The sequence below is a fragment of the Strix aluco genome, chromosome 1 (genome assembly GCF_031877795.1).
Source record: "Strix aluco isolate bStrAlu1 chromosome 1, bStrAlu1.hap1, whole genome shotgun sequence".
Classification (NCBI taxonomy): domain Eukaryota; kingdom Metazoa; phylum Chordata; class Aves; order Strigiformes; family Strigidae; genus Strix; species Strix aluco.
The window spans coordinates 52,647,826-52,792,004 of NC_133931.1; the positions used below are offsets into that span (position 1 = coordinate 52,647,826).

Genomic DNA, 144,179 nt, shown 5'->3' on the forward strand with positions numbered 1-144,179 from the left:
TAACTCTCGGTGTCATTTGTTAACTCTTACCTACATAGGACATTCCTCTGTACTGGGCTGATGTTTCTCTGCTGTGATCACACTGAGCTCTGCTCTCCAAAACAGCAGCAGAAACAGATGCCTCCTGTATGCACGGTGATGTGGGAGAGACATCATTCTGTCTAATTTAGCACTGAAAAGACCTGCGTCTTTCCTGAACTGAGGTGTTTGAAACTTAATTTGCTCTATGCCAATGTTGGTTTCATTGGAAAAAAACACCTCTAAAAATCACCTCCCCAGTTTACGAAAACAGACCCCCAAACCTGAGACATCAGAATGAATCACACTTTTGAAAATCTTCTTTTTCCTCCAGTCACAAAGTGAGGCTGGCAATACTTACATTCCTCTGGGAAGCCCTTTGGATAAGAAAATCCTCACTGCATGCAAGATCTCTGAAAAGAACATTATTTGCCTAGTGATTTGCTTTTATTGTCCTGGTATTAAAAAAAAATCTCTACACAAATTTTGGAGTGTTACACTGAGTTTATTTTGAAGAAGAAATCAAAGAATTTTTTTTTCATCTCTGAGCCAGATGGAAAGAAAAAACAAACGTATTCCACCCTAAGAAAGAAAACACATGAGAACTTTCAAAAAATATTTTAGCCAAGTTTTTTTTTTTTTTTTCCTTTTCACTAAACAGCATGGAAAAAGTGAGGTGGAGATGGTAAATGAACAAACAGGCTCTGGTTTTAGGAAGGCCTGGTTTCTGGGGAACAAGAGTTTTGTCTGTAAGGCACTGTGCTTTCCCATCCCTAGATCCACAAATTACCTCTGAGTGAGTGTGGGTAAGTGCAGAGCCTGCTCCAGGGGCCACTGGGCGTTCACAGAGGAGCAAACATCTCCAGGGTGCACAGAGACGCCCGCAGAAGTGAGGGGGAAAGAAAAGCAATGCAAGTCTGGAGGCTGGGGCTGGAGACGTTCTGTTCCCTTTGGATGCTACATCTGCGTGAGCTGCTCTGCTTTTAACCAAGGAAGCTGCACTGGGGAAAAGTGGTTTTGTTTTCACACACGTGAATTGACTCAGCCGCCCTTCTCCTGCTCACTGCAGAGCCATTTCCTCCAACAGCCAGCGGCTGCCCTCGGATCGGCTCCTTGCCTTGCCAGTAATCAGAGACCAGTTCCTGCTACTTGCAAAAAACAGAGGAGCTACTTGCCAGGAACAGAAAATTAAAAGAGGAGGTCAGCCATCTGAGAGACAGAGAAATAGTGAGATCAGATTAGCCCATATAAACAGCCAATTTAAGTTAGATGCAATAATGGCTAATCTAGGGACTGACACTGCTCTACCTGAGTCAAGACATCCTTCACTTAGGGGCCCATCTGAGGTGCTATGCATGCTAGGACAGTGAACTGCAAGAGGGAATTATTGCTTCTTAAAACCTTCTTAAAGATCTTGTTCAGCTCAGACCTTTAAAACCAAGTTTCTAGCACCTAGGTGGTGCAAGAACAATACACTAAAACTGCAACTAAGGGATAAAATAGCCACAGTCATGCTTAGGACTAGGACGGTGTGAGAGGGAAGGCTTTAATGAAAATAATTTTCATCAGTTTGATTTTTAATACTGATGAATGCTTCTGGCTCCACATCTCTCTGATCTCCACGGCTTTCTTGGTTACATAAGCACGAACAGAGTAAACAACATGCACTTCCATGTCTCTGCTTACTGCTTCCTTTATTGGAACATTTGCACACATCAAAGGGGATGAGAGTTTGAGATTTATAAACTCTAATCAGCTGAAGGTGTTTCCAAATAAATTAATGAAACGAGTCAGAAATGACATTAAGAAATCCAGCACTGGATGTAAATCACAATGACCTTGCACCCTCTCTGCCTTGCCCCCCGCTTTCTTGCAACAGTCCCAGTGCTTGCCAGGGTATATGAACTTGCATTTAGTTTGATGTAAAACAAGAAAAAGGATGATGGAAACATGTACTCAGTATGCTAAGTTACAGTATTTGTGCATAACAAGGAAAGCCAAAACTTGAGCTGGGACAAAATAATTTCCTATCACTTAAAACTTTCCATACAACCTGCATTATTGCTCAAACCATACAGAAAGCAGATTTAGTGGGGATGTTTTCCAGACCCCATGTGGCAGCTCTGACTTTCATGACAACTTCTTGGCCCTCTCTGGTGTCCTGCTTGCCTGCCTGCCAACCTCTCCTTTCTGTGACAGGTTCCTGAGCTGTCTTAATGCTCTCCCGCTCCTCTCAGGGATTTCAATCTTTGTTGCCATTTGACACCTCTGTTTCCCTCCTGCAGGAATACTGGGTCAGAAGGATGGTCTGTCTCAGCCTGCCTGGCTGCTCAGGCCAGATTTTAAGGATGACTGGACACGCCAGGCACGCAACTGCAGCACCCCTCTGCAGCCAGTTTTGTCCAACAGCTACGCTCTGCTTCAAACGTGCGAACAGAGAGCTTGAGCCCAGCCACGTTTCGTTTCTCAGTTAAAGGTGGATAATTAGAGCATTATTACAGATAATTACAACCCAGCATTGAAATTCATTTTGAAATGAGTATTTAATTCATAAACATGTTGCATCCTTAAGCTGTCCTAGTTCAATGGTTATTTCCTTGCTCAGGCCACCCAACTGCCTGTAGTGTGGCACAACTGCTGTGCTAGTTTTCAACGAACAAAGGAGCTACCACTGATAAACAGCCATTTCTGTAACCTTATGCAGGCATAAGTGCAGCTATAGCTGTTGATCATCACTGTGCAGAAAACCTCTTTGGAGGGACTGGAGGACACTGGATGACTCTTGGATCATCTCATCTCTATATGTACCATCACTGCTATTACTCAAGGAAGACAAGGATGAAATCAGGGCAAGGAAACAGTACAGCTGGGGCTTACACAGAGGTTTCTCATTAAATTATTTTGTTGACAGAAGTCTATCGCATCAGTGAAAAGCAGGAGGAATGTCATTTAACATGGCAGATGCTCAGAATGGGCTTATTTCACCTAAATAAGCCAACATTCAAAACAAAGGTAGCAGTGCTTCTAATTCAGTGTGGCTTTGCAAAGCTCCGCTCACCAGGGTTTGTGAGGCGCTCAGGGCAAAGTAATAGTTTTGTACCTCATTATCCAAAAATAGTAGTTTAACATTATCTCTACAGACACTGTGTAAACACTACAGTGTGTATCTACACACAACTCCTAGGTACAGCATGACAGGGTGTATGGCAGAATCATGTTGTATTCCAGACCTGATGAAAAAGTCAAAAGAAAAGTCTCAGGAAATCCAGATCATCTGAAGAAAAGCTCTGCCTCCAAGATGGTGACACATGGTTTCTGCAGCTGTAATACACAGACCTTTCACTTTTAATTAAACATACGCAACTTTCATGTTGTTCCTGTCTCATATCTAATATGTACCACAGGACAGATTCCCAAATGTAACATTTTGTGTATTTTCTTTAAGAAAATTATAGTTAAAATGAAAAAGCCACGGCCCCTGAATGAACACTGGAGGGACTGTGGGATGGAGGAAAGCAGCAGTCTTTAATTGGTTGGTCTTAGGAGCAATATTTGAAAATCTGAAGTACAAAATCTTGTCTCTTTCCAATAGAGCTGGAGTACTTCAATAAACTTATTTGCATTCAGCCAAGGTAAACGGCAGGTCAGGAGGCAAAGGAAAAACAACTCTCCTTCCCAAGAAGCCAAAACAACTTCCTTCGTGGTGTAGCGTGTGGCCATGCAAAGAGTATAAGAACTGGGAACTGAAACAAGGGTTTCTGCTAATGAACTTTAAGTGGTTGCTAATTTTTAAAATTCCTGATAAGCAGCGCTGCTGCCTAGACAACAGCTCATGGGACTGTGGAGGAAACTGGCTGGGTGATGATATCATCTCATTAGCTACACTGCTTTGTTTTGCAGCATATTTTATTTTCTAGTTTGTTTGGGAGAGAAGTACTGGTCCAAGAAAACAGAGAGATCGATTTACAAAGCACTTGGGAGAAGTGCAAGTTGATTAGACTTTTCTGAGTATGGCATGTTTTTCATACCAATTTTTGAAATTTGTCTTAAAAAGAAACATATTCAAGTGTGGGCAGCTCCTTTGTTTCTATTTTCATAAAATCCTTCATCTGTGCTTGACTTGCAATATGGGTAGCATCTACTGGGGTAGAATTCCTCATGAGAACAGAGAAGGAATGAAAACATTTCAAAATCATTCTTAAAAGTTGGTGATTTACTTCTGTGGCATCATCTCATGAGTAGAAGGGAGGCAGGATGGCAGGATGCAGGCAGGTGGGAAAGCAGGCAGGCTGGAAAGAAGGAAGGTAGGCAGGCAGGAAGCCAGGCAGGCAGAAAGGAAAAAAGGAAGGCAGGCAGAAAAGGCAGGCAGGCAGGCAGACAAGAAGAAAAGAAGGAAGGCAGGCAGGTAGGTAGGAAGGAAGGAAGGAAAAGCTTTTACTAACATGGTCTTTGCATAGTACCCTGATGGAACACTGGCTGTGATCAGAGCTATAATGAGTATCTAGTCCTTAGCCAACTTAATTGTTACACACGCAGACTAGACTGCATATAATAAGGAAAACACTATCTAAAATCTGCTTTAAAAGTTATTTAACCAGAACAAATCATCTGGGAAAGTACAAATATTTCTAACTGGAAAAATATTTCTATAGCTGAGCTAGGCCTGACAGCAAACCTTAATGAATTATTAGTACCTTTATTGTTTTCTTTGGCCCCTGTGCACTATATTTGTAAAAAAAGTCAGTAAAAAAGAGAACAATTGTAAAAAGCAAATATTTTGTACAAAAATACAAAGTTTTAAAAGCTCTTAAAAGTATATTCCATATTATTGATAAGAGTTGGACTATATATATATATTTATATAAAATCTATATATTCGTGTATCTGTATAATTTTCCTACATTTGGGATTTTAGCAAATGAAACATACTGTTTACACAGTTGCTTTATATGTTTTTCTATATGAGTGGCCAACAGTCTTACTCAGATTGACAGAATGTCTTTTCTCAGAAGAAACAAGTTGCTTATGTATGTGGTTACCAGTTGGGAAGAAAATCTGTGACAGAATTATCCAGCAGTATTTCCTGATGCTGTGGGTTGAAAGGCCTTGAATAATTGCAGGATGCTGGAGAAGAGTTGCTGCTGAATTCCTTTATGCATTTAAACCAGTTTTCAGTGCTTGCTTTTGTTTGTTTGTTTGTTTGTTTTCCAATTTTGGTAGGCAATGTTGCTCTCTCCCAGGATTTTCTTCTTCTTTAAGCAAATTTCCATAATATGTAGGTATCTGTAAAGTCACAGCCTATTACACTCCAAATATTTGCCCTACAATATGAGAGAAAAAAGAAAAACAAAGAGGAAAAAATAATGTAAAAACCCTGTAAAGATTAAATGCATTTCCAAAAAGAAAACTTACAGAGATCGAGGTACATAAAAAATTTAAGTGGACTCATATTCAGATCCTGTAAGTCCCGGAGAATAAATATTTGTAGACCATGAATTTTTCTTAAAATAACAAATGTATGTAGGAAAACGAGGGCAAATTACATTGTTACTTACCCACGTTCCTTCACTCTGGACATCCAAACAGAGTTATACACACACAAAGCTTGTTCAGCACTTTGTTTTGTTTTGTTTTAGGGGGGCATTTCTGTGGATGGGATGTAACTTTGGCTCTAGCTGACATGTCCGTCTGCCTTCCCTGAAATTCAGCCTAAGGGTTCAACTGGAGCAGCCAGGCACCCTTGGCAAAGCAGTGTTTAAACAGGTTGTATGGAGGAGATACCTGCAGAGCCCCACCATGAAAACAAACACCCCCTAGCTCTGTGATGATGGGGCTGGGCTCTAAGCAGCTTTGTGAACCACCTGCCCTCTGCCATTGCAGAAATGCCTGTATAACCAGAAAGAGATGCCCCATGACAATCACCTGGGTGACTGCTGGGCCACACTGGCAGTTTATGAGTCCTCACTCCGACTGCAACAGATGAGTTGCTTGTGGCCTGTGGAACCAGCCTCTCAGCCCTATGGGACATCTCCTGGCAGTGGTGGGAATTCTAAGACCTCCTTAGCAGTCACCAAGTGCCTCCTGTTGCACAGTCTCTCAAAACAGAGTCTTTCCGGTTTTTGAAGGCTGGCCCTCGAACCATCCTAAGGCCAGCTTTCCCCCTTGTGTGGCCATTGAGTCTATAAAAACAGCTTCCACTGTGGCTAGGGTCTGGAGCACATGCCAAATCACGCCTGAAATTTTAGGCATGTTTAAAGTCTACAGGAGGTGGTCAAGATGGACAGCACGCCATGACTATATCCAGCTTGGAGGCTGCTCTGGCTGAGTGCAGTACATCCAGCACCTGAGCACTGGAAAAGTGCATGTTGGGCTGGATCTGAGTAGAAGTGCTCCACGTGTGATTCCCCCTCTTCCTCAACAAGGCACTGCCATAGCATCTAGCCTGGATCTTCTCCCCGCTAGCTGTGCAAAATTTACTATGGGTAGGGTGAAATAATCAAGCCAAGCACCTTGCTTACCTTTGTCCATGTCTTTTTCACAAATGAAATTGTTAACATCTTCACAGTAGAAGTCATTCCAGAGCCCAGCATAGATCAACCCGGCGCAATCTTCCCCTGCCTCGTGCCCATGGCTCCAGTTATCAGGTTGCCCGGTTTTCCAGTTTCTTTCAATCAAAAAGCAAGAGATATGATTGCACAACACAGCACACATGGCAGTTTTTCACCACAAGAAATTAACAAAAACATCATGAGATCTGTTCTGAACGGGAAATACACGTTGAAACAAACAATACATGACTCTTGCTGAAAATGGAAAACAGATGTATTACAGAGAAGGGAATCTATTCAGCCTCAAGCTGCCAAAACTCAGGGACCTAAAATTAGACCAATGAACTTTATTTTAGTTTCTGAATGTACATGCACATACAGTGGGAGTGCTCCATGCTCCATGTGAATTACTCCAAGCCTGCAAAGCCTGCGTACTGCATTCCTGCCGGCTGATGGGATCAAGAAGAGCTGGCAGGCTCACAAGCACTGCCAAGATGGCAGCACCCTGCCATCGCACACTGCAAAGGCACTCAACCCTCTGACTGCACCGAGGTGGGCCTCTTGGGAGGAACAGCAAGGATTTATGTGTTTTATGGACCCATGCTTGGATGGGATGTGAATTTTTGGACTTAAAAGGAATGTACAAAGTATACATGTATCTTTTGAGATAGTTAGCTTTGATGGTGAAACTTAACACAGCATGTAAAAAGCTTGCAGCAAGTGTTTCCTCATCCTGTTTTTGTTTAACAAGTGAGAAAGGCTTCCAACCTCAGGATTTAAAAGCTCCATTTTCCTGAAGAAACAGGTTGTTGAAGGGAGCTTGTGATTGCTGGCTGATATGGTCCATGTTCAGCTAAAAAACTTGCCTGCCTGATACAGAGCATCTGACCAGGCACCTGGGAGGACACACAGCTTTCCAGAAGTAATGAAATACTTTGAAAGACAGTAACTGACAGCCCTGAGGTTACAACAGGGCATCTAAACCACGGTGTAGTGGAAACCTATTGAAAGCAGTGGCTGAAGTGGGAATCAGTCATAGTGAGAGAAACATAAAGAGAAACAAAGATGAAAAAGGGGAGGGAGAAAAAGGGAAAAATATTACAACTCATTTGAAATACATCTGACTTTTTCCATGTTTCTCATCAAAATGAACACCAGTGAGATCACAGCTAATAATTTCGTAACATCTGACTGACTGTAGCCTATTCTGGAGCACAGCATGCTCAACTCTATAAACTTTTTAGTCCGCTCCTCAGTATTAAAAATTTGGGTGGTTTTGCAATCTGTTCCATTTAGGACAAATTAGGTGTAGCCCTAGGATTCCTGGAAAGCTGCCAATTCAGTGCTCAGCTGGCCAAAGCGTAGACATCCTCATTTCATGCATTTTCCTTATGTTTAATGTTTTTCACTCAGATTTGGGCTTTATCTAAAGGCTGGTCATTTTTTATCAGAACGAGCACTCTATTTATAGCCAGTTGTAATGCAAATAAGGAAAATTCAAACCAAGACAGCAAAACTGTCTGTGCTTTCCATCTCAACTTTGTAATAAAAGTCAGAAGCAAATGTTTTGGCAAAGAACACTGAGCTGTGTAGTTATGTGATTCTTTCATTCAACATTCAGTTTTCTTCCTGGCAAGGAAAGAAAGCCTTGTGCATGGAGAAGAGAGAGACAAAAAACCGGTTCAACAGCACCCTCAGTAACAAATTATTTCATTGGCACCTACAACTGTCTGCATCCACTGGATAATTTCTAGATGCTGCTTTTAGAAGTGTCAGCAAGAGTGGTGGTATCTGCAGAAAATAAACACCATTGTTTTTTATTTACGTACGTGTAAACTGGTAGGGATCCATCCACCCATCTCCATTCATTTTCCTTCTCTGAATCCGTTAGTCCAATCCAGAAGCTGCCTTTCCCAAAAATCTGCTTTTTTATCCATTGCTGAGGAAGAAAGATCTTAGTCCATAACAAACACACACAATTGTCTTTGGAGTCAATAAGCTACTCCGGTTTCAAGAGCATCAATGTTATCAGAATAGGAAGGGCCAGAGAATTTTTCTATGCTGAATATATGTTTCAGGAGTTGGCCTTGTGAATCCCCTTGCCCACACTAGAATTCATCACAGTGTTTGCATGTGAAGTAGAGAGAGCTAGGCATGAAAATTAGGTTGCATAAAGTCACAGACAATGTCTTATAGATGCAAATTGAAAAAAAACCCCCAAGAGTAAGCAGTTGTATCTTGATGTCCCCACTGTTATGTACACACCAAATAGTATGTTGAACAGTAGTAAAAGTATAGCTAAATTTATAGTTAAATTAAAAATATTTTTGGGTCACAGTAGTTTTAGGCTGCATGCATTAAATCAGACAATTTAAAATTAAATTATATTCACCACTGCAAAGAGTACATTTTGGATAATATGCAAGGCATAATGGACTCCATCTTTAAAGGTTCAAAACTCCTACAACTCTCTCCAGCCTTTCTGGCTGCTCTGTGCTCACCACCTTCAGGGTCAGCACCAGCTCTGCTCACATGGCCCTTCTGCACATGGAGAAGCTGCTGAGCAGGCAGAGGGTGGACAAAATGCTAACTGGAGTCAATCACTGTGTCTATTTCACTATAGGAATTCACGATGCTCTCAGCTTCCTACTTACCTTGTGGCTTCCACATGTTAAATAACTTCAAACTCTCTTCTTGAAAAACAAAAAGAGAAGGTAATTACCTGCTCCTCTTTGTTGTTTATGATAACCAAGTGCGATGCCTTCTTCTCACAGAATAACTTTGCCTCTTCAAAAAATTCTCTTTCACTTGAAAAGTAGTAGCACTTTTCTGTATAGTTCATCCAACGGGGAGAACAACCTGTGATGTGAATTTTTTGTGTTAAGCCTGTTACTGGTAACTCAATGGGCCAGTGGTAACTTTCTGCATAGGGCCAATAAAAAGTGGGGGATCCTGTACCCATCTACAGAATGCTGCCACCTAAAGTACTTACATACAGTTTGGGAATTTCCTTATTAGGATCCTGACTCTGTGAAATCAAGGCTAAACTGTGTGGTCAAGAGGATTATTTATTAATCATGCTACTGCTGCCTTTTCTTTAGCCATAAACATTAACTTAAAGCAGTTTCAGGTCATCAGAAGGAAGACCAACTGGTATGGCTTCACTTAACAGGGCTTTTTGTGATAAATCCCAGAGATATAGTCTAAGGTAGCAGAGGTTATTTGAACCAGTAACTAAAAGTGGTGAGCACCCTCCACTACACATATCTCAGTAGAAGATGCACGCGATGTGTTGATAGCTTACCGTTAGCCTCCGGCACTGATGTAGGTTCACTTTGTAGTGCCATTGGCATCCCTGGACCTGGTGGCCCTGGTGGGCCAGGCAGGCCCTTTGGACCAGGCAGCCCAGGGACTCCAGGTAGCCCAGGTAGTCCTCGAGGTCCTGGTACCCCTGGCTCTCCCACAGTTCCTTGCAGGCCTTGAAATCCTGGTGGGCCTTGTGGCCCAGGTGGACCATCTTTTCCTTGTGGGCCTGGTGGCCCTGGGTCTCCGCTTGGTCCAGGCAGACCCGTCTTGCCAGGAGAACCCCTCTGACCTTTGGAGCCAGGCGATCCTCTTGAACCTTTCCCTCCTTTTTCTCCTGGTGGCCCAGTTGGCCCGGGTGGGCCCTTCTCACCTGCAGGTCCTGGTGGTCCAGGCTCTCCTTTCTCTCCTTTTTGTCCTTTTAAGCCAGCAGGGCCAAGAGGACCTTGAGGGCCTCTGTCACCTTTAGGTCCCCTTGGACCAGGAGGGCCTGAAACAATGTAAGCATGCAAAGTGGGGATATGGACAGAAAACAAAACCAAAAGCCCCACATGGGGTCCTTGTTTATGTATCTCAGACCAGCAACACTGGATACTCAGTACTGTGAAAACTGGGATAATAGCTACTTTGAGCAGTGCTTGTAAAAGCACATCTTCTCAGGTGCTATCTACCTGAGCTATCTGCTCAGGTGCATTGCTCTTTCCTCAGCCTCCATGAAATACAGGATACAGAAGGAAATAATCTGATGCACCTTGTCTTGTGAACAAGACAATGATACCATGCCCCAGGTGACCAGCCAAGGCACCAGTCCCTGGCAAGACACTCTGTGCTGTTGATACATGCGGTCTTGTGTGTTGATGCTCCTGCTCCCTCACTTTGTTACGCTCCCTTTTCCTTCTAGCCCCATCTCTCTGCTCTTAGACTACAGGACTCTCTTCTGCAATGACCCTGTTTGCTGGCCTGTCAATAATGGGTTGTCAAAAAGAGACAAAACAATGGATAGTGAGCAATAGGCCAACTGTGGGAGAGACCAGAAGTACTAGTTGCTAACTGATTGGCTGTAACAGGAAAGAGAACAATACCCAGAATAGGAAATGGCAATACTGTGACGGTGATGAACAACAAAATAATTTTGGATTCTGATCCTGATCATGGATGAGCAAATGCCTTGCCAATACCCCCTACCTCAATCTACATAATTTAAACTCCTCCAGAGATAAAGTCCTAAACTGGAGTCACTTAGGCCCAGTTGAAATGAGAAAGGTTAAGGTTACTGAAATGTAACCTTGGCTCTAATTCAGCCTTAGTTTATTTGGAGCAATGAATTTATATTTGTGATTAGAGTTTTAGGCCTGACTGGTTCACATCAGGTTGGAAATATGAGTGTTCTTTTCATTTGGGATAATACTTGGCTGGGAGAAACCTCCTGAACTTGATGCTATTTATTTCTGGAGAAAATAAAATATCCTAGGATTAAAACCTAAGCAAAGTAGGATGTTTTCTGGCAGACTAACAACTGGCTTAAAGTGAAATAGCAACTTGTTTTTCAGTAAGGGTGGACCTTTCTGGGAATAGCCATTTCCTCCTTAGCAAGGATTGGTTTCTTGAGGTTCCACACCTTCACTAGCTTATTTTAGAAACTAAATCAAAAGCAGATCCAGTCAGTCAGAATAAAATTTTGCTAAGTCAGAACCTTCTTTCCTATCATCCCCATTCTAACTATGTAAAGAAAGCATAGGAAAATCAGTAAGGAAAATTCAAGCTACATTTACATTTCCAAAGTTTAGGATTAGCTAATGGAAAACCCCAGGACTCTGTACCAGCATGTACTAACTTTCACAGAGCTGAAGAAGTAATGCAAGCAGGAATTTGACATAGACCATTATAAGCATCCTTAGGGAACCTGCATACCTTGTAGGATAGTGAAGTTCTTGATGAGCTGGCCATGTTTAGAATCTACCAGCTTCATTTCTTCCATGATTACTGACAAATTGGCAACTTCAACATCTAATCTTGATCTCATCAAATCCTGTTGCATCTTGAGAGATGCAGAGTCTAAGCGAATATTGGCTAGTGTGCTGTTCATAAAAATCAGCTCATCTGAATGTTTACTTAAGGTGTCTGTGCAAGTTGTCCTGACCTCATTAAGATTGCTAGTCAGTGTCCGTAGATGATGAGCGGTGTAGCTGATGTTGCTAATGATATTGACTATATCAGTTTCGAAGACCTGGAACCTCTCTTCTAGCTGGTTGAATTTAGCAGATGTTCTGTTTTCATATTCTTTATGCTGTTCCTGGAGATCCTTTAGATTTTGTTCATTGGCTTGGGCTATTGTGGTGATGTTCTCCATTTGCCCACTGAAGGAGCTGAGCTGATTGTTCATGTCTTCAAGTGTATCATTGTTAGCTTTTGCCAATGCTGAGTTGTTGGCGGCCAAAGTCTGTAAATTTTGTACTTTCTCTTTAAGCCAATCAGTGTCCTTCCTGGCTTGAAGGACAACCTGCTGCAGATTTTGAAAGTCATTCTTGATTCTTAGAATAGCCAAGCTTGTATCTTCCATTGACTTCTGCAGGACACTGATAAGATTTCTTTGCTGTATTTGTGTCAGGTTTAAGTTATTCAGGTTCATGATGACCACATTATGAGAATGCACTTGGTTTTGTAAGTTCGTTTGGATATTACTTGTGTCTTGTTGAAGATTGTTGATATAGCCAGTATATGCCTGAAGAGTCTTATTGACACTGATGATCATGAAAGAGTTACTATCTAAGGCACTTCTCATTTGGCTCTGTCTATCATCTAATACATTTCCAGACTCTTGTAGCTTCTCCAGTGTATCTTTGTTTCTGGTAGTTTTCTCTGCAATGTCATGAAGCTGCTGACGAAGAGCCAGAATGTCAGATCTGAAGCTAGACAGTTCAGTGTTAGTATTCATGGCTTTTTGTCCAGCTTGGTCATCTGTCGTACAGGAAAAAGATTGAAAGACTTTAGGATGAATTTTTGAAAACACAGTATAAATACACACAGTGTATTTTAAGTACAGTCAGGTTGCCAAAATGTTCTGTCAATAGAACTTCTATGCTATCTTTTCCAGAAAAGAAACCACTAAGCAAAGTTCTGCCACTAGACAGAGAAAAAATCAAAGAGGAATCAATGAAGATCAGAGGAATCAATGAAGACCTTGTATCTTGCTGAGAACAAAATGGTGATTCTGTCATCTTATATGGGAAAAACTACCATTAGAAACTGATGAGTATACGCAGTCAAGTAGTGTTGTATTCTGAATGAAAACTGAATGATAAACAGAATTCAAACTATTAAAGAGGCGTCAGTAAGTGTATGTTTTGAAGTTACAACTGGATTTTGATGAAAGCTCAGAAGTAAATTTTAGCTGTCCATATTTTCTTCCTCCTTCTCCTGGCAGGTGGAATATTTTTGTTGTGATTTAGTACATATAGTTCAATTTTTTAAAATCTTGGGTTTAGTTTTTAAAAAGTTCTAATACCTGTTTTAAAACAATCTGGGTTAGAGAGAAAAGCATTGCCAGCAGGCTACTCCAGATATGACAGGATATGATGTATTTATGTTTTTCTCTCTAATATATTACTATCGTTTTTAATGACATTTATTTTGCTGTTATTGTTTCCTTATGTTCTGAGTTTCAGCAAGGCAAAAGCTTTAATCTTTGAGGAACATCTTTGCTCTTGCTTACACTGCCCTACAGAATAGTTCTGGAAGCTTGTCTGCATATGATTAAGCTTTTGAGGCTGCACAGCTCATCAGCCAGGACATAGAAACCAAGGAAATAAGCAGTCAACACTCACTTTCAGGGAACATTCCCTTTCTCGACCTCAATCACTTCTCTCTCTTACATGCAGTCCATATATTTTTGTCCTCATCTAAACGTAGCTATATTTATGAATTACACAGTCTGAAGTCCATCATTTCAGATGACTCCAAGAAAAAGCAGGATGGTTTTCATAAACTACAGTGAATACAGCTGTGTATGGAGCTTTCTTCTGGTGTGTTTGAATGAGTCATGATGGTGAACATCAAATGGTGGCTTGTGAGACTTCAGTCTCAAGTGTTTACGGAGTCTTTCATGGAGGGACATCTTCCTGACTACAGTTCCTCTCCCTTCCACTTGTCTTACTCCAGGATCTTCTGAGCTCTGACTCTATGTTTACCCCTCGTTATAGCTCAAATTACACTGTGTTCCTCATATAGCTCTGACAACTGCCAGGTCCACATACATAATCCCTGAAGGCCTATCTTTCATTCACCACATTGTGTTATCCTTCTGACTCTACAGCAGTTCTGTTATCTTTATGCCTCCCACACACATTGCCCTATAACTTTTTTAACTTCCTCCATGGCAAGTCCACTTAAATGGGAACTGATGGTCCTGCGTATCTCACTGGCCATCCATCCAGCAGCGTGTAAAAACGTGTGGTTGTGAATGAATCAAAGGTGCTCCAAGTTGTGAAAATATAATCAGCATAATATAATAACCCAAATATAACCCAAAAGGTTGCATGTGCTTTAAGGTATCTGCAAAAGTACATGCCTTTCAATTACCCCATGTCTTTGAACTAAACACAGTGTGCAAATACTTCAGAATCCAACTATTTTTGAGGGAAAAAGTTGTAAAAATTTATGATCAAGCTGCAAGCAATTAATTTTTCCTAGAAATACATGTCTCAATAATGGTTTATGAAGTGAAACAAAATTTATTTCAAGAAGCACATACATGTATGTGCATATTAATATTTACATAAAAACAAATTATACAAACTATAAGTGTATGTATATATAAATTGATAATAAACAGCTCTGCTTCCTTTCCAGACAAGGAAGAAAGGTAAAAATGTACATTTAGTGAGTAGAATCCTTATCCATGATCTTTTTCTGTCTTCCTGTAAATTTAGAACTGTGATAGCACTTGGGACACCTGAACTCATAACAACCTTGTGTCCTGTATTCCCTGAGATGATTAAGAAATATTTTATGGAAGTAATCAACTTGCCTCAGACATAAGAGGTTTGAACAGCTGATTATTTGGGCACCCCTTAAAATGGCCTTCAGTTTTTAATATTAATTGCTAGAACAGCATCAAGATGACTGGGTGACAGATTTTCATTTTATCTAGAATCTCTTGTGCTGTGGAACAGCTTCTGTTATGTTTTACATCTCTGCCTCAGAGAAGACTCTCTCCTGAGGACAACCTTCAAGTGTCTGTTTATTTTAGTATAAATGATTTCAGAGTGACTTCAGTGGGAACTGTAAATATTGAACTATGCTTAAAATGCTGTCCTAAGTAGATCTGATCTTAACTATTTTTAAGCGCTTTCCCAAATACTTGAGAAATTGGAATAGAAGTAAGTGCTGTATCTTGTCATAGCCAGAGATTTTTCAGACAAATTCCTGATGCTATCTGCCAGGAGAACACCCCAAAGCCATAATACAAAGGGGCTTTGCTTGTGTGTAGATTACCTAATTTCTTCAGACCACTCTCCACCTCTGTAAGCTTTTCTGTATACCTTCTGTGGGATGTTTCCAGACCACCTGTCACATTGTCCATTTTTTCTACAACTAGGGGAAAGAAAACAGTATGTTATGGAAAGAAGAAAAGTGAAATTATGAAAAAAGTCTATAAACAATAAAGCAAACCAAGAAAACACCACTACCATCAAACAAAAAAAAGAAACCACCTTAAAACTGCCTTGCTTGTCACTACACTCTGCTGTTGCTCTGTGAAATGTTGGAAGGATGAGCTCCTATCTGCTGGTGGGACCCAGCATTCTTCCAGTTTTTCCATCTGTCAAGTCCCCAAACATTTCTTTGCTCATGAGCAATCTCCCTCCTGAACAAGGAAATCTGTCTCTGTGGATTTTCCTTGTGTACTAAGTCCTTTTCTTTTAACAGTATTTCCATGCTCCAAGCACAGTGCTGTGTGGCAAAGGCAGACTGATTGCTAAAGGCTCAGATGCATGAGAGAAGACTTCCTTTTATTTTGTTATGAGCCATTTCTCCTTTAAAAGAAACTTTTTTTTTTTTTTTTTTTCCCTCGCTGTGCCTTTGAATCATTAAAAATTGCCAACTGGATAGCAAACTTTGGACTGAGATAGCAGTTTGAAGATGCAATTACTAAATGTTTTGGGGATCAACTTTTAAACATTTTGATAATGGTACAGATCACTTAAAAGTTTTGAAACCATTCTGCCTCATTAAGACTGAAAGCACGGTCATTCAGCAAGTGCAGATTTATGGCTGATGTGCTATTTATTTTTCAATGTCTGAGTCATTTTCTTGTCACTGAGACAATATCATTATTTGATGGAATTGATATGGAAATGGAAAAAGCAGAGCAACAAATAAAGAGTCTGAGGTGGCTTCAAGTGGCAAAAATATGAAATGCTTGCAAGGTTAGAGGCAGCCTTCAGCTTCCACACCAAACCTTGCCTAATAGGCTTTTGCATTCAAGCCACAACCAGGAGCAGAAATGCCTTCTCCTCAGAAGATTATTTAGCCCTTTTCCTACACTGGGAGCAGAATGGATCTGAACCAACCCTAGGAGAGGCTACACAAGTTACTGTCCCAGCTCCCTCTTTCAAACAGAAGAAATAAAGTGCTTCCTATGTCTTGAGATAGTGAAGCCAGTTCTGTAAACCTGTGTGGGGTAATGGGTACTGCTAATTCATAACCTGCAGCTAGGAAATAGCCTCATAGAAGTTGTTGTTATGTAAAGATTTGGTTTTTTATTAGAGGTGGAAATTTAGGGGATCTTTTGCTGCTCATGAGCAACCATAAGAATCCCAGACCTTTAAAGTGTAGTCCACCAAGTGCTCCTTCTTCATTAACTTTTGCCCTTGTTCTTCTGACTCCGGGTATAGCAGTTACACAGTAGGCTTTTAATTGCTTCCCCAAAACCAACAGAAGAAAAAGCAGACCAAGATTATCTCTGGTGCAACTGCACTGAGGTGAATGGAGTTACAACAGAGAAAAAGTCTCAAGGTTTTCAGAGATACCTCTGGTGAATTACCTGCCTGCTCCTTTCTATACTGCTAAGAAGTCAGTAAAACAGAGACTCTACTGTGCATGCAAAGATAGAGTCAGAGTGTGGCTTTCTGTATTTGAGAAGATGGCAGATTGCTTCCTAAACACCAGATCCAGGCTACAGTGATGGCTTTGCTTTTTCAGGGGGACCATTGCTCAGTACCTTCTGCTATAGAAAGAATTTCCTTCCCCCCAATATTTTTCACCGGTTCTTCTGCCCATTAAAGTTACTTAGCAAAATGCTGTATGCCATTTTTCCTAAATGAAGCCAGAGTTGATTCCCTGTTTGTCCCGCCCAACTGTCTTCCAGTCTGGAATGCAGATCAGCAAAGGTCCTTCAGTTACTTCTGACACTCCACTGATGTATGTATACGCCTATGCATCACATGCAGTAAGCGTGGGGACCATATTTGGCTTTTCCTTCTGGCTAGCTCTAGGCAGCTCCTTGTTCAATCTGTGGTGTTCTGCTTTGTTTATGGATAGTCAATGTGAAGGACGTGGTTCACTCTGGGCACTCAGAGAGGACCTCGTGAAAGCATCTGGATTTAGAAAGCAGGCCTACTCCAAGTGTTTCTGACAGACCTGTGCTGGACTAGCAATGTCGCATCACCTATGGGTCTTGTTAATTCAGATTTAGTGTAATATTCACCTGTTTTATCCAGTCATGCAATACGCTTGGCAAATAAATATCTATTATCAATAATGAAAAGAAAATGTAGTTTCTTCCCTTTGCTATTCAAATGAATGCCAGTTTGTACTTCAGGTCTGAAGTTTGTAAAACTGAGATTTTATACTGTCCACAACAAGAAGAATGTTTTTATGGTTGAATGAAATCTAACACTGGAAACTTGGGTTAAAATATTCCCCTGAAGAGTCCAAAGCAAATGAAAACAGTAGAAATCCTATCACTATGTAGTAGCCTGTACTGGCTACTACTGCAGATGAGACTGGATGGAATTAAAGATACAACAGCATATGGTATTTTCATGGCCAAAAGTAAAAAAAAACCAAACACCCACCCCACACTAAAAAAACTGAAGCTGGTCTGTAACTATGGACATTCTTTGTGTGGAACACCCCAAAAATTTATTGAAGCAAGACTTTAATCAGAAGCCTTACCGGTATTATTGACAATTAGCCATGATATGTGGGAAGGCCATGCCTGGACTGTGTCTGAAAGATCACTAATGAGCACTGTTAAAAGGTCTTGCAGTCCCCAGCAGCTTGTCTCCTACAGAACATAACAGCTTTTTATTCTAGTGTGTAACTGGATGCCAGACAGCAGCCCTGGATCGGGAAGGTTCATATAACACTTAGCTGGAAGATGCTGGTTTAGAGTGGCTGGAAAAAGAAGGCCACTTTCAAATACACAAGGTACTGATTTTTGTCTATTTATTTGACTCTCAACTGGTGATGACTTACCCAGATTAACTGATATGAAGTGCAGAATTAGCTATATCAGGCAAACCATTTCCTTTATTTTAATTCTGTTTCCCCTCAGAGGGCAAGTCAGTCCTGTCATGTGAAGTGTAGAGGAGAGAAGCCAGAGCCAAGTTCAAACCACCTAGCTCCAGCAGCAGAAACAATAGAGGTCTCTGCAAACATGAACTACAGGGTTAGCTCAAGGATTCCCAGTGATGCAGGCTAAGATGAATTTTGTCATTCCATAGACAAACCAATGCGTGTATTTGCTTTATACAGGGGCAGGATCTTAGCCTCCATGGTCAAACAAATCATGGGCCTGGGGGAGTTGATGTCCTGCCCAAACTCCTTCCCCAGGCAAGTTGTAGCTTATTTTCTTTTTTGCTACTGCCCTGCAAGTGGAAAGGAGGAACTCTGGGGAGAATGAGTAGAGCAACATGGACAAAGTAGGTTTTGCTCCTCTTGTCAAAAGGGGTCATATGGATGGATATCTTATTATTGGGAATGCCTTTCTTTCCCTGGCAGTAGCTCCCACCACCATCTCTAGATGGAACCTTCAGTGGTAGGTGAGCATGTGGAGCACTCAGGAGTGGAAGTCAACCTCTGTGGAGTGCCCTGGGCTTGAACAGCCAATTCCCATCTCTTCCAGAAAAAGGCAAAAGCAAAACAGGCAGACCAACTATAATATCCCTTATGAAGGCCACTCTGCTGCTCCCAACAGTCTGCTGCTCTCAAAAATGCAGTCTGTCTATGCCTTAAGCTTGGTTTTGGACAGCTTCACCTTAAATCTCAGCTTGGTCAGATCCCTCTAGATTGTAATCTCATTTTCTGACAAGGTCACTGTGGAAAATGTGGTAAAGACCCTCCAAAAGAAGCCAAAATTTCAAGTAGTTGCTGACCAGAACAGTGAGGACTGCATCTGAGCCACAATTTCAGAAGCAGGGAGAATATGTGCCATCTCACCAGGATGTGTTGGCCCTAGGTAATGGCAGGCAAACTGTCTAGGAGACAGATAAAAAGAAGTAGATGAAAGTCATGGTGGGCATTAGAAACTTAAAAACAAGGACAGACCAGAGAATGAGAACTACTAGAAATTCAAGCTGAAAGCATGTTAGCTTTCCTCACTGGAGTGACTCACAGGAAGATCATTCACCTTCAATAAACTAATCCGACACTGGCTGGTGCCAGAGAAATTATAACTTAGTATTTTGCATTTAATTTAAGAAAGTATGTGTAAAAAACTACAGATTGCTTTATTAATGTTTTTAACAATAATTTAATATGTCTTCTCAAAGCAAACTAATAGTAAACTCAGCTTGTTATTCCTTCATGATCTTGATGTTTAATTCATGTTTTGGTTTCAGGTTTCTCCAACCTACTATGTAATTTTTACCACCAGTTTGGAGGTTTGTTCTATATTGACTTTGCCTCCCATTGAGCTATTTTTTTGCCTGCCACATTTAATCCACTGATTAGTAGTTTTAACGTTTTAAATCACAAAGGATATCTAAATACCACGTAGGAAATTAAAGTTTTAAAAGTAGTTTTGGGCTTTATAAACATAAGTGTGGGAGGCAAATTTAATGGAAACTTAGCTAAGAGACTGAAAGAATCCCTGATGCCAGCAGAATTCCTTCTTTCAGTGTAATACTGCAATAAAAAAGACAAGCCAAACTGATGCAGAGAGGAGAGTTCAAGAGCTCTATAAAATTTTATTTTGAGTTTTGTTCTTCCTTTAAGGCCTAATTCCTTCTCAACGATCAAAAATATTGCAATAATTTCTTTGAATATGTACCGTCAGCTGGGGTTTTATCTAACTCATGTTTTCCCAGCAAATTAGCGCTTACGCACTGTGGAGACGAAGCTCTTAAGATGCAGGTACAAAGGGCGAAATTAATGCCTGACATATGACCGTTTGCTGCTTGGCATTACAGAAGGGATACCTTGGACTAAACAAGACTTTTCTCCAGTGTATGCCTCTTTTCCTTGGCATTCAGATGGAGCAGTTACCAAGTCGGTGAGTGGTGGAGCAGTGGTCACCAACATGTCTTAAGGTCTGTGAGGAGGATGTTCATTATCCACCTTCCTATGATTTTTCTGCCACTTTTTTGTGGGAGAGGAAATTCTTTTGTGCTTGCCCTGGATAGATGTGGCTTGGTACTGCTATGACAGAAAGCCTAGTCCCTGGTCAGGCACCAATAACTACTCAGTACAAGAAGGAGGTTTAGAAATGAGTGTAGCAAGAATGGGACTTCAAGATGAGAGCAAAGCCTGGGGAAAAGATGGTGCTAGAGGCCCTCATGGAGAAAGAAGCTTGAAAACTGTGGATTGAAATGAGGAAGAGAAATGCCCTCTCCCACAGAGATCTTTTGGACAGTTTCCTTATTGCTATTGCTTCCTACACACACATGAACAAATATTTGCCAAAGTAAGATACAGAGCAATGGTCCCTCCAACTTGACACACTGTTTCTGATGCCAAGTGAGGTCTGAGTCTTCTGGTGAGCCCCAGAACTGACAGCCTTGTATAAAAATCTCTTGAGGAAAATTCTGCTAAATCGCAGGTGTTTAGTGGGTGGTTTATGGCCTGGAAGGATCCCATCCTCATCTGCTGTAAGCAGATCTCTTCAGATTTATATCTGCAAAAGGCCTAAGTTTGTCCTTCCCTAGTCCATATAACCAAATGATTTTATCTTTATAGATCAAGAACAAGTTTTTGAATCCTGGAAAGTGTTTTTTTTTCCTCAGAATCTGACTTCCAGAGACCAGTTACATATTCTTCAGGAGAATGTCTGACCAATTATATATGTACTGCATTTCTTTACATTGATTTCAATTTCCGACACTCTGCTTTATCATGAAAAAGGAATAGCTGTGTGTCTATATCTGTCCTTCACATTCTCTCATCTTCCTGGCTAAATCTTCCATCTAAACCAAGAAGTTTTAATTTTCTTCCCACTCAAAACTGTACCAAATGCTCTTAAATAAGTATTTATCCCTTTCTATTTTTACAATTTCCTTTTCTTTTGCTGGCAAAGGACCAGAGGTGATGTCAGCTCTGCTATGAGCGCAGCTGTTGGCGGCACAGGACGCACTGCATGCTAATCACATGAATATTTACCCAGCTTCTTGGAGGGGTTTTGAAGCTACTCTCAGAGCCATACTCAAGCAGCTAATTTAAAGCTAGTTTGGTTTTCTCTGCAACATGCTGCCATGTCCTGTTAGAATACTCACAATGATGTTATTCACTTTCTTTTTCTTATCAGAAACTCACATCTTATTTATTTAACTTATAGCTGTGACTGCACAACAAGCAGACACATCAAAATATTCATAAGAATGCCTCAGTGGCTATAGTTAATTAGTGCTGAGGATGTATGGAAATTTTAAGCCATGCTTTCTAATGTGCCCTACCAATGACTTGCACAAATGAAATTTTCTCCATTACTGGTTGCCCAACTACCAGAATCTTTGAAATTACTGTCAAAAACACCTAAGCATCTTTTTTCATCAAAATAATTGTAGATAACTCAATACATTGGCACCTCCTGGTTCAATCTTTCTTCCATATATTTCAAAGGAATATTGATCCTACACTTTGTTTCTGTGCTAAATATTATATTAGTAAGACTATTCCTGGCTCTCCCCCTAAGAAGGACATTTATTCTGGAAAGGTGCAATATATGTAAAAGAGTTGAGTGAAATCAAGGTATAGCACATGTTACAGAGCATTGAGTCTGTTTGGAAGAACGATCATTTTGTTCTAACTTTTTTCTTTTCTTTCAAATGTCTAATCTAGTTTCAAAACTTCATAACTGTTTGAAAGTGAAAATCTAAAGTTGCAGTTTGGTTATGCGTGTTGTTATGTGTGTATGCCAAGGTATTGATATTTAAGGTGGAATGTGATAAACTGCCTGTCTATCTAATAAGTGGAAACACACTTGGATGGTTGGCTGAAAGTGAAATGTTGGGCTCGATGCATACATACCTTTGTATCCCAGAATGGCTACTGTGATTGTTAACAGGGCACATAAAATATATAATAAGATGATGGAAAACTTCAGTGCCCAGTTATTTTTACATTTGGTACATTGAGTCCCCTCCTGAATACCTGCAAAAGAAGATTTTAAGAATTTTAAAACAATGGTAAAGAACACATTGCAGGTTTTATCTCCACATTTCCCCTCCTCTATTTTCTACAGAACAAATTATTTATGTAAGCAGATGATATATGGGTGCCTGTCTGCCTATTTTGCCAGAATAGCCTCCACGGTGGTTAAAGCATCAGCTTAGTGATACAATCACTTTGGGACTTTAGCATATAGAAGAGAAGTAGGTTCTGCTTCACTGGAAAACCTGTGGCTTTCCTGAGAGACAGGACTATTTTCTGATTGTGCTAACAAGATTATGTTGAGCTTTGGAAGTCAAACGTTTATTAGCATCTCCTCTGCCAAGCATCACACTGCAGCACCTCTTTCTTAGCATTCAGTCACCCTACAGGGGCAATAGGAGACAGTAAATGCTCCATCAGAAGGAAAATACATAAATAAAACAGCATTGTGAAAACCTGATAGGAGTACAGGTCCTGCTTTGTAACCACTACCATAAATGGTTACCATGTGAACACTTTCTTTCCATAATGAGAGCGCCTTTTTTCTTTTTTTCAGAGAATGCTATTTCCACAGAAAAAAAAGGGGTGCTATACTGGTAAAGCTAGTGGTACATCTATACCAACAGAAAAATGCTGGTGAATTTCCCCTTGTGGACAAGTTTAAGAAAAAGGGCCTTAAGTTGATGACAGAAAAGAGGCCTTTACTATTTTATATTTGAGCATTTTGCAGAATGGTTTGGTATCTTTGAGTCTATTAGGGAAGCAATATTCCTCTTTTTTCTACGTGCTCCTCAGGAACAGCTCAACAGTGTTGGAAGCATTGACTAAGTTACCAAGATATTCATCAGAAACACAAATGTGTAAAAAAATGAAAACTGGACCACTATGCTTGAATGAATGGATGGGATTTATTCGTCCTTCCGATGTGCGTTAAGGCCAGGATTAATGTAGCTTTCTGTGTCTGTCAGAAAATGCATTTCTTTGATATTTTACTCTGTTTGTGTACTATTAGGGGAGTCCCACAGGAAAGCTTTAAGCTCTAATAAATTCTACGTACCAGATTACTTAACTAATCAAAACTTGCTCCATAGCTTTTTATGAGTAACTTATATTTCCCCCAAGGCCTAACCCACAGCTGATTTTGCTTTTCCCAACTCATGACCTTCTGCTGAGTGGTTTTTTATTTTTCATTTTTTAAGAGAAAAGCATGGGCCACCTCCCCTGGGTTCATGGAGGATGGGTGACTGACATATCAAGTTAAGTCAACTGTATTTCTCTGTCGAAGAACAGCATTTTCCAGTGACTTTCTTAAGCCCGCAGTACTTGAAGGAGGGATTATCATATTGGAGCAACTCAGGAAGAGGATTTATACAAAGTTTATTTGACAAGGCATTTTCCTTAATTCCCTCTGAACATCTACTAGCCGTGACTAAGGCAGAAATGCACCTCTCACAGGTCAGCCCACTTTCCACATTATGTCATCTCATGTTTTTTCTAAACTTTTCAGCAGTGACATCATGTTCTGTTGCCATGTGATGAAAGCGGTGTAATAGATTTGAGTTCCTTAGGGTATAGGCATAAGATCAGTTCATTTTTCAGGAACAGGAACATTAGGGGAAAATGAAATGAAGACTTGTAAGCATAATCCAAGAACAGATCATATCCAAGAACAGAAACTCCAGAGGAGAAAGGCTTCTCTCCTGCCTGTGTAGGTGGGGAGGAAGGGAGCTGGCACAGAGACAGGCAGTTGCATAGCCCATTTATTGGTGACTTGGGTTTGGAGAGCAGATAACTCCTGCACCACAAAAGAAAAGGTGAAGGGTCCATAATTCATAGCCAAGTTTGCTTATGGATCCTGATGTGTGGGCTGGTTTTCTTTGTTTGGTTGACAGTCTCAAGGAGTTTGCTAATGGGGAAGCTCTGCTTGCTGAAAAAGCTGGACAGGAAAAGTGCAATTTTCTAAAGGTTTGCAGTAGGTATTCAGAAACTGATATTCACAGAATCACAGAATCATTCAGATTGGAAAAGACCCTTTGGATCATCGAGTCCAACCATCAGCCCTACTCTGCAAAGTTCTCCCCTACACCATATCCCTGAGCATCTCATCCAAATGACCCTTAAACACATCCAGGGATGGTGACTCCACCCCCTCCCTGGGCAGCCTATTCCACTGTCTGACCACTCCTTCTGTGAAAATTTTTTTCCTAATGTCCAGTCTAAACCTCCCCTGTTGCAGTTTAAAGCCATTCCCTCTTGTTTTAGTGCTAATTACCTGTGAGAAGAGACCAGCACCAACCTCTCTACAGTGTCCTTTCAGGTAGTTGTAGAGAGTGATGAGGTTTCCCCTCAGCCTTCTCCTCCTCAAACTAAACAGTCCCAGCTCCTTCAATCGCTCCTCATAGGATTTGTTCTCCAGGTCCTTCACCAGCTTCGTTGCCCTCCTCTGCACTCGCTCCAGCACCTCGATATCTCTCTCGTATTGAGGTGCCCAAAACTGGACACAATACTCAAGGTGTGGCCTCACCGCTGCAGAGTACAGGGGGACTATCACCTCCCTACTTCTGTTGGTCACACTATTTCTAATACAAGCCAGGATGCCCTTGGCTTTCTTGGCCACCTGGGCACACTGCTGGCTCATGTTCAGCTGCTTGTCAATTAGAACCCCCAGATCCTTCTCTTCCAGACAGCTCTCCAGCCACACCTCCCCAAGCCTGTAGCGATGCATGGGGTTGTTGTGGCCCAAGTGCAGGACCTGGCACTTGGCCTTGTTTAAGCTCATCCCGTTAACGTTGGCCCACCAATCCAGTCTATCCAAGTCTCTCTGTAGAGCCTCCCTATCTTCATGCAGATTGACACTCCCGCTTAACTTGGTGTCATCTGTGAACTTACTGATAATACACTCTATGTCCTTATATTGTTACACAGTGGGAACTTGTAGTGTCTGGAACACCATCTTGCTGCTGTTAGCTGGTACTAATGGGCTCAATGAGTCCCTGTGCACTGAATGCAAGGTACCTCCTCCAAAGTGTTTAAAATTCAGATTCCAATCCTGTAAGTCTTTGAACAACTCACATATCAAAAAACACAGGAAGCTTGGGGCAAAAAGCACATCACATTCACCTTCTAAATACACAAATACCAGAAAGCTTGATCCTCTCTATTTTAATGTTAACGGAAGCAGGACCAGATCCATAACTGGGAAGACTGATAGACTGCAGAGGTACAAAGCACAGAGAAAGGCAGAAATAAAAACAAAACCTTTGACAGCAACTGCACATAGAAAAGTTTCACTTGATTACAGTCTCGTATTAAGATTAGTCATTTTATGACATGACCTGCTTTCTGTCACCATACTCTGGCTTCCTGTGTAGTGTAATGAGCTGAAACCTCACCGATGTCACTGGATATATTGCAGTTCAGCATCTAGCATCATGTACGTTCCAGTGCTTCACAAGGATCTTGTTTCACTTGTCTCAGTCCTCTCTATCGCTGGTTCAATAAAACAGCACTTTGGCTTTTCGGAACTTTTACTTCCAGCGTATTTCAAACTGACATCAGAACAGCACCCCAACAAAAGCCAGACCTTCCCATCCTTTAACAGTCCAGCGCTGTTGGTATCAATAACATAAACACAGTGTACTAAAGCGATCATACAGGCTAGAGTGATTCCATTAACTAAGCTGGGCTGGAAGTGTGTATCGCATTGCCTGCCGGCGCTTTCTGCCTGTCAGCTTAAAACTGCATCTGACTGCCATCGAACGCCCGCTGCCCTCATCTAACATGTCCCAGGTCCAGGGCTGGAGTAAAAATCTCTAACAGGCTCTTTTGTTTTCCTTTGCCTAGAGATGGACACAGTAAAGTCTTTCAGAGCTATTAAATCTACTTTTTATTGCAAATACATAGCTCTTAACTCTGTTGCTACTAACAGCTGACTTTCTAGTTCACTAACCATATAAAAATTACTAAAGATAGAGGTACTTGGAGGTAAAGGTCTGGAAGACTCATTCTGATGTCTTTTTGTGCAGCTAAATAATCCAGGCTATGAGCAAAGGTAAAAGCCAGGAATGCAACCCTCTCTGTATAAGGATGAATCACAGTGTAATTGGGGCTCCACAACCTCCTCAAGTATGGAGCCTGACTTCAACTTGCCCTGTTGCTCTTACCCACTACTCTGTTTAAGGACCAAGCCCAAATAAGATTGCTCTGATAGAGGAGATGCATTTAGTCTGCACTGTGTGGACATTTATTTTTATTGAAGGGTTGCTCTGAAAGGATGTGATAGCCAAAACATTAAGCAACAACAGATGGGAGATGATTTCAAACGCTCATTGTGATTACACAAAACCCAGCAGGCTGGCATAAAATCACACAGGTTTATCACAAAAGCTGAGTCAGTGCTTGAAGAAGCCCGTGCTTGGGTTTTAATTTGACAAAATTTCCCCAATTTTACCCACTCGACTGCTTGCTTTCATGGTTTACATAAAATGCAGTGTTCTTCCAGGAGATGTGTAACCTCTCATCTAGAAAGCTGTAGAGTGTATGTACAGGGAAAGACCCTACATGCCCATTCCATCAATAGAACATATGTAAAAACTGCAAAAGGGGGTTCTCAGCTGAAGTCAGCTCTTCTCCGTTTGTTATTGTTGCTCCTAGTGCAGCACGCTCCTCTCTGTGTACACGTGTTTTCAATGTTGGTCTGCTCCCAGACATTTGTCACTAACTTCCAAACCCAGGGAGCCAGGGTCACTTCCGCATGATGTGCATTTCTCATTGCTGATTTGATCAATGTTTAATAAATATCAGATGGGACACAATGTGCCTCGTTTCGCTGGACACATGCTTTTTTCCATTCCTTTCCCTGACTTATTTTAATAAGAGGTCTGGTTTTTCTATCTCACTGTTGGGAAGACATCTGGCCAAACAGACAGCGACCTAGTACAAAGAGATCCTGCTGGCTCACATGCTTTGGGGACCCCCTTCTCTGCAAACCAAGATGGTCACAAAAAAATATGCAAGTGAGACATCCCCCTGTTACCAGGCTTTGTAGTATTTGTTTTTATAGCATTGCATTCCAGTGACTGAAGACTTTGTTCTCACACAGGGGGTATACATCTGCAGATTCCTTTTGGGCTCCAGATAAGCAGAGGTTTTGCTGGGGGAGGAGCTGGGGTTTTTTGTTGTTTTTTTGTTGTTGTTGTTCTGTGTTTTTTAATGGGAGGCTAAATATCTTTGCTCTTTGACATGGACTAACCACCTTACAAAATGCTTGATTCCTCATCTATATTACGCTTCAGGAGCATGTCTTAGAACACTCGAATATGACATGCACACATATTTTTTTTGCTGAATAATTTCTTTAAAAGTATTTGCCTTTGTGTCCTTTTCTTGGCTCTTGCTGCAGGATCTTAGGTGGCTTCATAATATTTCTGCTAGCAGATCAGTTTTAACATAGATGCAAGGTTCTCTTTGTAACCCAGACAAAAAATGTACTGACAAGATGACTGAAGAAATGTAGTACAGGAAACAAAAATACATATATTAGTTAAGAGGGGTTTTCCTCAGTGTGATTCATTGAAAAGAGATAACATACCTTGAATTTCAGAAGGAAGACTGCAAGCCTAGTTTACAGCCTTCAAATGATAAATTTCTCATAGCTAATGTTTTCAAAATTGATGAACATTAGATCTAATACTAATATTTAAAGGGGCCTAGGCAAACTACATCCACCTAATTCCAACCCCGTGGTCATGGGAAGGTCCCCGCATGGAAGCGGGGTTGGAACTAAATGATCTTTAAGGTCTCTTCTGACCCAAACCATTCTATGATTCTATAATTCAAGATATAGGTAGGAATCAAATACTGAGAGGTACTTAATCATGTAGAATTACAACAAGCTCCCAGTGGGTGCCTATCTTACTAAGCAAAAGTAGATGATCCCATGAGGAACCCACCTCTAGGTTTAAATAACGAAATACCTTGAACAACCTGGCTGTAAGTGCTTAAATTAAGGCACCCAAGTGTAAAATGGTAGTTGCATGCCTAGCCATTAGGAAAGTAAATCTGTCTCTTAGGACAGAGAGGATTTTAAAATTCAGGCATATAAGCATACACACACACATATTTATGTTCAAATATATAGAAAAATACGTGTGTATATATTTTTTACAGAGAAGCTTTTGTACTGACACAAAAGCACAATTAGCACACTCAAATCAAAAGCAGACATATCTTTGCCAATAATAAACTTTGTATAGCTTTGAGATTTCTAGATCCATCCAGCCACAAAATTCAAAGTGAAATTTTTGTCTTCTCTTCTGTGTCACAGGTTATTAACCTTCATGAAAACAATTCCTCTGATCCTCCATAAATGGTTTCATTGCAATCAGCAAAACACGATTTGATGGCTCCATATGACTAACCCCACCTCAGAAAGCAATCATTCTTTATAATGGTTATAAATGACAAAAACTGAGACTGGATCATGCTTTTTTAAAGTTACTGTTTTGAGATAAATCTCCTTCCTTCAGTTTAGAGTATATTCTTACATTATAAAGGCTATTACTTGAGCTAAGTGCAAATAGATGTCCTACATTTTTCCTAGCTAATGCATAAAGGTCCATGCCCATCCCCAAGTAATTGGATGGACATTTAGCATGAGGCTGCAGCCGTGAGAAGCACAGCATGTACCAGGGCTGCTCTGAGCAGCTGCCCCTCCAGCCGCTGCACAGTGCCACAGCCCCTCTCTGGCTCTGTGACCTAAATGCTACTGGACAACCATTCCTGAGGGCAAGTGTGGTTAAAAGAGCAAACGTCATGGTTATTGCATGACCGGTCTGCAGGAGAGCACCGAGCCCTTAGGTTGCAGTTGTGAAGTGCCTGGTTTGGGAGAGCCATGCTCCTGCCTTCATTCAAACTGAGCAGTTCCTCATGTCACAGCTCCATCACGTGTGCCCATCCATCCCCAGGGCTTTGTGGGGAAGAGCTCTTGACCAGGCAAACCAAGGCCTTTTATTGTACATTATAAAACAGGGGTGATACTACCAAATTGTGTCCGCTGTCACCCCCTTCTTCACTCCTCGCTCAGTCTCTTGCCATGATTTCCCTTTCACTTGGCCCTAGGGGGAACGTGAGTGCAAGGCTTCCTCCCACATCCACAGTCTTCGCAAGCCCTGTCTCTGCTACGGCAGTGGTCCTGCTTGCCCAGGTGGTGCAGTGCTGGCTTGTGGGCAGGTGGATTGCAACAGCCGGCTTAACTTCATTCTCAGATTTTTACAATGCCATTGGAAAAAAAATTTAGCGCAAAACCGCTGTCATTTGTTCTAGAATTTACTAGTTTTGCTTCTGGTTTTGTAATCAAATGGGGATAAATGCAAGCTATGCTTACTTTGAAAAAGTTTCTGTTTATTTACTAGGAAGCAATTAAAGCAGCGAAACTTGAAATCTAAGCGGTAGGTATGTACTCACCTAACTTGTGCCAGTTTTCCTATGCCAGGTGGAAAATCATGAAACATGGCAGCAAGACAGAGGACGGAACAGCCACTATATATTTCAAGTAAACACTGCAAGACACAGAGCTTCTTTCTTCATAATTTAATAAATAAATGGACCAACCCCAAGCCACTCCATCCTCACAGATTTCTGCAGTGTCCTGCATAACCTGATTGCCCCGTTACATAGCAAGCAGCTTGTATGAATAACCTCCAGGGAGGAAAAAACACACCTCAAAAGCCTGTTCTGAGAATTTATGCCTCAAAAGATCTGTGTGACTCCTGCCAGTGATGCCAGTACCTGTAATTTTATCCTAAGCGTCACACTGTGGGATTTCTTCTTCATGTTGGTGCCCCTTTCTTTCCAAGTGCATGGTCCTGCACCTGGGCTGGGGCAACCCCCCGTATCAATACAGGCTGGGAGATGAAGGGATTGAGAGCAGCCCTGCAGGGAAGGACTTGAGGTGCTGATGTATGAAAAGCTGGACATGAGCTGGAAATGGTGTGCTTGCAGCCCAGAAAGCCAACCATATCCTGGGCTGCACCAGAAGTGTGGCCAGTAGGTTGAGAAGGGTGATTCTTCTCCTCTGCTCTGCTCTGGTGAGACCTCATCCATAGTACTGCATCCAGCTCTGGGGCTCCCAGTACAGGAAAGACATGGATCTGCTCGAGCAGGTCCAGAGGAGAACCATGAAGATGAGCAGATGGATGAAACACCTCTCCTATAAAGACAGCCTGAGACAGTTGGGGTTGTTCAGCCTGGAGAAAAGAAGGCTCCAGGGAGACCTTACTGCAACCTTACAGTACTTAAAGGGGACCTATAAGAAAGATGGGGACAAACTTTTTAGCAGGGCCTGTTGCGATAGGACAAGAGGTAATAGTTTTAAACCAAAGTAGGGTAGATTCAGACTAGATATAAGGAAGAAATTTTTTATGATGCCGGTTGTGAAACACTGGAACAGGTTGCCCAGGGAGGTGGTAGATGCCCCCTCCCTGGAAACATTCAAGATCGGGTTGGACTGGGCTCTGAGCAACCTGATCTAGTTGGAGATGTCCCTGCTCATTGCCGGAGGGTTGGACTAGATGACCTTTAAAGGTCCCTTCCAACCCAAACTATTCTATGATTCTGTGATTCTTGCAGCTATCTAATTACAAGAGACTTTCAGTTTGCATTTTAGGAGAACAGCATATTCCTAGACTGTTAAAAAAAGAGAAGTGGGGAGGAGTTGTTCCTTAAGACTTAAGACAATAGAATAATCCACCATTTACATGATTATTCATAATCCTGCCCCTGAAAAGCTGTTCTCACCACTGAGGGGGCAATGCTGGGGCTGGGGCAGGGGCTGGTAGGGGTCACCATGTCCCTCGTCCCTGAAGCTGGAGGGAGGCACTTTGTCCCAAAAGTCCAGGGGATTTCTGTGGAAATGGGGGCTTTCCTTCTTTGGGACACCTTGGAAAAACCCCACCCTTGATGATCTGCAGGTTGCAGCCTAAAGCTCTGCATGCAGAGGAGGCCGGGCAAATTCTTCTCCACCAGACTGAGTCTGTCGGAGGCAGCAGCCGCTTCCTGTAAATCCAAATCCCACATCTGACATAATAAAGAGCCTCAGAGGGCCAACACTATTATCTCTGGAAAGCTTTCAGCTTAAGAAATACTTTATTCTATGTAATGTACACAAACCCTTTCATTATAGGAGGGGAGAACCCTCATTTTCAGCCTGACCATCATCTCTCACTTATTTATATAACCCAGCCAGCATTTTCTCTCTGGCTTTGTTCTTCTTCACAGTAGACCAGAGATTCACAATGACTTGTCAGAAATCCTAATTATACACTTCAACAACCATCACCGTTTAATTATATAGTATTACCAAACAATGTCCTACTGTGATTAAACACTAAATATCTTAATTGAAAGGATACAAAAAGCCCAACCACAACACAGGCTAAGCAAAGACTGCTGAGTATCTGAACTGTATGTTAGGCAAATATTATGAACAGGACTGAAGGACCAGTGTGGTAAATTTTAAGAAAAATAATGGATTTGCAACAGTTTAAGGTGCAGCCATAGCAATGTGGTAAGAATATCACACTACCAGAGGGTCCAACATCCCACAGACTATTAGATTTAAAGACATGTCTAGATCTTAACTCAAACCAGAACAAAAAACAGTAAGTGCTGGTGCTTTTAAATAACTGTCTGGAACAAGCGAGATGTGTCTATCCTCAGTTACTGAAAATCAAGCAAGGGATCACTCAGTGCACGTCTCTGGAACTAAACTCAAAAATCTAATTAGGCTGTTCAGAAGATGAGAGGAAAACTAGAACAGTTAAAAGAAGATAAAAGTTATGTATGAATTAAAGACCTGTTCAATGACAGGCAAGACAGCCATGATACATCACAGCAAAGAGCGTCTCTCAAACTGTATCCCAATAGAGAAGAATTTAGACTGACTCACACGAAGATATATAGCCAGATCTATAGGGAGATCAAAGCTAGATCTTTGGTTTGTGCAACAGCCTCCTAAGACAACCTGAGGATATTCCATTCAATGAGCTAATTAAAACTAGAGTGATCAAAGCATTAGCAAAGTCACAGAAGGGATCTGTCCTTCAGAGTTATGCCAGCTGGTGAAGTAATGCCATTTCTGTCTAAGTCCAGGCACTCCATTCTGAAATAAACAAGCTTCCCAAGGAAACATAGCTCCTAATTAAGATGGTGTAATTTAATGATTAATGTACACAATTTTTAGTCTTAATTCAAACTACATTCAACTGCAAGGATCAAAAAGGTAACACACTTAAAGTGTGTATTTGCCTTAACATTCTCTGTTTTTATAACACAGTATTTAGGTGTTAGTGACCCTAGTAACGGTGTTACATTAACTGGTAGGTAGGAAAAATAGTAACTCCATGCTTTGTGGATTTTGATATATATTTCTTTAAGAGGGCAACATGATCTCGTCCAGGGCTGTGAGCGTGGTAGGTGCCGATACTGCCAGCAGCGACACCTGTACTGCAGAGCGACTCACCGCGGACGTGGTGAAGTCATCCAGAGCACAGGTGGAAAACCCATTCTCTTCATGGGAAGCTTTCACCCTTTGTTTTACTAACTTCTGCAATTTTTAACATTATGTTAAGGACAATGCTAAAAACATCGGATCACTGTTTTACAACACAAGAAAAGCTCGTCCTAGCCAAATGAAGACTCCAGCCACGCACAATGAGGCAACATTTCTGTATTCACTGATGCTGCAGCAAATGTTATTCCAGCTACCTACAGAAATTAAACTTTTTTTATGTGCCTTCACAAGTTAAATGGGAATACTCGGCAACCATCTGTTCCGCTTAAGTTTCTGTGCGGGTACATACGTGCACACATGCACCCCTAATGTGGTTGAGACAGGTCATTCGTTTAAGCACATTATAAAATCCCATGTGTCTCTGCAAAGTGTGCTTTTAAACTCTTGTAACTCATATGAATCTAAAACATTTTTCACTAGGCAGTCAGGAGCATACCGCATGCCCTTCTCATTCATCAGGTATTTTTGTCTCCTCCACTACCTAGTGGAGAAGAACAAAATAAAGTTTCAACCATATTTGATGGCATAAAAACTGTATTTATCCTTTTCCGTTAGGGAAAAATACAGAGCTACTTTTGATGAGGCTTTCAGCAGGAAAAAAAATAATTGCCTACAGGCTATGAACAAGTATGCCCAACAGGTATGCTCAACTTCATGCGGAAAAGCAAAGTTTGAGAAAGGACTGTGATTTGTTAGCATTAAAATGCAGATGTATCTGTATCTACAGGCTTTGTTACATGTTCCAGCTGGAAAGCTGCAATGAAATGCTGACATTTACAGATTTGAAAAAAGTTAATCAAGATTTGATGTCTCAAATTAATATATAGACCTTTATCCACCCTTCACTGGATTTAGTGGTAAGGATTCTTTTGCCTTTGTTAAGAAGCATTCTAATAAAAATTGCCTCTTTTCCAACTGAAAAGTCTATCTGAGGACATTATTTGTAATTTAAAAGACTTGTGTGCACATAAAAGAAGAGGTGAAGGTGTTTCTATTTGTGCTGGGTACTTAGCAGTTACATAGGCTCCTTATTTGGAACGTGACTCCAAAAATGAAGATGGCCATGGGGAAGAACATAGTAGGACCTCACAGAAAAAAATGAGTGCAGAAAACATAGTATGGATATGGAAGCCTGCTCTACTAATTTAATTATGTCTGTGAGTGCAAATTGCCACTTCTGACTAGCTTTTTCCATGATGATATCAAGACTGCCTGGCTGAGATACCAACACCGAACAGAGAAGAAAGGATTCCTGCAGGCACCACATCGAACATAGCTCACAGTCACAAATCCACTGGCTGTAAATGCATTCCTAGTCTCCTGAGGCTACCCGTTCAACTACAGGAGAGAAATTATGTCCAGGTATAAACACTGCTCCTCTGGAAGTGTGCTGCCTTACTCCCCTTGGCCAAATGGAGACACAGCATTAAATTACCTCCAAAGGAGAGGGACTGGCAGGGCTATGATTTATTTTTTACTTCACTGCCCTTCTAAAACCACTTTCTAAAAGTAGGGCTTTTTCCTCAGAAATATTGCAGACTTGATGGCAGAGACAATAAATTCTGTTTCCATCCTCCAACCTAACCAACCTCCCCCAACCCACCTCAGTGTCTGCCTCCTTTTCCTGAATCTTATCTTTTCAAAATGGATGTTTTCCTCTGTGAAGCTGGATCTCTAAGCTAAGAGGAAGGACCGTGACTCAACGCAGCTACCATCTTCCAGTTTTCTCATTCTGTTCTCCCATTTTCCCTCTCTCCTGTCTTCTCTGTGTCCTGCAGTATCTCCAACTCCTGAGCTCTTCCATTACCCTGGCTTATAAAAACCTCACCAGCATCCAATTTCCTGGATAAAAAGCAGACTTAGAATGAATTCCTCAGGCAATCAGAACATTTTTCACATGGTTGTGCCAATGCGCAATGGCTGTATAATGTAAGGAGCAAACAGCCCTGATAGATGGACTTTTTCCACCTAATACCACCACAATTTCTGCGATTTTCCCCTGCTTAATATTCACCTGTATCTAGAGAGGAAATTTGTATTCCATAAAATAGTACGAGAAGTTTCCTGCATAGAGGTGGAAGTGTGGTTGATGAAGGCATTTTGTGTTTTCCCTCCTAATAAAACAATAAGCAAATTTACACTGTCTTGACAAACACTGGAAACTGCTGAATCAAATCTGCTTGTTACAAGTGAGGAAAGGCTATGCAGAAGGACATCCAGAGCACTGTAGTCACAGACAGGGTAAGTGACTAGCCAGGAGTATAACACACAGACATACTACCTACCTACATAGCACCTACCGCTGCCTTCCTAGTGTCAATGCAATCACTGTGTTAAGTAGGTGAAAACTGTACTACAATCATGGAAATACAGCAGTTGACAAATCCATTAAAAGCATTAACCTACTAAATCTGTAAGGTGTACATATGCCTTGTATCAACCTGCCATTTTTTTATGTCTTGGAAATTTATTAGACCACCCCCTAACAAAGCATTAAACATGTTGGTACGGTTACAATAATAATAGCAGTAATAATGCCTGCAATAATAAGAATCTTCCTGAAACTCCTTGCTATAATCCTTTTCTTGATATCTTACAAAATCATGGAAAACTAAATATTTGGAAAATATTTTTTAATGGAGCCATAGAGTTTTAGGGTCTCTGGCTGCAGATCAGCACATAGGGGAGGGAGTTGCCATGAGGCCAGGGGCTCCTCAGATTCCACATCTACAGACGGAGGACTCAAGTCATACCAGGCATTTCAGGCTCATTGCTACAAGTCTTGTCAGGGCATTGAGGTTTACAGTGAGAGGCTTGAATTGCTGTTCTTATCCAGAAGAATAAATTAAAAAATCAGAAGGTTTCACAACAAACTTTATGTGCTTTGATGGAGAGAAAATCCCAGGTAGTAAAAGACATTTTAATTAAGAAGCAGAAGGCATAATATAAATCTATAGCTACAAGTGGAAATTTGTAAATTTTATTTCAGACGACAAGTTGTAAGGGAGACCTGTGTTTCTTCCCTAATTGCTATATAAACATATTATTTAAAGTTCTTGAGAAAGTTACAATCCTGTGTAACAAAAAAACCCAAACCCAAATCTTTGCTTGTGTTTCAGTGAAGGCAATCCCAAGGTAATTCAAAATAATGTTTACTTCTCTGAAGGGCAACAGTTCAGGAAAGAAGGAAGAAGGGAACTGAGTGAACTCAGACAGATGTGTAAATTTTTTTATTTTGAAAAATTGTTCTTCCTGACATTAATGACAAACACTATCTGCCTTATAACTTTTTCATGGGTTTCCAATGTTCTTCTAGACTTGTAACTTTATGATATCTCTAGCTTTCTGAACAATGTTGAAGTCCTCAAATAATGGCTGTAATAATCAGGTTTCCCTATTTTGATATGATATACCACTGAAAATACGAGGCAAAAGGTCCTTTTCTGTACTTATTGTAAAAGGTGGCAAACACTTAGTTAATAGTATTGCACACATTTGTGTCAAGCCTGAATTTGCTTTTCTACTCTTATTTTTTGCCAAATACTGAGATGTATTGGTCCTTGAAGCAAAAAAAAAAAAAACAAAACCAAAAACCCCAAGCAAATCTGGGGTCAATATTTAACTTCAGGGTCAATACATCTTGCTTTTTCACTCCCACACAAGTCAATATCGGCTGTTATTTATGCCATACTCTGCAGCTGCTCTTTTGAACTCCGACAGAGAAATACATCACACCCCTGACCCACAGTCTTTCAACCTAAGTGTGGAGACACTATAATTTATTTGCTCAATGCAAGTGTCAAATGTTTTCAGCACTAAACTGCACTAAACACTCTTGTTCCTTATCACAATTTCAGTTACAGAACTGTAACCTCTCTGGCTTCCACCCTGTTACATGCAATTTATACCAGCGTAGGTGTATCCCTCAACCAGGGAGCTGGAAAATGTCTTATATTCCATGTCAAGCTAAAAGCCTAGAACAGAAGAGCAGGTGAAGCAGCCAAAGTAGCAGCTCAGTAGAAACTTAAAATGAACACATAGCACTATAACCTATTTAAGCAAAATCCAATAAACTTCAGAATAACTCTTCCTTGTGTCTTGAGTCCACAGGCACTGAGTCCCTGTACTGCTCTAAGACTTATAAATAATAGGCTGAAAAATAATTTTCATGTATTAAGAGTAAAAATATTCCATAAAAATGTCTGTTTCTCAGCAGTTTAATTTGACTTAGAACATTTATTTCTTGGCTGGTTCCTTGTATGCCAAATTTCAGCCCAGGATGAATTTTTCCATGTCTGAACTATATACTCCTGAAAAGCGGAGTTGGAAATGCTGAAAACCATAAACTATAGCTAAAGGCACACACCACAAACAAGACCATGAAAAGCAGAGGTTTCAGTCTGAGCAGAACCTTCTTTTTAAATGAAAGATGTATTTTGTTTGCCAAGTATACTTCATGCATCACATCCTGGTACTCTGACTGAATCTTACTTGAGCCTTTCCAAGGAAGAAATGTTTGGACACATAAGATGTAGCCTTTGCACATAAGAGACTACTGTTTTTCACTACTTTGCACGCTCTTGTTGTTCTGCACAAGAAAAGTGGTGTCCTGTTTGCTCATTTGAATGACACACTACTCTAAACAGCTTAAATAAGACTTTCTTTAGTGCTGCGAAAAAAACTTTCCAAAACATTCTTAAAGTGAATGAATGGATTCAGCTCCTTCGTATCCTATTACATGAATACTATTTTTTACCGGCAAGATCAACATCTGTACAATTTTAGAAGTTGTTGTTGCACAGTTGTGCACATAATACAAATGCAACCCTAGAAGCGAGTAAACCGCTCGATAAATGTTGTGGTAGCTCTTTATCAAAAGATGAGAGAGGATATGCCCAGCAAAAGTGTTACACTCCTGTAGAAATTGTAAGGGTAGTCCAATTTGTTATGCAGGTTCTTCTCTCTTCCACTCCTTGTTTTGTTGAGAGCTTTGTTAAAGAAAAGTTAAAGGTACTAATGGAAATTTCCTCCAAGTGTTCTGCCAAGGTGCATGAGCAAACTCAGGTCAAAATTTTGCTGTACATGGACAGAAGCCAGGGGACAGAAGAGCACTTCATTTTTAATCATTATTTCATTAGTTACTGCTTAGCTGCTCCATAATATTTTGTACTGTCTGAAAATGGCATCCAGGTTTGTGGGAGATCCTTCTTTGGCCTCTCTGAGTCGTGGACATAAACTTTGTAAGGTTTCCAAAGGAACACAAAACTTAAAGCATAGCTAATGGTGAGTACAGGGCAGGCATTCAAGCAAGTTGAATCACAGGATAAGCTGGGACCATTTACAGAAAAGTGAACATCAATGTAGCTAAGAGTATGGTGGGAACAAAAAGCATAAACCCTGTGTGCTGTGCTTGGAGAGCAGTGGCTCCAAAAAGGATAACAGGAGTGAGATGACAAGAAAGCTACCAAAGACTAGATGTTAGGGCAATAAAGGGGAGATCCAACTTCCTGTCTTGCTGCAATGAGCTGGCAGTTGGACAGGTCTTGGGCACTGCAGCATTGATGGGCACCCAGTTTGACGCAGGGACCCCAAAAGCCCAACTCACAGCCTTCTCATGTTGGAGACAGACCTGGAACCTGGACAACCTTGGACAAACTCAGTGTCTCTGGGCCAGGCTGGTCATGTAGAGGTCAAGAGAAAAGGTCTCCTGGGGCTGGTGAACAAGGGCAGCTCCTGCTGGGGTGAGAAGTTTCGAGGGCCAGCAGCTGCAAGGTAGCACATACGGGAGGGAGCTGCTCTTGAGCTTCTCATGTCTGTAGGGGCAAGGCTGCAAGTCTTACCAGCCATTTTGCCCACTACAGGTCTTACAAGGGGACTGGGGTTTACAGAGCAAGGCATAAATTGAACCAAATGCTTTTCTTACTTGAAGAAAACATTTAAAAAAAGGAAAATAGAAGACTTGGCTGCAGACCCTAGGTGCTTTAATGGAGCACTGGCACTAAAGGACACTTTTATTAAGAGGCAGAAGGAGTAACTTACACCCCTGGCTACAAGTTGGAGGTAGAAAGATGGCTCTTGGAAATGAAGCAAAAATTCAAGCAGTGGGGGTGATTACAACTGGAACAAATTACGATCACAGGGGATTCCCTGTATTTTAACATCTTCAGATCAAGCTTGACTCCTCATTTAAAAGATATGCTTTAGCCAAAAACAAAGTCATTGGACTTCATACGGGAGTAACTGGATAGAATTGTACAGCCTATCATACACAAGAGGTCAAAGTATTTAAGTGTTTTGGCTCTAATCCCTACAAATGGAAATAGGTGTGTCTCTGCTCTGGCCTGCTGCACAGAAAATACATGTCTTTAGGGGAAATTAATGGTGACGACAAGGCATCTTACTGCCCTGAAGGGGACATGCTTTTCAGTTCCAGCTGCGCTCAGAATTAAGACAGGGAGTGAGCAGATAACCCTCCCAGATGTTTTATGGCACTGGATGGGGACAGCAGATGATAAGGGTCAGCATAGCTCTGTATGCTGGAACACCAGAGATTTTTTTTTTTCCTTATAAAACATGTAGTAAGTCTGTTTGTTCAAGAAACACAATAGAGTGAATCAAAAGGAATAAAGGCTGGAGGCTAATTAAAAACTTGTTTCTATTAATACAATGGGAGAAACTGCTCAGGGACAGTCCATTATGTTGAATCATGGCCCTGTAACGCTGCCAGAAAATGCTAAGAGCTTTGGTGACTTATCTTCAGTCCTGTTTGTGAAACACTACCACTGAGAAATCACTCTGTTGCTTTCCCTGAGAGTGGGCACTATCTCCAGTGTGCAACCTGGCTATCCTCAGCCAGGGTCTCCTGTCATTCGGGTACTCATCTGGAGAGGCAACAACCAAGGCAAGTATATGTCTCTTACCTAGGGGTGAAAGGACACATTTCTCATCTTGACCTTCTTTTTTTTTTTTTTTTTTTCCCCCTTTAAATAAACGTACTGAATCAAAGTCCTAAAGAAGGTCTGCAGGAACTTCTTCGGAGATGCTCACCAAATTCTGGAGGTAAGCTCTTTTTAACAAAGTGCCACTTTTTCCTTAAAGTGTAGAGAAAGCATATGGAAAAGTATGAGGGAAGAACGTTTCAGTCAATTAATACAGATTGGGAAAAGATAATAGTACTAAACCTCACGTATCGTGACTACACAAATCAATGAAAATGTGATGACAATGCTAGTGACTACTAAAAGGTACAGTATGGAAAGTAAAGTTTTAGGACCAGAATCTGAAACAGGAGCATTCTCTAGGACACTGGAAAGTACTAAATTTGACAGGCTTGTAGAAGCTATTTACTGAAGTACTTTTTTAACATGGACCTCACTTGATATTCACAGAAAACTACTGAGACCCATCTGGTCCCTACAGTCCCTATTCTGAGCGTACTTTCTGCTGTATTTGCATCCCTTCCTTATGGCAATAAAATTAAATGCTGCATTTCAGGATTGTTTGAAGCAATCAAAAAAATATAATGAATGATATAATAAATGATATACTAGAAGATTGTTAGAAGTACTGCACAACTGTGCATGAAGGCTTAAGTAAGTTTTCTTGTAAACTTTCCTTTATCTGCATCTGTTGGGATGGTTCCTGCAACTTGCAAGAGAACAGAGACAAAAATTATTTTTTTGTCAGCTTTACATGGCATAATGGATAATCAACGCATCAGTCTTTTACAGACAAGAAACCTGCCTCCCTGTGAGCTTTAACTTGAAGCATTCACCACATTAGTCACAGCCAGGGGCGGCTGTGCTCTGCTTGCAGCCACGACTCTGCCACGCGGGGAGAAGGGGTAAGGGCACGTTTGGGAATCTGCAGCACGGCAGTGACTCTGTCATCGAAGGGGGACAGTCGCTGCAGAGAGTGTGGGGCAACCTCCGCTTCAGGGCTACACACTCGAGGGACGTTCACATTCATGCTGAGTTTTTCTGCAGCCTGTAGGTCTATTACTGTTTTTTTCACCTTTTTCATCTAGCAGGCAGCAGAATGTGGAAAGCTGAGTGCCCAGACATACTATGTTATCCAGTCTGACACCTATTAACAGATAAAATGCCACTGTAGTATTGAGGGTGTCCTAAATTAACAGTGTTGCATTTCAACAAGGATGCTTAATGTGTTGCAAAAAGAAAGACTGAGGGCCTGTGTCTTCTTAACTCAGCTGAATAGTACCTGGCAATTTTACAAAGTGAAAAACATTGCCTTGAATTTTCATTAAGGCTCAGTGTTCAGGTTCAGTGCCAGTTCCCATTGGCTCACTCTGTCTTCAAGATAAATTGCAGATTAATCTGTGTTACTTTGTTACAGTAGCGAGGCCAAGTTATCTTTGTACCTGCTCCAGTGGAGCCTCACAGAGTCAATGTCATCACACAGACAAAGATTGGACCAAAATTTGGTATGCTGACTGTTGCCCATTCCCTGCTTTTCAACTCTTTTTCAAAAAAAGAGGGCAGCCCATCCTTCAGTTGTGTGGGACAAAGAATGGTACCAAACATAATGCTTCTAAAATTTGTATTTTTACTTTGCTTGATCAAGACTTTATTTTGTGAATGTACATTTATTTAAGCAGATTGAATTTGCTTAGAGCTATTACAGACTGAAACTCAGCTCTAAAATATTACTACCATGAATTAAGGTAATTTTCTGTAGTGTAAATTCACCTCATAAATCAAGTCTGGTATTCATATGGTCTTGCAGATGCGCCAACTCACTTGCAGCTGTAGGCACTCAGAAATCGGCAGAATTTGTCTCTAAATCTGCAATTGTTTGATGAAACAATTAATGTTTTATGACTTTAAAGAGAACAGATTATTTAAAGATTTTTTATAATACAGTTTCAGGATATCTAGCACAAAACACCACTGCTGGTAAAAATGAGGAGAAGGTGGAAATTATTGGGTTTTTCTAGTTCTATCCTCACTGCAGTTTTCAAATAGATATTCCTCTGCCTCTGACATGCTAGTCAGCAGAGCAAGCATTTCTTCAGTATTGATACACCATTTAGCTCTATGTTGAATATGAAAAAGAGATGGTCTTGCGCCACAAGAATGTAAAGCACTTCCAGGTTCAGGGGAGTTACTAAATAAACAGCCTACATTTCAAAATCACCTGGCAACTCCTACTGAAATTGGGACCATTCATCAAAGAAACAGTTTTAACATTAAATACATGAGTAGGAGGTTAACTGAAGTTGCTGGTGGTTCAGCTCTTTTGAAATTTGGTCTATTATTACTACTTAGCAAGGGCCTCTGTAGCCAAGGTCCCTGTTTTGAAGACTCCGGACTAATCCCACTTCCTTACTCATTTTTGTCAATCAAAAAGTGACTGGAGTTCCTGATATTGGCTGAGCAGACAGAGTGAAACAAAAGCTCTAGGAAAAGAAACCTACATGTTTGAAACAAACATTGAAGTGTAAGGTCTTGCACCTGGAAAAACAATCCAGGAGTGCAGCACAGGCTGGGATCTACCCGGCTGGGCAGGAGCAGTGTGGAAAGGGACCTGAGGGTCCTGGTGGACAAGCTCAACATGAGTGAACAGTGTGCTGCAGTGGCAAAGCAAGCCAACAGGATGCTGGATTGCCTCAACAAGGGCATCACCAGCAGAGATAAAGCAGTCATTATCCTACTCTACTCAGCGCTTGTCAGGCCACACCTGGAATACTGTGTTCAGTTTTGGTCCCTGCTATACAAAAAAGATGTGAACGGGCTGGAGACAGTCCAGAGGAGGGCCACAAAGATGATCAAGGGACTGGGAAGCCAACTGTATGAGGAAAGGCTGAGAGAATTGGGTCTGTTCGGTCTTGAGAAGAGAAAAGCATAGAGGAGACCTTATCACCATGTTCCAGTATTCAGTGGGTGGCTACTCTTTTTACAAGGAGTCACATGGAAAAGATGAGGGATAGTGGGTACAAGTTACACCTGGGGGCATCCCAATTGGACACAAGAGGAAAATTTTTCACAATGAGAATGATCAGCCACTGGAATAATCTCCCCAGGGAAGTGGTGGATTCCCCAACATCGGACACTTTTAAGATTCAGCTGACAGGGTGCTGGGCCATCTTGTCTAGACCGTGCTTTTACCAAGACAGGTTGGACCAGATGATCCTTGAAGTCCCTTGCAACCTGGCATTCTATGATTCTATGAATTCATCAGAAAAAATATCTATGATTCAGCAACCACAGAACAGAAACAGAAGAAATTATTTTTTCTATAATTTTGACATCTTTCCATTAGAAAATCCTTTAGTTACAAAAATTTTGTCTCAAATTTAGATTTTTAGCATAACCCAATTTTCAGCCCTAAAATATGCCACATTCACTAGTTCTACAGCATTCTGTTACATTTGTTGGAGAAATTTTGACTATGCTTTTCAGCATTTACACCTTTGTCCTTTAAATACAGACTGCCAGTCATGCTGTTCACCTTAAATACCTAGAAGGTAGTATTTTGAAATATCTGGTCCCTCTACTACTGAGATACACCAAACAAAGTCATAATCACAGGTTCTCCACGGAATTTTCTACCTTCCTGAGGATATTTTTTCTTCTGAATCTAATTCTTAACTCTTACATCAATGCAAATCCAGGATAACTCCAGGGTAGTAATTCTAGATTTAAATTGGTACAAGTGAAAACAGAACAGCATGAAGTATTTAAGATATTACTTGTTGAAATAAATTGTAGAAGCCATTACCAAAAGCTCTGGTCTTGTTTTTTAAGATATTTTCTGGGATATCCAAAAAGACTTCCAACGAGGGGTCATCAATTCAGAACAAAAATTGTGTTCAAAATCAACTTATATCTTCCCAGGACCAAATCTTTCTGTAGTCCCTCCTGGTTCCCTGTCAAGTCACTGTTTCCATGAACACCAACTGGGGACTCTAAAAATATACAATATAAAGTCTGGTCTGTAGGGAATAATATCACTAGGACAAATAAATGCAAAGTAGAGTTTCTCTGCAAGATCACCATGCATGGTTGTAACACCTCCTGTACTTAAATTATCTTCCTTCTTTATGCAAGTTGTACAGGTGAAAAATCTAAAGGCTCACTTAACAGGTTTAGCAAGAGATCTGCATTCAGAATGCCTCGTAATTAACAGCACATCATTTAGCCAAGTGAGTTCTTATGAAAGCGTGAGGTTGAAGAATAATGGGATCCCAGCTCACATGCCTCCATTCTGACCTAGCTTCCTCGCTACTCCAGTCCCAGGCCTCTCTTTTAATTTAGCTAGTTACTTCAGTAGATACCAGAGAAATAGGATTCAGGATGGGATAAATTAGCCCTCTGAAATCAGGCTTTGAATTTTAGCCAGATGAGGTAAAAACTGAGTGACTCACATGTGGTGCAATAACTCACTATTCAGTTATCTTCAGTCTTCTTCACATATCCCTATCTCCCCTCTCATAAACACTGAGAGCTCTGCAGGTCTCTGACACTTTACTGACTACCTATCACACAGCTAATTTCCCCTGTATGAACATATATATATAGCTAGATATTACACACCACTTCTGTTGGTATCCTGCCTGCCTGTGCAGGATATTTCTCACCCGCTTAGCAATCCCAGCTCTCCCTGTGATAGCTAAAGCCTTGTGCAACGCGAGATTAGAACTGCCAGAAAGCCTTCCTATAGGTATTTACAACGTGTTAATTTTCCATGTTGTTTCAAAGGGGTGCATATCAACAGTTCATTCCTTGCTGGTTTTTGAATAAATCTCAGATGTTTAACTCAGGCTGAAGCTGCAATTAAGTCATACATGCTCCTTCTTTAAAAATTTCTACAATGAGCTTTCTCCAAGTTCTTTCTGCTAAAATTTGGGACCCTGGGTTGCCCACACCTCGATTCAATGAATCCCCTTGCCACCCAATTCTTTACATTTCTTTCTGACCTCTTCCAGAAGAGCTCTGAGGCAGTTGCTACTTCCCTTTCGCCCCTCTTACTTTGTCATATTTCTTGCATCCCTCTGCTACGTCCCCCTTCTCCATCTCCACAATACACACATGGGCCTGCCAGTCACTGCAGAGGTCCGTTCCTAGCCATCCTCCCACTCTTAATGTCTCTCTTCTGACACCCTGGCCTTTCTCTCCCCCTTTAACTTGTAAAACTTCAGACAAGCAGCGGGAAGCTGGGTCTGCTTTCCATCTCCCATGAGCAGAGCAGCACTGGGACCTTGTGCACAGAGCCCCAGCCCTGCTCCATCACCTCCTCCTCCCCGCTCCTCTCCTGCAGAAGTCCCTGGTGCCCTAAGATCCAGCAGCTGCACTGCACACGCGTCTGCTGCCTTCTGGGTTTGCTCATGTCATCTACGTCCCTGTCTTTAACCTGGAAGCAATTCTGGGCAGGGACTCTACTGATTATCTTGCAGTTTGGACAGTGCAACCTAAAGTGTATTATAAATGTTTTGGTGAATATAGTATTATAGCTACTCCACCAGGTGTCTTGATGGTGAGGGCTTTTGAAACACCACAGAACAAAATTCATTTAAGAAATCCCCTGAACTCTCTAACATCTCCCCTACCGCCCACAAAAGAGCAGCATAGAAAGAAATCCACCCGTTTCCACGGCAACCACTTCAACAAAGGCTGAGAAGAATATCTGCTTTCCCCAAATCACATCATGCCATGTAAAGAGGCTGCAAGAGAAACAGATGTTGATGGTATATCAAAAGACAGTTACCACTGTGCTGATAAACTTTTTATCTGAAGGCTGCAGTTGCCAGAAGGGCTTTTGTACTGACCTCAAGCCCACCTGGTTGTTGAAAGAGGACACATCAAAGAGGCACCAAGTCAGAAACAGCCTGATGCAAAACCCATATTCAGCATCACATCCTTTCAAATGGCAATATAATCTCCAACAAGATAAGTGAGGAAATGGAGAATATGTCTGCACAACATAAAATATCTGGCAACTGCAGTGGGTACTTAGCAGGGTTCAGCACAGTCTGTGGGTCATGGCTGAAAACCCCACCAGAGGACACAAACTTTGGAAAATACAGATGAGTCAGGTCTACAAAGCAGCTCAATTGTGAGGCAATTGACTTAACTCGGCCAACATTGTCTATTTTTAAAATATTGCTAACTAAATATAAAAACCAAGAGTCTCATCACGTAGGAGGGATTGGTGACTGTGTTTCAGCAAGCGGTGAAGGCAGTGCGGGTAACCATCAGAGCCTGACAGTAGGGAACCCTGTAACTGAGGAGAGAGCACATGCAATGGCTGGGTATATAAGCAAGATTACTCATGGCGTAACTGTGTCTGGTGATGCTGCTGGAATAACGTACGCCATTTTTGCATGCACTCGTTGAAAAACTGAAATGCAGCAATGGGCTGGACAGTACAGATGAAAGGATGATAAAAACCTGCTTAAAAATGAGGGGCTAAAGAACCTCATTTTACTGAGTTTATCAAAGATGAGGCTAAGCTGATTTATTCATGTTTTGTGCATAAAAGAAACCTTTTCTGATAATACAGGGCTTTTTAGTAAACAGTCATGATAAGAGTCAGTGTAGTGGAGAGTGAAGTTAAACATATTCCTAGTAGACACAAGCTGATGATTCTTATCAGAGAAGATGATTAACAATGGGAAACCACGGAAAAGGCATTTAATGGATTCTCTCTGTCTCATTAAGTTCTAAAATTAAGACTGGATGTCTTTTTAGAAGATATGCCTTAGCTCCAGAAAAAAAATTACGGGCATCATTCAGCAATTACTCTGTCTTGTACTATGCAAAAGGTCAGGTTGCATGATCAGAATGGTACCCTCTAGTTGTAAAGTTATGAGTCTATGCGTTTTTAAAGCACTCCAAGCTCTTGAAAACAGTTAATTGCACCAAACTATGTGATTATAAAAATGAGTCACTGTCTAGATGGAGAGGCTGAAGAGGGTATCTCGCAACAGCTAGTAACCAGCTGCTATGCTTATAGGAAACGGACTCAACTGCAAAAACAAACATATAGATACCACATGGATGTCTGTGCAAAAGATTCCCTGAGGGCACAGCGTCTGCCTGAGCCATGCTGGGTTCTTCTTTGGGTTGAAGGAGATCATAAAGGAAAATATTAATAATATATTATGCTTGTTCCCTTTGTGCATTTGAAGAGATTTTTATCTGAACTCAGTTTTCCTGTTGCACTAGTAGTCACCCTGGCTATCTCTCTCTCATATTTAGTAACTGTTCTTGAGTTGGGACTCGTGCTTGCAAAGCAGGTTGGTCAGGCCAGTCACATTCAGACTGGCTGGGCACGCAGGACTCAAGTGTTGCCAGAGCCCCGTAGTGCTGGGGCCTCCCAGCCTGAAGACTTGACTGGCTCCTTCCACCATCAAACCAGGGGTGAGCTCCCACAGTGTGTATAACCACAGCACTGGCAGGTGCAGCCTTCAAATAGGTTGCTAGTGTCACAGTACAGACTGGCAGGCATTGCTCAGGAGGAATCAGTGCATTTCTGTTGGGAAATCTGGGACAAAGCAGAAACTGAAGAAGCACCAGACACATATGGCAACTGATGAGCCCCAGTGCGGTTTGGTGATGTCTTCTCATTTCTCTTCCCCTCTGGCCCCTCAAAAGAGGATGGGGAGAAACTTTTCCTCTTCCTTTGCTGTTTTAGGAAAAAGGTTTTTTAAAGTACTCTGAGGCATCAGGGTAAGCCATTTAAAAGAGAACTCCTTAACAACATACAGAAAAATTGTTTTTAAAAAAAAATCCATCCCCACAACTATTCCAGAGAGTTTCAGAGGAGTCACTGTGAATAAGTGAGGTCTGCAGTCACTTTTCTTACTATATAGTTCACTCTCTCCTTGAACAATGAAACAGCTTTCACCTCACCTGTTAGTTTGCTGGGAACTCTTGTAATTGAGAAAAATATTGACATGTTCTTTGTTTTTTTTAAATAATGCCAAAAGATGCAGTTTCTTTACTTTACTCCACTTGTGCAGTATTAGCAAAACTCCAAACCTCCCTGAGAAAGAATGGGTGACCTTTGGTAAGAACCTTTGACTCAGGAGACTAACAGATTTCCTTTGAGACCTTGCAAATGTACCATCCTACAGGACTGCTTGTGTATCTATCTTGCTATCTTGTGAAACGCAGTGCTGAGAGCCTCAAGTTAACACTGACCCCATCCCTGGACTACCCCTGGGACATATCCAAGGACATATCCCTAGACTCAGCTATGCCACTAAGCAGCACTGCTGCACCAGTATGGGCACATTAGTTTAGCATCCTTGTTTTGTAACCTGCTGTCTGGTATGATGAAATGCATCCTTCAACAATTAGGCACCATTTAAATAAAAAAAGGACTTACACATACGCAAGTTTTGAGAAAGCTTTTGGAAAGACACTGGCATAATGTAAAATGGATTTTGAAATGATACAATATTCCTAATCTTGCAAAATAATGTTCTGCTTTTGCCTTTAGGTTCAAACTCACAGAAAGTTTTGCCTACAGTATCTCACTAGCCCTCACAAGAACTGGTTTAAAACAGTATAACCTTCATTGAATACAACTGAGTCACTCCCCTGCAAAAAAAAAAAAAAAAAAAAAAAGCAGCTTTAATGATCTTCGAGTATCAGGCTTTCTAAGAGGACCATAAGCCAAAATCTACTTGACTTTCCCCCTCAGCCTCCCTGTCTTGAAAAGCAAACTTCACATCTGCTTGTTATCAGTAGTTATCTCACAGCACGCCTCTGAATCATTTAGAAAACTGAAAGCACATGTTTATCCCTGCTGAGGAACCAGTCATTATGATGCTATTTACAGGCCCTTGGTGACCCAAGCTCACTACATGGTGTAGAAAACTGCCAAAGATTTTGTCTCAGGGGTTCTTGCTGCTGCTAGGTTTAATTACTTACCATCAGCTTTTCAGCCATAAGGCTGCACTCCCTCCTTTCAAGCAGCATTGAGGCATGCCTGTGTGAGGACATGTGGGAAAGCTAAGATAAATCAATTAGACATATGAAGCACGTTGGATGTGAATTAAAGCAACTTAAGCCCTCATGTGGTTACTCTTATTCAGGAGAATAAAAAGGCTTTCACTTTCCTGCGTAGACAACTTCAAAGGTGTGCCATTTTACAATTGTAATGTGTTGTGAAAAGCAATAAGGGGCCAGGAAGAGATGCCAGTGGTCTCAGGCAAATGCCTTCACATCTAAAAATGAAAATGTGGATTGATTAGTAATGTGGAAGGATGATATGTCCTCCTGAGATCAAAGTCTGCTTCTCACAAAGCATGGTGCACACAAAGTCCTCTAGGGCCTTTCTGCTTAGATGGCCAGACGAGCCTTTTAATCCTCTTAGCACAAGGATAAATAGCTACATCACTACAGGATGCTCAAAGTAAGCCTACTTTTTCTGCGACATGAAGTTTGATGCAGGACCAAGCCACCAGTGATGTTCAGAGCCTCAGATCCAGCTCAGGCCATGTGATAACTGTGCTGAGACAGCAGCTTTGCTCAGTATTTTCAGTGTTCAGGAAAGCCATTTAAATGTCTGATCTTACAGCCAGTATCCAGCTTGCAACTGCTTCTTACTATACCAAAGAGAAAATTCCCAGTATCAAATCCAGACCTTTGCCATTCTTGAACAAAAGGCTAAGGATATTTATTGATTTCTTCTTGCGTAAAGAGAGGAAATCTCTTCATATTGTTCTTCTTAACCCTCTTGAAAATCTGTGCAGGGCTAACCCTGCATTTAATTTTTCATAATTTTGAGTCAAAAGAGCGCCCTATGTTTTTTGCTTTCCAGTGAATACTTTCAGCAGTGATCCATTTCTACCTTTTTTTTTTTTTTTACCTAAAAGTGTTTCAACAAGTTAAAAAGTTCTTTTAAAGTCTCTGTGAAGATGAAGATGAAACATTAAGAATCCCAAGACTGCCTCCTTGTCTCATTTTGATAAAGAATATTTTAAAAAGGGGGCATCATATGGGGATGTTGCAGCTCTCACTGCATTCAGAGAATGTCTCTGTGAGGGGACATACAGAGAAGGGACCTACAATTCCAGACTCCAAGTCTTACAGTATGCATGTGAAAACTCATCTGAAGCTACTTACTGCAGCATATCTGCGTGATGTACCAATTACAGACAGAAACATCCACTATAAATTCTATAGAGAAGTTATAAGGTGTCTGGCATCTTTTTAATTTAACCAAAACCCCAAAAGAATTAAAAAAAACCCCCAACAAACCAAAATACTTCAGCAGATTGAAAACAGCTGAATGTCACCGAGATTTCCATTTCTTCATGTGGAGAAGTATCTGTAGCTGACAACTTCAACCACACGTTCTGCACGCCACCTCATTTCACACTGTTTATATAGCCACTCACAAGCGGTATGTTCTTTAATAACATAATATAGAGAACTAAAAAAGTTTAAAGAGAAAGCACTTGGGTACAGATAGGTCAAAACCAAAACTAAGTCTAACTTAACTATGCCTCAATTCTCATGTTCCTGTTACCAAACTAGTATAAAATTTGACTACAGTTAACATTTCTGGCTTTATCTTGAGAAAGCCATGGAAACTTGGGGTTGGATTAAAAAAATGTTTCAACTGTATCACAATGTGACACTGGAAAAAAAGTCTAGAGGCAATACAAAATATCTGTCATGTAAATAGATATTAAAAGTTTAGTGGTTTATCATTCCACAGTAGTTTGATGGAACAGACTTTGAAGAAATCAAATTAGAAATTAAAAATGTGTATGCAATTTATTTTGCACTTCCTAGTGCCACTGGTCCAGTTCAGTAAGTGCTGTGGGGCTGCCACATTACTCAGAAGTGAAATGTGTAGTTTAAGTCTGCCTTCATTAAAGCAGTGCAGTACAGTTTTCTTTACTTCTCCAGCTTCTGGCTTGCACAGGGACTTCGACTGGACTGATTGATTCTTTTTGCTGAAGCTTGATCTGGGATGAAATGCCGGAGGTGTACATCACTGACATACAGGAGGGAAAGAGAGTGATGGACTGGAAGGGGTGGTTTCTGCTGCTGTTGAAGACCGTCATTCTCCTTTCATGCAAGAAGCTCATGATTTGGAAGTGGCACCATCCTCCTGGTTAGGTCCCTATATAGCATTTGCTTCACTGAAAGCTTTAATTCACTGAAGGCTTTACAACCTGTACTTCAGGCCCAGGTCCTGCCATAGTTAACCAAAGCTCCACGCCCATTTAGTTTTTCTTCAAGATGTAATTACTGCAATGCACTCAAGCTTCGAGCTACCCCTGAAGATCACTCAGAGGCAACAGCTGGCACACACTGTGGCTTCCCACTTGCGAGGAATTGCTCACCACAGACAACATGTCACAACAACTCTTTCAACACACTGTACAGATTTGCATCTCTCATGTTCAAAGCTGCATTAATCTAGACTAGCTGAGATGCAGGGAAGCTGGTATCTTTACACTAGCTTGCTGAGCTTGTAAAACCAAGGGCCTGACCCACACAAAGCTTAGGCAGCATCTCACTTTTGCAAACAGTGAATTTCCAAGCCTTTTAGAGATGAACCTTGCTGCTTCTGCCCTCTCCTTTGCTGCTTCTTTACTCCAGGATCATTCTGGTGCCTCCTTCTGCACAGACCTCATCACCAGGCTCCTCCGGTGCTCCTCTGCCTTCCCGCTGTCTCTCCTTGCTGGGCCCCTGTCACACGAGGATGAAATGCAAGCTAATGTCTCTGCAGAGCTGGCTGCCTGCACTGCGCTCTGCTCAGTGTTGTGCCTTGTTGGACTGAGCAGGAGCTGGTGAACTGTAACTGAGGCTGCATGTACCTTGCTCACCTTGGGAAATCAGGATACTACTCAGAGAAGGCACCAGGCTGACCAGGGATGCAGATGTGATTGCATGAAGTTACCACCTTAAAAGGTGGAAGGTGTGTACCAGGTGGTGGTTATTGGGGAGGTATCATGCTGGACATCGGAGAGCCAAAGCTGAGGGACAGCTTCTCAGGGCTGTACTCTAATCTCCAGTTCACCTAACTGCATCTCCTAACAGTAAACACCATAATGGAAAGCCTGACATAACTAAGCAGGAACAGGGTCTTTCAGACTACAACCAACCTCTTTTGCATAAGAATGCAACCACAACTGTTTGAATTTAGCTAGTCCTTGTTTTGATCTGGACACAGCCTGTTTATACCGCCTAATTGTAGTCATTCCTGTGGCTTTGTTTGTTTGTTTACAACAGTACTTGGGAGTTTGGGAAAATGTTGCAAAAGATTCAAACAGCAAAAATGGTAGTCATTCTTTAACCTAATGTTTATAGTTTATAGGAGGGCTTTAACATGCATTACAACATTGCAAAACTCCAGAATGCATAGTTTGTCAGTATAAATCTGGGGACAATTTATGCAGTGCTGAGAAACAGCTATTTCTGGTACAGTTGTGAGCTCTTGCAGTATCAGGCACACAAGAAAAATCACCTATTCAGAGATGATGCGAACACTACCAAGAGATTCAAATAAGTTCACTATTAATTAACTTCTACCATTGTGAAAAAACTGTATAAGAAGTTCTGAGATCATGAAAAAGAAAAGGAGGTGGCACCACCCTCCCATTATGTCCCCACACAGTATTTGCATCAATGAAGGATTTACAGCAGTATTATATATTTCTTTTTTTCCAGACTCAAATGGGCTTTCTGAAGATGTCCTGAGCTGAGTTTGTATGCTACATTTCCCATACTTTAGTACATATATTCCAAAATTGTCCCTTTTTCCAGGATTTGTTAATCTTACTGGAGTCTCGACCTTCTCAGGATGGTTGGAGATGGTACAGTTCACCTGAAGCAAAGGTCTGGCATCTTATTTACCAAGAATCAACGGTCCAGCTCAGGAAGGGGGAATTTGAAGAGCTCTATGATACTTACGAGCTGCCGTCCAATAGACTTTTATAGAGGATATTTTGTTGCTACATTCATTAGATATGTACACTTGAAAATTTTCCTTGCCTTCCAATGCCAGGCCCTAAAATCTCCAGTTCTGGTACCATGAGACTGAAACAGTTCTTGAGGTGGGACATCAACAGCCTTCTTTCTTTTAACAGCAGTTAAGTGCTCTGACACATCCAAAACCACAGGAAATTTCTAACTAACCTCCTTGTGGACACTGTCAGGTGAAATGCTCTCTTCACATCCTTTGCTTCTCCTCCAGCCCTTGCCTACATTAATAGATTTACACAGTGCAGTATAACTTTTTGTTGTGATGCTGATGACATTCACTTATTGTGCATGGTGTATTTTCTGGAAGACATGAATATTTAATTCAAGATGTCTGTTCTCATTTGCCGGAACCTGAAATTTTTGCTCAGAGTTACCCAGGGTTTTGCTTTGCTTCCTTTTGTCCTTTATTTTGTTGAACCTCAGTGTGTTGAGATTTGCAACCTCATGTTCTCCCTCAGAATCGAGGATTACTCTGGCTTGTGGTGAAATATCCATTTTACATATTCTTCCCTCTTTGTTCACATCTGGAGCAAGGCATGATGTCATCAGTATGGTATGTCATCTGCCTCATCTCCCCTGGTAAAAATGAGGAAATTTGCTTGATGCTCAGCATTCATTCATGAGTCCTAATGCAACATGAAGCTGCTCGGAGCAGCTTACCCGCTCTGGCTGGTCTGATTTATCTGCGCCATCACACAGCTCTCTGGGAGGATTTTAACAGCCATTGCCTTGCCCTCTGAAAAAAATAACTCATCTCATTCACGAACTCTCATTCCTCTCTGCCCTTCCCCTGGCCTCGAATCCCATTTCTGTGCCTTTAAAGGTGAATTATTTTTTTGTTTCCCTTTCATTCCAGCAGAGAGATGGCCCCTTTTCTGTTTCAGTGGGATCCGGGCCTTCCTGCTGCAGCTGCTCCCTCCTGGCTGGCGGCCGACTCTCTCATCCGAGCTCACTCTTAATGAAGTTTATTTTTCTCTGTCTTGCTTGTTTCATTCTTTGCCTTTTCTTCAGGCTGGACCTCTCTTAATCAATCTCAGTCTTAGCCCTTTTCCCTTTCAGTTCAGCCTTTTCTGCTCTGCTGGGTTTGGGGTAAGGGAAACAAGGCTTCCTTGAAGTGATTTGCTTACTCTCTTTTTTTCCGATTTCCTTACTCTTCTCTTCCTCTGCCAGGGAGGTCAGGCGAGCTCTGACCTTGGGTAACAGTGCAAACTGGAACATTTGTGGGTGCAACAGAAACAATTCTTTAATTAATTAAATGATCCAGAAGTTGCAGTATGAAGCCAGCAGAGCTCTCCTGCCCACTGAGACCCATGGTACTGCATCTTACAGCACCTTCCAGGCTGAAGCTCACACTCAGGGAAGAAAACCATGACACTGATACCATCTCTCCTTGTCAGTCAGCAGCAATACAAGTCAGACATATTTATTTATGTGTATTTATTTTTACCTTTACTTTTTTTAAAAAAAATTAACCCTTAAAACTTAAGTTGTGTTGTTGTGAACCCTTTTGTTGCTTCATGTGGCTTTTGTTTATATGACTGAAGAGTCACAAAGTTGATAGACTGGAAATATCTGAAGGATTCTATAAGAAATGATGACATCAAATCTTTATTGGAAAGAAGTAGTGCCTATGTTTGCTCCTATGGATGGCAGTAGGCACACAGCATTGAATCCCATGGAAATAGAACGCAGCCCTACAGTTTCCATCTGAAATGTTTTAAAACCATATTGGCCTGAATGGGGTCTTAGAATTTGTCCTATATGTAAGAGAAAGAAATATTCTTTAGTCCCTTACAGGAGACTTTTTCATCTGCTTAACATGTGTTCATAGAGATCGAGCCACATTCTCTAGGAGTGCTGGGGTCACTGAACCAAGTGAATGATTTAGGGAAAATAGGGGGCAATGGCAAAACACCATTTGCTTCCACGGAGGAGGGTTATCTGACCAGCTCTCAAGCATCTAAGTTTTAGCAGTGTCAGCTGGCATAAAATCTAGGGCTGACCATTCGGATATAATACCATAGTGACTGGAAATCATGAATAATCCATGGAGAAACTATCCTTAATTAATAATCACATTTCTTTAGAGCCTCAAGTTTGCCATGTAGTGTTCAGTAGCCTCCTTTTATGAGAAGCCACACTTTACTATGCCATCTGCTGAAGAAAATAACTGCATTTAACAGAAGTCTCTCCTTATTTAGAGCTGCAGGGGGAACTAATTAAAGGTAACTGAAACCACAGCTGCTAAAATAATTATATGGCATCTAAACTATTTTGGAAAACTCTCATTGTTTCTCAGTGTGACATATGCAGAACGACTGGAAACCTACCATCACCTTAAACAACATAATTGTGGCAAACGATGTACCTAGAACTCTATAGGATACTACTTAACATAGATATGTGTAACATTCAAGTATGTTTTATTTGTATGTACGTACAAACACATGCTGTATACATGGACCTTTTTTAGTACTCTTACTAGCTGCATATACTCTTCAAGACAGGAAAGAGAAAGATGTATTGGCATTATAAAACTGTAATAAAGAGATGCCCACTTTTTTGCAAAGCAAAGCATTTTATCATCACACATGGAACTGATTGTTTTGAATTAAATACATTAAACATTACTCAACCAGTCTTCAGTTAAGAAAAAATTTCTTTCAATCATTTTCATGTAACAAAAAGGCTTGCACTTCATATATATACAAAGACTGGCAGTACTGAAGCTTGGAAAAAGAGTTTCAGATGAGGTTTGAATTATTCCAATCTCAGGGCTCAGTGGGGAGCTCAGATTTTACATCTGCACAGGGATGCAGCTGTCAAAAAGAGGTAAAATCAATTGACAGAAAGCACTAATCTGATTTTGTCATTTGGACCTTATTCAAAATAAGTTATTTAAAATGAAGAAGAGGAAGGATGTGCAGTTGAACTCCCTTGCACTTTAACTGTTTCCCTCCAAATGATGTTCATCTTCACAGCGTTTCAGTCTCTTTTTAAATTGATTAATACAGTCATGTCTGCAAAAGGCAGGCATTATCACAGACTGATCCAAAGTTGGATCTGGCTTTAATTTTACAAGCACATTCTTCTCCTTACATCCTATCCAATGTTTGTTATTAATCACACTAAATATTTTGGGGTAACACTGTTTCCCCAATAAAGCCATGACAAACTTGTGCGGGAGTGCAGGGCACTCGCCCAGGGGTGCGCACCCTCCTTAGCCGTTCCAAGACCAGCACCTTGGGCCTTTCTGGAGCAATATCCCCATATCCTTCTTCATTAGTTGACTTGCACTTCACTCTTGGGAAAAGAGAAGTGTGGCAGGCTATAATACACTTATCACAAAGTTTATGAACTGTAAGCTCAGTTTTGCTGATAGTCGTGCTCTTCTAAGTGACAGCCCAGCCAACTTGCAAATATCTAAGGAGCATTCCACATCACAAAAACAAAGTATTAATAGTTTGTTATTAAAAAAATCTAATTAGAACCTTCGTGACATCTTAGTACAAATATTACTTGCAAGTAAGAATGAATACCAGAAATTAAATCAATTCCATACTTTGAAAACAACATATTGTCCCCCTGCAGATGGAGGAAAGGAGATGAGGCCACAAATTGGCAGGACAAGAGCTGCATTTACCATTTTAAACAATATATGGTCAGCAAACATCTGTTGCTAAAACACCAAAGAAAAAATCCCCAACTCAGATATTACTTTTGTCATCATATGTGGATGTGAAAGATGGAAATCTGTCAAAGAGTCTGAATGCTTTTGAAAATAAACACTTGGGAAAAATACTAGGCACTAAATGGACTTCAGGGACTTCTGGTATATACCAAGATATACCAGAGCATCCAACAACTTGTTGTCTAAAGTGAATTAGAAAAACACCTTAATGAACAAATGACAGGCAAATGGTGAGGAAATATGTAAAGAATGAAGCTGATTTGTTTGCCATAACAGGCATTGAATAGGGCAGTGGATAAACCCTCAGAAGGCCTGACTAAAAGAATTCTCTCTTTCAAGCCTGCTGGGAGGAGGAGAGGGATAGCACTTAACAACATGCTCAGCATGAAAGCAGGAGTTCCAGTTAGTCAGGGGCTGCAATGACTCTTAAGTGCCCTAAGAAATGCCAGGTGGCTTAAAGAAGGATTCAGACCCAGACGTGATGATTTTCACAAAGAAGTCATTGGCCTCATTAGTATTTTTTTGTAAATAGTTTAATTTAAATTTTCCCCATTGCCCTCTTGTGCCTCACACATTTTCCTTGGTACAGCCAAGGAAAACCAGCCCAGGAGTCTGGATGTTAGCTTGGAATGGACAATGCCCTTCCACTGGCTTCTGCTGGGGTTCAGAGTAAGTCATGCAGGCACAGCCTCTTAAAAGCACTATATAATCTAAAGATGCAGATGCAAACCTTCTGCAACTTTAAAAAGTGCCTTAACAACTAAATCCTGCTGAAATCAAAGAAGCATTAAAAGACAAGCAAAAAACATCACCTTGTGACATTGAAAGCAACCATGAATTAAAAATGCAAAATTTCTGCAGGATCATTTAGTCAAATAGTCTGACAAAGCAAAATATACTCTGTACAGTTTCTATTTTTTCCCAGAGTTGTTTCTCATTGTTGTTCTAATGGACCCTGTATGAAACCAGGAAGCACACAGGCCTAAAAGAGGTATATGAAAGCTATAGATAGACTGTATGAGGCCTGCTCTCAATTACAGCAGATCTGGAAGGAGTGCAAATGAAAACCAGACTGACAGTCTGGGTATTTTATGTCTCAATGAGACCTGCAAATTTAGATAGTTTCAAGAATATCACATCTGAAGTTTGATCGATAAAAGGCTCAGAGACTGAATGGTCTCAACTTGTGGTCATCTTCATTTTGACTTGATTGAAAACATCATTCCCCAGCCCAGATGGTATGTGGGTCACATCAGTGGAAGGAGATTAAGTTCACCCTGTTGGTGCCCTTTCAGATCAAATGTGTTAAGAATGACCTTGACATGCCAGAAGTGTTGACTGACAGTCTCTTTCCCTCAGATGCTGAAGAGGTTATGCAAATCACAGTGTTTATGAGCTGCTACACAAGACCTGAGCCAAGTTTGGTAGAAACCACCCCTCCATTTCACTGGCTTATGAGCCCACCCAGAGGAGCTGGAAACCTAAGAGAGTGTTCCTTTCTTACAGAATGAGAAAATGCCACACTGAATTTGAGAAACTAAAAAATAGATTGACTTGGACTTCCGTGCCAAGATATTTATGTTTCAAATGCCTTTTTAAAGTAACAGCAGATAGTAGTTTCCATTTTCCTTGAAGCCATTTTCAAACAGGAGAAAGGTTCTGAAGAGTGAGTTACAGCTTGTGCCAGCAGAGAGGATTAAGGTTGTCAAGATACTATGATAAGAATTATGGTACTTTCACATCAGGATTTGGGATTGGAAGTATTGAAAGAGGGCCCTTGCAGAGAAACTTGGAGGCTGTCCTCATTTTCCCTGCTACACGCTGCTCATAGCTGCCCCCCTTCATACTACAATAGCCCTTAGAATACAGAAGCTGCAGATTTTAGTTTGGAAATCAGCTCTAAGGCAAACCAATATCAAAAAAACCCAAGATGTAGTTGAATACATTCTCCAAATTCCTAAATGTGGAGAAAAATTTCCAGTAGAGTGTTAGCACTGAAATGAATGCATGCCCTCTTCTGCAGAGGTAAGGACTGGCTTTGCTCAGAAAACGGCTGGCAGAGGACACACATTTGTTGTACAAAATAAAGCCATATCTCATCACTCAGCCCTGCACTCTCTTCATCTCAAACTCATCTCATTTTTCCTTGTACTTCACCTACAGCCATACAATGCTTGATCAGTGTAATGTCTTACTTTAAGTGATAGAGTGATAACCAACAGTCCTGTTTATTTGTCTTCGTGTGAGACTGAGGTGGTTCACTACAACGCTATGGAAATGTCTGGGCATCCTCCATGCCACTTAGCCATGCACACAGGGAATAATCAGTCTCTCCATCAGTCTCAGGGCAGCACGCTATGAAAAGCAATGTTCTTATTCTGGAAGTTCTAACCCATGAGCTCCCATGTATCTGCTTAAATATTGAAATGCATAACCAAAAGAGGAAGTAAGAGGAAGACAAATCACACTTAGTTATTCAAGGCTTCATCTTTACAGCAAAGAAAAATGGGCATGAATAAAGCAGGAGGCTGAACTTGCTCCCATATGGACAGTCTGTGGGTTGCTTGTAGGCTCTACGTGAAGAGTGTGTTGGAGTGTGTTGGTCAGCATCTAGCTGGCTCCACAAACAGAGACACTGCAACAGACTCAGGCCTCAACCAAACTCAAACCCTATGAATTACTGCAGGCAGGGATGATGCTCCAAAACTTTCATCTACATGAAAAGAACAACATTCTAAGTCTCCAGAAAATAATCTACAAACAAAAGGATGTTCTCTTGTTGAATGTCAAACTGAAGCTGGGACCCTGCATGTGTGGGTAAATTATTAAAACAATCAAAAGAATTGAACAATTCAATTATGAAGTCAGTCATACAGTTGTATGTTTGAATACCACATGCATTCAGAGAGAAATATTTCTGAGTAAAGAGTAAAAATATTGCCAATATTTCTCAGTAAATAATTTCTAATTACTAACTTGACCTGTAAATTAATTCCATAAAAAAAGTGATTTGGATAAGCTTGGAAGTCAAAGGATGAAAAAGAAGCATGCAAAAGCTTGGCATTTAAACAGACTCATAAATACTCATAAAGACATGTGGCTGTAGATGAACAACAAATTCCTTTAATGTGCTGATTTTCTAAAGAGAAAATAGCTGCAGATATTTTAGATGTTTTCAGGACAGGTTGCTATGGTTAGGGTCTTCATTTTTGCAAAGTAAAAGAAAAGCAAGACATTGTCTAGAAACACAGCATTATTCGGATAAAGCAGATTTAAGAGTGGAAATTCCTCTTGCTATTGAAATTATTAGTGTCTTACACACAGAAGAGAATATAAACTCGAAAAGCATAACTTCCCATCAATGCACTAAGTGTAAAACAGCTGGCAGGATGCGCCAGGCTTATTTGCCCTGAACCATCTCCCCCGGGTCTCCCACCCCGCACCCTCACCTGTGGGCCAGAAGCACCAATAAGGTGAGTCCTGGGACCCCTGTCATGGCCAGGGCTATGGCATCTCCTCGCACCCAGTCCGCACTGATGACTTACAGGCTGGCTGCTCCCAGCACTTTGTCTGTAGCCATGGGCTTGCTAGAGGGCACAGGCTTGGTACATTAACTGCCCACATGTGTACTGCACCTCATGGGCATGAGAGAGTGGGGTCTTGCCCACCCAGATGAGTGGTAGGGCTAGAAAGGGGCTCTTGAAAACTTGGTCTCTCCCAGCTTAAATAAGAAAGCTAATTAAAAAAGCAATAGAGACTCTAATATATGATAATAATTAAAACATATTCAGATGGTGACAAATGAAAAGGGATGTTGAAGGTTAGAGAAGAAGCATAATTGTAAGGCAGTAGCTGAGCTTCCGCTTACAAAAACAAGAGAGACACTATGAAGGATGCCATATTGCACTTGGCTCCTGTCCTAAAATAATTCCACATTATAAATATTTGACGCAGCACTTAAGACTATTGCCTCCACAGGATTTAATGTACTATAATGTAATACATCTGTTTGCTACCCACATGCTATGAAGAGAGTGAATGGGTAAGATGTGAACAAAAAATGCAAAACCATATTGTATACTATTACTTCCATGTTGATCATGCTGCGCTCATTACCTGTTGAATTAAGATGATGGAAAATGTTTCATAATACCTGAACAACGTGATCTCATTGGTTGTTTTTTGATCTACAAGACTACATCAACCCTGTTCCTACCTTAGCTTTCTGTACTCATGAAAAGTACCACGAAAAGTTGTGACTTGCTTGGGCACTGCATTTAATGTGAAAAGTTGGAGGACCTGTATGAAAATGCAGTAGCATAAGACAGATAGGGTCAAGTAACTTGGAGAAATATGCCTGATTTTTATGTCTTCAATTTGAGTACTAAAAATCTATCATCACCAGCTTACACTACCTGAAAAATTGTATATTGAAGATACATGTGTTAGCCAAGTTAATAAACCTTTCCATCAACCACATTGCAGCCAAGTGACACTTTCTTACTTTGAAGAGTTGCAGGTTTGCCCTACTTTGACAGTTATCTCCTGTGTGAGTTCCTCTGCTCAGCATCCTTCTCGCTTACAGGGGAATCTTTCTTAAGGGTATTTTTTTTAAGAGAATCTTACAGTGTATCTTCCTTAAATTGTAAGTGCTATAGTCAAACAAATATATTAAAAGCCACAAGTCACATTAACAAGTAAACAAACTAATATGTGGACAACACATAGGGGGTGACACACACTTTCATGACTGCAGGTCTGTCAGTCTTGTGATAACAAACTCCACGCCAGCTTTTTGATTATCTTCTGATGGCAGCTTAGACTGTTTTGAAAAGAAGGCTACACTGAGAAGTAATTACAGCACAAATTTTTGGTTTCCACATGGTGCCATGATCAACACGTGCCAATCTGTGATGCACCCAAGCTTGACAGAGTTTAAAAAAGTTTTTAAAAAAAGAAAGAAATTCTTACTGTGGGACTTTTCCAGCCCCAGAAGGTGGAGTCTCTCTTCACTCATGTTTTACTTTCATCAAAGCATTTTCATGTGGAGGTAGACCCAATCAGCATTTTCAAAGGTGCAAACCAGCTTAGATGTCCTTTGTCCCTTTGGAAATGTTAGCACTGATCTCTGGAGAGACCACGCACGGTCTGTGAAGGGGCACAGTTCTATGTGCCTATGCTCCAGCACTACCTGCCTGGGCAGCCAGAAAGTAGGAGGTGTCCAGGAGACATAGTTTGGCCGTGAGCTACAGCTGTGCCAGGCCAGGAGACACGGTTCAGCCAGGAGCTACAGCTGTGCCAGGCTCCCAGGTCCCACCCACACTGACTGACCCATTACTGAGACTTGTGGGAATTCATTACTTTGGTAAGCTCAGTATCTCTGTGACAATCTTTTCCTATGTCTGCACCACAACATCTTGTTTTCTCTGAAAGATGCCAATGAAGCAAACACTAGTTTTTTGGGAAACTGCTTTGGCATCTCTCAGAATATCAAAATGGGTATATCATTTAGCAGAGAAAAACAGATTTAGGCTCAGTTTGGCACGCCATTATTTTGACTCCTTTACTATGTAACTTTTCATAACTGTGCCTCATCTGGGAAAAGACACAAATCCATCTTTTGTGGGAAGCTAGATAATTAGTCACTCTAAATAACAACTTATGAACTACAGACTGGTAAACAGGAATTACAAGACTGTGATTTTTGCTTCTTTACCCAGAGTTTCATACAGATGAAATAAATGTTCAATTCAGCCCTTTTCTAGCAGCGGTTCACAAACCAGAGGTGGTTAGTGAAAACACACAGCTTACTACGGAACCATATTAAATCATAATATTTCTCAGTTCTGTTTGCCTGAACTGGTCATCCTCCCTCAAATTTGGTATTTACTAGTTCATTCGTCCACAGCTTGGAGATCTATAGGTTTCAGTCAGGTCAACCTAACAACCAGAAACATAGCCAACTGTTTATAAACAATTTTGGGCTCAAGTGCACAAGAGTCTGATTCGGCAGCCCCTTAAGCCAACAGCACTCCTCCTGCAAGAGCCAAGAAACCAAGGTAACAGCATCTTGCATAAAGTGTTAATTTTTTTACACTGGACAATGTTTACATTTTTCCTTGGCAAATAACCCATCCATATGTACTTGGTTATGGATGAATTTCTGATTTCACACACACTGTGGGCAAACACTGTGGTCAGAGGTTGCTAGGAACATATATGTGTATAGCTGTTAGTCATCAGGTTCTCCTATCTTTGTAGAGGACATAATTAAGGGTATATCATTCACCTCTCTTGTTTGCATTATGGATGGACCTGGCTGAGAGCGGCAGGAATGAACTCAAAACCTGGGTCATGAATGTGGATCATTACAAGAAGGATCTCAGCTAGCATATTTGATCTCTTGAGCTTGGAGGACAACTAGAGCAAAACTGAACAGCTTAAGTTTTTCTTTAATTAGTCTCCAGTCTGCAATGTATGGGGGTTCAGAGCTTAAATTAATTCTTACATAACTCACAGTACTCTTTTCTTTTTCCATCAATATTACTATTTCCATTGAAAAATATTTAGTTTTTAGAAAGGAGGGAAATGTGATAGTCATTTATTGCCCCCACACTGCTAAGAAATTCCATGCTTTTATGTGCAGGAAGCATTGTGTTGATGTTGGCTTCCCCATGAGTTAAAAATCTTGTTTAAATGTTGCAGAATCTAAATGCTCTTTGAGGTTTTTCTGTGTTGTTTTATGGAAAGGCTTCTGCCTGATTATTTACAGATGCTGTCTCTGAGAAAGCCAAAAATAGTCCTTTACTAATTCAAAATTTAAACTAGAAATTTTTATTATTTTATTGTGTAACCAAGAAACTCTGCTCTGGGGTCCTCAGTTCAAAGAGAAAAACGGAGCACTTCAGCTCACTGTTGGCATCACAGGCAGCAACATTCCTGTTTAGCTAACAGCAGCACCAAGCCTTGGCAGACTGTAGGGTGCTCTCCAGCAGAAGTGCAGCCTCCAAAGCATCTTGCAGCACAGACTCCCCAAGTTACATGATCATGAAGGACTTGAATTGTTTCAAAAGTTACTTCTCCCACAGTAGCGCAGGGTGTTTAAAACAATTTTAGGAATTACAACAGCCCTTCAAGCCATGCTGCTTTTCTGTGGCCACCTTGGTTGAGCATCAGTAAGGGATTTTTTTTCAACAGTTCATGTAATGATAAGATATATCTTGAGCTCAATAAGCAAGAAATGTTTCTCAGCCAGCTCAGCAAGCAAGCGTTTCATCAGATGAAACACTCCTGCAAAGTTTCTCTTCACTTCTCCAAGGTTAAGGAGAGTAGTGCACACTAACAAACAGGGGGACTAGCCTTGTTAAAGAGGAGCCAAAGAGCTTGGATCTCATCCTTGTCATCTCAAGACAGATTTTACTCTTTATTCTTTCAGCAACCAGCAGCAGAAGAGTTGCACTTCCCTTGCTGCCTCAAGTGACTGCTCTTCCATCCTAGGTCCTGTATATACCTGGTCCAGGGATTGTTCCACTAATCCGGAGACCATGTGTTAGACTACTTCCATCCCATGGATATGGCAGCTTCAGCGATCCCAGGAAGGAGCTGGGGAACAGCACAAACTAGCAATATGGGAGGTGGGTTACCAGAACATTATTTCTGCCTCACCAATAGCTACAGTAAGTACATGGTTCATAAAAGCCTTCCTGACCCAGATGAACTCATCAACCTCTCCAAATCCCTGCGTTGTGCGATGGTTAGGAGGGAAAGAGATGTATCAAAAACTCAGCATTGAAGTAAACAAGAATATACACCTCTGTTATCATTACAAAATGTTCCACATAAAATACTGTTGATAAAACATTTACAAATGTAATTTTCTGCCTGCCAGCAGGTATTAATACCAGCTGAAAGCTGCTCCTTAGTCTGCACAAACACACACTTCCCTACTACAATGTGGCCTGGAAACAAAACAGGAGCTGTTCATGAATCACCATTAATTGTTTCAACCACAAGTGAAGTAACACACAGGTACAGGACAAAGTCTGTGGGCCTACATGCTAGACCTAACTGTCTTCTAACAGACAGGCCTACAATCTGGATGATACCTTTCAAACACAGGGCTTGGGAGGTGTGTGTTTATTTCTTCCAGTCTAACTTCTTACCTGAAAATAGCATTATGGATTTTCTGAAAAGAACAGCAAACCCCTCTCAGCTGATTTCTTCACAGACTTTTTTAGTTGGTGCAGAATGTGTAGTTGTTCTGCAGCTTCATTTAAAAAAAAAAAAAAAAAAAGTAAACTGGGCTACCCCTACTTCCTGCAGTTGAAAATTTCCTTCACCTCAGATAGACACAGCTACCACAGATGATTGGAGAAGTTGGTACGTTGACAAATAAATTAGGTTCTTATTTCGATGCAACAAAATATTATCACTTATTCTGAATGGCAGAAACCTCTCTAGAACAATGAACATTTTAAGGTTTTAACTTTTTGCAAACTGTAGATTTTTCCTAGATATGAAACCACTTGAGAACCAAGATCACAAAGTCAAATTTGATCTAAAATTGAGCTCTGATCTTTCCTTCCCGAAACACAGTGAAGCTTGGATTCCTACAGTTCTGGCTGGATGCAGCTCATCTCTAGCACTGGTACAACTAGCATCTGCTCCTTCTGAATGTGCTGTCAGCTGAGACATGGGGCTGAACTTACGGATTAAATACAATATGTTGAAGAGGGAAGAATTCCTTAAGGACATATTCCAGAGAAGCTGTTACATATTTATTTAAAATACATTGTTCTGCATGATATAATTAAAGTACAACCAAGAAACTCTGCTCTGTGGCCTAGGACCTTTTGGGTCATACTAAGGGTCATACACTGGAAAGACCTGTACGATATGTTTAGTTCTGTAAAGTTTCTTAGCCACAGCACAAGCTGGCCATATAGTTATTTCTCTTATTTCTTGTAACTACATTTTGAAATTTAATGTTCATGAAAGATAATTTGCACTGCTATGCTACTTTTCATCCAAGGATTTTACAAGCTTTAGACATATGTATAAATTTCTTCAACAGTGCCATTCCCCACCATTGCTGCAATATAAGAACCTTCCAAAGTAACACTAAACTAGTAAGTGTCCCAAAACGTCTCACACTTATCTCTTAGGGTACAAGTTCATTGTTCAATGTGTTTTGTGTTTTATTTCAATACTGGGATCATGGATCTGAGATATATTTGGGTAAAGGTAACTAGATGACCTCCACCAGACTTGCTTTGTCTCCAGCTCCCTTGCTTTCTCATGAGCTCTGTGGTCTGCTGTTCTCAGAGATGGAGAACCACACAAACTCTGTAAAGTGTGTTTTCTCCTCCTTACCTTTTCAGATGGACATTTAGTGAATTTTCCAACACAACATAGGTATTCCCACTAGAGCTAGAAGACCATCAGGATGTCCTGACTCTCCTCCTGCCCTGTATCAGAGCTCAAATTAATTACTCCACAGGTTCCTCAGGAACACTGATCTGCCATGACTGCAAGTAAATTCCTTGCCTCGGTTTCGGTCTCCTCTCATGTACCAAATGGATGATGACACATATTTCCCTTGTTGAAAAGATCAGTGATCACTGCAAGATGGCCAGTGAATTCTACTGTTGTTGAGGAAAAGATTTTCATGAAAACTCTTCATCTTTCCTCACCTTGTTGATGAATATGCAGTTTATCAATGACATGACATACAAGAAACCAAAAGATTTGTGATGAAGACAGAGTGATTTCTCTTTTTCTAATAAAAAAGAAGAGCGTCTAGCAAAAATTTCCTTTGGCTTCAGATATCTTTAATAAGTCAAATGGATGTGCAAGATGTAACTGAGCATCTTCCTCTGTGAGTATATGCTGTGAGAATGGCGTTTTCTGAAATATGACTGGGTAAAGAAAATCCCCTAATCAATTCTGAAATCCAGTCCTGAAAGAAAAAGTGTAGGATAATGGCCTCTGATGAAACAGTAATAACAAAAATAATAACAATAATCAGGATATTTCCCTAATTCTACTAGTATTATTTTTATCATCATTGCATTCAGTACTTGTGCCTGTTGGCCCTAACTCCTATGCTGTTTCACTCTGTTGGAACATGTGAGGTATAAAAGTAAACTCCACAGCTATTTCATTTCTTGCTTATTAAAAAATCAGGAAGCTTCTTTTAACATCCATATCAACAAGGAAAGCTTGCACAATTGATAGAAAATTTGATCATTTTTATGGTGGAATAAAACTGCTACAGTTGGCCCACAGTATTACACTGACATCAAGAACATTAAGTGGCAAATCAAGTGCTTCTCTTTTGAGGATTTTCTCCCCTAACCTTTCAGCTTACACATTTATAGGTCTCCAAGTGCTAAGAGGAAATTTGTGCAAAATTAGGTACTTGAGCACAGTTACACTGGCAAGACTCACATCTAGCCAGAGCCTAAAACTGCTCCCTTATAAGAGCACCTCAGCAGTCTGAATTTATTAGCAATCTGAGCCTGGGTGAAAACTGCACATTGGATGCAAGTCAGTCAGAAAATGGGCTCCGTGCTTGGTCAGGTTGGGTTGGAGATTAACCAGCCTGCCTTGGACACTACTGCAGAAACTGAGCAGCACTACCTTGGATGCTGTTGGTACTAATTAATGTGTGTTTGTGTGCCCCTGCATTCCACTGCCATTACACAAAGCAGACTTGTGAGTGCAGTGCGGGCCACCTGCATGATGAGCAGTCCCTGTTGGGGTCTGCTGATAGTGATCTGGCTGGCTCCTACTGCTTTGTCACACAGGGCCAGAGGATTCCCCAGGACCTTCACACCCATTCCTGTGACAAAGCAGAGGCACCAGCCTGAAATATATTTTGTCTCCTTTTTAGCACGTGCTCACTAGAGACCACAAAAGTCTCCTGTTCTGTGCCAGACCAGGTTTTATTTGTCATTAGTCAACTTCTGTGTAATCTCAGTGTTTGTCTCTCATACCTGGAGAGAACATTAAGCCAAAATTAATGACCCATGGCTAACATGCATCATGGCTAATATGTCATCAGGCCTGTATCTCCACAAGCAGCAGTCTCTGCTGAGCATCAGTCCTCGTCTTCCTGACTCTGCCATACTCATCCGTGTAGCCTACTAACTTGGATTACGTATAACATCTTTTGTTGTTTAACACTAATAGGATCCAGTTGAACTATGCATAATTACACCCAGGTCTCCTTCAACGGATGGCTTGTTCCCTCTGTCAATGACCTAATAAGTAGAGAGACATACCATAAAATGGAGAATGAGTAATGCACACGGAGGTGATTATTATGCTGTGGTGCTCATGCTAACAGCTGGAAGAGATCATGGATTACTGAAGCTACATGGGCTTTGGGATAGCCCCTGCAAAACATTTTCAAGAATCCAGAGTTTCTTTCAGTGCCCAGGTTAACATATCTTTCCACGCTGCTTTATCCTTCTTCCAAATGACTGTTTCCTTCACCCCATTTCCTGCATCCTGAGGAAAGTTATTTAATCTCATCAAGGAGATATCCTTGTGAAAACTGGGGAAAAGTGGAAAAAGTCTGCAGCTCACAGTCATCCTTAAATGATAGTTAATGGAGGATCCAGAACACAAAATTCTCTCTCATCAATGCCTCGAGTTCAGTTAGCAGTGTTAAAACTAATCAATAGGCATAAGAGCCTGATGCTGGAAAAGTTAGATTGGTGAGATGGATCAAGTGAAAATTCCCCAGTTTGACAGGGTTAGGGGTCAAATGTGGGGGTAGACCCAGAAGCAGGGCTCCAGGACCCCCACTGCTGACTGCAGGCATGGGGTCGAGCTGGAGGCGGTTAATCTGCCACCCACCCTGTCAGCACATTGTCCAGAGCTGTAGAGGTCCATGCACTGAACGCTGCCTGGGGTATACACTGCGCAAGTCTCAGAAGTGCTATCACCACCCCGAAAGTGCTCTGAATAGAAAAGGAAATGGTGCATGCCACCTCCTCCCCACCCCAGCCCCCCCTGCCTCCGATTCCATGGGGAGGCAACAAGGGTTTAATTTACATGGAATTGGGCCATGGGCTAAATAACTTGGTATTATGCCTCTAAAAAAAGAAGGAGCCATCACAGGAACAGGGTGATGCAAGGGGCACCCTGCCAGTCACAAGAGCCAGAAAGTGAGTTTCCATGAAAAAGCCTGTTGCGAGCTGGGGAGATGGAATGGAGCGAGAAGAGCAAGCCCCAAGGTCGGAGAGAGCTACGAGTGCTCACACTGGGTAGGGAGATTTCTCACTCACTGGCACAAACCTGCAGCACATCTGTGGGCAGAAACCAGGGCGCAAAGGCTCAAGCAGCACCATCGCCCCAGGGTAGCTCTTCTTCCCTGAAGAGCTCCATCCCCCCAAGTTATCCAACGGTGAATCAGCCCCTCTTTTACTACCACATGCACAGCCAAGGACAGCTACACTTCATTAGCCCTCAGCAGTGAGCACACTCTAAACTGACTCTAAAAACCTTACTTGCAATTTAATCCCTGGCCACCCTGGCAATTCCCTAGCTCCTCTAAGTCATCCAAAAGCTTTTGGAGAGGAATACAGCAAGTCAGACTCCTTCCAGACTTCACCAGAAAAACCAAAACATTCATCCTGTTCACATTTTGGGAGCTGGGGCACACAACACCTCAGCCATAATGCTGCAGCTCACCAACGGATTTGCGGCTGATTCCTGGACTGCTCTGTAATGTGCCACAGGAGCCTTCGAAGCTGAGCTCCCTCTGTGGAGCTGAAGCTCTCACAGCAGCCTCTCCCAGAAAGCAAATGCAGTCAGCATCCACCTGCAAACACCCATCAAGATGGGCTGCAAGTCTCCAAAAACCTGCTGAATATCAGTATAGTAAGTTATGCCATCATACAGAAGCATGATCTGTCCAGCTTGCTTTATTACACCTGGCTACATTGCGATCAACCTAATTCAGACAAAAAAAACCAGACAGAGCTGATGGACTCAGCTGCCTGAATAATCCAAGGGAAGACTTTCATCGGGTTCAGTGGGCACCCTGTCTGTCTCCACAGTTGCAAAACAAAGATATAGTTGAATATCATGAATTTCTGTCAGGAAGAACTGCATGAGGGTCAGATCTCACTAGCTGATCTCTTCATTCATAATAAATTTCATTTTTTTTATTTCTGCTGAAAACAGTCTAACCACACGAAATTTGTTTTTTGATGTGAACACATATCACAGTAATAAAAAGTGGCCCATGCCATCATTTCAGATGACAAACAGAGTAAGTTAAATATCAGAAGGTGCCGTTAACTTCACGGTTGGTTTTTCTTCAGAGTAAAAATGTGTTTTCAGCAGGTTCCATCTTCTCTGCCTTTAGAGCCTTTCAGGGAAAACACTATCCCTCTTTTCTGGACAGGTCACACTCCTGCTTTGCCACAGCTGTGTGCACTGGTACCACCCCTGGAATTTGTACAACCTGAACTGGTTTGTTTATATTTGCTTATAAAGAGCCGAGTTAGCTCTCACAAATGCTGATGTGGAAGCACAGTGATACCACAGAAGCCTCAAACTTGCCTAACCCCTGCCAGAGACATGCTGAATTAGCTGTAATACCTTCCATGATGCTGCTGCAGCAAGGAGTCTGTCAACAAGTTCTTTTGCAGCATACAACACTCTGGGCAAATACAGCCCTGATCTGTGTGGGAAGCTGAGCAGTTTTGTAGCCACAACCACATCAGTCAAAGCTAAACCTTTGCTGAACTGATCAGAAGAAATCGGAATGCTACATCCCTACCCATCCTCCATCCCTGTGCCCTGTTCTCCAAGATTTAGAGAGGTTTCTATTCTCCAAAGCATATTTTGGATGCACCTAGAAACAACACTTTGAGCTCTACTACATATTCTCTTGATTTTTTGACTGCGCATAATAAACTCACATTGTATTATGATACTCAAACCAAAAAAAACCCCCAAAAAACCCAACTGAAAACCTCTAAGTAAAATGTCCCTGGTTTACAGAATCACAGAATCGTCTAGGTTGGAAAAGACCTTGAAGATCATCTAGTCCAACTATTAACCTAACATTGACAGTTCCCAACTACACCATATCCCTCAGCGCTATGTCGACCCGACTCTTAAACACCTCCAGGGATGGGGACTCCACCACCTCCCTGGGCAGCCCATTCCAACACCTAACAACCCGTTCTGTAAAGAAATGCTTCCTAATATCCAGTCTAAACCTTCCCTGGTGCAACTTGAGGCCATTCCCTCTTGGCCTATCACTTATTACTTGGTTAAAGAGACTCATCCCCAGCTCTCTGCAACCTCCTTTCAGGTAGTTGTAGAGGGCGATGAGGTCTCCCCTCAGCCTCCTCTTCTCCAGACTAAACAACTCCAGTTCCCTCAGCCGCTCCTCGTACGACATGTGCTCCAGACCCTTCACCAGCTTCGTTGCCCTTCTCTGGACACGCTCGAGTAATTCAATGTCCTTTTTGTAGTGAGGGGCCCAAAACTGAACACAGTAACCGAGGTGCGGCCTCACCAGTGCCGAGTACAGGGGTAAGATCACTTCCCTGTCCCTGCTGGCCACGCTATTGCTGATACAGGCCAGGATACCATTGGCCTTCTTGGCCACCTGGGCACACTGCTGGCTCATGTTCAGCCGGCTGTCAATCAACACCTCCAGGTCCCTCTCTGACTGGCAGCTCTCCAGCCACTCCTCCCCAAGCCTGTAGCGCTGCTGGGGGTTGTTGTGGCCCAAGTGCAGAACCCGGCATTTGGCCTTATTGAAACTCCTACAGTTGGCCTTAGCCCATCGCTCCAGCCTGTCCAGGTCTCTCTGCAGAGCCTCCCTACCCTCGAGCTGATCAACACTCCCACCCAACTTGGTGTCATCTGCAAACTTACTGAGGGTGCACTCGATCCCCTCGTCTAGATCATCAATAAAGATGTTAAACAGGAGTGGCCCCAAAACCGAGCCCTGGGGGACACCACTCGTGACCGGCCGCCAACTGGATTTAGCTCCATTCACCACCACTCTTTGGGCCCGGCCATCCAACCAGTTTTTTACCCAGCAGAGCGTGTGCCCATCCAAGCCACGAGCAGCCAGTTTTGCCAGGAGAATGCTGTGGGAAATGGTGTCAAAGGCCTTACTGAAGTCAAGGTAGACAACATCCACAGCCTTTCCCTCATCCAATAAGCAGGTCGCCCTGTCGTAGTAGGAGATCAGGTTTGTGAAGCAGGACCTGCCTTTCATAAACCCATGCTGACTGGGCCTGATCATCTGGTTGTCCGGCATGTGTTGTATGATGGTACTCGGGATGAGCTGCTCCATCAGTTTCCCGGGCACCGAAGTCAAGCTGACAGGCCTGTAATTTCCCGGATCATCCTTTCGACCCTTCTTATAGATGGGCGTCACATTGGCCAATTTCCAATTTGTTGGGACCTCCCTGGTCAGCCAGGACTGCTGGTAGATGATGGAAAGCGGCTTGGTGAGCACCCCAGCCAGCTCCTTCAGCACCCTCGGGTGTATCTCATCCGGTCCCACAGACTTGTGTGTGTCTATGTGATGCAGTAGATCACTGACTATCTCCTCCTGGAATGCAGGGGGGTCGTTCTCCCAGTCTCTGTCCTCTGGCTGAGGAGGCTGGATCCCCTCAATACAACTAGTCTTGTTGTTAAAGACTGAGGCAAAGAAGGCATTAAGCACCTAGCCTTTTCCTCATCACTTGTTACCATGTTTCCTCCTGCGTCTAGCAGGGGATGGAGGTTCTCCCTGGTCTTTCTTTTGCTGCTGACATACTTATAGAAACATTTCTGGTTGTCCTTCATTGCTGAAGCCAGATTAATTTCCAGCTGGGCTTTAGACCTCCTGGTTTCTGCCCTGCATAGCCTCACAGCATCTTTGTAATCATTGTGAGTGGCCAGACCTTTCTTTCAAAAGCTGTACACTCTCGTTTTCTCCCTGAGTTGCAGCCGTGTTTGTTCTAGATGCTGAAGTTTAAATGAGATGAAGGTGATCAACACAGAAAGACCCTCCTTGGCTTGTAGCAACAGACCTAGATGTGTTAGATGAAACAACCCAAACAAGTAAAATAAGTGTGTATGAATGTGCTTGGATAATACTTCAACCTCCTGTTTACTAGCTGTTTACAAACAGGCCTAGAAGCAACTGCCTGTTCACAATAATTTTTGTGGAAAGCAATATAGATGAAAATATGTGTTTATATGAGAACTAACAAAAGAATTAATTTATTTATTGCTCATAAAGACTTGAGGATTCAGTCATTCAATGGGGAGGCTCTCCTGGAATCATGGATGCTGCTGAAGTGCTACCTCAACATTCACTGAACTCTACTGTCTTTGCTTCTCACTCTGTTCAGATCTCAAGCCTAGAAACCAGCAGAGCGGACATGCTAATTGCTGCTATCACATCCTTCCCTTGCCTTGCAGGTTATTACCCACTCCTTGCTTATCTCAGCTGCTGAGACCACAAGCTCTTTGGTACAGTTCTTAGCATGGTTAGCAGCAGATGCTACAGAAATAAGCACCATGAGTACCAGCAACAGCCCATCATTTAGACACTGGAAAGAGAACACTTGTTCACTGCAAGCACGAAACATTTCAGTCGCTTCTCAGATTTTCTGCACATATGAAATATATAGTTTCTATAAATGGAGGGGCAGTCTGTAACATTTTTTAGAGCAGGGCGCTGCTGATTAAACCATAGTGAAGAATGTGACACTTTTTTTTTGGAAATTAAACTCAGTGGAAGTTTTCAATAGAATATTGTGCCTAGGGGATAAGGCAGTTCCATCTGAAAGATTTAATTTTACAAACATTTTCAGATTTTTCTTTAAGGAAAGCTAAAATAAACCGTAGATAATGTTTAGATTCTGGACAAATTGTAATGAACAAGCTTCAAAACATTCTGTAAAACTGAAAAATTGCATTACTCAGTTGAAATGTGCTTATTTTGAGGTACAAAAAAAGGAAACAACTGGATAGTATTTCTAAATAAATCACTGTGATCCCCATGCATTGATGGTTATGGAGCCCAGGTCCTGGTGAAAACTGAGACATTTATCTAATCTGTTTTTCCCATGAAACAAAGAAACAAAGTTTAAAATCAAACTGGAATAAAGTGGAATAGATTAGTTGTTTAGGAATTCTGAAATTGCACTTCAACTGAAGACCTCAAAGTAAAGCAGTCTAGGCTTTTCCAGGATGATCCTTTCTACAACTGCCCCTTGTTGGTGGGGGAGGCGGGGAGCAAATCATATATTGTCTTTATTCAGAGCAACAAAACAAAAAGTTAAAATACCAGAGTTTTCTCTGGGAAATGGTCAAAAGTTTTTTACAAACTCTAATATTAGAGCAATACATCAGCATTGCATTCTCTCTGAACAGAGGTATTTCTGTATAAAACAAACTAATATACTTGGAATTTAAGATGAAATTCAGCCCTGTACAATGCAGTCATATTTGCAGTATGTAATCCTCCAAATGAGATCTAAATGACAGAAGTATCTGGTGCTTAGAAACTTCCATATCACAAATATATGGGACATAAATCATGGTGAAAATAGACTGAAGAAATATCTTTTCCACCCAGTCTTTCACTAAGTTCCTGAATTCACTGCTAAAAGTGATGACGTACCAAATAAAAAGTCTACAGGTGAAGCACCTACTTGTACCAATCAGTACAGAAGCTCTGTATCTTCACCTTTTTGTGTTGAGGCCAATATCTAAGTCACAGCAGCCCAAAGGGGCAAGTTATTTCATGTTTCACTGATGCAAAGTATCTTATACCTTACCGTACTTGGTCACTCGGTGACAGCGACACTCAGCAAAAGGATGCTGCCCTGGATGGAAAGGCTTTGGTCTGCTCCAGCAACTTTTGCACTGAGTGAACAAGGGGAGCAGCACCCACAGAATAAAGCCCACATGTCAGCACTTTGTGCACTGACATGAAAGAAGTGTAGAAGAACATGTATCCACCCCAGGTAAATAGGACAGAAGAACTAGAGACAACAGACGTGGGGAAGGATGAAGTATTCAACAATTATTTTGCCTCAGTTTTCAATGGTAACTACTCTTCCCACATCTCTCAAGTCCCTGAACCTTAAAGCAGGGACTGGGGAAATGAAGTCTGTCCCATTATAAAAGAAGATTAGGTTCAAGAACACCTGAGGAACCTGAATATACACAAGTCTATGGGACCGATGAGATGCATCCCAGGATCCTGAGGGAATTGTCTGACATGGTCACTAAGCCACTCTCCATCATATTTGAAAAGTCGTGCAGTAAGGTGAAATTCTCAGTGACTGGAAAAAGGGAATATTGCACCCATTTTTAAAAAGGGCAATAAGGAGAACCCTTGGAACTACCGACCAGTCAGTCTCACCTCCATGCCTGGTAAGATCATGGAACAGATCATCCTGGAAGTTATGTTGAAACATATGGAAGACAGGGAGGTGATTCAAGACAGCCAACATGTCTTCACCAAGGGCACATCATGCCTGATTAATCTAGTGACCTTCTACAATGGAGTGACTGCATCAGCAGACAAGGGAAGAGTTACTGATGTCATCTACCTGGACTTCTGTAAGGCCTTTGATACAGTCCCCCACAACATTCTGGCCACTAAACTAGAGAGAGATGGGTTTCACTGTTAGATGAATAAGAAATTGGCAGAATGGCCATGTTCAAAGAATTACAGTCAACTGCTCAATGTTCAAGTGGAAACCAGCAATGAGTGGTGTCCCTCAAGGGTCCATGCTGGGACCAATACTATTTAATATCTTCATCAGTGACAGAGCTGGATTGAGTGCACCCTCAGCAAGTTGGTAGATGACACCAAGCTGAGTGGTATAGCTGATATGCTTGAGGGAAGGGATGACATCCAGAAGGACCTTGACAGGCTTAAGGAGTGGGCCCGTGTGATCCTCATGAAGTTCAACAAGGCAAAGTGCAAGGTCCTGCACCTGGATGGGGTAGTCCCCAGTACCAGTACAGACTGGAGGATAATGGATTGGGAGTAGCCCTGCAGATAAAGACTTGGCGGTACTGGTGGATGAAAAATTGGATATGAGCAGGCAATGTGCGCTTGCAGCCCGGAAAGCCAACTGTATCCTGGGCCGCATAAAAAGAAGTGTGGTCAGCAGGTCGAGGGAGATGATTCTCCCCATCTACTGTGCTCTCATGAGAACCATCTGGATATTGTCCATCCAGTGTCCATAGTACAAAAAAGACATGGACCTGTTAGAGTGGGTCCAGAAGAGGGCCATGAAAATGCTCAGAGGGCTGGAACGCATCTCCAGTGAAGACAGGCTGAGAGAGTTGGGGATGTTCATCCTGGAGAAGAAAAGGCTCAGGGGAGAAGTTACTGCGGCCTTTCAATACTTATAAGAAAGATGGAGAGAGACTTTTTACCAGGGCCTGTAGTGACAGGACAAGGGGCAACAGTTCTAAACTGAAAGAGGGTTTAGATTCGACATAAGGAATAAATTTTTTACAATGAGGGTGGTGAGACACTGGGAGAGGTTGCCCAGAGAGGCTGTGGCTTTCTCATTATTAGAAGTGTTCAAGGTCAGGTTGGACGGGGCTTTGAGCAACCTGATCTAGTGAAAGATGTCCCTGCTCACGGCACAGGGGTTGGAACAGATGATCACTGAAGGTCCCTTCTGACCCAAACCATTCTATGTTCCTGTGTTTCTATGATTCTAGATACCCCAAAAGGTACCCAAGCACTGAGAGAGTGGGGATCCGGTGGGATTCCCATTACTTGGATGTTCTGTGGCATCATGGCTACAGGTTTAGCTTTTGGGAACAAACTTGCTTTAAACCATCAATTACTGTCCAGTTAAAGCTTTTCTCATTTATTTGATACATCAGCCAAGGAAAATCTCTGATTTTTCCAGTTTTACAGGGAGCCACAGGGCTGGATTAATCAGGCTTTGGAAAATCAAATTCAGAGCATGTAATGAACGTGTACACAAAGATGAGGGTTACTGCACAGACGACAGGAATAATGCAAATCAACATCTGGGTGAGGCAGGTGGTTCATAAGAAGGAAGAACAGGGCAGTTTACTATTTAAACACGAAAACTGCATTTTGAGAAAGTATCTTCAAAGTAGTAGCTAATCAGAGGTAAGGACCTTTGATTGTATTTGCTTTCTCTAGGACATGTGATAAATACATATGCATTTTTTTACAGACCCTCCAAAACAATACCTGAGTTGCCTGATGGGTATCTGATGAAGACATCAGCCCATAAGCCTTTATTTGTGAAACCTTGATGTCAAGAGAGTGAAAAATGCAAATCTTCTAGGAGAAACTGTGGTAAATTAGAAGAATTTATCAGCAGTTGCCTCCTTCTTGTATCTGAAAAGCTTTTGCATTTACTAGTACAGTTTTCCCAGTAATTTTCCCCTTTGTTACAGTACTCTCTACCAAGATCATCACTGACCCCCAGTTATGCTTGAATGGCTTGACTGTAAAAAATGTTTGGTGTTTAAGAGGAGAACTTGGTAGAGGATTCACCATTTTAGTTGCGCTTTATGAATAGAGGCTATTGAGGACCCCAATTTGTAGGTATGCATGAAGATCTTCCCACAGGTATGGTGTGGCAAGGGCATCCTCGGACCAGTGGGCACGAGGAGCTCTCTGCTATGTAGACAGCTGGATGAGCAGTTGACATGGATCCTTCTTTGCCCCCTCTCACCAACCATTTGCAACTCTTGCTCTGGGGTCCTGAACTTAGGCCAAAACAAATGGGGTGAAAAACAAAAATCCACATTTAGGGACAGAAGGATAAGAGAGAAAAATTTCTCTAGATATTTTTTCTTTTCCTTGGCAGCCACTGGACGTTGCTCACAGGTTTGGTATGTCAGACGTGGTCCCAGCAGAGACGGCCCAGCACACAGGCTGCAGGTGAGACAGCTGTTCAGCCAGGGCTGCCACCACCACAAACATGTTTCACCTTTGCAATCCATTTGGTATTTATTTGTCTTCATTATGCTAAACACAGACAATATTATAAAACAAACAAAATCATATTATTAATATGTTTTCCAAAGCCAGTGATTTATTGTGACCAGAAGTCTGTGATGAGGATCCTGTTTGGCCAGTCCTGCCTTCACAGTTCCTTTAATTGCAGTGTCATGAGAGGAAAGTACATCACACTTCCTATTATCTTGACTTCTTACATAACAGAGGAAAACAAGCTCAGGCTCAAAATAACCCAAGAACCAAGAAAAAAAAATATTGAAAAATTAACATTCCACACATTTAAAGAATGTAAACAAAAATGTCACCACACAAACATACAGAAAACTGGTGTTACTCAAACTGAGCACTGCCAATTCTCCTTCTAATGAGTTGTTGAATCCCAAGACAATCAGAAACGGCTTGTGAGAGCTTAAGTGAACAACAGCATTTGTTTTTCCTTCTGATTTCTTCCTATTAAAAGCTACAGGGAAATCACTGAGCTAGAAAGACTACCTCAATTACTCATAATTGCTGTCGGTTCTGATTAGCCCAGACCACAGTGATCCTGCAACGAGCAGCACAGGAGACAAAGCAGGTGCTTTGTCTCTTCACAGCGCACTCCCTCTGCTTGCAATGGAAATGCCATCGAGGGAATGGATATGAGCTTATGATTCAGAGAGGCTGGTGATATTCATGACCACATTTCATCTTAAAAGCAAGGCTGTTTTGCTCAACTCCTCAGTTTTTAGCTATGCATTTTGGGCAGCATTCCAAGTAATCTTACGAACAAAACCCCAGGTGCACCGCATGGTGCTTGGCAGCCCAGCCTTGCCGAGCAAGAGGAGTGCTACTGCTCAGGTGGGAGCGTGAACATGGCTGCAGCAGCTCATCTACTGAGCAGGGACATGCACATGGCCTGGTGGGCCAGTTACATAAAAGCAGTAACAAACATTTTTCTAAAATGAAGATGAGGACAGAGGACTGCCTCAAGGGAGCGGAGTGAATATTGATGCTTTTTTTGAGCAAAACAGAGGAAGTAAGATAAGCCTAGTTCTTGCTATTTTTCCTTTGGTGTATATTTGCAAGTCAGTTGTGGCATAACAAGAAGTAACTAATATTCCTCAATACACAGCAAGAAATAAAGATAGTTGAGTAACAGAGCTACAAGGTGGCAAACTCTGAGTTATCCAGCTAAGAAAATATCACAAACATAGAGTGGGAAATACATATTATCAAATATAGATGGAGATGGATATAGTTTTGAAAGATAAAATATCATAAAACCAAGTTTAACTGTTAGCCCTTTTCTCATCCAGTCATCTAGCACCACATTCAACATCTCTTATTCATTAAAAATGAATAATACAACAGTGAGAATATAGGAACCTCCATCTCAAATCAGCTTGCAGTAAATACCAACTTATTAGGTAAGTAAAGGGAAACAGACTCTTTTAATACTATTGCTTGTCAAGAAGATCCAGTACTGAACAAAATGTTATCTTTATAGATCCCATACTGACCTGATGCAAAACTCCATGTTAAGATTAACTACTATTCCAAAAATTTAAAACATTCACAGTGAGATGCAATAATACTTTGATGCTATTCAGGTTTTAGAAAACTCTTGCTTATGAATTTATATTGTGTTCTTGAACTAGGGGGTGGGGAGAGAGGACCCTATGTGACTTACTAGATACAATATCATAATAATGTAAACTATCCTCATTTTTACAATATGTAGAACAAAATAAAGGGTGCAAAATTAAAATGCCCAGGTACAGATACACAAGGTATTTAAGATCTTAAAACATACTTAGTTTCTGCCTTAGTTTCTGCAGAAGGCACCACAAGCTCCTCTGACATGTGTTAATGGATGGCACGGCAAATGCAATTACGGAGGAAAACCAGTTCTGTTCACCGAGAGCTCAGTAAATACAGTGCAAATAAATGATGAGTCTTACTGTGATTTAAAGCAACGTACTTATTTAGGCCTTTCAGCTGGCTGCACGAGTATCATTTAATTCCCTGCCTTCCAACAGTGGGATGACACAAATATAGTCGTTTCACACTTCAACACTGGCAGAGACAATGCTGCTTTAATCAGTGAAGTTGTACCTATTTATAGCGGATTTGTCTGTGACCTAGGAATGTAATTTGTGAGAAATGGTCAGAAAATTCTCCGCTCTCCTCAGATTTTTAAAAGCCATTTAAAATTATCATGAGAAAATGATGTTACAGACAGCTCCCGTGAATTTATAAAAGAGCCTGAAGCAAGAAATCCCAGAAAAAAACATTTCTTTGCCTACTGTACTACAGCTGATATGAGTAATCAGTATTTTAAGGCCTGGGAAATAAGCATGGAAAATCCAAAATCCTCGTAACAAACCATAACCTGAAGAGAATGATGGTCTGCTGTGGGTATCTCTTGTGGACCAGGCAGAGCTGCAGATAAATTACAGATTGTCCTCCTGTCCACCCCATTGTTCACCAAAACCCTCCCCATGCCACTGTTCAAATATTTCAAAGAAGCCGCTTTGACTTAAATATCTAGTTTACTGGAAATCTGCTGGCAACATTCTCATGAGTTGGTTGAAAAACAAGCAATGTAATCTGCAAAGCTATAAACCAGTGTATTTTGAAATGGGGAAGTTCGCTGACTGCTTTTTCTCTCTTAGTAGTGGTCAGTTCTGGCAGTGAAATACTTTAAAAAACACAGAGGCCATGCTAGAAAAAGATCAAAAGTGGATCAGATGGCAGGGCCAGCTCCAATCAGTCTTGTAAGAAAGAGGAGAAAACAAACAAACTGAGAAGAGCTTTTCTTGCTGTGCATCACCCCATGCCGGGCTTTTCCTTGCAGTGCTCCCCTTCACTGGGCTGTCACTCCTGGGGAAGGGAAGCAAGCCTGGGGCACTGGTTTACCTTCAGTATCAAACAGCGATTGGGTTCAGGGTGACGGTGACCCTTCTTGGAGTCAGGTAACTGATGCACATGGAGGGCCTGGGTGTCTCTGAGGGTGGGAGATGAAACACCATGGGGCTGTGCCAAGAGCGAGCACCGCCCAGTCATGGCACAGCTCTCCCTTCCTGCTCTCACCACACCACATGTCATTTTATTCGTTCACATTTGCAAGAATACACGGACTGTGCTGTGCTAAAAATGTGCAAAAGAATGTGGTTAATGCTCTTTTTCCTTTAAGAACATTAAGCCTTCTAAAAGGTAACACAGAAAAAGAGTCCTGACCCAGAGTCTTAAATGCTATACTCATTTTCTATGGGATTTTCCTAAAGGGCCGTGTTGAGACCCATATAAAAAGCAATGAGTTATGTTTATAGCCCTGTATATCCCTTCTAGACAGGCACAGAACTGCAGCTGATGGGTAAGCACCCGCTTCACCATCCGCTCTCCTCCTCTCTGCTCTGCTTGCCCAAGCATGCAGGCAAAGGCAGTGAGCACCCACTTGATTTTGGGGCAGACCCGTCACGGCTTAACCTGTAAATCAATAAAGCCTCTGCTGGGATTTTGGTGGCTGGTCGTGCCGATGTGAGCGGCGGCAGTGGCGGTCTGTGCCCTGCTGACACAGCTGGGCCTGGCTCAGGCTGGTTCGAGGGCGAGATTGGGTTACAAGGCAGAAATCATAACAAAGGCAGGAAACAGATCAGCACTCCCTGGGTTTAACACCCTCTCCAGGGACGCTGCCGGTTTCCAGACTGCAGATGGTTTTAACCCTGTCCTGAAACGCACCGTGTGGCATGCTCCACTCTGATGAAGTCAAGCCTGCTACATAAAAATAAAAGCAATTCAAGGCAGCGCAGGGACGGCCCCGAAAGGCGCCAGTTGGAGCAGTCCGAAGGGTTTTACATCGCTTTCTATGAATGGGCTTGGAAACATGAACCCTGCTGAACAGCGTCCAAATAATAGTAACCAAACTGTCACGACGAGTCCCTCAGCTAACCTTTGGGACGACCCCCTCCCCATTGTTTCCTGCCAGTTCTGGGTGGTTTTGCCACGCTGAGGCCAGGGATCAAGCCTCCCCACAGCCGCAGAGTGTCTCTGTCACCTTGCAGTCTGGCTCGCCATGTTTTGCTGCTCTTAGCACTGCACTTCCAGCACGGGGCAGGAGGAAAACCCTGGCTGACCTCATGCAGCTTTACTAACTCGAGCACCAAAAAACAGTTGTGCCCTCGACAGCTTAGCTTTGGCGGCTGAGTTAATGCAATGTAATCCATCAGAGAGGGGATGTCTTTCATAAAACAGATCAGCTCTGCAGGACCTTGAGTATTTTGTTTAAAATAGCTCGAAGGAAGTTGTGTGAATACATCACCGATTCCCCCAAGTACTGATTTGCTTTTAGGTGTTGGTTTTTCAGTTAGCAGCAGAATGCTTTAGGAACAAGTCCTACCTGTGACATGAAGTGCTGCTCAGCATGGGGGAGCAGGGGAGCAAGCTACACGATCTCCAAACTGAAGGTGTTTGGGGAAAAGAGGACATTCCTCATGAGACCCTAATGAGCACAGCACTATCCTTGGTCCCCACTGGGAACTCTGATGTTCTGGAAATAGCAATCTCAAAAGGTGAAATACGGCCACTTAGAGGTTACAAATCCGTTTCATATACAAATCCGATAGCAAAAGGAGAGACAAGTGCCTGCCAAAAAATCCTTGCTGGGAATTTGCCCGAGTGAAGGTTGCAGGACTGGAGTGGGATCATGGCTTCCTTTCAGCAGAACTGTCCAAAGGGCCCATCAGCAAAGGTGGTGATAGTCCTATAACACATCACCCTACAATGCTCCCGTAACTGGTGGAATAAGGAGGAGTTTCTTAATTCAGTTTCCACTATATTAAAAGCACATGAAAACTATTAAAAAAAAAAAAGACATATTATAAAAACCCAAACAAACCTCAAAACACACCCACCCTGGAAATGTCTCCCATTCACAGCTTCACTGAGTATTTTCTTTTAACTCACCACAAGTCTTCCCAGAAGAACAACTGAAAAGACATTAGACATTATTTATTTTTCTTTCTAAAATACTGCTTTAGAAACCTCCCAGAAGGGAGAAAAATAAAATAAAATAATTATAGTGCCACATCAGCACAATCAGCAAGCTCAAAATGAAGAGGACTGCAGTGGTGTAAGTGTTCCTTTGACGTAAGATGTTTTTTAATTTCATAGTCAGCTCTTCTGCTTCCTTTTACAAAGACACTTCCACTTAATCTCTTCTAGTCCACCTTGAACACCCACTGGACATATACATATTCTTGGTAGCTCTTTTGGTTATTTTGCAGGGTTTTTTTGGTAATCTGGTTTCACGCATGTGAAAATTCATTCTCTGTGCAGTAAATGAAAGGCTTTCACAAGGGGTCTTCTTTCCATTGGAGACATTATTAGAGGCTCAATTGCTATTCAAACCAAGTGTAATAAAAAGGGCTTGTTGTGGAGAACACAGCTCCATTTTTCTTTATTAAAGCACAGAACTACTCACAGTAACCTCTTGCATAGACAGCTGAGACTAAAACCAGCTCCACCACGCTGTATTTCACAAAGCAGCTTGCCAAGACTATGAGTTTCTCAGGAGTTGGGATGCAGAGCTGCAGCAGAGGAGCAGATGTGGCTATTGCTGTAAAGGTGGGCCCCAGCCAACCCCCTCCCATCCTGTGTGTCAGCAGGCATGGCGGTAACACGCTGGGCAAAGGGGTTAAAAATCATGCTGTCTCTTCATCTGTTCCTGGCCCAGAGTCAAGGTTTGCTGAAGCAAGAGGCGAGCTGTGAAGTTCATGGGGTTTACAGGGTGCTGATCGCCCTCTGACAGTGGCAGGCATTTCCTGCAGCTACCAGATTTCCCTGCTGCTTCCTCTTGGTGGGCTCAGTACTGAGCCTGAGGCCGAGATGTGTTTTTTGCCTTCTGCTGGACTACTCCAGACCTAACCCATACGGGCAGAGGGAATGGGGGGGATAAGGGACAGACTTCCAGCTAAACAGAAGAAAGACAGGACCCATCTCTGCTTTGCTCCTGCTACCTCTTGAAAAGAAAAAGAAGAACATAGGGTTCCCTTACGGCACCACAGACCAACATCTCCACAAAGCATGTTGTTTTCTGCACCTTGATGAATGAAAACTTGAAATGTGAACAGCACACAAAGCAGAAGGATCTTCCATAGATGTGGCTTCACACACTGTTTTGGGCCCTGCAGAAAGGACATGTCTGATCCAGGACCAGCAGGGATGGAGCAAAGAGGGGTTGAATTACGGGTGTCTGAAAAATGATCTTTACTTCAGTTCTGTTTGATGACAAGAATGATCCCAAGAGAGAGACGACAAAGACATGCCTACTATTCCTCCTCCCTCCTGTGGTATTTCAGCTGATACAGACCCTTGCACACACCAAACTCATTACTTTGACACCTCAAAGTTTTCTCCTAATTTTAGCTAACCTTGACCAACTAGTTAAAAAGGCACCAGTTTTAAAGTTTTCAATATTTTGAAAAGCTTTTTCAGCTCCTCTGCAATGAGCAGAAGAACCGGATTTTGGTTTGTTTGCTTCCCCTTAAAACTGAGTCTGGCTGCGTGTTCTCCAATCTTTGCCTTTGCTGCTTTCTGCAGGGCACTTCGCAAAGAAATTTTGCATAACATGGAAATATGCATATGGTAATTTTTATAAATTTGTAAAAGAGGTTAAACATGTAGTATCATTAATCAAGAAGAAACCTATTTTCTTAAGGAGACAAGTAATGGAGCAATGATTAGCTGTCCTGTTTGAGGTAGCAAGAGGACTTGTGACTGGGGACTTGGAACCGGCTAAGGACAAGAATCACCTTTCATATTTTTGGCTTTCCAGACCTGGGGAACAATATGCACAGGAATGCATTTGGAGCACAAATTTCCAGATGGAACCTACATGCAATCTAGTTCATGAGTCTGATGTTTGTATATTTGAAGTCGTGCTGTTAGGTAGTCCAACATACTGACCCAAATCCAGATTGGATGTATTCATATGAAATGGAGCACTTAGGTTTAATTATAAACATCTGCGCACACAAGCAGTGACATGCAATAACTTCTGGGGACAAGTGAATTTAGCTGTGCACAGATGTTATGTTGAAACCTTGACAGTGGGTGTTCGGATTATTCTGGCTTCAGACCGTTCAAATTATTAATTAAGGATAAGACCTCTCCCACTCCAAACTTGAGTCTTACAGGTCAGATTTAAAATTAAATCATCAGTTGTGTAGCACATTATATGCAGTATTTTCACCTGAAGCAATTAACTTCTAGGGAGAAGGGAGGAAGGAAGAAAAATATCCCTTGGCTCTATGTATTATTATTTTTTGTAACCAGATTGTCCTCCACTATATGATAAAGCAGAAATGTATGTAAGGAATCTTTCAGTTACCAGTTGCCACTACATACACAGATGGTCTGAAATCATACTTTAACATCTTCGCAAAACGTAAAAGGCAAGTATTTTTTTCTGCCATTGAGCATTACCGAATGTAGGTATGTTGACCTTAACAAGCCTTGCAAGTAAAAGCATCCATGCCCATTCCCGGGCTAAATCAAAATATAAAACTCAGTAGAATTTTCCATGTTCCTAGCCAAGACCTTGGTAACAAGCACACAGACACCTGTTACATAAAGCAAATCAATAAGCATTTTCCAAACTTATAAAATTTCAGGCTTTTAAAGATATGCACCGGAACCCTGTTAAGCAGACCCTAGTGCCCAGACTTCCTTAAAAGAAAACTGATCTGCCTTGCATCTTCATAGCATTATGAAATGGTTGTCAGAAAAGATACTATGAAGTCCTGTTACACTAGTCCTGAATGTCTGCACAAGACTTTTAACACACAATCTCCTTACAAGCCTTAGCTGGGTTGAAGAGAAGTGGATCCCTGGGTCTTCCACTCCATCTCCTACAAAACCTCCAGCTGCCTCCATTAAGAGTCACAAGATGAACCACAAAAAAACACATTCACGTTTTATTTATTTAAGGCATCGATATCTCTCTCTCTCGCTGTGTGAATCTTCCAGATGCATTCCTGATTGAGCTGAAGAGTATCTGCAGGACACAAATCTCTCCATGCACCCATTGCACAACACTTGTCTGTGCCGGCTCTGGGCACTGAGCAAGACTCCTTCCTGCTCACGTCTCCCTCCCGACCCCTCTCCACTTTCTGGAATCTCAGCCCACTCACTTAACCCTGGCTGAAACAGCACAAACAGAAATTTCTTGGCTCTTGGATGATTCACTTAGGTTTACCCATATGCAGAAGGTTAACTGAGACTGGATAAAATTTTATTCCAGCTTTCCTTTGGCTAATCTGTTGTACTGCAGCACAGTGGAGCTTGAACTGGTTTTGACGTAGCAAAGCAACATACTGTTCCTTGTTAGTGTCTGCAACAGACAAAACCAGCCTTAAATACTCATAGATTCCTTATTTGCGCTATCCCCATTACTGTTCTCTCTCACAGGCTTCTTCAAACATTTATATGCTTTCCCCAGAATTTATATAGGACATAATACAGAGATCTGGAGTTGCAGATCTCTATGTAGTAACTCAAAATGACCACGAATGTGATGGTCTTGCTCAGTATGGAAGCCCCTTCACTTAGCATTAGCCTCTCATTGCTAAGGATGGGTGTCTTTAAAGAGGTAGACGTCTAGGCTCCCTAAAAGTAGATGAAATGACTCCCACACTAAGCCCTATATTCAGAGTTCATATGGAAGTCAATCTTCAGATGTAAAATTTTCTCTCTGAAAATCATCAAGAAATTTGCCAAGTACAACAATGTGATGTTGTTGACACTGCATCTGTGGTATCACCTGTCCCAGGACACTGGCTGGGCTCAGGGCTGCTGAGTGTGATGGTGGAGGACAGAAGGGACCGCTGGGTCTGGGTCCAGGTCTAGGTCCAGCTCTGGGTTTGGGTCTGAGCCAAGCTGGTGAGGATTCACACCTTCCTCGCAGTGGCTCCCCTGGGATTGTGGGAAACCAGGAGCCAGCCACACAGAGGCAGGGAAGCTTGATGTAATATTAAACGACATCTTATGTCAAAACATCATGGCACTTTTGTTCTAATGCTTCTGAGAGTTCAGTAGACAAAATGCTGTACTAACCACCCGACCTTTCCCCTTCCTTGGGACGCTGCTGAAGTGAACAGCAGGAGACAGAGCTGCTCCTTTAACTGTAGCAAGCAGGAATGACTACTGGGGCTTTTGAGCAAGCCCAAGGCAGAAAGGCTTCCTGATCTGACAGCGAGGGGCTTATTGTGTGAGGTAGTGCATGTATCTATCAACATGTCTGTCAAGTTAACTTGTACCAACTACTTGTCTTGATAGCTGCTAATTAAAACACACAGCTCTTCACTGTTAGCATACTTGTTCATAAATTGCTGAAAAATTAATGGCAGCACTGCTTCATGCAGATGGCACGTTTGTGGGCCTGATGGGATGCTGAGGAGCATTTGCAAAGGGCTCAGTGCCCTGTAGAATCAAGTACAGGGATGTCACCTCTGCCATGTCACTTAACAAGGGTGTTAGAGCTCTGGGACATTTTGAGGAAATTCCCAAGAAATGAAAGGAATCTAGGGTACGAATGTAAGCAGCACCTGATAGGTATGTGTTTTATTTGCGCATGTTGTTAAATATCCTCAAGGGAAAATAGCACCCCCTTTCTTCTGAGACACCAGTGTGTCTGTGTTGCTGCCAGTAAGCACAGCGCAGTGGCTTTCTGATGGGGAATGACTCTGAAGTAGGCACAGAAAAGCCAAAGATCAATTAGACACATTTGAGCACTTGCAAACTTACAGTTAACAGCATGCAGTAAAGAGTAGAGTACAATAGCATCTGGCTACAGATGCAGACTTGTATTTTGCATAAAACTTAAGAGGAGTTCAGGAGTAATGCTGGTGTGTGCTACAAACCCACAGCCACGCCGAGGGAGTCCATTAACAGGTATTTCCAACTATTTTTTTCTTCCTTCTTGTGATGGTTTTTTACCCAAAATGTTCATTTCTCCCACAGTTTTCCTGTGTTACTCCTTTGCATGGGAACATAATGGTACCAAGTGCTGAAAATACAATGTTTAGTTTCCTTCCAAGACATTAATTTCATGGGTAATGAAGTTATGAAGTTGAACAGCCCATAATACAGCCTAGGTGTTTTGGCAGCAAGCTGATGTTACCAAACATCATTATTTGTCCAGCTAGTTTACAGCGAAATAAATACAAAATCCCCAGGTGTTGCTTACAGTGTAGCCAATGTTTTTCATTCCATTCTTAAATAGTGTGCTGTTCAGCCCACACACCTATTTTATAGCTCTAATGAAAAATAGAGAGCAAAATTCACACATAACAGTGACCACACTGCCTTTCAACGCACCTCTGTAAAAAACAGAGATTCATCAAACAGGTATTGCTCCAAGCATGCAAATGCAATATATGAAGAAACATGTCAAGAATTTTAATTGTACTAGATAGAAAAAAACCCGTAACTAAGAGAAAATAGATTGCCTACATAACAGTACACAGCTGGAATGACTTTAGTCCCCACAGCATTGCTAAGAGGCCTCTTTATGGGTTTGGATTAGAAGGAGAAGTGCCTTTAGCCAGGCACAGCAGGACAGGTTGGAGAGGGGCAGCTCCAAACCCATAGACCTGAACGGCTCTTACAGCTCCTGAGTAAGTCAGCACAGCACACACAGATCTGATAACTTTTTGGATCTTGCTATTACTGCCTGACATGGATGGATTTATCAGGGTGCACCAACTATTTTCCATCTTTAGGAAGATTGGTGGTTTTAAATTCATGGTTTGGATCTAACAGCAATAATCCATTTATCACCCCTGCCTTTTACATCTCAAGAGACAGCAGCTACTGGCAGAGGAGGGACACGCTGGTGGGATGCTGGCACTTTGACAGCTTGCGAGCACCTTGATGTTCCTCTGCAATGGCAATACTGCACACACGTCAGCGTTTATTTATTTATCGAGACTTCAATTCCATGCCAACTGCCCCAGTACTCTGAGTATGTACTGGAAAAGAAATAAAAGGCAAAGAAACCCTTACATAGGCAGTCCCTCCACATGCAGCCCCTGATGCATGAGGCTGAAGCCCCAGCACAGACCCAGGACCCCCGAGGGCGCTGGGCTCTCTCCACTGCTCAGGGCTCACCCCAGGAGAGGGCAGGCTTGGCCCCCTTTCACTTTACTGGCCATGGCAAGTAAAAGGGCAGCTCTAAATGAAATTTCTCAGCCTAAAATGAACAGCCACACAGGCACCGCCATTCAGTGGGGATTTAATTACCCCAGGATGCACGCAGGCAAAATCCTCATCTGATAAATAAGGCCAGATCAGTGAACTGGAACCAACATGCCTGACTTTCCTCTGGCTTTGTGAGTATCGGTGACCCTGTGACTTTTTATTAAGCCATATGATTACACGCTGCAGGCATACATGTGAAAGAATGCCCAGGGAGGGATGTGGCTTGTGGCACCTGAAATCCCTCACTGGTCGTTTAAAAACCATAAAGAAAAGTTGACAAATTCCTAAAGCTTAGAATTTATTTTTTTTTGTTAGGGGCTTAAGGTTTGTGTGGATATAGCACACCACCAGACTGATGCCAGACATTTTTTTTGTGCATGTTATTATAGATGTGAACAATGGCCTGGATTTATCTAGAGATAAGGACTAAAATTGTTCTGTCTGTGCAGTGTTAATGAATAAATGCTATTCCTGAACTATCACAAAATTCCAACCCATGAGTTTTGCTTACCATGACCATGTTTGACCTGTTATTTATAGTCAGAACAAAACTGTATTTTTTAAACCTTTTTCTGAAAAAGTTTTCTATCTCCGTTTTCATTTTTTTTTCTGTAAACCATTCATAAGGCTTTTATCAATTGTTACACTCCCAAAACTCCCCAGTTGTATCCTAGCAAAGGTGGAGAAATAATATATGGCTTCTTACTGTATATTATATTATAATATATAGTGAGAAAACAGTTATTAAATGAATCTAGTTCAGCTGCTTCCAAGACATTCATTGGGGAAAAAAAGAATATTTTCCAAATATGTTTTTAAACCAGAGGTTATTTTCCCCTCACCTCTTTTTAGTATAGCAAATTTCATTACTGCATGGCAGGATGATTCATCCATTTCTGGTCCAGAAATTTCTAGATTTAATTCTTATACCTGGAATGACGCTCAGGAGCTAGATTGTCATAACCGCACAGAAGGGACATCCTGACCCAGTCATCTCTTGCATACCCTATGGAAGACACCTAAAAAAGTACCTACCTTACTTGAGGGGGACCGCAAGTAATTTTTATCCCTCCTTCCCTGTCAGCTGTTGATATACAGGGTGTGGGGAAGACTGGAGGACTGGTGCCTTAGTGTGCACCAGAGACTCCCAGGGACACGAGGGACTGTCCCCTACCCATGGCCCAGCCCTGTGGCAGGGGAGTGGGAAGGTGAAAGCAGGGAGGATGCAGACTCACAGTCTAGAGTGTGGGGGTGACCAAGATGGGTCCTACTATGGAGGACAGGCTTACAGTCTCCAATTCTGACTGTGTTTGCCAAGGGCAAAGGGTAATTATCCTACACAAGCTGTTTAGTCTTCTACTAATCTGTAGTGTACTAGTCTTATCTTTTTTTCCTTGGAAGGTTTCTCTTCATCAGCAGGGCTTTCAGCTCATTTCTTCAAAGTCCATTTTCTAAAACTTTACACATGTGCTTTGCAACAGTTCAAAGACCATCCCCTTTGCTTTCAGCTGTTCCATATTGTACTGTAGCTTCAAACTATGCAATGAATAACTTCGCATTGAAATTTCTTCATTAAATATTCAGTAAAGTGCAGGTTTTAAGTTCTAAAACATTAACATAAAGAAACAAAATTCACAATGATCTCTACATCTATTACCTGTGAATGCCACAAGTTAGGAAGACCAAATCTGCTGCCTCAGAGTCCATTAGTTCCCTTCAATTCCCTTGCCTGTGGCTAATTCTGGAGCCCAAATCTCATAGGAAAGAGTCAAAACCCCACTGTAGAGATTTCATCCTGCTATCTACCATCTAGAAACTAGTCTGAACATTTAAGTCTGAGATTTAGCATCCCAAAAATGCGCAAGATTGAAAAGCAAGCTTTGCCCTTTCCTCATTCTTTCTTTCCCAGAGCGGGGTGTGCATGGGGTGGTGCAAACCAATGACACTGATTGACAAAAGAGTTAACATTGGTGGCAATCTGGTAGAGAAAAACCAGTGGAGAGGCATAGCTTGTTATCTAGAGCAGATAACTTCAAAGCAGCCTGAGCAGTGACTGATGGTGAAGTAACGGTGATAAGAAACACTCTTCCTCACGTGCTTTCTCACTGCAGCAATCTGGAGGCATTGCAGCTGAGCATTGCACTTCTGGCAGCACCCCTGCACATCTGTAGCATCCATTGAGAAGAAGTAAACAGCATCAGTCAGCTGGAAAGAGCACTTTCCTCAACCTCCCTGAACCCCTGCAGCAAATTTGTCCCAAGCTCAAAAAAGAAAAAATGCTGGTGTGTATTTTCCTAGCATCTTGGAGTTGTCTGCGTCTCTATTCATTGTTATTTAATGTTAGCGTGTTATGCTTAGTATCTTTGGCTTAAGATGAACAGTTAATGTTCTGCTGACTACAAAATCAAGTAGCATGATAAATTCTCAGAAATTAACTTATGTGAGGAGGATGAGGGATAGAAAGATTCAGAAAAAGAGGAAGTGGTGCAGGACACTGTGTATTCAGTCCTCTTTTCAAAAGCTTCTTCCCCAAAACAAGAATTGCTGGACAATGCCTTTCTCCCTCCCTCCCTCTGCAGATCTCTTCCTTCCTTGAACCAAACTACAGGCTCCAGCAACAAGGGAGCTAATAATAAACTCTTCAGATGAACTCTAGGAAAGCAGTTTGGTCAAGGCTTTGCCTGCCAAGTGCTGACCAACACATGTTGCCAGCTGCCAGAAGTGACTCACCACAAGCCATGTTTTCTACAAACCAGTTGTGCTTTAGCCATCTCCCCTCAGAGCACGTTTTGCTCCAAACAAGGCCTCACACTTCCAAATGATGGAGTCAAAGGCACTTGAGTCATGGTCCTCCTACCATGTCCCACGTCAACAGGGCATACAGGGGCTACTCCAGTCACAATATATTAACACAACTGCTCTTACACCATGGCTCCTGAAACAAAAAACCTACTGCTGCTTTTATCACTGCCCACTCCAGCAGGCTGTACATGAAGAGCACTGGGGTTTCTACAGCAACAGCCAGCAGACAGGACAGGACTCCTTTCAGAATGACCTTTTATCAGGGGTCTGTATAAAACTTGGTTCTTGCCTTGGGCTTCCCCCATATTGCCTTCTCTTACCAGTGAGGATGCAGGGACAAGAGGGAACACCAGTTGGGACAGCAGGCATAACATTTCCTACTGGTCAGGCAGGAGGCTGAACTACTTGGCTGCATTTCGGCTCCAAGAGTAGCCTCTGGTGCTTCACTGGAAATGCCAACCCAGCTGGCCAGTGAATTTTGAGTTTTTAGAAAACATGCATGTCGCCTTCCTGAATGGAGGAGCCTGGTGCCAGGTAAAGCAGCCAGCGTTGCTGAAGGCACGTGGCTCCCAACCCCTCCAGAGGTTGCTCAGAGACTGCCTGGAAATGCAGCAGGGACTGTAGAAATGGGAATGCACTGAGTCAGGTTTTCTGAGGGAGGGGAAATAACCCTTTTAGGGACCACAAAAGCGTAAGCACTTGCAGGCAAACAGCATGCATCCTGGTGCAGGGATGTATGGAAACCAGGTCAGCCAAGCTCCTCCCTGTGCTGCCCCATGATTCTGGGAAAGATGCAGAAGGGGGTATGGGAGGAAGTTTGGGCTCAAAAATAGTATGGACAAAGAAGGCTTCTTGGATCAGAACACTAAATTACACAACTCTAATCAGTGCCAATGCTATGGCTTCAGGACCCTATTCCCCCTTTAGTTGAGGCTCTTCTACTATACTGCAGACATCTGGGACACCTCCCTGACCACCGCGACGTTTTCATGAAGGAGAAGGTGATTACATTTGTTTCCTAAGGGTGGAACTACTCTGTCTCTTCCTTTTGTGGTGAAATCTCCTCCTTCTGCCACTGCCAGACTGCTGTCCCTCTCCTCCCTCCCTGTCACCCCACCAAGTGCAACAGCATGAGCATTTCTGGAAATGCTCAGATAAACCCTGCATTTCTAAGAGGAGAAATAACTCATATTGGTAGTGCCACATTACCCAGGAGAGAGAAAGAAATCAAAGCAAGTTAACGCCCAAAAATCTCATCATGCCACAACAGTGCACTTACTATTGGGATAGTAAGGATAGTGGGGTACCTGCTCCTTGCTAAAACCTTTCACAGTTCACTGCAAGAGCACGCTGACCAGGGATAGCTAGGTAGTGGGCAACACAGAGGGAAGCTGTTTTTATAGGTGTTAATAAATCCTAATATTTTTTACTCAGCTGGAGGTGACAGAAATGAACAGTTAACATTTCTTCCCATTTCTCAAGACTTTTTTTCTTTTTTGCTATTCCAGGGCCTAATCTGGAAAAAAAAAAAAAAAAGGAGTAGGAAAAAACCCTGTGTGCAGCCTTATGGCAGGACTTTCCAAGCCACAGATGCTGGCTCTGTGGTTGGCTGACCTATCCAAAATAAAGCTCAACAGCAGGGAGCAGTGGAGTAGTTCAGGGGGTAGAAGAGGTCATGCGAATGTGATCCCCACCTCCCAAACACCACATCTCCTTATGCTGCCTCCCCCTGATCCTTTTGGGGTGGAGGGAATTGTTGACTTATTTTTTATTTTCAGCCTGCCTTTCCTATCCGTTTGCCAAGTGGGGATGTTGAAAGTGACTCTTGTTGCAGTCACTTTCCCAAGAGAGAACAAATAAGGTGAACTTTTATCCTGATGGCTTACAGTTGAAAAGGCAGCCAGCAGCTTGGATGATGAGCCCCTTTTGCTGCTCCAACACAGAGTTGGTGCTGTGGAAGCTCAGAGACCACCATGTCACCTCCCCATGGCTGTAGGGATAGGAGTCAGCCTGCCCTGGGAGAAGCTGTCAGCTGCAGAGACTGAAACATTCCCCAAGGTAAAGAGAGCGCAAGAGCCTTGAAAAAAGCCCAAAGGCTGCTGATCCCTGTGCAGAGATACATGGCATTGCCTTCCTCACACGAGAAGGCCATTTTCAATGAACAAACGTCAAAAAAAGGAAAGAAAGTGGAAAAAGGAAAGAAAGTGACCAACCTCATTTTTAATAATTTTTTACATCAGAATGTATTCATACCATATACTTCTACTTCTTTTTTGAGAGGAGTGCACAGCATATGTCCTGGCTCAGCTGGCAGTACAACTTCTCTGAGTCTACAGGCGGTCCCACGCCACCGCTCTCAGGAACACCTACAAACCCTGCTGCACATCAGTCTGTGGGCCGAAGGAAAGCTCAGCTGGGTAAAGGACATGTAAGAGGTGTGGACCCTTTGCTACAGCCAGCACATTCATTTCTGTTCAGGTTTGGGCTTCGTCTTCATAATGCTAATGACCAAATAATGAAACCAACCACTTCTTGTTTCTGATCAGGGTTATTTCTGAAGTGTTATGTTTGCCAGGAAAATAAACTAAGTCTAAAAATCACACCTTTCTTTGGGCAGGTATTAGACTGAAGTGGATAATGAGACTGTACCTGTATGTGTTGATGCTGCCAGCAAGGGGTTTTCATAGCAAGTGTTTGACTCACCCTAAGCACTACACAATAGCGAGCTGAAAGACCTGTTGCCACTTACCAAACCTCTTGTAGCCGAAGGACTGCACCTCCTCCTCCTCTGCAAAATCGTCTGGAGAAACAAAGACACAGCAACAGATTATTACTATTACCACTGGAAAAAGATGGGAAGAAGTTTGTACAGGTACATGTTCATAAATTAATTTACTTGCAAGTTTAATTGATTTGTAAGACATGTTACTGATCTTCCACTCCATTGCTCATATCCCACCTCTGTCCTCAGGTGGAAAAGGCAGTTCAGAGTCTTTCCCTCAACCAGTATCTCCAGCAGAAATCCAGACTACAAATGGTTTATCACCTGGCAGCTATCCTGAGGTCTGCTTGGCCACCTAAGTATAGACCAGAGCAGACATGTCCCTTATCACGATGATGGCCAGAATTGTCACCAGCGTGCCACTGGGGCAGGCTCACCCAGACCATGGCACTCGCTCCAGCCCGCTGCCTGCACCATCCAGGCGCTTGGGATCAGGTTATACATGTACCAGCCGTGTTATTTGCATAAAGTGCTACGTGTAGCTATGCCGAGTAAGGAGAGAGGAGTCAGAGAGGATGGCTGTCTGTCCATCCACCACCTCCCACGGGCATTGGCTTGGCCTGAAGAGAGAAGATCTCATAAAAAATGGGAAGCAGAACTGACAAACTCAAACAGATGAGAAAAATGAAAACCATTTAAGCCCTTTTGTTCTCATCTTCACCAGCTAGCAAATAGTAAAATGCTAATAATCACAATTCTATTTTGTCAGAAGCTTAATTTTTCTCCACTTCCTTCTAGTAGCAAAGGAAAAGGCTGGCATCAGCAGAAGAAATATACCCACGACTTCTTTAAAAAAAAAGGATATGTTTGTGTGTTCAGCCTCCTTCTACCAACACAACCCCTCTTCCTGCTGAGTCAGGAAAGGCAAGAGCCCTGCCTTATCACTAGCACCAGCCTTTGCATCAGGGTGGGAGGCACAGCCCAGGCTGCTCATCTCCTGCTTCCCTCTTTCTCGGGGGGGGGGGGGCGGGGGGCGGGGGGAGAAGAGGAGACCCATCTCCTACAAGCATCACTTCACATGGGGGGAAGCCTCCACAGGGCTCTCTTTAAACAGGACCTAGGATACAGCTTCCCTGCTCTCTGAAACCTGGGTACTCCTTGAGCTTTCGTTAGCATCGCAGCGGCAGGGAGGCAGACTCAGCACCCCGGGGGAGCTTCAGTGGCTGCTCACCACCTTGTGTCACCCTTCCAGCACAGGATGCTGAGGAAGCTCACACACTTGCAACCTCTCCACCCACATTATTCCGTGACACACGGGGAGAAGGAAACAGAAGCTCAAAGGCCAGTCAAGGGATTCACCAGAAGGCAACATTTAATGAGTGGCAATAGAAAAGCAAGCCTGAAGCAGATAAACAGATGTGATGGAGTGAGAGGTCTGTGCTCGGTTAGACTTTTGTTGTCCACAGACTTACTGCACATGAACCGGCTGCTCTGCATCATGAGACTGGGCTAACTGGTGCCACAGCTAATTCGGGCCACAACAGACCCTTAGGGGGATGAATTCAAAGGTGAAGTAAAGATACAGTCCTCATCCAGGATCAGCAAAGTATAAATCATTTGAGTGTATGTCCACCAACAAATCTGCCCAGCATCGCCTTCTGACCAGTCAGTCAAACCTGAAGTTTGAGGAAGGTGTTGCCTGAAGCAGCAAAGAAGTCCATGAAATGTATTATTCTGCAGAATGTCACCCTTTACTCAGGCAGCACTTTTCACAAGACAGCTCAAAACTCATATTCTTCACCAATAACACAAATTTTGTTCACTGCCAGAGGCGCTCCTGTCCACATCTTAAGCTAGACCTCCCAGTTCAAAGGTGCATTTAAGACATGGAAGAACCAGTGGACACTCCTTAGGCAAAACAAACACATCCTGGTTTTGAAGGCAGAAAGAAACCTTTAAAAAAACAAACCCAACAAACCCTCACAATTGTACCAAATGTTATCTGAAGACAAGGTCACCCGACAAAACGTGACAAATACTAATAAACCATGAACAGTCAACAACCAAGCTTTTCATTCCAGCAGTGAACTACTCAGGAAAAATCTTCCCCTCTTGCACAAAAGATAAAATGCTGAACAAAAAAAGATATCAGCTTCAGAGCCCTTAGCTTCCTGCCCTCTCCTGCTATCAGGGCCGCAACACAATTGCCTCCTTTGTTTCTCAGGAGTGTAACCTGGCTTATCCAATGCATATCTGACATATGCAGCCAGGCCATGTTTAAATCCTGTGGTTTCATCCTATGCCACATCTCCAAGACCCTCCTCCCGGGCTGCTAGCCTCTTTTTTAGTCGTTTGGTTTTTCATGCTTAGCCCAACGGCACTGCCCTCTGGCCATGCATTTATAATCATATTTCTGTTTCTTTGAACTTTTTTATATTTGCAACATATATACGTATGTTTTATATACGTATATTATGTATATTATATACATAGCTATATACACACTTAAATACTTTAAAAATATAGATATATACCTTTTAATATTTTCAACACTGCATTCTGTGCTTGCTAGAGATGATTTTTTTTTTAAGCTTTGAATACTTTATAAGTATTCATTATTCTCCTAATTTTGAAGAGCGCTTGTGGCATTTGAAATGGAGACAGGCAAGGACAGTTTTGTCCACGGGTGACTTGGCTCCCTGCTCACTAAAATCTAAAACATCAGATAGAACCTTTTTTAATTCCTGTGAGTTGATCTAGCAACAGGCAGTAATGTATTTTAGGGGAAGTTTATTCAAATTATTTAACAGACTAAGCTTAATGGTCTTTCAGTCACAACTGCCATTAGGCACTTTGCTCAAATCATGTGCAAATATAATATTTTACAATATTAACTGCAATGTAACATGTTTAAGGAAAATAAAGATGGGAAGAAGAAATTAATAAAAGAAGGTTAGACTAAATGTTCAGAAACGAACATCATTAAGTCCTTTGGAAAAAGAGTCTAGGATGGGTTAAAAGTCCTACTTCAAAAGAAATCTCTGTTTGAAATATTAAAACTGAAGTTGACAAACAAGCCTATAAATTTAAGTCCCGAGGCAAAGCCATGTGTCCCAGCCTGCTCCTCCCATGCCTTTTGGGCAGTATTGCGCTCCCTGGAGGTCAGCCCTCAACTCCCTGTTCCAGTGCTGAAAATGTTAAAGTTTTGTCACAAGTTTTACAAAAATCTCAAAGCTTCATGATATCTTTGAATCAGGAAAATACAAGAAAACCCAAGTTTTCACTGAAAAGGGAACAGCTTTTCTAGAGAAAACGATGAAAATGTGATCTGTGAAGAATTACAGAGGTTAAGAAAATACACACCATGTAGAAAAGCAAATAGTAAGAAAACCTCCAGCATGTATTTATGCCTTATGCTTTTAAAGGCAGTATCAGAAATTAGAGTGGAAGAAATTCATGAGTTTTGATCACCAGTGGCTGATATTACAAAAGGAAATTTTGTGCTTTTACATCAGTGGTGCCCATACACTTGAGTGGGGCTACCACTGGTATAAGAGGGTTTTGTTTGACATTGTGAAAGTTGTAAGTTAGAAATATTTTTCTTCAGTTTAAATCTAACCCTTCTCAGTTACAAACAGGACTGGAATGAATGCAATATTTTCATTACATACATATACACTTATATACAGGCAAGGCTTATTTTTCTGGGTGAAAAATATGAAGGGCAGACTCCTCCTTGAAGCAAACAATAAAGTAGAATCGTTGTTATGTCCCAGATGGAAGAATTAACTCTTTAGTACTGGAAAGAACTGAGCTCTCTGTGTGAGCCAAAAGATAGGGAATCCAGAATAAGAAAGACAAAGAAACACGAAAAGCTGTTTAAAACGTGATTTCTTATTCCACTGGCTTCTACTGAGCTGTGTGAGAAGGAAGGTCCATTGAAAAGGTGAACTTTGGGAAGAACAGAAACACATGTGAGCAACCAGCTGTATTTAACCGTGTAGGGGAAGGACCACCAGAGATCTCCTGTTTCATCAGGTTTACAAGAGTTGCCTTGGAGGCTAAAACAGGTTGTCATGAAGAGCTTACAGCAAACCGCTGAAAATGAGTGGCGTGCTGTAGCTGAGCAGCAGTACATCAAATATTTTAGGGAGTCAGTACAAAACAAGAGCTCCGGTCCAAAAAAAAGGCTTTGAGATATTTTGGCAATATCCACACCCCCACCAAGTACCAATGCCAAATTCTGTTTGCCCTCCAGTTATAAATTATTACTGCAACACCTCTAATAAATACAGTTGTAGAGTTAAATAAGTTACAGTACAATGCTTCAAGGGAGTGGAAATTATAAAAAGGCAGTTCAGCTGGGGATTAACACAGCGAACAGAGGGAATTCATTTAATCTAAAACAAATTAGACTCTCATTTGATTAATTTGCTAGAGGCAAAGAAAAAATCTGTGGAGTAGAACTGTGTAATTTCTAGCTCTTGTTCTTAAATCTTAAATAAATTAATCATGGACCACTTATAAGTCACTCTGAGGTCAAGTAAGAAAAAGCTGGACTGGAGCCAAATAGGATGCCAAACCTGCCCCAGGACTATACAGGGCCTATAACCACTGCACCGCTCAGTCCCTTTGCTGGAGCAGCATCAGATCTGAGGAGCCTTTGGTGCAAGGTGATTTTAGGGAAATTGTTTCCATTTTGCCCCCTGCCTTTTGTGGGTGTCATTGCTGGCATACAGAAGGTGTTACAGAAAGCTGCTAAAGTACATGTCCAGCTGTCACCTTTTAACAGTACACCCTTCTCAGCCATTTAAACATAATTAACTAATGAAGCAAACTAGACCTCAGAACCATTAGAGATTCTGGGTCATATGGTGGCTGCAGACACGTTGTATCCAATATTTCTAGAACGTGTGCAGTAAACATGGGTTTAAAGTCTTTGTTTAAAGACTTTGTTTGAAGTCTCGAATTAAGAGAAGATACCAGTATTCTACACTGCATGACAAAATCTGGGGAAATCTGTTTCAGGAGAGAATGAGGCATCCGGGCTGAAAATTGTCACGATGAGTTTCAATTCAGATTTTAGAAGTTCCTTTATAACTCCCCTGAAAACTCGATTTACAGTACATTAGAACTTACCCCTAATTACCGCACTGGGAACTCAGGCCTATAAGATTAATTTGTACTAACAATGACATTCAGTGTAAGAGTTTCCTTTAAAATAAATCTCTCACTCAAAGAGCTTTAATAGTCAGGGCCCTGCCTTTCCCACTGACTTAATGGGAACTATATAGTTATATCCCAGTGCAACTCTGTAAAATTCATTTTAATATTATCAAGAACAGATTTTTTTGGTGCCATTTGGAAAGATGCTGTGCCGATTAGTTGAAAATTATGCCGTTCCTCTCTTTAACCCATAAACCAGCATGGATGTAGAACTCTGCTCCGAACTGTGTAACAAGTGCATCCAGGATCCATCCGGAGGGACCACCTGCAGGGTTGAAAAAGCTACTTCTGCCTGCTCTCATCTCAGCCCTCTCAGGGAATGGCACAACTTGTCCACTTGTGAGGTTTCTGTAATATTAACAACTGTTCAGACAGATGAGAACAGTGAACACCAATATATTTCTCATATCACATTTCAAAAGCTTTTTGAGCAGCCACCAGATTTATATGCATTTCTGGTCACTATTAACCGGTTCTACATTCAAAGTGCTGACCTAGAGGTGAAACTGAGCCAGCAGAAGCACAGCAAGCAGCTGCGGCCTTCAGATGTTGATGACTTCATCAGTCTAATTGGTTTCCACTGGGTTTCATAGCTTTTATTCTGGACAGCCTCCTGCTTGTGCTAACAGGCTGCTCATTTCCCTCTCTCTTCACAGATGCTTTGTTTCACTTGTCCTCTTCTTCTGCCCTTCTCTGCTAGTTTCTCCTTATAGCCCCTTTTCATATTCAAGTCTTTCTCTCTTTGCTTCTATTTTGGTAAGCCCTCCCTCATAAAACCCTACCCCATGCTTAAAACCCTTCCCTACTGATGAGGTCCCAAGCTGACACATCATGCTCACAATGTCCCTGATGCCGGCTCTGTGTGTATCATGCCCACCTGGTCCTCTGTCCAACTTGTCACGCAGTAAGCTCCTTCGGACAGGGATTACACAGATCCTGCACTTTGCAGAGTATCTGGTCTTCAGGGGAGCCCTGGCAGAGGTTCAGCTGAGGCAGTCTTGGAAGTCAGCCTACCTCCCCACATCCCGAAGCATCATTTGGGATGTTGTTTGAGCCTGGATTCTGGCAATGAGCCTGAGGCTTTTCCCCACCTCTGTCCTTCAGGCTGCTGATCTGGGAATTTATCCCCCTTCAGTATTGCAAGAAACCAAGAGGCAAGGTCCCAGATCATAGATCCTCTCTTGACACTTACAATCTAAGACTAGGATTGTGTCTCTCATCACCTAACACATGCGTAAAACAAAACAAAACAAAGAATCATGACAAATGGGTGCATTTTAATATTCCAGTCTCGATCTACCCCCACACTGCTATGCCTGAAAAATGTGAGAGCTCACGTTAAGAATGCAGAGAAAGACAGATTAAGAAATTCAAAGGTATAAGAGTGATGGTTCTAGTTTTGCTTTTTAGGCACAAAATGAAGACAATAAATAGGGGTCTTTCTTGAACAAAACTTGTTACTCCCCAAGTGCTGCAGAGCACTGCTATGGTACTGGGGTCAGGACCAGCTGCACGGTGTGGAGGGTCAACCTTAGAAGTTAAAAGTTTAAATCATATCGTATTTCAGCATAATGATTTAAGAGCAAACAGATCTGTTCTCATTAGTGCGCTGAAAAATCGTGCCTCCCTGTCTGTATGTTAGAAGCGGCAATTAACAACAGCATTAAAATGGCATACACATTCCCAACAACACACGTCTCTGTTACCTCCCATAACTCATCCACTTTGTTCCCCAGCGACATCCCAGTCTTCACCTCAAATTTATGCACCAAAAGGGACTGCAGTTTTAGGAGGAAGCAGTCAAACTCCAAGGACAATTCATCTTAGGTTGATCCCTCACTCGTACAAACCATGCTCACATTATTAGGAGGATCAGGTTCACTTTCAGTGCCTGGTAAAAAGCGTCTTTATTTTGCTTTCCAAGGGGGAGGGCTGGAAGCGGGAAATCTCTGTTCTGACACACAGAACCTCAGGATAAGGAACGTTTTGTGAAGCTGAAGATAACTGGGCATGCATCCTTTGCAGCACTGAACCGCTTTCATCCTTGACATTTCTTCCAGCTCTTTCTCTTTATTTTACTCTGGTTTTCCTCTGCAAGGCCTGATCAGCTCTATCTCTCCACAAGATTACCTTTCCCTCCTTATCCTAGCAGGCAAAGGTGTTTGTTTGAACCTCTGGGCACAATGGTCTTTGAGTGTGGATCTAAGCAAACTGTTCAGCGGTTGTGACAAAAAAGGGCTCTGTTCAGCTCTCAGCTGTAGCGAAATCAGTCTAGAATAAATTTATGTTATCCAAAGTAGCAGAAGAAAGAGCCACAAGAGATTTTAAACAATTCCCTTCTTCACAGGGATAGGCTCACCGGTGCTATTCTTAGCCTGACGTGGCTGGGAAAAGTAGAATATTGAAAGAGAAGATGAACAATTACAACTTCTTACTGAAAATACTTCTGTCATAAATAGCTTATATGCTAACTCTACTCAAGATCCATTGCAGTTGTACAGTAATATTTCTATCTGTGCAATAACAGATTTCTCTTGTACTTTCACAGCTTCTAACACTCTGTTTTCCTGTTTTGCTAATAAGAATATCCTTTGACACATGCTTGCATGATCATCTTTCTCATCCATATGTTTAAAATCCTCTGTGCTACCAACCAATTCAGGATACACACTGACTGTATAGTAGCATTGCTCAGGATTTGTTCTGCATTGTATCACACATTTATTATAACTGCTCACGTCTTTGAACTTCTGCGGTAGGGTCCTGTGACATGTCCAACACACACCACTCAGAGCTCCTGCATATGTTTCATGTTTATGTCACTATATTCATATAAGCTCTGTTATAACTGGACTAAGTAAAGGTTACTGGATCACTCCACTTCTAATCCTTGGTTTTCAGATGCTTTCTGGCTTCGGCAAAATGCTCTGGACTGGATTTTTTTTAAATTTGCAGTTTGAAGTTTCTATCCAGGAAAGACCTATTTGCAGATGACTGTTCATTTGATTTTGTGCACATGAAGATTAGAGAGAGATACCCTTTTCTCCAGTCTTAGAAAATGAGAATATTCCTTTATTCTTTACAAATAGTGGTGGCATCAAAACAGTTAGAGAGAAAGACAAAACCTGGCAAGAAGGTAAACATCACATAAATAGATTATTTATTTTAAGACTTTTCAAGGCAGCCAAGAAAGAGCAACTGAATTTGTGTGCGCACTCAGCATTTGCAAATGGAGGCTTTACCTGCAGATTATATCCAGGCTCCAGGTTAAGACACAGAAGGGAGGATTTTAGCAATGTGAGCTGATACGTCATTAATTGTTTGTTAAAGTGTACACTGTATAAGGCAAACTTGAGGTAAACTGAACTGGCATATTCTGTGAAAGCTCAATGTACTCTATGCACTGAAAACTCTGTACTCGGTACTGAAAACTAGAGCTGCCTTTGAGGCAAACTGGTCAACGCTAAGAAAGCTGGGTGTTCGGACTAGACCATTCCTCAAGCAGTACCGGCTTCACTGATTTCAGTAGAGCGCAACCAAGGACGAACCCACCCTACCATTCCACTCTGTGCATCTTTTTTCATTAAATGAGAGGAACTGCACAGGACAGGGTATTTGGCCACATTCCAGTTCTCAAGCACAAGACACCAGACATTCTGCCTGCCAGCACTGTCACTATACAAGCGGTACACAGCAAGGTGTCTGCGAGGGCAGAAAGGAGGGAGGAGGAGGACTGGAAAGAAGAAGCTGAGCGGTCTTGGGTATCGTAATTAAAAGCTTCTCTCTCATCTTGGAGTCCCAAAATGATGACCTTGACTTTGTCATTGCCCGATTTTAGGCATTAGTATTAAGTCGCTATCCAAACAATGCCCACGTTTCAGACAAAAATACTTATCACCAGCACTGCCATGACAGTAGTGATTACAGATACAGTTTAAAGTAATAATTACAAAATATATCACAGATATATAGGAAAAAGTTCTCAGTTTTAACAATGCTTGTCCCTGTCTTAAATTAGGACCAATGTTTTTGAACATGTGGCGGTGTTTGACTATGAGGAAGCTGTTTTCATTTGTTTCCCAGGCAACAAATACTCCTTCATACCCCAATAAATAACTACAACTTAGAAGTATCATTTGACAAAGATACATCTGACTCTAAAGGAGTCAAGTCCCTTTATAAATCACATGAATTATTAATAAAAACTATCACAGTTTGTGAGCTCAGTATAGTTTGCTGGAAATAAAACTGCCAGCATATTAAACATAAACTTCAATTTGTTTTACTGATTTAAAACATAACACATTACAAATACCAGCAACGGAAAATATAATTTATTCCTTACAGATATTTAGTGATGTAATTATTTAGATATTCCTCCGTTCTCCAGAGAGGGTAGATAGAGAGACAGCTGCAATCAACAGATCATTTTGTTGTTATTGAGAAAAATGTGTAACTACACCAAGATCTACAGTCCTACAATTATCACCACCATCAAGTTTAAAGAGAAAATATGAAAAACCAAGACTGTATCCAGAAAAGGAAAACACAGAGTCAAAATTTGGTTTGGCTCTCTGACTTCCATAACACTGGCCATGGCACTTGATGTGATGATTTCTTTGAAGTCTCTCAATTTAAGGGTCCTTCGCATGTTTTATTACTGATTTCCGTAACTCCGCGGGGGAAAGAAATAAGACGGCTGTGATTGCTCTTAGGGAAACTGAATGGTAAGGACTAGCAACCAGAGTGAAGTTGGAGTGAGGGACACCAACATGTGCTCCCAGCAGGAGTAACATCTTCCCTCCAAATGCCACTTCTCCGGTTTGCAAAGAGCGATGGAGGCAGAATGGAAGGAGATGCAAGGCACATTATATGTTATTGCCATCCTCGGTCGTTTGCATCCTCCCTCCCCCCAAAATCGGCACAGCCTCTGCCCCAACAAAAATAGAGCGTGAGGTTTTCAGTGATAACAGACATGGGTTTATATTACTGGATCCCCATTGTTTTGGTTTGTTCCTGCCATTACCCTTATGCTGATAATGACAAGCTGATGACAAAACTTTTGGCACGAGTACTCTATAAATAAAGAACATTATAAATACATTATTTTTAATATGTTGCATGGCCCTGTAGAGACACCATGTCACAGTGCCAGAAGTAACTTAAATAGCGTGTGTGGGCTTGCAAAAATACACCCCCACCCCCCCAAAAAGCTTCTCCTCCCTTCGGGCAGCTAGTCTGGCAAGTGAATAAATAGTCACATCATCTGGTGTCCCAGACTCTGGAAACTAAGTGTAACTATCATGATGTTTACTGGCCTCCTGGCATCTGGAATCAAACTCTGCAATCCAAGCACAGGCACACTGGTGCCCAAAAGCAATTTTCTTACACATATTTTTTTTCCTTTCACCCTTCAAGTTTATTTTTGCCTCTGAAGAAAAACTAGATTCAACTCTCACAAACTCCCAACTACTTCCTAAACTTTCCATAATGTCCTTTGATTTTTTTCATTGTAACTATTCCCCAGCATGTAAAGCCTCTGCCTCTTGCTGTAAGGCTATCAATTTTCATAAACAGAAGGCTTTCTTGCAACCCCCCTAATACATCTTTCTAGGTTACAGTGTAGCAATTTGGCAATCTGATTCTTTATTCGATTTTATAAGTGTATTATTATCTAATGCCTCTCAGTCACAACTTTGTAGGACGGGGTCAACCGGTAGAAGTGGCATGTTTCACCCATTTAAAACAAAAAGAGAGGGAGGGGGAAAAAGAGAGAAAAAGGAGAAGAAACAAAGTTTCAGTTTTAACAGATGCAAAGCAAAGACCAAATATTTTCCAGTCGGTGGATGTTGAGAAGAAATATGCCAAATACATTTCACAAGCCAGTTAAGCCTCAACTGGCACCTAATCACTGCCAGATGTTTAGAAGCAACAACAAGAACATCGCAAAACGCTGGCAAAAAATAAACAAATAAATTAGGGAGAAATAAAAGTCTTCCTCTCGGGACGTCGGGGAGGGGGGAGATAAAAGTTGGGTGCCGAGAGAAAACGTCCCGGGGAGAGCACACACGACGGGGGCGGGGGGGGGGAGCACACAAGGACCCCCCTCCCCGGACCGGGGCTGACCCACACAAGCCAAGACCCGTGCAGCGGGGCTGCCCCGTTTGCGCCCCGGGGTCGCGGGGAGACCCACACCCGGCCTCTCCCGGCACCGGCTGCCCGCGTCCTGCCCGCACCCGGCTTGCCCTGCCTGCAACCTGCCTGCACGGTGTCCTGCCAGCAGTCTGCTTGCAGCCGCCTTACCCTGCTTGCACCCCTACCCGCATACCGCCCTGCCTGCACCCTGCCCGCACCCCACCGATCCTGCCTGCAGCCTGCCCGCCGCCTGCTCCCTGCCCGCACCCCACCGATCCTGCCTGCACCCTGCCCGCCGCCTGCTCCCTGCCCGCACCCTACCGATTCTGCCTGCACTGTCCGCTGCCTGCTCCCTTCCTGGACCCTACCGATCCTGCCTGCAGCCTGCCCGCCGCCTGCTCCCTGCCCGCACCCCACCGATCCTGCCTGCACCCTGCCTGCACACCCCTCCCGCATCCTGCCCGCACGGTGCCCGGTGCCCGCCCCCTGCCCACCCTGCCCGCCCCGCCAGCACCCTGCCGCTGCCCGCTGCCCGGTGCCCGGTGCCGGCGGCGCACGTGTGCGGGCGGCGGAGGGGGCTCCCGGCTGCCGTCCCTACCTTTCATCTTGGCGCCGGGGCGGGTCTCATAGGACGGACGGGGCGCGGCGGGGGCTGCCGCCGGGAGCGGGGGGGCGGGCGGCGCTCCCTGCCTACTGCCGGGCCATGCCGGGGGCCGGGCGCGCCCCCGCCGCGGGCCCTGCTGCGCACCCCCGGCCGCTGCCGCCGCCGCCGCTCGCCGTCGCTCCTCGGCCGCCGCCGGCCCCGCGCTCTCGCCGCCAGCCCCGCGCCGCCCGGCCCGGAGCCGCGGCCCGGCCCCGCCTCCCTCCCTCCGCCCCGGGGAAGGGGCCGCGGCCGGGGCCGCGCGGCGGGGGGCGGGCTCGGGGCCCCGCCGGCGGCGGCGGGAGTTGGGGGCGTCGCGCCCCGCCCTGCCGCGTCCCGCGGGACCGTGGGCTTCCCGGGGTGCGGCGCCGTGGGCGGCAGGGTCTGCCCGTGGGGAGCAGCCCGGGACAGGACTCACAGGGCACCCGCCAGTGACCGGGGAGCTTGAGTGGGACGTGGGAGGGGGAACCGTCCTCTCCCGGCCCTCCCCACGCACATCGCTGGCACCGGGGGGCTTTCGGCTTAAGCCGTCCTCGAGAGCGTCGCACCACCCAGGGTCGCCACACCCGCACGCCTCACACAGTGGTGCGACAGCAGGTCTCACACCACCGTACAACAATGTGTCCCACACTGCCATACAACAGCACACCTCCCACCACGGTACAACAACGTGTCTCACACCATGGTACAACAGCGTGTCCCACACTGCCGTACAACAGCACACCTCACACCGTGGTACGTTGGCATGTCTCACATGGCGGTACGTCGACACGCCTCACACTGCAGTACGACGGTGCACCTCACACTGCGGTATGCCGAGCAAGAGGACCCAGGACTGTGGGTGCATATCCGTCGGCTAGGCAGCGGCTGCGGAATGTGCAAAGTTGACCCTGGCGCTGAACAAAGTAGTCCTGTTGGATTTGATGGGATTGCACGCAGTGCACACGCTGGAGGGTGTGTGTAAATATTTGTGGGATTGGGGAGAGACAGGCCAGTTGTCTTTTACTCCTCTAGTTCTGGATGTTGCCAGGAATAATGGATCGTTTCCAGGCTCCTGTTTCCATGAAGGGTGTGCTTTGATTTTCTGCAAACCTACCCATATTTAGGCTACTGAAGATGGCGGTAAGATGATCCAGTTTTGACTATTAACATCAATGCTGATGAAGCAGACCTAGTGCAGTGTGCACCGATTCAATCTGGGGGCAAACAAAGCAGCGGAGACACCAGAGGGTCTTTCCCATCGCAGAGAGGAGGTGCACACATTTTTGCCTTTGCCGTTATTGGTATCACAGTCTGTTGAATGAGGGGATGCCCAAAGAAAAGATTATGCTACGTGGAGCCTATGGCTCCAATAAGGATCATAGCGTACCAGAAAGGTCATGGTGCAGTATCACAGCGTTAGTTGAATAACAGGTCAAAAAGCATTGGAAACCACCACAGAAACCTCTCAGGTATGATCTTGCCTGAGCAAGGAATGAAGGATTAAACCCACAAAAATTAATCATTGTAGAGCAAAAATTAAACAACAGAAATCTTAATTCCTTCAGTTGGTCTGATGACTTGAGTTGACATTCGCTTGAGTGCGTTTTGCTGACTCGGAGGCAGTACCTTCAGCTTGGGATTGCCGAAAATACTTGGAACACCAGCTGCAGTAGCCATTTGCTGCTTTAAAGCAAGGCTCAGATATCAAAGAGACTTGACTCACATTTTAGTTTATGCTCTGGTAGTTGACTGGAATATCTATTTTTGGTACAAGTCATGAGTAAAACACTTAAATCTCAATACAGTCATCAGGTAATTACAGATGTCCTGTAGTGCTGTGTTGGATTAGGACAACAGTTCTTGCAGTGTTTATAAGACCGATTAATGCTTGTTCAGTTGTGTGATTTATTTTGAATCCTAAGTCAATTCACAATTTTTGTTTTGAAGAATAAATATCATTCAGTTTCCCAAACTAAAAGCTATCTAGACTCTGATCCAAAGCCCATGAGTGTGTTTCCAAGAAGAAATCTTTCCATTAATTCTCATAAACTGGATGAAACCAATAGTGAAGCTCCATTTCTCCAGAGAAAAAGTTTGAAAACACAGTGCTGAAGGAATGCTTTAAAAAAAGAAAAAGAAAGAAGAACATGACGTTAAATCTGTGCCATCAGGGAATGTGCAAGGAGCAGGACTGTACAGGAATTTAGAAAATTCCTCAAAAGCAGTAACTGATAACACTTTTCTAATTCTTCAGACAGTAACCTTAGTGAACTGAAGGATAGCAACCAAAAATTGCAGAGACTGATGAGTGAACTGCTGTGTCTGAGGAAAACATGTTCCTTCCTAATTGAAAGAAAAATAATGAGTATTTTGAATTCGTATAGAGTTTATGATTGAATCATTAGGCCTCAGATCTAACTCCATTCTTGTGACTTTAAAATATTTATTAATTTGCAGACATAGTGGGACACTTCATCTTTCTAAAGCAAGTTTCTATATTCTTTTTTAATTGTGTAAGTTGTATTCCACACTGTATTTCTTACCAATATGTTATATATTTAAATGGCTGGTGGGCTTCTACTAATACTACTTTAAAAATCTAGTCTTAGTAAAGAAATTCAGGAAACTCATGAACTGTTTCATGTGTCAAATCTTTCCTCTAAACCCAAGGTTTCTGAAGTAAGTGTTTCTTTTTTCTTCCCACTGACCCATCTCCATCCACCAGAAGAAGGTGTAGCTGTTAGACACCATCACCACCCTTATCAGCCCTGGGATTAATGAAGGGAATGCAGATTGTTGATGGTTCATGGAGATGGGGTAGCTGAGCAAGCGTACTTAATGAGATGAATATCAGTAGATTATTGATATTATGGAGTACATACTCTCTTCATCAAAACCAGTTTGATTAAACAGAATTCTAGATCCAAAAAACCCCCAACCCAACCACTGAGTGGCATAGGTTAGAAATACTGGCTTTAAAAATCAATGAAATCATGTCCCTTTCCATCCGCAAATGGAGTCAGCTTTCCACTCTCCATTGTCTCTGTTTCAGTCGCCTGTGTGAACAGCTCCTCAAATTTCCAGTTCTTGTTAGATGAGCACTCTGAAAATGATGGTCTGAGCCACAATGTCCAGAGGAGACCTGCCTTATGTTTAGCCTGGTTTCCGACATCACATCCTACCTGCAGGAGGGGGGGTTGCAGGGTGCAGTCTAAAAGCTGCTGACGTCCCTGGGTCAGGCTAAGGTGAAGGTATGGGGGGACGGTGCTGCAGTGGGCAGTGCCAACAGGGACACTGCAGTCCCCATGGCACTTCTTCCAGCCAACCCGCTGGGAGTATTTTGTTGACAGTGGTGTCGCAGGTCCCAAGGTTTGAACCGTTTCTTGTTCTGGGTGAAACAGGATTGCTTTACTGGGGCTGCTCAGAGCTAGACAGCGTGGTTGACCTGTGGTTTGGACATCTTCCCCTTTCTCTTCCCATGCCCTGTGAGCTCTGCCCACAAGGATGTTCAGGCACAAGGACACTGGGAATCTTCCACAGACACAACCTGTGGCCTGAAAAGAAGTTAGATCAGTTATCCCAGATTTCCTAATTTCCCAAAAATCCCTAGATACCATGCAGATACCCCAACATACTTGATTTCAGGTAACAAGAGCAGCCTCTCTCCAGCATCCCTCTGCTGCCTGGGTTTCAGCAGATGCTGACCCTGAAGAACCGAATTAGATGCTACTTTCAGACTCCTCACTCTTGTTTCTGCTTAGGTGCAAGCTCCCCACGAAGTTGGACCTCCCAGACCTTAAACTTTATCTCCATTTCTCATTACATGGAGATCAAGACATATTCCTACTAGCTAGGTGAATCACTGATTACATACATATTTAGGATGCAATACAGTACATAATACAGGATGCAATATGTTAACTAGTATTGCCTGGTCCTGGGCCTTCACAAACTTGAAATTTTTATACATTCTTTTATATTTTTCACGTTTCATTTAAAGCTATGGTGAAATTTGCCAAACACAATTACATTACCTCTCCAGTTAAAACCACTGATCTTCTTAGAAAAAGGTTCAAGCATATTTTCATATTCTTTTATTTTTAGGAGACTTCAGACTGTGTTCTAGGGAAATCTGATTTCACAGAACTACTTCATTTTAGGGACTTCTTTTGTTACTCTAGTTCAGGACATAATTATGAAGCCTGTTTCTTCATCCAATAATAATAATGTAACAACAGTTTACTACCTCAATGGGCTGCCTGTCACAAGGTGATCCCACGTTGCAGCCAGATTCAGACTCAGAGAAGGTCTAGAGGATCTAAACAAAACATCCTTGTTTAGAAAAGTTAATCTATTGGCTTAATATGGCTTGTTTATATGGAACTATTACAATTTATTCATCAAATGCTGAAATAAGGTACCTAAGTGAGCACTTTGTAGTTGCTGTGGCATAGTGTGACTTAAAGCACTTACCAACTACGTGTGTGTTGGTCATTTTTTCCTTGATAGTCTTCTCCTGAATATCAAGGAAATTCATTTATAACAGTTCACACTCACTTTTACTCTGCAAAATGTGTTCAAATTTGGCAGTAATCCAAAAGAAAAAGATGAAAATTTAATCTCCCTGTATGAACTTTAGAATAAATTGTGCAGACTTTGCTGAAGTGATCCAAAACCAGAGACAATGTGCTCAGGTCCTGTTCACTTTGATTCCACTTCACAATGGACCATTACCCTCACCTGGCTCTTTCCCACAGCCTAACCTACAAAATTTTTTTAGCATCTCTCCTCTCTTCTCCAACCACAAGCTCTTTGGCTATTTGGCAAGTTTTGGAGATGCTGGAAGCCTTGGTGCATGCACATGGAGGTACGTGTGGCATTCTCTTTTGATTGGCAGGCTTCTCACTGCCTGAGCCCACATGCAATGAGAAGGGCAATAATTAAATAAAAAAATCTGAAAAAGAATTGCATGAATCATTGAGGAGAACTGCATGTGACACGGGAACCATATGTGGAAGATCATTTGTCTGAAGTAAGTACTATTTGGGTTCAATACAAAATGTGCATTTGAAAAGAAAGGGTTGAGTATTATAACATATTTTAATGATAAATCTTTTTCTCCACAACAATTTCATATTGTTGTTAATGACCATTTTGGACTTGTGCCCAGAGTGAAGACATTATCCTTGGATCTCAGTAATGAGTTTGTAAATGATCCTGAACAAATGGTGAAGTTATTTACTAATAATTTTGTTAAATCCACAGATGAGCCTTTTCTTAATCTGGGTAATTAGCATCATAATTTGAAGTATTTAGTTATCTAGACTTGTCTCTGACAAGTGAGGTTGGGTTTTGTTTTTCCTTTCTTATTTTTTGATTAAATGGGTAACTGAAGGAGATTCTGAAAGCGGCAAAACACCTGGCTATATTTTCAATATGCCAGAGTTACTCTGAGATACAGACTTGTTCTAGATATGGTTTGGATGCTGATCATGCAAAGACCCATGAGCCAGTTCTTGTCTTTCAATTGCTGTGACCTTTTTCTTTTAGAAACTGGACTTCTTGCAACGAAAACACAAGACAGCTGTAGAATAGGCTGGACAGTCACATTGCCCTAAATTTAAAGAAAAGGAAAGTGCTGGAATGCAATTAAAAGTACAGCTATTACGATTACCTGCAGCTGATGTTTAGGGACCACTGTTTCATATTTTTGATATTTCATGGAACACAACATTATGGGTTTTATTCATATTTTGAATGAAGAGTGATTATTCTGGCAATTTATAGACCAATTTTCTTGCACAGTACTTTGTCAAAATTGCCTAAAACCATTGTAGCTGTTCTGTCTGCTGAATATGCAAACCAACAAAATATTTGACTTTTGTCCTACAAAATTTCACATAATGAAAAGTAATTTCATTACTGCTAGAGTACTTAAATGTTGAAGACAGAAAAACCAAGACCAAATAATTAATGCCAAATTTTATTAGTATGTTTGCAGAAGTAGATTTTTATACATTAATAATAACATTTTGTTTGTTTATAGTGTTTGTTTCTTTCAACACACACAGTAAAATAATTCTAATTTCCTCAGAAATAGCTTCCTACTGCCTGAGGTCTAACTAGGTTAGCTCTACGGCTGAAGTATATCAAAACGATACGGGCCAGAGTTTGGTTCATGTTGATGGAAGGAGGTAAATAAAGATCTTGCCATGTTTTGAGACTGTCCAAATGCCAATGACATTCAGCTTCCAGTTATCTTTAGTGGGAGCTAGCAAGCAAGAACCCAGAATTGGGCTCTGTCAGCCGGGAGGAGGATCCTCCTGTGGTTGTTACATGCCACACATTTCATCCGGGGTTCAGGGACATCTGGGCATATTCTGCATGCTCCTGTCTGACTGTGTGACTTCTCCTGAAGGTAAGGTGATGCACAGAGGTGCTTCCGTAAGGCCATCTGGCACTAGAGGGAGTGGAAGCCGGAGTAACCTACTTACAGACACCAACACAGCTTGATTCAGGTGCATCCGCTTCCCAGATTTGCTGGTTATGTCAATATAGATCCACATGGCAAGTCCAAATGCATCATATATGGTCTTCCTGACCTCTTGCCTTGCAGTGCAGACCTCGGAGTCAAACAGAGACTAAGCGAGTATGGCTTGTATACTGCTTGGCCACAGGAGAGGAGCACAGCAAGAAAAGCAAATAAAAAGGCAGTGAATCCTCCCTACATAAAGTTAACATTATTGCAATGTATTTTGGCTCTTCAGCCTGTGAGTTACACCCACCAGGACTCCCTGACGCTTCAACAAGTGGGTGTAAGTAGGTCCAGGGGAATATTATATTACAACTCTTCAGCTCTGAATTTGGCCCAAAAAGTACAGAAAAAACCTTTGAAAATCAGGGAACATCATGATTGCAACTATAAAGTATTTTGCTCACTATGTAGAACACATCTGTAATTTATGTAAATTACTGTTTATGGAGAATGTTGAACCTTTGAAGTTTTGCTTGTCGCAGCATAGTGACAGTAAAAGATAGCCACTCTAATAAGTATTTTTAGTCATATTTACCAGGTTTACACTGGTCTTGCCTTTTAGGGTAAACAGACTTCAAAAGGAACAAATGAACCAAAGGATAGGTAGTGATAAATAGTCCCTTGTATATTGCTTCTGAGATTGTATTTTCAACAGTTGCTTCTGATGTAGTATTTCTGTCTTCTTTCAGGTAGATTACAGGTCATTAGATATTCACTGAAAATGTTAATGAAAGCTTTGGAGAGATTCCATGTCTTTTTCATTTTGTCAGACTTCATAAATACCACGTACAAATAATTGTTTTCAAAAAACATTACTGAGGCAGCAAAATCGAGCACTCACAAGCTAGGAAATGCCAGGAGAAAGATTTGCCATGGGACCTTAACTTACCTGCATATGTTTGGAATTATTGACAAGACATATTTATTCCTACTGATAAAAAGTATTGATATGGATGTTAGTTTATAATAGTGATTTAATTTTTCTTCAGTAACTCCATTTATTCTGCACAGAGAAGGGACTAACTCATTTAATGAGCACCCTTTCAATATTTTATCCGCTCTTCATTGTTCCTCTAGGTCCCATTCACTGCAACATTCATGCTCTGCTCTAAAGATAAAATCATTGATAGCCTCTGCGCCTGTCATCAGGGTAGTGTTTACATGTTTCACAAATGTTAGTTAAACTTTGCAAGCAATAAGGAGTATTACTACCTCCATTTTATAGGACTGAGCCACAGTAAGATTAAAGTTAAAAGTTATCTGCTCATAAGAAGTGAATCACTTGAAGTGCTGTGATTTCTCAGGGTTCCCAGTGTTACAGTCGATGTTTACACTAGACACCCAAGGGCACCTTCCACTTTGCAAGCCTGGCTAGAAGTCCTAGTCACAGGCCCACAAGACTCAGCTACCCATGATGCTGCCTCTGCCCTTCTTCTCCTGGCTTTCCGCACGTATGAAACCCACAAAGAGCAACCCTGGCATACTCTGAGCCAAATCCCTCATGTGGATGATTGAGAGATCAGAACATTAGGTGTGCTGCTGATAGCACAACCCTGTGATCCAGCTATAATCATGCACAGCATGATTGAAGGCTAGATCCCATTGATTTCCATGGCAGGGGTAAGTACTCCGCCCTTCTGCAAATTACACCATAGCGTTCCTATCAGGACTGTTGAGAAAAACATGGATAGTGATAAACTAGGATGAGCTGGATGTTGGTGAGTTGCTGGGGTGGGTTGAGGCCAGCTAGTGGCAGCTCAGCCCCCTGCCAGTTTCTTGCTCACTTTCACCCGGATGGACGGGGGAGAGAATTGGAAGAGCAAAAGTGAGAAAAACTCATGGGTCAAGATGAAGGCTGTTTAATAAGTGAATGGGGGGGAAAAAAAAAAAAAAAAAAGAAGAAAAAAAAATCCCAGCTGTTGCAAAGGCAATCACTCATCACCTCCCACCAGCAGACTGATGCCCAGCCAGTCTCCGAGCAGCAGCTACTTTGGAAAAAAACCCTTCATGTTTTATTGCTGAGTATGATGTTATATGGTGTGGAGTATCTCTCTGGTCAGTTTGGGTCAGCTGTCCCCTCCCGACCACTTGCCTACTCCCAGCTTATTGCTGGGGCAGCAGAGTGAGAAACAGAGGTGGCCTTGATGCTGTGCAAGCACTGCTCAGCAATAGCAAAAGCATTGGTGTGTTATCAACACTGTTTTGGTCACAAATCTAAAACTCAGCACCCTACAGGCTGCTGTGAAGAAAATGAACTCCACCACAACCAGACCCAGTGCAGTTGTTCACATCACATAGGCACTGCCTGGCAGAGTCAGAGTCTTGTTCGCTAGCACTGAAGCCACCAGCTTTGAAAATAAAAACTTATTTTTTCCCCTGCCTCTTCTCTGACCTTTACGAGAAGTGAGGCAGAACTCTTAAAGACTTGAAGTTTTCTTCACTATACAAATCTGTGGTTGACATCTTGCTTCTACGCTGTGCAGATTTCCACTGGGAAAGAGAAAAGGCCATTCCAGACACAAATATCATCTACCCACCAAATTTCAGGACTGTGCTCCAAAGCCTGGGAAATGAGAGTTTTTTAAAAAAAAGTCTTAAGTTTTTGACATAGACAACAATATATACATTTTCCCCTAAGTTCTTTCTTGGAAATGACTGAAAATTTTCCAAAAAAATTATCAAAAGAAGTCCAAACAAAATCAGCCAGAGGCATCCAGCCAGCAGGAGAAATTACAGCTAGAATGACTGAACTTTGGCAAAGCTATAAGGTCCTTATAATGGAAAGTATTGGGTAACTTTAGTGAAAGGCCAAAACCAGTTGAGGAATGAAGAAAGAATGACCACGGTGGCCAGTGATTTTAATCTTCCATCTATCGTGCAACCCTGTAAAGGGAAGATATAACCCAAAATGTGTTTGGAGGTATCTATGGAGAGGACACAAGGGAACAAGATGATTTTGACATTTCTGTTGTCACTCCAGGCTGTCAGGTCTTCTAAAGCCATACAAAGCTTTCTCCCCCAATAGAAAAGTCAATTTTCTCTACTTGAGGTATTTATGAGAAATGAGATATGTGCATCCACATCTCTCAGATCCACGTAAATTTACCCACAAGCCTACTTGAGCAATGAGTTACAGACTTCAGCTGGTGCTTCCAAGCTCAGCATTAGCCACACAGACCTCCCTAGGCAGAATGTAGACCATCCTTTTCCCTACTTGGAAGATGGCTGCTCAGCATGCAGCTGGCTTGCACAGTCTTGTGTAAAGGATATTCCAGGCATTTCAGTTTAAAGTTCAGCAAACAAAAGCTGTTACTAGCCCATTTCAATGCAGGTGCTACAGTGGAGTATTGGGATTGAAAAAACTCCCTTATGCTCTGGCAACAACACATCTGCTGCTGCTAACAGAGCGCAGCAAGGCCGCCAGCTCTCTGCCTCTCAGAGAGGCAAAAGCACAGAGACCAAGAGCAAAGCTCCATATTACTCGCCGGCTCTCTTGTTACTGCAGGGACAGTTGGGATAGAAAGGGAAGGATTCTGCTACACACATATAAAATAAAACTTTTTTGTGCGGAGTTTTTGTGCTGTTAGTTGTAATACCGTTTCCTTCATGGAAAGAGACCAGGTATGCTTGTTGACAGAGCAATTTTTGGTCAAAACGTGCCAAAATCAGCATGAACTGCAGAACAAGTATATGAACATGTGTTCATTCAAACTTTTCCCTTATGACCTGGAGATCTCTGGGGTTTCTTGGGCAATGAAGAACTACAAGAGCAGGGAGGAGCGTGAAGCACGGAGCAGCAGTAGACATTGTATTCAGCCCATGTACCATATGCAATGCAAGCAAGAAACATTTCCCAGGGGAAGGAGAACAAGACAAGGCACCAGAGGCACCACCTGACCACTGTTCCTGGGGGCTGTTTATTGGTTTAAGTATGGAGAGGTTTGGTTCTTCTGTTGCCATTTAATTTTCTGAGTTTAGGAGGGTTACTAGTTTTATTTTGCATTAGACTTTAAAAAGTAAAAAAGTAAACTTTAAAATTGGTAACAGGCAACTGGTCTATTCATGATGTTCTTTTTTCCCCTTTGAGATACTTGCCTTTGTAACAAAGTTCAATTTTTCTGTTTATTAAATGTATGTTGTCAAACAAATATCCAAATATATGCAGAAGTATCAGAGAACAAGAATCACTTGGATAGCAAAATGATAACACGGAGTCATTTATGTTGGAGGCAACCTTGGGAGGTCTCTGGTCTAGCCTCCTGTTCCGAGCAGGATCAGCTGTGAGATCAGACCAGGTTGCTCAGTGATTTGCCCAGCTGGGTCTGAAAACCTCCAAGGATGAAGACTGCACAGCCTCCCTGGGCAACCTGTGCCCCTGTCTAGACGTACTCAGGCTGAAAAAGTTTCTCTTTCTATCCTGTCTGAACCTCTCTTGTTTCAACTCATGCCTGTTGTCTCTTGTCCTCCCATCATGGACCACTGTGAAAAGCCCAGCTCCGTGTTCTGCAGAACCTTCCCATAGGAAGCTGCTATCACCTGCCAAGCTGCCAGGGCATGCTGATGGCTCCTGTTCATCTTGCTATCCTCCACAGCCCCCACAGCCCTTCCTGCAGAGCTGCTTCCCAAGCACTCAGTACCCAGCCTGTCCCATTGCAGTAGGTTAGTCCATTCCAGGAGCAGAAAATTGTACTTGTTCTTGAATTTCAAAACATTTCTGATGGCCCATTCCTCCAGCCTGCCTAAGTCCTAGCACTACTCCCAAGCACAGTGACTACACTCCCCAGTTTGATTTCATCTGCAGACTTAATGAAAGCATACCCCATTACCTCCTTCAGGTCAGTAATAAGGGATAAAATAGGATAGATGTCACTTGTAACTGGTCTCCAGACAAGGCGGGGAACCATTAACCACTACCCTTTGAGCCTGATGATTCAGCCAGTTTTTCATCCATCTAATAGTTCACCCATCTTGACTATAACACCCCATCTTGGATACAAATACGTTGTGGGAGACTGGAGTCCAGTCATTCCATCACAAGGCACTGAGGTGGGTCAGACATACTTTACCTTCGTTCCCAATCACTACCTTCTTCATCTGCAGAAGCCAACGAGACTTGCTCAAGGATTTTCCCAGAGACTGAAATGAGGCTTACTGGCCTGTAGTTTCCCAGACTTTTCTTCTTGCCATTTTTGAAGATGGGTGCAGCAGCTGTCTTTCTCCAGTCATTAGCGTCTTCTCCCAATCTCCATGACCTTTCAGAGATGATAAAGATGACTTGCAGTGACATAGTACAATGACATAAACTAGCTCTTTTGGGACCCTTGGACAAACCCTATCTAGTGCCATGGACTTGTATATATCAAGGTTTCCCAATAAAAGTGACTCAATTCTTTGCCCCTTTATTGAGTTTCCCTTCTCCCTGACCATTGCTGCTAGGCACAAAGGCCTGAGAGACCTTGTGAGTGAAGACTAAAGCAAAGAAGTCATTGCTCTGCCCTGCATCTGCTGGCACTGCTACATTCAGGAGTGGGGCCATCTTGGAGACTCTGAGGTGCTCCTGACAGTGGTCTTCTCTCCCTTGACCTTACCAGAGAAGTCCTAAGAAGAACCATATGGCAAAGATGCTTCAACACAGTTTGCTTTGGCCCAGCTCATAGAAGCAATAGTATACGTTGTAGTAAAGGCAGGACATCTGAGTGAATCTGCTATGGAGCCATATACTTTCTGTTTACCCCTGCAAGCCTCCCTCAACCCAGCCAAATAGCTTAACTCTGTTATTGTTTTGTATTTTACATACTGATAGTATTTGTGTTTGCAATTAAAGCAAGCTAAAACTTGTAAGACATTTTCATGTCCTGTTGTTCCAGATGCTACTTCTTCTTTCACAGAACTACAACACAGAATGCAAGATTTTGGTGGTGGTTGATGTAGCCCTTTGGTCGCACAGGAAAAGGGAGGGAAAAGTTTGAGTCATTCAGCGATAACCACAGGGAAATGTAGCTTCATCCACATTCATTTCCAGAGAGGAATTTGAGGTTTGGATGATATAGAGGAGGAATTACTGGGGGGAAAGGACTTCCCAGGCTCTGCTGATAGAAGGACCTTCCAAAGTGCAGATGGATTTTATAATTTCTGTAATTCTTCTAACTCTGTGTTTCTCATTTTATGAGTGTGAGCTGTCTCCGCTCCCCTGTCCCTTCCGGCTGGGCTCATTCGTCTTTGTGTAACCCTGATTCAGCAGCAGCTCGGTGCCTCTTGGGATGAGGGTGAGAACTGTCTGTATTTGCTGGCTACAGGAACAAACATTACCTTGCCTGAGAGGAACTGAGCTGCTGCCAGCAAATACTGTCAGCTAACGGAGCCTTGGCAGTAACTGCGGCCACCTCGCATTTCCCCCTCCTGCAGGGAGTGAGCTCCTTCTGTCTAACAATGCTTTCTGGTAACTCTTCGTGATGCCTCAGACCTTCTTGCAGCCTTGGGGTGAAGGAAAGGGACATAGAAGTGTGATCTCCAATTTCAGAAAAAGTGTTCAACATCTTCCAGAAGAAGTGACAACTGTGATGAATTGATGGATGACCAGGCTCTAAACATGTAAAAGCATTTGGATAGTGGTACTTACCTGTCTTGACAAATGTCCCAAGTAACAATGGGACCCTAAAGCCAGTCTTTTTATCTGTACAGTTGGGTGCTCATCTGGGCTTGCCAATGTACCCATGCCCTTAACATCTTAGCTCCAAGCTTTAAAAAAAGGGAATAATTACAGCAAAGCCTCATTTTTCTATTTATTCAAAATAAATTATCTTGTTATAGTGTTTGAGGTAGTCGTTTGGGTGAGGAGAGTTATGCATTTAGAAAGATGGCAGAGCAGTAATATCATTTTGGTCCTACTGAAGTCAGTAATAGCCCAATTTCCACTGACTGCAATGCATTTGCTCTGCACACTAGGTGTCTGTGAAGAACTGTTGGAGCTAAGCTAGATCACAAATGTGAGTTTTGCATTATTTGGAAAAATATGGACTCTGTAACCCTGTTTATGTCTTTTCAGAATGGATTCCAGTCCCTATTCAACTTTAAATCCATGAAATATGAAAATCGTCTCAGCACTGATACCAGGTACAATACGTGGTCCTGTGTTACGTGGCATGGCCATGATCCAACTTCTTTCATCCAGCTAGAAGCAGACTGCTCCTGTGAGCCCTCCATTTTCCGCACTTTGGAGTTTCTTTGCTGACTTTGGTAGTTGCCCCAGAAACACAACTGCTGTAGGAGGTGATAATGCAGGAAATTAATTCATGCACTAACATAGCCATGGGGGCATCTGATCATCAGACAAGAAACTCTGAAATGGATTTCTTATATGGTGGGGTCAAAATGTGAAGAATGCAGCATTGGGATATGATCTACTCTGCTAACCAAGTAGGCTGCAGCATTTTATACCACTGGAATCTTTTTTCAGGGTGGTGGCAGTCTCGTAATGGGTTGCTCTTACCAAAAGGTGACTCTGAATCTGAGTTCAACAATACTGCCACCAATAACTGCAAAGAATGAACGTGAAAGCTGAAAGTTCATAACTTGTATGTGTGCAGGTAAGCCCTATTCAGTGGATCATTTGTGACATTTTAAATTATATATTAAAGTCTCTGTTCTTGCTAGTTTTATGGCAACTTTATGCTGGTCATGTAAAACACCCTTACAACTGATATATTCAGGCGTATTCACTCGGTTGTAGACCCTGGTGATACAGAATCAGCTGAGTGACTTCAGAGCTACTATCTCCTCCTGCTGTTGCTGATAGTCTGTGATTGTGGGTTTTCTGGTAACTGAACAACTTTAACTGCCCTATAAACTGTCAGCAACCGATGTCTGATCTCATTTACACCCAAGCCTGGACAGGTTGGGTGTCTGGGGTCTGGGGAGCTCAGGGATCGCAGGTGAAGAGCCTTGTTCATGGTCCGATGCGCTAAGCTTTCTGCAGGAATTAATAGGTCATGCAGCCAATACTTCTGTTAATGTTTTTCTTGGCAAGAGTGAACTGAAATGGTTTGTATATAATTGCACAGCTTTAGTTTGAGTTGTGCTTCCCAATTATGCTGATGGGCAGCATTTTTGGCTATTAAGAAATCTGTATATAATCTTACACTGTACATGGTGATGATACATGAATTGATATTGGAACAATGACTGAATTCCTTCATGGTTTATTAATACCATTGTGAATTTAAACAATTTTGATTAAATGCTTGCTCAGACTCATGCTGGTTTATAGCCATGGGGCACATTTGGAAAGAGAAGTTTTCTTCTAACTTGTTTGTGTAAATACCAGTCCTGATCAAACATGGAATTTATGTGTTCGGGAAATTTTGCAATTGAAAATTAGGAATAATGTTAATCAAAAGACAAATGACATTTGAAACCTATTTTCCCTACACCCCATGATACGGAATTTGAAAAAACGCTATCTATTCAGAAAATTGTAAATTTTGGTTTGGAGTTTGAAATTTTCATTTAAAATTTTTAAATGTTTGCTGTATTTCTTTTTATGTTTTTACATTTTTATATTGATATTAATTTATGTATTACTTTATGACTTCAGTGGGACTATATTTTATTCTATTATTTTTAAAAATCATTAAGATTGGTTTCTGTTTACTACTCAATAAAGCATTTTATCTTCTCAGTGTAACTGTCTCCTGTTTCTGTTTGGTCGAAACATTTTATCAGACTGTTCACTTCCAATACAAACAGGAAATACTTGGACAGGAGTGACATACCAGTTCTTTGAAAAAAACAGAAGTCACTGTGACCAAGGAAAGAAGTTCCATTCAGTGATAGAAAGCAGTGCACAATAATGATTTTAAAAGGTAGTACCACTCAGTAAGGGAATAAAGTATTTCAGCTATGTTGTTAGTTTGTATTACATTATGCTATGTTGTCATATGCTAGCTGCAGTAGTGTATAACATGCCCTAAGTTATAGAAATGATTTTAAAATGAATACAAGACAAATAGGAGCATAATTTCAGAATGATGAAATGAAGTTTCATAATGTATAATGAATTTTTTTTTCTTGAAATGGTCAACGTTTATGCTGAAAGCCTTTGGGGGTGGATTTCATTTGTATCAACATATTTTAAAATGTTTTAATTTGCACTGGAAAATATTTTGACTGAAAAATCAGCCAGTATTTTAGGTACTGTTAAACAGGATGGCAGTTTATTAAAACCTGACTATGAAGGAAGTGAACACATTTCAAGGACATATGCAGATCTGGATGTAGATACTGCTGCTTGTTTCTCGAGAGGCAGACTGAGCTGCCATTAAAGTCAACAGAAAAGATCCTATTTACTTTTCATCTCTTATAGGAGTGGGTATTGTTTAGTTCTTTAAAAGCTATTAAATACCTGCTTGAACTTCAACTGCTCTTTGAAGATGCTCTTTTTAGAGCAGTTTTACTACTTTTGCTCTTTCTGATGGGGCTAGCTGTAGAGAGCCTAGTAAGGCGGCATCTTTACAGACATCCTTTGCTTTAAACTTTTACATTCAACAGCTTGGAAGACCAGAAGCTGTCAGTGAAATCTTGGCCCTTCTGAAGTCAATGGGATATCTGCCACTGGTTTCAGCAGAGCCAGGATTTCACTGTTGAGAGGATTACCTTTTTTTGTTTTTTATTGGCAGAAAGGAAAGCTGTGCAAATCCAATACAGTTCAACAAACATATGATGGGTTTGGATGTGTAACTCCTCTTTGTATGCGTATTAGAGGCAAGTTGTGCTGGAACCTGCCTGTGCTCATTGCAAGCAAGTGGCAGAGCGATCACTGAATTATAGCAACCCGCAAAGTGGTTTCAAAGCCAGAATTTCCCATACATCTGTAGGAAATGATGTTGCAACACTAGCAATGATGTAGCAAAGATCAAGGCAAAGCTATATAGAGGGAAGGTGATTTTACTTGAAAAACAGAACAAAATTCATTCATACTCACACTCTTGTGCTGATACACTGATGCTGGCAAGCACCAGGAGGGGTATATACCCAAACTGATGCATTCAGGCATCCATATGTGAGTACCCAGGTGGTCTGGTTGGGACTCCTTGGCAGGTAGGACAAGGGATGCCACCTATGAAGTCCTCCCCACATCTTCTGTTTTTTTCGTAGGTTGGTGACAATGACCTGGTTTTGTATGTGCCTCTTTCATACCATCTGGAAGTTGAGAATCATGAGTTACTCCAGTCTGGCGCACCTCTGTGTCTCCCAGTCTGGGTGTCCTGAGAAGCTGCACACAGATCAGCTGCGGTCTTCATGGGCTGCTAATCCAGGCACTGTCAGCAGCTGTTGTGCTCATAAACCTTCCCCTGCTGCTTCTTCAGATGGTTGCCCACCCTGACCTTTCCACTCCTGCTCCATTCGTACCAGTCCTAATGTTTCTACTGCAGTTCTCTACATGTTGATGCAAAACTCAGCAGACTTTGTTAGCAACTTTTTCAAGGTCTATACAAATCTGAGCTACTTGTGAAGAAATACAGCTCCCTTTTCACATATTTTACTTTCAAAGTGGCTCCGTTCTGATGCTAAGACTAACTTTCCCTCTCAGGAAGAAAATCTATCTTGTAATGGATAGTTTGTCAAGATTGCAAAAGTTCACCGAATAATTCCTGTTTATGTATATTTTTTGTATTACATCATATTGGGAGGCCTCGACAAGACATTTCTGTGAGTTTATGTTAAAAAAAAAATCATCTTTTTCAGCTTAACTGCTTGGCTGTGTGATTAAGAGAAACCCATTTGATGGGGCCCCCTGGTGCCAAGCCCTCTGAGTAAAAGACATTACTTTCTGTCAAATTGTAAACATCACATACTTTGATAAAAGATCTCAGATAAAGGAACAAGATAGTAGAGGTATCTTAAATCTATTGTCTAATGGTTAGTGTAGCTTTTGCCTTTTACAGACTGTTGCCTGTGAAGAACTGTGTGAAGCTGACCAAATTAGAAACAAGATAGATTTCTATTGCAGGAATGAATGAAGGCTTTAAAACGAAATGCAAGAACTACCTTCCACCCACAAAAAACAGTCCAAAAGTAAGATTTTGATTTATTTGATTCTACACATATTTTTGTCATTAAGCTTTGTAGCATATTCTAAACTTTTGCTGCCCTGTTATGCATGTTAAGCCACTGATTCCCACATGGTGAGCAAATGGCAAAGAAAACACTTGTGTCACCACAGTTGAGGAAAAGAGAAGGTCTCAGGCGGAGACACAGATTTCAGTGCTCTCTCAGTCACATTAGTCTACATGGAGATGACACCATACAGGATTTCTGGGCTTTTCTCCGCTGTCTTAGGACACCTGCCTGAGCTCCTTTCAGTCACAAGAGCAGAGAGTAGGACAGAATTTAATGAAACCACAGTATGGAGAAAAAAAAAAAAAAAAGAAAAGGAAAAGCTAGCTAAGATTAGTTAAGATCTTTAATTTTAGATAGCTGGGCAGAGTTAGCTGCGCAATTTTGGAATAAATGAGTCAAAATCGCAGATGGTCATGAAAAAGAAGAAGCAAAGCTGTTGATAGTAACAGCAGAGTTGCATCAGCTAAGCTGATGTGTGTGTGCATGCAAACATCAGGATCTTCAGAACAAGAGCCTGTACCCTGGTACGGAGCCCATTCACATCTGCTGGAGTCCCTCTGTGGCCAGTAGCTGCCACTGGCCCCTGCCTTTGAAGGCAAGAGGATCCTTGGACTCTTTATTTTTTATAAACAGGGACAACAAATAGCGGCTGCTAATGTATATGCCAAGCCATTGTCATCCTTTGAGTGGCTCAGAAGATAATTTCTGTAAGTGGGTGCTATATATAAATTAGGAGTTGGATATATAAACATTTCATTAATTTATTTATTTATTTGACTTAAAAGCTTGGCTGTCCTACAGACTTCTGCTTGCTCAGCTGCGTCAGTTCTGGGCCTGAAGAAGGGCAGAGAGCGAGACAGCTGTCCTGCAGAAGCTCTTTTGTATTTTCTACTATTCAACACCTGCAGTTTCCGTCAGAGGTGGTAGAGGAGGCATGGAGGGAGCTGCAGCAGCACAAGTCCTTGGACACTGCCTGTGCTCACACAAGGGGCAGTTCACTGCATAATATACCAGGCAGATAGTAACTCCTGGAGGAGAATCCAAGAGGGATGCAATTCCCTCCAAACCAAAATATAGCTGCAGCTACAGAGATGCTCATTGTCACTTCCCAGCAGAGCTGTTTCATCAAAGGTGGCCTCCCTCCTCATGGTGGAAGGCCAGAGTCATTCTGTGAAGTTCTGTTGGCCTATGTCTTATCAGAAAGGAGCATAAAATCATGCACTCCCAAACTGAGAGACATCCTCACAAATTCTGTATGTATTTGTAATGTTGTTCTGTGAAGTCCTTTTACTGTACAAGCACAAAACATTTATTGGTGAAAGTCATGTCTTCACTAAAGGTGTTTGCCAGTGTTTAATGGCCCTCCTGATTGAAGTACCACCTAATGCCTTGGGGGAAAAAAGGGAGTCCAAGGATCTATTTGCACAGTGTTGCCAAGATAGTTTTCACTACAACCAAATACTAAGGCTAGGCTTCAAAAATGCATTGATTAGTTTTATTTTCTCTCCTTTTGCCTGCTTGCTTGTTTGCATCTGTGGGAATATGTGTGCGTGCATGTGGTTTTTTAATGTTTTTGCAATTGTTTCACAGTCTTCCTTCTGATGTCTTGAAGACCACACATTAAGGAACACTGGGTGTAGACTAATTGTAAGACTTTCCTAGTAGCATGAATTTAAGCTTGAAATCCCTTCTGCTCTTTTCTTTTTCTTCCCACAAGCAATATCAAAATGCCAATAGACAGAGAGACATTTTTCATATGGGAGCATATTTATCTTTCATCATTCAATGTGCTTGCAAGCTGGAAGCATAAACCCATCAGGGTACAGGACAAGCCCACACGTTACTTTGAAGTAAATTAAGGGCATGAATTTACAGCATAGCTGCATCCTGGTGATAACTGCAGTTCCTTTCCATTTTCCCTTCATGTGAAGTAGTTTACCTGCAGTCATGGCTTGCAGTCTGCTGGCTGCAAGGTAGGAGCCCACACCGAGGTACTGTGCAGTAAGGTCATGGCTGTGAGAATTTGTTTCTGTTTTTTTAAGGCTCACTACAGTGGAGTGCAAGATCTCTGAAACACAGGCAAAGAAGCAATGAAATGCCATGGGAAAAATTAAGAAATATGTGCTTCATTTAAATATATATGTATGTGCTCTTCTCCTTCAAAGTAAAGTAAATGAACACACCACAGAAATAGTGCTTCATATTTCTTTTAGAAGTGGGATATTTGTTAACATTGTTAGATGGACACAAAGCCAGATGGCTTCATTTTGAATTGTAATATGGTGTTCTTTTTCCACTGTGCCTAACAAAAAATCATTTATGAAGCAAAAGAAAAAAACCTCCGTATATTATGTAACTGTTAATTCAGTCACAAAAAAGAAAAAAAAAAAAGAAGCCGTTTGGGATCCCATGGAAATATTATTGGATTTTTGCTGAAAATGTATTGCCTAAGACAAACATTGGATTAAATGACAACTATTATAATGGCACCTTCGTGACCAGTACATGCATTCATGGGAAAGTGGTTAATGCTCCCTGCAAAGCGGCTGAACTTTCCAGAGAGGCAAAAAAGTGTGCAGTTTTTTTTCAGAGGCAGTCGATGTTTTCTGAAAATTCACACTGCTGGAAGTGCCCAGGAGCTCCGCATGACTCTGAACATCTCCTGCTAGCAGCGATTTCCTAATGGCCCCCAGCACCCAGAGCACAGCCCAGACAAAGCCCATAAGGACCAGCGCTGTTGGGTGGCAGATGATGAAAATGAGGTAGAGAGGAGCCGTGCATCATGTCGTGCGATGGTGACAGGGCCAGGAATAAACCTAGACCTCCTGACTCCCTACCTTGTGATCTCCCCACTAGACGTCTTCCTGTTTTCCTTTGAAAATGTTGACAGCTTACTGGAGAGGAAAATCTACAAACATTACACATTCCACTGTCAAAAAAAGGGCTTTGTTATTTGATATAGGAACTCTTTTAATTATTGCGGTAACTTCACAGCATGAGGTCGCAAAGGGCAAATTTGTTAGCAGCATTTATGAGTGATCTCTCCATGGGTAGCACACAAGTCCAAAAGAACTGGCTTGACATGCTGAAGTTTTTTACGCAGTCCCATTCAAGAACATTTTAATAACAAGAATCATAACTTTTTTGACTGGAAATAGTGAAATTGGTACTGATCCAGTGAGAACTGACCTGATTTTTCAAGCACCACTTGAATCAACACCAAAAACTGTTCCAGCTCCTGTTTCTCTGGATTTTAGTTTCAGATAGAAACAGATGTACACAAATCCAAAGAGACAGTTTTTCCCTGTAGGAGCCAAGAATTCAAGCAAAACTTCATACACCTCCATCACACTGACTGTACTTCAATTGCTTGATTTTTCAGAAAACGCAAACTTGTTATTAGCAGGACCAATTAGACATCTGGGTAGCTAATTTAAATGCTTTCATTAGTCACAGAACATTTTTGTTGTTTCTTATGAGCATCTCTATTAAATTTGTTCACAATAAGCCATTTTTGCCACTTCTTTATAGTGGGACTATTAAAGGGGTTAGAACTAAAATATGTCACAGACAAAAGCTCTCCCCTCTATGTAGAGTAAACACACAGTAGAAAAAAAGTATTCAGCCATGTAAAAATATGATATGAAAACTTATATCATAAATTTCTCTGGGTCTGAAGTCAGTAGCAAAGTTCTGTCACCTTTTTGCCTTCTTACACTTAATGGTATGAGGCACATTGGATTCAGCACTGGTAAGGCTAAGAGAACCTGGCAAGCTTTCTTCTTAAAAAAACCCAAACATCAGCCTACATCTAAGAAGCCAAAGCACACATTTTTGGGAATTTTGCATCACACTCAGAATTTGGTCTGTGCCTGAATAAGGTGCACTGGTTTAATGGAGCATCCTGCTGAGGTAACTCTGCTCACAGGTTTGCATTTTGCATCACTGGAACTTGTATGAACTCTGCACCCCTTTTCAAGAAGGTTGTACAGTGGCCGTGATGTTACAATGACCATTCTAGAAAAGGATGTATTCTTTCCATGGCTATGTTAAAAAAGAACTATGGTAAGCAGTGCTGATGGAAATGAAAACAGCAACTACAGTGATGACGTCATAAACCTCAGCTCTTAAAGAGTTTCACAAAGGGAATTATGGATCTGTGTTTTCATGCTGGTGATGGAAAAAATCAGCACACGAAGTAGCTTCTTGCATTCATTCGAAGAGTGAGAGGTGGGAATTCAGGTACCCTCATTTCCCAATCCAGCACCCTTCCTATTACTGTCCACAATATCTAATGTATGTGTATGGGTTTGTAATCCCTGGAGGTAAGCCTGTACTTCAAACACACCACGTTATCTGCCTTGTCCTGGATGTTAGTAGGTCCTCTGCAAGGCTCAGAGGTTTGCAGGGTTAGGGCTCCCAGGCACCATGGGCCACTTCTGTGCCTATGTTGCTACTGTGGTATCATCATTTAAGAGCATGATGAACAAGATCTTCAGATCTTGCTGGCATGCCAGATTGCTAGGTCCTGGTTTATACTGACAGGGAAAGAGAGTTGTGACATCTCAGCTAAGCAAACCCTTTGTTACAGGCACTCATCTTAGGTGCACCACTACTACGGTATTACGTTCCAGAGCAGTGAGGCTGCTGGACTGTGAGTCCCTGTATGATCCCAGCCTGCCCTGCAAAGGCCTCAGAAGAGCAGTGGTGGGCCATGCTCAGGTTGTCCACACCAGGGCTAGGTTTCATGGCTCCTTCTTCCATTAAATATACAGGATTTGGCAGCCTCAGGTTGTAGGTGGTCCAAAGGGCTCATGAAGCTCTTGAACTTTGACATCACAGTGGCACCAGTGTCCTTCTTAAGTGCTGTAACAGCAGCTTTGAATGTGGCCCACATGTCCTTTCCTAGCAATATGATCCGCAAGGGTAGACCTTTATAATCAACCTTATACATTCCCAAAGAAGCTATCATTGGGGCTACACGTGAGCTGAAGACTCTCAGCTTTAAATAGCTAACCCTTGTAAACCTTCATAGCCCTTGTGGATGTTTGTGTGAACATAATACTGCACCTTCATAAGGAGGGTTTGTTTTCTGCCTTGACTCATCTGAACATGTGAAATACTTCAGATCATCTATATCCTATAGCAGGGTCAAACATTTTAATTTATAGAGGGTCACAGTTGCTACTCCTCTTAAACACCAATGGAATTTTTCAATATCCTTGAAGTAAATCCCTTTTGCAAAACAGTAAATGTTAGTATGACAGTATGTCAAACATGGATTTGTTCCGAGATTATTTACTTACAATTAGACAACTGTGCTGGCTCTCAGAGAGACTAGTCAGCAAAATCAACATTATTTGAAAGAGCAGCGGGATGGCCAGTGTTTTAGAATCCAAGGAATGTGGTTTTCATAAATTCCACAGCCTGGTGAGATACCACAGAACTAAGTAATTTATTCTTTAAAGTTTTTTGGGGGGCCTATTTTACATGTATCTACATTTTTAGGGGTTTCTGTGTTGTGAGGAAAAAGCAAATAGCGATTTCTCCATTTTAAACCTTGTGAGATGGACATTTTCCCATTCAGAACAAATTATTTTCTGTGCTTTTTTTTCTTCCTTTGACATATGTGTATGTATACACATACACACCTCTTGGGCAGGGCAGAACAGGGAATCAGCTAGTAGCAGCTGGTTGGACTATTCTTTGAAATTGCTGTTTCTTAATAAGCATTGCTTGTAAATCCTTGCTGCGTGGTTCTCTTGTTCATGAGCTGAAAGCAAAAGGTAGAGCCTGTACTTACGTGCAGGGAGGCAGTTTTTAAGTAGACATTCTTCCTGGTGTATGTTTTCAATAAAATCTTAATTATCTTCTTTACTAAATTGGCACATTTCTCTTTGTGGACACAGTGTAGTTCAGCACATACTTTTAAAGCAGGGCAGGGACAACAGAGAAGCTACAAAGCCCACTTGGGAGTTCAAAAATGGGTGTTTGGACATCTTTTATGCACACATTAAGGGGCTGGCTTTTGGTTTAGCGTAACCCAACAGAGCGAGGGTAAAGCAGACATGGAGCAGCTCTTTGCCTGTGCCAGGGAAAGCACCAGGCGGCAAAGCGGAGAACTGCTGGGGCAGAGCATCTGCACAGCTAAATGACAGTGACCTGCGTGCCTCCCTCACCTGGGCCACAGCTCAGGACAAACAGACTCACTGCTTCTTCTGCTATAGCCTCCAAGGCGGCAGTTTTGTCAGGGGCAGCCCTCCCAGGGAGCCCCAGTGAGACCCCTGCCCACCTCTGGTTGCACAGGAGCAGCCACTCTGCTATCCCTTCTGCTCCCCAAGCCAGCCCTGCTCCTCCGGCCTCCTCTTTGGGACTGTCTCTGGCCTCTCTTTTTTTGTGGCAGCCTTTCAAAGCCCTCAGCGCCTCTGCTTGCACCATATATTTGCACAAAACAGCTAAAGGTGTGGGTATGAAATGTCTGTATGAGTGGAGAGGGGCTCTGCAGGTCCAGGTGGGATGCAGATCTCTCTGGTATTTCTGGTTTACCTCTCAGAGATGAATTCTGTGAGGTGCCACATTCCCTCCCTTCCCACACCCATCACCATCAGTGAGGACTGGACTCCAAATGCATCCATTTGGATGGATGGAGCAGATAAATGATCAGCCAGCAATGCTTCATATCAGGTGTATCAGGTAAGGAGGTAAAAAAGGGAGAGGAAATCAGAAGGTTTTCATACATGTTACAAGGTGCTTTTCAAGCTCATCCTAAAGGAAAAAATGGTCAGTGAAAAAGTAGATTTTCTTACAGATTTACAAATTTGAATTTCCTTGATAAGCTAGGTAGAGTCATGCTAAAACATTAAAGACATTTTTGCACTCAGTGTTCACATAATGATATGGAAACAGATGCCTGAAATAGTCTCGAGGGAGGAAAAAGAAACAGTGAACTAGGAAACTAGGCTCCTGTTAGGGCAGATAATTAGAATATCTGAAGAGTGACAAAAATCCAGTGCCAAAAGAGCTCTAGTTCACATCATGAAGGAGGTGCCAGGAAGATGGAATATAACAAGGATTTCAGAAAATTTCTGTTAGTTTTTGTTAAACTTGTTGCAAAGAGCCCATACACTACAAACTTTGCTTCACAAACATACTCACTCCCTTTCCAGTCTTACCCATTTATTCATTTTGTGCCTTCACTACTTTAGTATCTGTCCTTTAAAAATTTGTGAGTAGCCACTGTCTACCACAGGGATTTACACCACCTCAAGCATGTGAAGTTTTAGGTGCACCAGAACTAAATGACTCACAAGAACCAGACCCAGACCAGCACCAGAGCTGGCTGTAGATCAGGAGGGGTCAACACTGCTGCAAGCTGAGATCCACTCATACAAGTCAGCTATATTTTGCACAAGGAGGGGGTACAATGACCATCAGGACATACGTTCCCTTCAGGACAGGAGAAGCTTGCTAGTGCAGATACTTATCTCTACAGTTGGTTGTGTAAGGGAAGGGGAAAGAGGAGGCATCTGGCAGCAAGGAGCAGAAAATCAGGAAAGAACAGGGGATGTGTTTTGCTCTGCTCCGTCAAGTAGCCCTGCCCTGGTCCATTTGTTGTGCAATTTAAAACTGCCTGTCAGCAACGTTATTTATGGCAAGGCACAGGCTGAGTCTCAGAATCAGGAAGCCAAATCCAGTTTCCCTGATGTAATTCTCCACTCAGGCCATTAGGTTTTTAGCCTTATTTCTTAAGAAAATGATTGCTACATGATTTTTGCAGCCTGTTCATCTGTGTGTCTTCTGTCACTCTTCTTAAGAACTTTGCGATGCAATTCACCAGTTTCAATCAGGTTCAGCAGAAGGGCACAGGGCTCAAAGTTGTTCAGTTCACAAACATTTGATTGAACCATTTGTCTGCGTAGAGAAACAAGAGCCAGAGAGGAGCATGTGTTTCTCAAGGGAATGCAGAGAGCTCAGCCTTTGTTCGATCTGAAAGCGGCCACCCGACCCGTCCCCACATGCACGTTTGCTGGCTGGCTGGCATGCAGGCACGTCCCAGCCAGCCACAGATTGTGCTGCCCAGAAGATTTAGGGGCACTGAAGGACACTGGAGGGGGTTATTCATATTGCAATGGTGGGAAGCATGGGGGGGCATGAGAGGAACTGAAGGCATGGGGCAGAATGGCATGTTCATGAAGACATGAAGAAATGGGACAATTCACCAAGAGGCATACTGGCTATGGGGTGCAAGTCTGTGGCAAGCCATGTCTAGCCCTTAGAGAGCACCTTAGCCATTGTAGGGCTCCTGGGCTCAGTGTGACCTTGCACACATCTAGTTGAAGTCTGAGAGAAGTGGTGATATGCAGAACTGAGCACACTTCATGACATTCTGTGTATTTCTTGGTGTAGACAAAGCACTGGAGATAAACCAGATGATGCATAAATTCACAGACCACAGTTTAAGATTAAAGAAACAGGGCTTTTGACTTTGTAAAATAAAAGACTTGAAGGAACCTTAAGGGTGGAAATAGAAATAGGAAGGGTCCAGAGACATGTTGATAGCAGAGATGATTGCATTCCTAAAAATAAACCAGGGGTCTCTGATTTAATCTATGGAATGACCAGACACAAAAGGAATTCAAGTGGAATTTTCTGCCTGCAGAGCAGTGGATAGAGCATGCAGGAAAAACAGTGAAGCAAGAGGGGCACAAGGACTTTGAAAAAGGTGCGGTATGCAAGTATGAGCTAAAAAGTATTGTGGAATTTATCTAGAGACTCAGAGAGGGGCACACTTAATTAGAAAGGACTCCTAGTTTCCTTCTGTCCCAAAATGTCTCTTATTTGCTATTAGCAGCTCAGCAGGGGTGGCATGATACAATTACTCATTAGGTAAAGGAATTTCAAACCTTTGCCCTATGAGGAGGCTAAACTTGTCACTCAAACTCAATCCTGCATCTTTTCATCAGCCTAAGTAATACTTAAACAGGATCACAGATGTGGACTTTATTTTTGTTTTGTTGTGAGTGCTCAAGGTGGAAACAGTGAGTTTGTTCCTGGTCCTATATGCTGTGCTATACTGCAGTTCTCCCACACACACCGTCCTCCCGCCTGCTACATGAGGCTGAGTCAGGCTAGTCTTATCTGCCTAAACTCATTTTCCTCATGAAATGCATCAACTACAGCCTCTCCTTTTCTAACAAAATCATTAGCTGTGAGCGCAATAACCATGTTTTATGTTCTGGGCAGAGGGGAAGATGCAGACAATGAGGTTACATAGCTTTGTGGCCATGCCTGTACAAATGATTAATCGTTTGTATCATCATACTGGTGTTGCTGCAGCTTTTGTGGTTTAAAGGTACAGGAGAGGTACTATTTTTTTATTAGACTGAATGACTCAATTGGAAAAATGGAAAAAGCTTTTAGATTTGTGCCCTTTTTTTTATCAACTATGGCAGCTAGGCTAATAAAAGATATTTCCTCCCTCTACAAATCTTGCTTTTCTGATTAAATCTCTACAAACTAAATAGTGCACTGACTTACTGCACATTCAACATTATCCCTGTGTGCCACTCTTTTCAATAACTAATAAATAAAAATATCAAGTTAATGTACATCAAAGGCATTTAGAATAAAATCCTCAAATTAAACAGGAACATATGTAGCTCACATATCTTTATTTGAATAAAGAATATGGAAAAACTAACAAAGAGTACTATTTCAGCTGATCTGTTTTCCTCAGAAAACTTTGCTGAGTAAGACACTGAAATGTTAAACTTTGTTTCTCTTTCCATTTCTGTTGCTTAAGGAATTTTCTACAATACTGTGGAGTGTGTGTGTTGGGAAAATAACACCGCTTTAACATTTTTCTGTAAGTCACTTTGATTCTCTTTTGTTATGCCAGAGATTTACTGTTTCTTTTGACATCATAGCGGCTGTTTTTGCAAGGACTGCTTGGGACAGCAGCAAAGCAATCTTGCTCGCTTCCGTCCACATGTACAGAACAAAAAGCTAATAGACACCAAGAAGTTTTGACGTATGTTCAGTGGGTAACGAGGAACTAGCGAAATCCCACAAAATTCTCAGAAAGATACTGAAAAAAAAAAGGAAGCAAAGCTATCCAGAAATAACACCATTTAGTTTGTGACCAAACCAAAGAACAGCATCTCAGGTTTCTTTGGGAGGCCACTGCTTGGGATTAGGTGCTCCTATAGGATGTACTCTGAAAGCCAAGTTTTCTCCCCAAGGCTTTTCTGTAGGACTGCCTTTGCTTTCCTCAGTGGAAATATCATCCAACCCATCCAAGAACTGGACTTACCACCTCTGACTTTTCAAGGATCCTTTAGTGGGCAGCGGGGCTAGTTCCCCTAAAAAAGTGGGTTATCTGTCAGCAAGTGAGCCACCCCTCTGCAAACACCAGCCCTTTTATAGCAGGGCTACTTTTGTGTGACCCTGTAGTTTCAGATGATTTCCACAGAAATCTCCAGCAGGAGATTCCCCAGCAGTGGACTGATAATGTTCTTTGCTCAATATATTGAAATCCAAGCCTGAGCCTGGAGAATAGGTACTTTCTGTCTCTAAATACTTCCTTTTGTACAACTGGTTACAGAGGCATTAACATTAAACTCCCTTATGACTTCTCCGTGAGGTTGCTCTAGTTAGAGAGATATACACTGAAAAAAATGGAAAAGCAGATTTTGCTTTTTGGAAAATCAGCTCAAAAGTTTTCAGCGAAGGTATGTTACCTCCATGATCCAAACAGAAAGAAAGCACACTTAGAAAATATGATGAAGAAAGCAGTGAAGCAGGTGGCCTTAAACTTGGAGTTATGGAAAATGTGACAATGACCAGAAATACCTTTATTTCTGGCACATTAGGCAGTGTAAGTTTTCCTGTCCTGACTAACCTGGAAGAAGCTAAAATTAAGTACGACTTGGGTATGCTAAACAGTTATTGCTGTATTACGGCCAATACTCCAGGCAAAGCAGGGCAGGTTAGGGCTCTGCAAATATTCTGGGTAACTTGAAGAAGAGCTAACAAGAAACTGCACAATCCAGTAAATGCCTCTGTATTTCTCAAGTTTAGGCTTAGTACATTAATAGGCACTTACTGGTGGGCTAAATTCCTCTAGTCCTTACTCAGATTTGTGGTTCTTGGTGTTTTGCTTGTGTAGGATTAAATAAAAATAAAATGCAACAAAATACACCAAGTGGTGTAGCAGAATAGAAAACATCTACCTTATTGTAATCATACCAGCAATATGCAGTGTGTTAGCATCAACATGAAAGCATTTAGAGGTAGGACGGTGAAGAATACACTTTGTTCAACAGAAGAAACCAGAAGAGCTAGGCAAGGAGAATATGTTTACCTGTATAATGGCATTTGGTCAAAATTCCTTATCCCTTGTGAAGACAGACTGCTCCTTCATGGGCGGGAGCATAGCATGGTCTCTCACCCAGTGGGTCATATGGCTATTGCTGTCCAATACCATTCAATACCATACTGCCACCTTGGCTCAAAGCATTTTATAAGGTCTATAAAAGGTAAGTGATCTCACGAACACTTCTCCCAGCCCAGGGGTTTATCCAGGGAAGTCTCCCTCCCCAGGCAGTCCTGTCTTTGCCATACAGATGTGATCAGCACAGCTTCCTTTGGCTTGGAGGGATTAGCTGCAGCTCTTGCTGTGAATCATTCTGTCAGTGAAACTGTAAGATGATTTATAGAGAACATTTGAGGAAAACTTTTGACTGGCAAGGTTATGAGGATATCTTGCAAAATCTGCACTGGCAAACACAGCCACATAACTAGCTGGATTCCTAATATAATTGCCTGCAGTTGCATATGCAAATATGTTTTTTGTATAATGACAAAATGGGAGCTGTCTGTCAGTAAATCTCTTTCATTTTACCATTGGTTTCTTGGCTACTTGGAACATAATGAGTAAGAAATGGAAGACCAAGACCTTAGAGAACCCAGCTGAAAAATAAGAAATAGAATAATTATGTGCTAAGGATACAGACTTGGTGTTTCTGGCAAATGTCCACATTTAAGTGGACTTTTCACATGATATGGATAAATGTTGTGAGTTGTGGAAAAAAATTAATTTTTGTTTTCTCCATGACATAAAAAATTATTTTTCTATTTTTGTGGTAAGACCAAACACCAAGGCTTATGCTTAGCAAATGTAATTCAATTGCAAGCAAACATTACAAATGTAAGTTAAGTAAAGTTTACATGACTTTTTTTTGTGCAAAAAGCAACTTCTTTAAGTGCACATAATAGAGTGAATGCAACTGCTTCATCTTCTCCCACTTGGAACACTCTTGATATATATTTCTTTAAATACCGGCCAGTGCTGAAATAAGTAGATTATAAATCAAGATACATGAAGGCTAAGCAAGCACTTTCTATGACTATCACAATCCTAACTAAAGTTTGCTGGATTGCCAGAAGAGCATCCTTCTGATGGGGTTATACATGTGAAGATTCTCCTGGTATTGAAGATAAATCTAGCCTGGGACATCAAGGGGAATAAGAAAAACTTTTTTAGGCGTGTAAATGATAAAAGGAAGGCTAGGAAAGATGTGGGTTCTCTCCAGAAGGGAACAGGATAACAGGTTGCGGAGGATATGGAGAAGGCTGAGGTTCTCAGTGATTTCTTTGCCTCAGTCTTTACCGGCAAGGGTTTCAGCCACACTGCCCAAAATGTAGAAGTTGAAGGTGGGGAGGACTGGGAGAATGATAATCCGCCCACTGTCAGTGAAGATCAGGTTCGAGAACATCTAAAGAACCTGAAAGTGTACAAGTCTATGGGGCCTGATGAGATCCATCCACGGATCCTGAAGGAACTGGCAGATGAAGTTTCTAGGCCACTCTCTATCATATTTGAGAGGTCATGGCAGTCTGGTGAAGTGCCCACTGACTGGAAAAGGGGAAACATCGCCCCCATTTTTAAAAAGGGAAACAAAGAAGATTCGGGCGACTACACGCCAGTCAGTCTTACCTCTGTGCCTGGCAAGATCATGGAGCAGATCCTCCTGAAGGCTCTGCTAGGGCACATGGATAATGTGGAGGTGATTGGTGGCAACCAACATGGCTTCACCAGGGGAGAATCCTGCCTGACAAATTTGGTGGCCTTTTATGATGGAGTGACAGCATCAACAGATAAGGGAAGAGCAACTGATGTCATTTACCTGGACTTGTGCAAGGCCTTTGACACTGTCCTGCATGACACCCTGGTCTCCAGGTTGGAAAGACATAGATTTGATGGATGGACCACTCACTGGATAAGAAATTGGTTGGAAGACCACACTCAAAGGGTTGTGGTCAATGGTTCAATGTCCAAGTGGAGACCGGTGAGAAGCGGTGTCCCTCAAGGATCGGTCCTGGGACTGGTACTGTTTAATATCTTTGTTGGCAATATGGATAGTGGGATGAAGTGCACCCTCAGCAAGTTTGCCGATGACACCAAGCTGTGCGGTGTGGTTGACACGCTGGAGGGAAGGGATGCCATCCAGAGGGACCTGGATAGGCTGGAGAGGTGGGCTCAGGCCAACCTCATGAAGTTTAACAAGGCCAAGTGTAAGGTCCTGCACCTGGGCCGACGCAATCCCAAGCACAGATACAGGCTGGGTAATGAGTGGATTGAGAACAGCTCTGGGGAGAAGGACTTGGGCGTGTTGGTGGATGATAAGATCAACATGAGCCAAGAGTGTGTGTTTGCAGCCCAAAAAGCCAACCAGATTCTGGGCTGCATCAAAAGAAGTGTGGTCAGTAAGTTGAGGGAGGTGATTCTGCCCCTCTACTCTGCCCTCGTGAGATCCCACCTGGAATACTGTGTCCAGCTCTGGAGCCTGCAACACAAGAAGGATATAGAACTGCTAGAACGAGTCCAGAGGAGGGCTACCAAGATGATTAGAGGGCTGGAACATATCTACTGTGAGGACAGGCTAAGAGAGTTGGGCTTGTTCAGCCTGAAGAAGAGAAGGCTCCAGGGAGACCTTATAGCGGCCTTCCAGTACCTGAAGGGGAGGGACTATTTACAGGGGACTTTTTACAGGGTGGAAGCTGAGGGAGGGGAGGTTTAGATTAAATATAAGGAAGAAGTTTTTTACTGTGAGGGTGGTGAGGCACTGGAACAGGTTGCCCAAGGAGGTTGTGGATGCTCCATCCCTGGAAGTGTTCAGAGCCAGGTTGGACGGGGCTTTGAGAAACTTGATCTAGTGGGAGATGTCCCTGCCATAGCAGGGGGGTTGGAACTAGATGATCTTTGAGGTCCTTTCCAACCCAAACCATTCTATGATTCTATGATAAACTCATATTGGTTGCTCATGGCCTTTGGGTACAAGTAAAAGCATTTTATTGAAGAAGTTTCTGTCAAAATCTCTCTAAAATTTCTCTGAACAAAAAAGAAATATCATCTATTAGCTCTGAAGCTAGAATAGGAAAGAAGCCCTTCCTTTAGCTGAAGGGAAAAGGAAAAGAACTTCCCCATAAAAAATTTAAAGGAAAGAGCAAATAAAGACAGTAGTCGGAATGCTGAAAACACCTAAGAGAGTACTTTGTCTGAACATGCTGCAAAATGAAGTATATAACTTTAATTCTAAAACCACTTCCATTCTTCAAGAAAACTGGAAGTGGGTTTGGGACACAAACAACCAGTATTTTTCAATGCTGCTATGTGTCACAGAGCATTACTTTTTATTACGATTCCTTTGGTAGCTGTTCCATTCTGTATTACATGTGAGTGCGTGCACTTCTTCAGTGACCAAAAAATCCTAAATCTGTTTGTATATGTGAGAACTAAAGCCTGACTTAGACACTACAATACTTGTCATGTATAGTGAGAACAGAGGTTAGCTGTGGTTTCAATAGTGCTAAGTCCTTTATTAACACAATGACCCATAAGAAAAGTAGGGAGCCCCTACTACTTAGTTACTTGATAGGATCTCTTGTTAATCCACTGTGCCTTTACACATGCAGCTCTTTTAACATAAACATTTCAGGCAGATGGGGAATTGTAGTCTATTTTTTTCTCATTAATATTCCCGTAGATTATGTGATGGAGCTGACCTCCTCAAGGTCTTAAGTCATGAAAATGTACAAACCATCAAATGATTACATTACTAAAGGGAAAGTGTAGATGCCATGAGATAGCAACGAAGAACTGTGGCAAAGATTATTAAACTATTTTATTGAAACACTGAGATCTAAGTGCCCTATAGCTCCACAACATTATGACAGTTTTTGGGGAGATGGGGATTTTTTGTCCACTTGTTTTTTCCACGTTCCTAACATGAGAAAATGTTTCAGTGGTAGCATTGAACTTTCGGAGGTATGGAGGCTAAAATCCAGGCTTTTCTCTTACGCCCCTGCACTCTGGGTGACTTATGTAGCTCTTACCTAAACCCCAGATACTTGGGACCTTGGGATGCTTGTCCTAGTTGCTTATCTTTATGGTTTCAGCAGTATATAGATAGTAGCTCTCAGCTGCAGTTTGTTGCCCCAGCTGGTGGTTAAAAGCAACGCCTAAACATCAGTCTCAGGCCTTTTCTCTTAGGTAAAGATTTTGTTGCATTTTTGTTTGTTGGGCTAAAGTTTCAGAGATGCAAACATTTTCCTGGGAGAGCTGAGAAGGAGAAACTGCTGCTGGGGAAGAGTTTTTATGAGTAAGTGCCTGGGTTTTTCAGTACTGTGGATGATCACTTAGAGAAGCTATGCACAGAAATATCTAAAGAAGTTCAACGCCCTCTTGGAGCCATAGACAAATACTTATTGGTTAGAGCTGGAGAGGAATCTGTCACAAAAAAAAGAAAACTAAATGCAAATGCTGTCAGTTGATGTGCTAGTGCTGACTGAGCTTCTTCACACAAGGCACTGTAGCATTAAGTGACTCATGTTATGGATGAAGGAAATGGTGAATAGCGACAGAATGTGAGCTCCCAGGTAATCAGTCACAGTTTGGATGTAGCTGATAAATTTGCATTTGGTTAATTTGAAAATATAAAACCTGATTTTACCTCTTTTTCAATTTTATATCCTTCGACCATGAGGCTGACAGAAATCAAAAGTGTGTCTTTGTTTCCTGATTATCTTAATTGCATTGGATTGCATTTAATGTCTCAGCTAAGACATAATTCGCCTGAGAAGTACTTTATATAGGATGAGCATTGCACATAGTTTGACTACAGGTATGATCATATTCCATGAGAATGACAACATCACTTCAGACTCCACCCAACCAAGCCATAACAAAGCAACTGTCTTCTTGCAAAATGCAAAATAACAAAGTTTTCTGAAAAAGTCTTAATTTCATGTGTCCTATTTTGTTCAGCCAGGCAGAATATTCCTTCCCAGACTGAAGAAATATAGAGTAAATGGCAATTATTGTACTTTCATTCTGGAAAGCTTCCTCTGGTTTAACCTCTTCTGTATAGATGTATGTACCTGCCCCCAATATTCCAGACAAAGCTTAATGGAATAATGATGCCACCTTGGCTATTAATAGAATGAGTTCAGCTGATTAGTCAAGCTTAACCTAATTGTTTTGACAAGGTCTTCAAGTTTACTTCTGTTTAAACAAGAACAGAAAGCTTCTCACTGGTGTTTATTAAGTATGAAACCATATTTTTCTGTAATGGCAGTGAAGAGAAATAAATAGTTCAGATATGCCAAACAAACATTTTAAAGCATACTTTGCAGAATAAATGACCCCTGTCTGGTTTGTTTCCTCAGATGTAGTGAAAATACCCAATCCATGTAATAACAGGAGGTGATCCAGCATCAAATTCCTTTGCTGGGGGGGAGAGCAAGAAATATTACTTTATGCATTTATTAGGTAAAAGAATGGGTATTATTCCCTATTAAAAATTTAATTTAATGGAAGGATCTGCATTGCTATCAGGAAAGTCGCAACTCTGTATGGTAAATCTTGATTAAATGTTGCTTGATCTTGATGAAAAAGCCTAAATTCTAAATGTTAGTCCAGGTCAGATGCACACAAGGCATTTAAGAATTCAACCCCCTTTTATCTACTGGATTAAACGTGCTGGCCAGATACTTTGTTTTCCACCTGGTTTCCTAAGACTGTTTCTCAGCTATATCCTCCTCCCTCAGACAGTGACAACTAAGAAGACAATTAAGCCCTTAATGGAGGAATGTCACTGAGGCAGGAGAGGACAGGAGACCTTTTATTTGGTAATGCAGAACAGTGGCCAGCAGAACAGAGTTTCCCCTGGAGCTATGGCTAATAAACTCAAACTGCAGATGAGTTCCTGGGCAGCTTCTACAGCTGTGTCTCCTCTCGCTTGGGCTCATCGCCCAGTTAGGGAAAGTTTTTGTGGTGATTATCACCGCATGACACATCACTCCATGCTTCCCCATATGTGTTTTATGTTGCACCGATACATATATCCTAGGTGCCAGTCCCCTGGTTGTGTATGCTGTGTAGGTTCTGCAGGCATGCCAGGGTTGGGTGGACAGGGGAGATGGCTGGCTGAGGCACACCAGTGTCTAATGTCAATCTGGAAACAGAGCACAGAGTGGACCCAGAAACTAGAAGTGAAGACATGTCTGATAACTTACATACTGACTGAGCATCCTTGTCTGCAATGAAAACATTACTTATCAATCTGAAAAGACACATAGCTCCATAATGATACAGTTCTCTGTCAACCACAGCTCTGAACTGTCAGACTGAAGCTTATCTGGCCTGACTTGTAATAACAACCAGCCTAGTGAGGTGGCACCAGGGAGCATGGGGGACTAGCTTTCAGGTCTGGTGGGATGGGGAGGACGGCAGATGAGGAGTTGTCTGTGCAGCCGACCACAGGCGACTTCAGCTCCTGGGAGAAGCTTGCTGGAGGCAGTTTCTAACATCTGGTTTGAGAAACAGCTGCGATTTGCTGATCGACATAATTGAGATGCCTCCCTGGAATTAAGTTTCTCCAGAGGAAACTCAGCAAATCAGACAACCAGGAAGGATGTAGTATTGAGATACATGGAAGTCAGGTCTCCCATTTCCTTGTCTGTGTGCTAAACATCTTTCTTGGGTACCTCACTTCTTCACAGGGTATTTATAATGGGCAGTGTCAGTGCTGCAGCCTCTTGGGATCGCCATGTGGAAGTTAGTAGCTCATGACTAATCCTGTGTCTCTGCTTACGGTATTTGAGCTGACACACATGCATCCGTCTCCCTGTCAGTGCAGAGTTCTTGCCCAGGAAGTGTTTCCAGTCCTTTGTCCAGTCTCAGTCTTCAGACACCAAAATTTCCCTTTGGACTCTATTCCAGTACAACAGTGCCAGGGTATTTCCCCTTATATTTAGGCTCATATTTTGCTACTTTGATCTCTTTGTGCTACCCAACACCATTCTGCTCTCTCCTCACCTGCCAACCCCTATGGCGATGATCCAGCATTTCTCTCCACATTCCTGTATCAAAAGCTCAGTTTCTCCTGTTAAGCCTTTTCTTGAAAAAGCCTGTTCCCCCTGGCCTCTCATCAATATCTATTTTTGATGCAACTCTGTGGGAAAGCTTTTTATATGTATTCCTGATAAATGGCTCTCCCATCCCAAATGTTGCTTTGAGTAGTGAGGGGGAAAGGAGAGACAGGAGGCAGGGATCAGGAGAAAGGCAAGAAACAATAATAGAAATATTTTACATTCCCACAAATGCATGAAACTGTGCCTATCATTTCATAATTAAAAGTGGGATTCAGCTGCCTTTCCCCAGAGTGTTTTGAAATGACAGGCATAGTTTTCACAGTTTGGAAAAAGCTAAGACATTTCTAAAATATATCATATAGCAAAGGCAGCCTTCACTGGAGATTTTTACCAAGATAATTTCCCATGGCAGCTCATTTCTTATTAAAAACCAAACACATCACTTCTAATTGGCTTGAGTGCATGCCTCTGACATAGATGAAAACTGGTTTTCAACTGTATGCGTCAAAGTTATAATTTTTCAGGAAAATGCAACAATTACAAATAATTGAAAACGAATGCAAACAAAGCACAACTCACAAACAAGCAGGGAAAAAAAAAATCCCTGTCTTATGAAAACAGGTTATTATCTTAGCCACAAGTAAATTTTCCAGGTCAATCATCTCTCTCAAACACACTCAGCCCTGCTATCTGACCAGCTACTGCATTTTACACTCACACGTACATACTTACTACTTCATGTTTTCTACTGCTTGCTCCCTCAATCACACCTGATTGCCATCAGTGTGGTCTCCTCTGCTTGCCAGTGTATGAGGCTGAGCCAAACCTTGGGCTCTCACTTGTGCACTACACGGAGCCCCAACCCTTCAAGCGATTTGAGGTGACGCACCTTCAACTTCTGCTAGGGCCAGGGCAGGCGGCTCCAGAAGACAATCTTGGGTACATCAGTACTTATTAACTCTAGGGTCAGACTTGTGCTTAAGCCTGAATATTGGATCGTCCACATTGCCTACATGAACCTTCAAGCTCTGGCTGATGTTCCAAGCAAGCTAGGAGGCTGACAACTAGAAAAGCCCAGAAACAAGGGAGGAACTGGCCTTTCCTTCAGATACTGTAGAAACCAGCACTTTGAGGCATAGTTCAGTAAATTAAAGTCCAAATTTTGGTGTGGCAGAATAGATGTAGCCAGGGAGACTTAGACTCTGGGAAAGAAATTCAAGGTGGCTAGCACATATGAAAAATCAGGGCCTTTGTTATCATGCCTGGCTAACCAGCTACCTCTTAATTTAGTACACCCAGATTGAGAAAACTGACCCTAATCCTTATACGCTTAAAATCTTTGGTCTCGTCTGGGAATTTTGAATTGCCAAGTACAGCAAACTTGGATCTCAAGTTACCTTTGCCTCATAAAGTCCTGAGCTTTTATATTCCAAGGATGGAAAGTGCAGAAGACAAATTCACTCACAAAGACACATGACCATCATATGCAAATCTCCCTTCTTGTGACTATGCATAAAGACAATAATGAGAAGTTGTCAAGCTGTTTGTGTTGTTGCAACTTGTAAAAAGTGAAATACTCCTCGTTCCTCAATTAACATTCCTAAATACCTTATTATTTAAATGGCAGACACATAAATGC

The 144,179-nt window shown here is 42.1% G+C and overlaps 1 protein-coding gene across 1 annotated transcript; it reads right to left on the reverse strand.

Moving 5' to 3' along the window:
• Positions 1-502: 502 nt before the first annotated feature.
• Positions 503-106,614, reverse strand: COLEC12 (collectin subfamily member 12). The gene is made up of 10 exons (XM_074821170.1): positions 106,429-106,614; positions 94,497-94,547; positions 22,335-22,457; positions 15,363-15,461; positions 11,781-12,827; positions 9,871-10,359; positions 9,289-9,425; positions 8,396-8,505; positions 6,537-6,682; positions 503-5,339 (listed from the first exon to the last, which is right to left on the reverse strand). The coding sequence occupies exons 1-10, from the start codon at positions 106,433-106,435 to the stop codon at positions 5,320-5,322; spliced, it is 2,229 nt and encodes a 742-aa protein (XP_074677271.1). The 5' UTR covers positions 106,436-106,614; the 3' UTR covers positions 503-5,319.
• Positions 106,615-144,179: the final 37,565 nt, after the last annotated feature.

What these genes read in the sequence shown, in the direction of transcription:
- COLEC12 (XM_074821170.1), bottom strand. An exon ending in GAGTGGTCTGAAGAAATTAG is followed by an intron (nt 12,828 to 15,362) that starts GTAATCTACACA and finishes CCTGTACGACAG; the next exon opens with ATGACCAAGCTGGACAAAAA. An exon ending in GAACTTCACTATCCTACAAG is followed by an intron (nt 10,360 to 11,780) that starts GTATGCAGGTTC and finishes ACATTGTTTCAG; the next exon opens with GCCCTCCTGGTCCAAGGGGA.